Source organism: Poecilia mexicana, unplaced genomic scaffold (assembly GCF_051168715.1).
Source record: "Poecilia mexicana isolate PSO_F unplaced genomic scaffold, ASM5116871v1 scaffold_14, whole genome shotgun sequence".
NCBI lineage: Eukaryota > Metazoa > Chordata > Actinopteri > Cyprinodontiformes > Poeciliidae > Poecilia > Poecilia mexicana.
In genome coordinates, this window is record NW_028263383.1 from 9,109,874 (window position 1) to 9,218,377 (window position 108,504).

Sequence of the window (108,504 nt, forward strand, 5' to 3'; positions counted from 1 at the left end):
AAGAAAATACATTCTTAACTCCACCAGGGACTCAGGTGCAGTTTGTTTGTTCTTCTCTGTGAGATACATCCTGTCCATACGGCGCACACTGGGGCCGCTGAGACTGCGCTAAACTGTTTCCTGCTGCTACATCCCATGCAGCAGCAAGTCTGTGTGCGCATCGTCTTTTTTTTTTCCCATGTCTAGAGCAGACAGTGGCTGCGTAGCTTTTCCGGAGCCTTTTGACATTTTTATCCACTGCAGTGATTTGACAGTTGCTGACTCTTATATTTGCAGGTGCAGCTGAAGTAGCAGTTTGTATGCAGCTGCCATGTGAGCCTGTTACTGTGGTGGTTAGTTTCACTTCTCAGTCCTGTAGTCACAGAAGGCGGTTCTCTTCTACAGGTTGTGTAAATAGGCGAAGCTGTATTTAGTTGTAGCAGCTGCTGCTGCTGCAGCTACAAAACTGACTGTTAGAGAAATGGTTGTAAAAGACAGTAGATTCATTTTTTGTTGGGATGTTTATTGCGACCGGTGATGTTATATATAAATATATATATATATATATATATATATTTTTTTTTTTTTTTTTTTTTTTCGAAGAGCTTCAAGCTGTTAGAATCCTTACAATGGATTTCAGTTAAATCATTAAAGCTGCATCACTTTAGGTTTCGGTGTGTTTTTGTTTTGTTTTTTCTTCTTTGACATCTCCTATCTGCTGAAGCAATCAGAACTGTTGCCTGCGTTCTAATGAGAAGTCCAGCAGATTTACTTTCACAGGCAGATCATCATGTCTTTCATAAAAAATGTGTTTTAAAAAAGCTGTATCATATCAACAATAAAACCTGGAAGCAGCAGAGAGCTGCTTGGCTGCTCTAGGACATAATAATGGGGCCATGAATTCTGCTGTCTACCAGAACAACCTGAAGGAGAATAGCCAGCCATCAGCTAGTGACCTTGAGATCAAGCACATTTGGATTGTGCAGCAAGGCAGTTATTCAAAGCAAGTAAGTCCTCCTCGTAATGACTGACAATAAGGAAGGTTTTGGAGTTAGTGAGTCAAAGTCTGAAATAACACTCTACATGTGACAAGACATGAAATAAAGCATGCATGCCTAAAATCTCACCATTGTTGCTGAATTCAAATGTCCATCATTTTGATATTAAATATTATTGCTGGGGCTTATTTTACTTGTAGTTCACTGTATGTATTTATGAATTTTGAGATTTTAGGAGTGGATATCAGAAGGTGTTTTCATTTCTATGCTTTGTGTTTATGGTAAGTTAATCCAAAACAGAAAATTGGTGGCCAGTCTGTGCCATTATTTTACTCCTCCTCCAAACCCTCAGTCGTGTCTTTGGACTGTGGGAGGAAACCAGAGTACCTGGAGAGCGCCCTCACATCCACAGGAATTAAAACATCCAGAAAGTCCTAAGTGAAGCTCTCCGTGTGTTTTCTATTAGTTTCCTTCCCTCAGTTTCTGATTTCTAGCCTTTCTCACCATATTCAGTTTTCCTCTGAATAGAATCCCCTGATCACCATGTCATTTAATTTTTTTATTTTTACAGATTACTGGTGTTTCTTCTGATCGGATCCTGCCTACTTCTTCTTCTGTTATCCTTATTCCTTACTGAAGATTTTGTTCTGTATTAAAATTAATCACATTTCTCCCGTACTCTTTGATGCAGCTCACAAAGTCATGACACTGTTGGGAGTACTTCGCAGTACTCTGTACTCTCATTACAACATCTCTTTATGTACCTACATTTTTCTCTTAGCGGGTTTGTATCTTTCTCTGTGATGCACACAGATGCAAAGACGTCACTTACTATTCTTTCCTGCAAGTTTTCTGCTCACCAAAGACCTCAGAGAATTCCTGACTGTCCAAACAAATCTGCTCCAGCTACTTTGGATAAGAACCAACGCTGTGGAAGGCTGACTCCATACTAATGTTCAAACAATGTGAGGGAGGATTTGGTCTGCCAGGGGAGATGCTTAAGCCTACAAGTCTGTGCAAACTTAAGAAATCACGATGGGTGGTTAGAGCTACAGCTTACAGCAACTCTGGGGTGCATTACTTGTATCCTGTGACTTTGTAGAAAGTTGTTCCTTTGTAATCTTCGCATTGCTGCTGCAATAAAAAAAAAAGACATACTGGGTGTCTTGTGTGAAAGATGGCCTTACTCAAAAACTTGAGCATTTTAAAAGTTTTTGCCCTGAAAAGAAATCTGTTATTTGGTGATCAACAAACAACTAGAAACATCTGAGATGAAACATGTAATATTCTGTAACATAGTGAGGTTCAAACGTGGGGTAAATTGATTTTCTCTTTTTGTGGATGTACTGCACACAAGGTGTGGTTTGTCTTCTATTTAAAGAAAGAAGATGATTATCTTTTGATTTATCAGTCCTACTTTAATCTTCTACATCTATAAATCTGAAAAATTTTGGGTGTACACCTCCACCTCTGACCTCTGGATTTGTTTTTAATCAACAATAAATCTGTCTGTAAAGCAACAAAGCCTTGACACTAAGATCACAAGTATGACCCTCTAATCATAGGAAGTGGAAGCAGATCAGGTTATACAACTCACACACACACACACACACCTACACACACACACACCTACACACACACGTGTACACAATGGCTCTGACCTCACCTTCAACCTGTCCCATTTCCTGACGGACAAACATTCAAACACACACAATGTGTATTAAAGACCTTTTGCAAAGAGCAAAGTTTGTCGTCCAAACGGGGAGCAACTCCAGGCTATAAAAATAATCAGAATCACATTTGTTTTCAGAAGTTTACATGTGATTATCACAATGTACTTATTGTACAACGTACAGCTGCAGTGGTTATTTAAACCAAATACTGAATTCATATTTTTGAATGTGTTGCAGATTTTCTCTTATTCCACATTCAGTGCTGTTAAAGGTTTTTGCTCTGTTTTTGACTAGAAAAAAGTCTTAGCTTCTCATAAGTGATCGTATTTGATTCTACTTTTTAATTTTTCTTATGTTAGCATTTAAAAAATAGATTTGTTTGACAACATTTATCAGATTGGTACTTTCAAAATTCAGGACAGTCCAAGCCAGAAGTCAGGAAGGATTCAGGAGAGAGAACTTTAGATTTACACAAGCAGGGAAAGTCTCTTGGAGTCATTCATAAACAAATACAGATTCCAGGATCATCACTTTAAATAAATACAAGTTATTTGGATGAGTCACCACTTTGCCTCAAAGAAGTCCTGAACTGTTTCTGTTAGATGAAAGGAAGCTGGAAAGACCTGGGAACCTCTGAGCCTTTAAGAGTAACATAAACTGATAACAGCTGGAAAACCACCATCCAGGCGAGGGAAGTAAGTTTGAACTGAGAAGGTGTGAAACTCTGCTTTATAATTTACACCTTTAGATTTGGAAAGCATTTGCAGCTACCTGCACAGATAAGCCAAATCTCTTTTAAAGAAAGCTTTATCAATTAGAAAAGTTTGAGCTGCGAGTCTGAATTGTTTTTTCACAATTTGGCACTTATACTGCAGTGTTGTTTTGCTATTTGTTGCACAAATTGGGTATAATAATAGAGAAAAATTACAGCAACCTCAAAATCCTTGTGGCCTAAGTCATGCAGAATGGATTAAGCAATGTGACAACACAATTTCTGAATGACAAGCTCAACTAAGCTGAAAATTTGTGACCTATGCTCAGATTTGAGGTCTGCGCTGGGACACCATCCAAATTAAATGGGTTCTGCTGTCTCTGCTAACAACAGTATGCCAGAAACTCAATAATGGACTTGCAGAGTTCATCTGAGAGAACTTGAACTTGTTTCTGGACATTTAGCCAAACATTTGTGGGGCTGTTTGAACATATCGGAGCCTGAATAATTTTAACCCTCTGGATTATCACTTCGTCCTGATCCATCTAAATTAATCTGTTGTGTCACTAAAAAGTTTTCACCTCCAAGTGCGACAAAAAGCTTTAGCTTTTCTGTTACACTTAAATATTTCAGACCATCAAATAATATTATAATATCAGGCAAAGACAAAATATATTTTGTTGTTTTTATAAACAATGACAGAAATAGTAACTCAAAAAAACCTGGTTCTGTATTTTAACTGTAATAATTTTATCACTGATTTTATCACACATTTGCAATAACTGACAATACATTTTTGCATCACTGCAGATTAATTTCAGTTCACTATTTTTTGCTTAAGCATTTTCATTCAGCTACACTGAAGGGTTTTCTGCCATGAACAAAACATTTATCGTCATGCCACAGTTTCTAAATCCAACCTTTGACTAGGCCATTCATTTAATTATTTTTCTGTTGCATTATTAAGTTTGCTTCAATTTAAGATTCTGGCTGGAGTTTTTTCTTCAGGATTTTATGGTAGAGAGGATAATTTAAGGAACCATAATTTACCGTAATTTGTCCAGGCTCTAAAACAGCAAAGCAAACTACCACCACCATGTTTGACTGGTAAGATCTTATTTTTCTGAAATGTTGCGTTAGTTTAACCCCAAATGTAATTGGACAAATATGATATTCAGGATGAAAGCTTCCGACAAGAACTGTAGTAGAACCCTAGATAAGCAACATTTTCCAGCAATAGAAGTCTCTGATTAAAATCTAAAAATCTTCTCATGTTGTCTAAAATTTCTTTGAAAAACATTCCTGAAGTCATTTCAGTAACAAATTCATAACTGTGAGGCCCATCTAGAGATAAGAGGCACCTAGGGGAGTTTAAATATACAATTTGACACCTTATCTTAACCTGAGGGCAAGAAAAGGGTTTAAATAACTCCAGAACATTTTAAAAACTCCCTGACAAGAACATAAACAGTATAAAACAGTAAATACTCATCATGTTACTGAAACCTTCAACTGCAGGTTCAACAAAGGTTATGGAGCTATGAGAGCTTGTTCTGTCTGAACGTGTTAGGAAAGCTTTTGAAAAAAGCACCACCCTTCCTGACCTGGTACAGGGGGCTCCAGGGTGGACGAGGTCAAGGCTCGCAGAGGTCAGCTTGAGAATATTTAGCTGAAATTCTGACCTCCCCTGATCCCAAACGCAGCTCGAGATCTTCAAACAGGGCCCTCTAGTACACAGCGTTACTGCTGGTCAACCCTCGTTATAACTTTAAAACCCTGACCTTCTCTAGTCAGAGGGACGTATCGCACGAAACGTCTTTTGAAATTCTGATCATTTTAATCCTGCTTATTCATGCTGTTTCAGTTTATGCAGTTAGTTATGTATGTAATTTTTGCTTTGTATTGATTTTGTGCTCCTTTTTTTTGTTTTACTTTTCTGTGTTTGGTGTCTTCATCTTTACAGGATCAGAATGTAGTTGCTCACAGTACACTCTGTCTGTTTTGGTTAGCATTAGACGTTCATGATTTGCCCTCGATGTTGTCATCGGGGTTGTTTCCAAACAGTTTTAACCAGGAAACCTTTGAGCTCCTACTGGAAGGCGTCTGTCCAGGAACACACGCCATCCCTTAGTGACTCACGGTGGAATAAAGTGGATAAGGAAGAAATCTAGGAGCCATGAATTTCAGCTGGCAAAAGGTTTAAGAATATAATCATCATCAAACTGTAAAAAATAAATTTTGGAGGGTACTCAAAATTGGCCATTTAAATTATTAAAATTTCAATTAAGCACTTTTTCCCTCTAATATAAAGGCTAATAGTTGAATTGAATAGTTGAACAAACCTAAATGTCATGTTTTCCTAAGATGTATGAAAAACAAACAAACTAAATTCAGCAATCAATCAATTACCAGAAATAAATGCTTGAAAACATCAATCTGTATGTAATTAATCCGTATAATGTGTTTCAATTAGAGAACTAAGCCACTGAAATAAGCAAATCTATCAATGATATTTCAATTTAATAACATCTGAAGGCAGTGCGGTAAAATCTCTATAAGACTCAAAACATTAACTTTGCTGATTTCTCTTAAGCTTTGCATAAACTCTGGCAGTATGCTGAGGGTAATTATCCATTTGGATAATGATTATTTACTCCAAGGCTTTGTGTCTTTGCTACTGCCTTTCCAAAATCTGAATATAAGTTTTGGAAAGTGCAACAATCCCTCCTGCAGCAAAACAGCAAACAACTTAAACATAAGAATGAAAATGGCATCATTCACATTCTTTATAGCTGAAATGTTGCTTGCAAAAATAACAGCAAACAGACGAGCAATAACACAGCAGTGCACCTTTAACCCTGAGTCAGACCCGGAAGCAGAAGTGGAGCATCTAGCACAACCATCAAGGATGTGTCAGCGGTTTCTGAGTGGTAAGTCAACACCAAAACACAGGTTCCCATCTCCCATTGTACAACACATACAGCAGTAAAACCAGCTGACCATCTCTGGTTGGGTTGCTTGGTGAGGAGCAGTGTCCGCTGATTTGTGGCATATTCTGGACGTTTTTGAAATAACTAGTTTCCAAAGCTGTCATGATGTGTTTGTTGATGGAAACACATCATGACAGGAGCTGGGAGTGCAGATCATGTTGAATATTATTTAATAAAAAAACTGAAAACTTGCAAAAAAAATAAAAAATAAAATAAAAAATCGCAGGGAGCCAGAGCAGAACAAACACCAAACAGACTATCAATGGGGAAGTAACCAGAATATGATGGGAATGAAGTAAAGGAACCAGCAAGGAGTGTCAGCAGGAGAAGGGTTTAAATACTGAGGGTGAATGCTGCTGGAACAAAAGACCTGGGCTGATTAGCTAACAGGGTGCAGGTGTGAGACTGGAGAGGTGGACTGAGGAGGGAGAGAGAGAGGAACCGATAAGGAACCAACAAATTGACTAAAGGGAGCAAGTGAGGCAAGGTAAGTGACTAGCAGCTGGAGAAGGGGAGTAAATGGTAGACTGACACAAGGCAGCAAGGGAGGACAAACAGGAGAACCAGGAAATAATCTAACTGTAACAATCACAAAGAATAAAACTAATGCAGGCTGAGAGTAAACATGGCAGGACTGATCAGATGAAAATAACTGAACTAACAGAGGAAACAAATATGGATGAAGGGAAGCAAAAAATCAATACAGGGAAAAAAACAGAAGCAAAGAGTCCAAATAAGCCTGGATATGAGACAGACACCAGCAAACGTAATCTAATTGCCAGAAAACAGCGTCTTTTTTTAAGCACCTAGTGATTGTAGAAGCAGTTTACATCCAAATGGAAAAAACAAGCTTTATGTGTCTCATGTCAGGCCTCCTCCTTTCTCTATGGATGATGACACACTCCTAACAACATCAGCAAGCATTTTCATAAGGTATTTTGCTTTTTGATTCACATATTTCTCATAGTTGGAAAACAGAACATGTCTCCTTCCTGACCATTATGTCGACTGGACATTCCCATGCTATTTAGACTTGCATGTAATAGCTTGAGCAGATGAACCTGGTGCCCACAGACATCTGGGAATGATACCCAGGCATGTGGAGGTCCACAGTTTTCTTCCTGCTGTGATTTCTTTTTTATTTTCCCATGATGTCACACAGTGAATTTGAGGTATTATGTTAAACTACATTTAGTACACATGTAAATTAAAAGTAAAATTTGCTCTCTCAAGTTGTATGTCAATTTCTGAATTTAAAGTAACTGATACATTAGCAAAAAAAAAAAAAACCTGTCTCATTAATTTGGACTTAAACATATAATTAGACCTTGTGCCATAAAATGAAATTATGTTGAGAACCACCATATTTTTTATGTTCTGATCACAAATAAACCAGATGAGAAAAATGATCATCATAATTAGTCACAACTGAACTACTTTTCTTGTGTAAGAAAATTTTGCAATTAATTGGAATTCACCAAAATTATCTAAGTGTTTTGTAGCTGCTAACTCATTTATATTCAGAAATACTGATTAAATTTACCTGAACTAAATGCCTGCAGATTGTTTAGTCAAACTGAAAGGGCAAATTAGTTTTCTCAGTAAATTGCATGTTAACAGCTTCCTTCCTGCTTTAATTAAAAGGTTAAAAGTATTTATTTAAGTTGTACTGATTTATATTGCGATCTTGAGATGGCTACAAAAAGAATAACCATGAGTCCTTGTGTTTGGGGGCACATTGCTGTTTTGTTTACGATCGGGTGGTGGGCCTCGTTTCCTTTACTGTGTCCTTTCCAAGAGGATGTGGCTACTTTCTGCTCAGGCAAAACACCTTTTGTGTTTGTAGTATCTATTGTGTTACTCTGAACATCTTTCAGCTGTTCTAACATATCAACATTTTTCACTTTGTGCCGGAAAAATGGTTTAAGTGCGTCACAGTAGTCTTTTTCTCTTTCTTCAACCAGTTTATTTTATCTTTCTCAAACCACAGTTTTGTGTTTAAATGTAGAAACTAATTGCCTGTATTGCTTGTTTAACTTACCCCTTGTTTGGTTTGTCTGAAGCAAAACATTGCTTAATCTTTCCCAAGACATAACCAAATTGCCCCTGCAGAACATTTTGCTCTGCAAAAAGAACAAACGTCCTGAAAACAGACTGAAGTTGGACATCATCTGGGAGAAAAGACACTTATCTAAAACATATATATACAGTGATCAGACAAGCCATTGAACATTGCTCCTTATCCTGAATTTACCATAATCTTGAAACATGGTGGTAGCAGCATCATGCTTAGATGATTCTTCTATTTAGTCTGGATTGGGTTAATCTCCAAATGGGAAGATAGATGGAGCTACATATAGGGCAACTGTAGAAGAAAACCTCTTAGAGTCTGTAAAAGCCTTGAGATTGGAGCAAAAACGAATGCACACCACACTTTTTTGCCTTGTAAATTTTTTTTAAACTATTCATCCTGTGCCTTCCACCTACATACCTTGTGTTTGGTGGATATATCCACCAACGTTTGTAGTTGTAAATGTAAAACAGCGTCAATAAGTATATGTAGTATATTTAAAATCCCTATTATTGCCCAGTGTGGCTGGCAGGCAGTTCCTCTAAACTGAGTTATTTGGGTTTCTGTTTTTTAAACAGGTAGACATACTTGACAATAGGCTATTAATCATAAATGAAGTGACACTGTCTCTGTGCTACATTGTTTTTCTGACCCCAGATGGGCCTTACCTTGCATGCTTCCGTCAGGACTCATAGTTTTGACTCTGCACTTCTCTGTTTCTATCTGAGGCAAAATAGGCCACAGAGATAAGAGATGGATTCAGTCCTGCTGCAGCTGATGTTTGCAGAAAAAGCAGCTCAGATCTGACACACAACAGTGAGGGCAGAGTTCAAAACTCTGCTGCTTGATGCAGCTTCATTCTTCCAGCTTATATTGGCAGATTTGTTTTTCTTCTCCTGTGGAGGAAGAATTTATACGTTTAATTTTGTTCCACAGAAACGTAGGCAGCAGGCGTTGGGAAGTATCACCGGTTGGTTTGCCAGTGTTTGCAGGAAGTGTCCTGCACATTGTTTCTCAATTACAGGGAAGTGAGCCAGCATGGACTAGAAGTTGACTCTATAAACATTGTTTTGTTGTTAGAGGCTTTTGCATGCAAAGGAAGAACAACCGTGCTGAATGTCCATCCTATGAATTACAGAGTTTCCCAAACATAAATTGATAATTGAAAGAGCATATGAGTTTACACTTGTTTGAAAAACATTTCAACAAACTACAGTTTTAAATAAAACACAAACCACCGTCAGACCTTTTCATGGAAACAGAAAACAAGTTAAATTTACGTTTTCCTACAGGGAACATTAACTTTACTATGGAGACACTGTGGTACCTCATTGAAAGTTTTGGACTTCTGGTTTTTAGACACATACTGCCCTCTGTTGATGTTCCTATGTACTTGTAGATGGTGCCCTGTCTCCCGGTCTGATTTGTCTGAAATTTCCTGCTGTTTGTTTTATTTTATCCAATCATCTGCAACTTAATTAAAAAACCAGATTGAGATGTCTGTAAATCTGTCTTTGCAGTTTCAACTACTAATGCTAACAATCAGACCTCATCTGGTTGGTGCTGCAGAAAAAGGTAAAACAACCTGAATGTGTGTAATTTTCTTTCCAGACATGTCTTGATGTGCAGCTTTTATGTCCCATGATTAATAACACTTTGATGACTGACTCACAGGTTATGTTTCAAACTACAAACTTGATAAAGTCAAGATATATTTTATTTTTTAAGAATAAACAGCAGATGACCGATGGTCTCTTTAATTTAAGTCCATCCTTTTCATTCTAATTACAGAGATATCCTGAGCTATCGCTGTAGTTATGCTGCTATTGGCTCAGTCTACTGGAGGAAAAACTCACCACTTTTCCACACTAATTTCTTCTTTCATTACTCTCTAATTTGCATTATTTTATTTTATTTAATCTGTTAACTTTATATTTTCTCTGGGGTTTTTTTTCTGTCCTTTGCATTCTGTTTAGCTGTGATATCTTCTTGGAGATATCACAGCTAAAATGAACATATAAAGTACTCCTTCATCATTCCTACTGTTTTTTTTTTGTTTTGTTTTTTTTGTCTGTGCTCTGTTTTCTCAAACCCCCAGTCGGTCAACGCAGATGGCCGAGTTCTGCTGGATGTTTATTTCTGTTAAAGGGGAGTTTTTCCTCTCCACTGTCGCTTCATGCATCGGTATGAGGGACTGCTGTAAAGTCAGCGACATAATGGCAAACAACAAAACTTAAAATGTGTGTTTGGACTGTGTGCAGAAGTCAGAGTACCTGGAGATAATCCCACACTTGCATGGGGAGAAAATACAAACTCCATACAAAATACAACAACAAAAAAAAAAAATGCACACACAGGACCTTCTTGGTGCGAGGACAACACATATTCTGGAGGAACATGTTGGATTCAATCCAGTTTTTTCGTGGGTCTCCAAATATGTAATTTCATTCAAGAAGAGCAAAATGGTTCTTCACTGGTGCTTATTCGCTTTAAAGTCAGAATTCGGAGGGGAAAAAAGTCAGAATTTTGAGATTAAATGAGGATTTCTTTTTTTCAGAAGCCATAATCCTCTTCCATGGACATAATTATAAGATTTATACAATTTAACCCTTGTATGTGCGAGGACTGAGGCAAACGTAGAGGACTGTGGCAAACGTTACAAGTTTTACGTGTGTGGGGTCGGTTGGACCCCAGACACAAGGGTTAAAATAAAATAATCGCACAGAGTTGACTTGGTTCGCTTGGTTGCAGTGTGTTTTTTCTGACGCGGTACGGCGCTCTAGCACCGTATGGACAGAGAATCTTCGCTGACCGGGCTCTCTGACAACTCCCGAGCCTTGAAGCGAGTGACCATCCAGCACTGAGCCTGGATGCGGGAGCGCACGCTCGGCCACGCATGCGGTGGTACAGGCAAGCTGATCGGTCAGAGCGGGATGGACATCTCGGCTCAACCGAGAGCTGCTGGAGGTTGTCCTTTTTGAGAGGCGCAGGAGCTGAGGGCGTGATGAGGAGCGAACCGTCAGTTTTCATTTAATTTGCTGTCTTTACGCAGGGTGGAGAGGTGCGCTCTGCCGCCAGTAATCCGCTTGGCGGGGAGGAGCAGGGGAAAGCTCTCTCCAGGCTGAAGCAGAGTGAGAGGGGAGGGACAGCAGGTTAAGTCGGATACGGACCAACAGAGTTAAACAGCGTGTGGTCATATGGACTGACTGTAGTTGGCAGGCAGGCTGCTGGGATTCCACTTGGCACGATGAGCGGACCAACAAAAGGTGAGCGATGTGTAATATTCTCATAACAGAAATATTTTTCTCAGGCTAATGTTGAAATATGCATTTTATGCCATGTAGCGGTTAGAAACAGCTTTAACATTTGTGTGGAGTTTTGACAGATCACAAATATTGACTGAACTGTATATTAAAGATCAGAAATGATTTGGCCCAATTGACTGAGTAGAGTTTAATTTTATTAATCCTCAGTGTTGTGGTGGAAGTAGAATTAGATTCGACTGACTGCTCCTCAGATGATTGGTTGTCCTCCTCCACAAATACTGTTGAAATTGCTTAAAAAAAGAGAGAAAATCTCTTGACACAATTATTAACCTTTAGGCTCATAAGAGAAGCAACCAAGAAGCTCATTGTATTGCTGCAGAAGCTGCAGTGACTCAGACTGAACAATCTGTTGACCGAATAACTGAGTTACTCCCTCCACAAGTCTGGCTTTAATGGAAGCATCATGCTGCGGGGAGGCTTTTCAACAGAGAGAGAGAAACTGGTCAGGTTTGATGGGAAGATCGATAAAGAGCAGCAGTTATCCACATTAGAATGGTCTTAAAACTTAAGATCTGGTGAGGATTCAGTGGTTGAAATTCAAAACGACTTTGTTGATCCCAAAGGGAAATTAAATGTTTTCATAACGCATATTAATTAGGGTTCTTCAAGCAGCAACTTCGTTTGGAAAGCAGAGGAACCCAAACTGGAGGCCATCAAATCTACTGAAAACACTGGAGTTATGTCCCATCTGACTGCTCTGGCTCACATTACGATAGAGATTATTGGCTTTTATTCCAGGCTTTGCAGTCATGAGGTCAAAGGTCAGAGTCGTGCTGTCAAAAGATTCACAATTAACAGCCTTATGTGACACAGAAGCATCTGTACAGAATGCAACAGTGATTTAACTGCATTCGTACAATTCTGCCTTATTTCCAGCATCGCAACACAGTGAATCACCTCCGCTGTAGATTTATCAGTTCCAGAAACTAGAACAACATTTAAAGCTACTAATAATAAATGTATAAAAATACCACATTCCTTTTGCAGCCGATCACAGGTGGCTCAGATCTTTCTCTGTCTGTTGTTCCAACTCTCATGCTACCATCTGGCTGCACAACCAAAGCCAGCGTCTGTGATACACACCCACAGCCTCACACATTTCTGGAGGAAACATTTTTGTCCTACTTTTACCTTTTTTTCTTCCCCGTCCTGTAAACATGCACACACCCACAGCTTGTGCTCTGTGTACCCCTTTCCTGCTGTCATCAGCTTAACCTGCCTGCATGTTGTGTTTACTGCGATTGCATAATGCAGCAGCATTAAGTGTAATGGAATTGAATGGAGCTTAATTTCTGTCTTGGACTGTTGCACAGTGATTCATGCACTACTACAAGTGTGCATCTTGAACTTTCTGTGGTATTGCAGTCGTATACTTTAAGATGTTTCACTGAGATTTTCCAATAGGCCAACACAAAAGTGGAAGTTTTGAAACACTGTTAAAAATAACAATCAGCAAACTAAACTTTTTGGGCAAAGCAATATGTGGCAGCAAAAATATCACTGCACATCTTCCTAATAAACCAACATTTTGAAACATAGATATCATGCTTTGGGGATGCGTCTCTTCAGGAGGGAAATAATCTGGAATAAAACATGTTAGTCTGCAAAAGAATTGGGGCAGAGATTCACCTCCCAGAAGGACAGCAACCCCAAACCTACAACCAGGAAGTTTAAATCAAATCATAGTCAAGTGCAAGAATGACCCAGTCAAAGCCCAGACCTAAATCCAACTGACAATGTTGATTCAAAAGGACTGAAAAAAATTGCAAGTTCATTTGTTAAACATTTGGAAATCGTGTGTCTGTTTCCCTGTGCCGTACAATTCTGCCTTATTTTACACTTCATCACATAGAATCAATTTGCTGCTTCCTCTTTAATTTGCTGTTACTTAACCTGGCAGAGACAGACATAACCTCTTATGTTGGCTTTAATTCTGACATAAAGCTGTTGGCTTTAATTCTGACATAAAGAACTGACACTTTTCACCCCTTAATTTCTCTCAGTCAGGCTGCTACGTGGTGATTAAAGCTTGTAAGTCTTGCTGATCTCCCGTTTACAGTAACAGACTTTTCGGTTGATACCGTTAGTTAAGAAGCCGACTTCTAAGCTGTCTGTGCAAACCTGCAGCCAGCCATGCACTGGATTATTTCATGACTGCTCGTCATCCTGCAGATTTTGTTTTCTCCGTCATTTTGATGGCAGGTTTGTTAAGCCTGCTGAGCTCCATACAATGCTATTTAATTTTCATTTTATTCTTTGAATGACTCTGTTCCTTGCAGTTTAATCTTGGAAGATGAACCAAATGAGCAATTTCCTAATTTATTAGCTACAGGTTTTGTAATCAAACAACTACACCCTCTACATCTCTTTATTGCACTTTGAGTTGTTTGAGATCAGTTAAACAAAGACGAAAGGAGTAGCATGAAAATTACGATAATTTGTATGTTTTTACTCCTTCCCTTTTCTCCTATCTCCCTCCAGTTAAGTTCCAGTCAGGCCTCTATGGAGGAAACCACAGCAGTAGCAGCTCTACTCTCTCCAGCAGAGCAAATTCACCAATCACGTGTGAGCGTTGTCGGGAGGCTTGCTGTGGAGAAGTGGTGCGTGTGAAAAACATGCACTTCCATGTTCACTGCTTCACCTGCCAAGGTAAAAAATCCTGATCTTCTCTACATATGTTGCTTCTCTCTCACTGACTGAAAGGTTTCATACTTGCTTACTTTCTCTGTTGGACTGGTTCATGGCTTTCCATTTGTAAAATCACACCCCAACTCAGTTTGCATGATTAAATATTAAATTATTGCCAGTACTCAGACAAGAAGGAACCACCATAATTAGATCCATATTAGTGTCTGTGCTCAATAAAATACAGAGCATATCTAACTACAACTATGCCAGAGTTGAAACTTGGCATTCAAAACAGCATGAAATGTAATACATTGAAAAGAAGCATCACAAACAATAAAACATATGGGCCGAGGTTTCTGGAGGACATTCCAGTAAAGTCCAATAGGATGAAAAACATTTTATCTTTGACATTTTTATTTATATCTAGAAAAGTTTTTTTGTAGAACTGAATGCAACAATAATCTTATAAAACTAAGAATTCAAGTTATTCACAGCAGAAAAAAGGTTGCACAAATCAAACCTGTGCCCCCAGAACCTTTGGAGGCACAGTAGAGGATGATTCAGTCCAGATTTGATCAGTCGTGGTGCTGTCCCCTGAGGAAATGATGCTCTGGGTGCTGAGCCGTATCAAAGAGCCTCTGATTGCATTCCAAAGCACTTCTTCTGAGAAACCCATCACCTCAACCATTACAGGCTGTTGATGCACAGGAAGTCAATTAAATAAGAGCACAGGGACAGAAGCTGCCTCAGGAATCACCAAGCTTTTTGTTTGTGATTACAGTTGTTCTCTTTTACTGCAATATGTAGTAAAAGAAGCAAAATAAAAGGCAATCTTTGAAGATAACCTGTTAGATTCTTCAAAAGACTTCAGACTGCAGTGGAGATTCACCACTAGGCAAGGCAAGGCAATTTTATTTATATAGCACCTTTCAGTCAAAGACAATTCAAAGTGCTTTTACAGAGAAACAATACCAATCAGACAAGAAACACACAAAAAAAAAAAATAATAAAATTCAAGAATAGGCAACTTCAAATAGAAATGTTTTTAACCTTGTTTTAAATAAACTCAAAGTTGGGGCAAACTTGCAGTGAGCCGGAAGCTTATTCCAGAGGGCTGGAGCATAAAAACTAAAAGCTGCTTCCCCGTATTTTGTTCTAACTCTCGGAATGACTAATAGGTTTGACTCAGTTGATCTTAAAGGTCTGGGAGGTATGTAGGGCTGGAGAAGATCCGTAATATAATCTGGGGTTTTGTTGTGTAGAGTTTTATACACCAATAAAGAGATTTTAAATTCTATTCTTTTAGCAACTGGGAGCCAGTGCAACGATCTCAGAACTGGACTGATATGTTGATCTCTTTTTGTTTTAGTCAGGACTCTTGCAGCTGCATTCTGAAGAAGCTGCAGCTGTTTTATTGCTTTTTTTGATAATCCAGTAAAAATGGCATTACAGTAATCGAGCCTGCTAAAGACAAAGGCATGAATTAGTTTTTCAGAATCTTGTAGGGACATCAGTCGTCTAATTTTGGAAATATTTTTTAAATGATAATATGCAGTTTTTATGATAGATTTGATGTGGCTGTCAAAGTTTAAATCTGGATCCATCATCACTCCCAAATTTTTGGCTTTATCAGAACATTTTAAGCCAATCGATTGAAGGTGGGTGATCATTTGTAATCTATGCTCTTTTGGTCCAAACACTAGCACTTCAGTTTTGTTTATATTTAATTGGAGGAAATTTTGGCACATCCAGACATTAATCTGCTCGATGCATTTAATAAGTATATGTACCTGACTGTAGTCCCCTGGCGATAGACTAATATATAACTGTGTGTCATCTGCATAATTATGGTAATCTATATTATTTTGTTGTATAATTTGAAGTAGTGGAGTCATGTAAATATTAAAGAGAAGTGGCCCCAAGATGGAACCTTGGGGAACTCCACAAATAATGTCAATAAGCTTAGATTTAAAATTGCCTATGGACACATGAAAAGTTCTGTTGGACAGGTAAGATTTAAGCCAGCTGAGCGCTGTACCTGAAATGCCAACCCAGTGTTCTAATCGGGATAGTAAAATATCATGGTCAACTGTATCGAACGCAGCACTCAAGTCAAGTAAGACTAGTACTGTGATTTTATTACGGTCTGTATTTAGACGGAGGTCATTAAATATCTTCACAAGAGCAGTTTCAGTGCTGTGATGTTGACGAAAACCAGATTGGTAGACATCAAAACAGTTGTTCAGGGCAAGAAACCCATTAATCTGTTGAAATACAATTTTTTCCAATATTTTGGCTAAAAATGGTAAGTTCGATATTGGTCGATAATTGCTTAAGTCCGATGAATCCAGATTATGTTTTTTTAGAAGTGGTTTAACTACTGTAGTCTTTATAGCCTGAGGGAAGACTCCAGAAGAGAGAGACTTATTAATTATTTGTAGCAGATCCGGAGCAAGAACATCTAAGACCTTTAAGAACAAACTGGTAGGTATGATGTCAAGGGAGCAAGTAGATGGTTTCATATGAAGTAATGTATGAGTCAAATCTTTCTGGCTAACCAAATTAAAGTGACTCATCCTATGTAATTTTTGATTAGAGAAAAATATAGGTAATTGTTCATTTGCAACTGACGTAACGGAATTTACTGTCTTTCTTATTTCCATCGTTTTGTTTATGAAAAAGTTGGCAAATTTGTCACAAGCCTCAGAGGAGAAGAATTCACGGTTAACAGAAGATGGTGGATTTGTTAACCTATCCAGAATAGAAAACAAAGCACGAGAGTTATTAACAGAGGTGGAAATGATGTTTGAAAAAAAGGTCTCTCTTGCATTTTGAAGTTCAAAATTGTAAATTTTAAGTCTGTCTTTATAGAGATCCAAATTGGGTTGTATTTTGGTTTTGCGCCATCGGCGTTCTGCTTTCCGGCACTCTTTTTTCCCCTGTCTAACTGATTCAAAATTTCTCCAAGGTGATTTACGTTTCCCAGAGGTTACTTTTATAATAACAGGAGCAATTGTATCAATAACTTTCTCTACTTTAGAAATGAAATGATCGACTAGATCTGACAAAGAAGTACAAGAGTGTGTAATAGTTGACGGAAAGGCCTGAATAAATTGATCGGCAGTAGCTTCTGTAATGCATCTTTTTGAAGTGACTTGTGTGGCGTTATCTATTTTAGCAGGCAGAAAACTATCCCAAAAAATACAAAAGTGATCTGACAATGCTACATCACGCACTAGAATTGTAGATATAATCAGTCCTTTAGAAATAATAAGATCCAAAGTGTGTCCATGATTATGTGTGGGTTCCAAGACATGTTGGATCAATCCATAGTTATTCAGGATCTGACATAGCTCTTTACTGCCTCGATCCAACGGATTATCGATATGAAAATTGAAGTCACCAACAATAAGTACAGAGTCAAAATCAACCAGAATAAGAGACAGTAACTCAGCAAAATCATCAAAGAAGTTTGCACAAAATTTGGGAGGTCTATATACATTCAGCAGCAAGATACGAGAGCATGAGTTTAGCTGTAAAGAAACATACTCAAAAGATAAAAATTTTGGAAAGAATATTTGCTTACAAGTGAAGGCGGAATTGAACAAAACTGCAACTCCACCTCCTTTTTTGTCAGTTCTGGTCTGGCTTATAAAGCTAAAGTTTGAAGGACATGATTCAATAAGAGTAGATGAGCTGTTATTTTGATTCAGCCAAGTTTCGGTCAGGAACAAAAAATCCAAATGATGATCACCACTACACCAGATTCACAGGTTTTAGGCTCAGATCTTGTGGGACAATTAATTAAAACTGATGCTCACAGAGTGTTTTCCTTTAATCTACCAATTGAACTATCTTTCAAACTAGAATGTGCAAAAGTTTCAATCTATTGTTACCACAAGAGTCATAAGTATACAAAATATTAACTCAGTGAGGTAAAATACACGAGTACAATATACACTTTACAATTTTTGTTTCAAAACCCATGTATCATTTTATTTACTCTGTACAATTATGTTCTTCATTTTCTGTGTCTATTGTATGAAATCCAAGTAAAATATAATAAAGCTTGTTGTAACATGCCAAAATGTGAAAAAATTCAAGGGTTATGAAATCTTTTGATGTCATTGATTCTTTATTTTCATTGCACTTCCCTCCAATAAAATCGCTTATTGCCAGTTACTGTAAAGGTTCCCGAAAAGCTCCTGTGACATATTATGAGTATAATTTACCAATAATGTCACAATAAAAATGTAATACAGATCAATAACCTCCACAAAAAATACAATTTGTGAGCATAATTGTATTTTTTATGTTTGTTTTTCCTTGGTTAAGCTAAACAGATGGGGCCAAATACAGTAAAAGAGGCCTGGAGTCAGCAGCCAGCTTTGCAGTGCAGTCAGCAGGTTTTCACCCTGTAGTCAGACTCCAACCAGCTAACCTTCCTTCTAAAGGCTGGGACCTTCGCAGTCCCAAAGCGTGCTGCAAGACAACACAGCTTTCTCCATTTGATCTGCAGCGAACATCGCCTCACTGCTCTCGGTTACAAAGCACCAAAGAAGGGGGGAGTTTCTATTTTTACATAAAACACCAGATTTCTTCTCAAGCAGCGCTGCTCACTGGGGTTTTAAAAAATAATCAGAGCTGAATATGATTCCTTTGGTTGTTTGTTTGGAGTAGGAATGGAGTTGTCTAATTGAGTGTTTGCTCATTGGATGCCTCGTTCCTTGTGATAGGAAACAGAGCAGGTTTATTGAGCAAAGTGGCCTTCTTTTGATATCAAAGTGTTTATCTTTATGGACACTTGATCTTGTTGATGACAACAGGCTAGTGGAGTTGGCTGAGTGGGAGTCAGATGATGAAATGGACAAGAATGAAATTGTCAATAAACAGACGTCTCTGTTTTTGTTCCTTATTATATTTTCCTCTGCTTTGTCTCTCTTTTGTGTCTCACATTTTCAGCTTTTGCTTTGGATTTCAGTTACAATGCTCTTTGTTTTCTTTTTCTGTAAACAGCATGATTATATTTTACACTATTTTGCCAACAAAGAGGGAGGAAATGGTGTTAAAGTGGAATTTTAGAGGATTTATATATCTGTTAATTTTGTGACTGAACTGTTTATTGGGCAAATCCTGAAACAGGTTCAAAACGTCCTGACAGCTGCTGACACCTCACTGATTGTATTTCTTTGCTCCACAGATTTGCTCCACAGATTTAAGTGCTCTATAAATAAAGCTGATATGCTACAATATGGTAAATTAAAAACACAGCTTTAAAGGGATGGCTTAGTATTTTTAGGTGGGGTTGTGTGAAGCTGTAATTAGTAGTCAGCATCCTACCTGCAAAAAACAGCTATCTGAATACCAATGGGAAACACCAGATCAACTGCGCTTCATGGTTGGAACGGGGTTTGGATCCCAGTTTGGGATCTTTCTGCATGTAGTTTGCATGTTGCCTGCATAGCTTCTCTCTGGGGACTCGTTTCCACCCACCGTTCAAAAACATCACTTTAGGTTTATTGTTACCTCTAGTTGCAAAGGGCTGTACTGTATATTCAGTGAAATCTAAACAGCACCTCTTTTTCCACATTTGATAAACTAAAAATGTTAAATTGACTCTGAAGATTACTTCATTTGTTTAGGCGTCTTCTTTCATTCATTCATCTAGACAATGTAAATTGACTGGAGGGCATAAAAGTATTCTCCTCTGCGTTGATGTTAAAGGAAGAGAGAGTGACAGGAAGGCAGATGTGTGTTAGATGAACAGATCAATAACCTCATTGATACCTCCCTTGGGTCCTTCTGTCTGATCCCTTTACTTTGCTGTCTGCTTCTCTTTCACATCACATTTGATGCCCTTTTACCATTCTGATCACTTTAATCTCTCCCCTGACTCCCATCCTCCTTTTCTTATCTTTTATGTTCCACTTGTACCTCATCCTTATGTCTGCAATAATCCTGTCTTCTTATGTGGGAATACAGATAACTGCTCAGATTTCTACTGTGTATAGAGTTGTTTTATAGTGCAAAGTATGAGAAGCTGGAACCCCGCCCCAGTGTTTGAGCTGCAAATCCCCTGCATTATAAGGAAAAGATAAATCAAATGCTTATTTTTTTTTAAGTTTGTCCAAAATATAACCAATTTTCAGCACAAAATTACCTTTTTATATTAATGTTTTCTAACCCATACGGACAAACGAGACTCCAAGAGTAAACTGTAAAGCATCAACTGTTTGAGTCAGCCCTGTTTTGCACAGTGGTTCAGTGTTTGTGTGCAGTTTTATTTTTATCTTGATAATTAGATAAAATTAGATAGACTAAACATTTATTATCAGTAATTTAGGAATTCTTAAGTTTGCCAGACAGATTTTCTACCACATTTCGTTCATTCATGACTCAAATTATGTGGCTGAGGTCACCAAAAGCATGGAAATATTTTTTAGTTTTGATATAGGGTTTCATAAATCACATTAGCATTATCCTATGACCATTTTTGCAGCCACATTTGCAACATGTTTTGCTAGAAAATGTCCAGTCTGTTTTGTTTTGAATTTTTTAAAAATGACTCCATTGACTCTTCCTTCTGTAAGAGCTGATTTTCTTTTATAGCCTCAGCCAATTTGTTCTGGCGATAAACCAATGAAATTGATTTACTGTCTTCGAAATCAGTTTTGTATTGACCTAACTGAGGCACTTAAGTCAAATAAGCTAATCTTTACTGGTAACAAATACCAAAGTATTCAGATGTTTTGCTGTTTTTGGTAAGTGAAGTGAAAACATAAGTGAGAAAATGGATGGGAGGACGTTGTGAAAACATTTTTAATTAAAGGGAAGTCAGGAAAACATACAGAAAGATTTTTAGATTGTTGGGTCTACTGATATATAGAGTTAGTTGAATTTAGTAATCCTGAATAGTAACACTTCTGAGGCTGGTTCACAGTTCAGGTGATATTCAGTTTTGGAGGGTCAGTCAATCCGAGTTGTCAGAATTTTTCATTAACAAATGGATTTTAGTGGGTGAGGGCTGGTCTGGACAAGAAAACCAAATATACCAGAGATCCCTCCAGAGAGGCCAAGTCTGAACAGCTCTCCCTTTTCCCCCACTTTCCTGCACATTTTAATCATTTTCCGCTTAGACAATGATGTGTGAAAGCTTTGAGCTGGATGAGAAATGATGATGTGGATTTAGCCTCAATTCTCAAGTGAGCATTGACAGCAGTAGGAGGAAACAGACCTTTTAGTATACTTAGTAGACTTGTTTACATCAGGTTTAATAAAAATAAATCATCACGCATTATGTTTGAAATCCACTGAAGCTGGAGCTGTTGACTTTCTTGCATAACATGCGTGTCTTGTGGTGAGACAGCATATGAATTGTTTTGCGCACAAGAGCATGAAACATTGTTTTAGTAGCTAGTGCGTCTGCAGAGAGCTTTAGTCCCAAGCAAGCAAATAAAGGTCAGACTGGCATTTCAAAGTTGTGTGGAAGCAGTTGTTCTATGTTTGGGATGTTGTCCTAGTTTTTATTGCCTGTTAAAAACATTTGATATGAAAGTATGTAGCATATAAAGATCAATAAGTTTATTTTAGATTAAATTGCACAACTAAATATTTAGTAAACCATAAGGCTAAAATTACAAAACGTTTCATACAAGTGACTCATATTTTTAAATATAAATAAGTTCACATAGAATTATATTTTTGATAGTAATTTAAGTTAATTAATAGACTTCTAACTCTTTTTGAAGTCATCCTAATGTGACTCCGTGGTGAGTGTCCCAGAACTTCTTGGAAATAGCCACAATAGAGCTGTATTTTGACAATTAAAAAAATAAAAAATAGAAAACTAACGATAGTGAAAGACATGAATGTACAATGCATTTTTTTAATAGTTTTATAGTTTTTTTAATGTGCTTTAAAACATATATGTGCTTTAAAACATATATTTATGGTAACTAACCCATATAAAATGAGGGTGCCTCTTTAAGAAAACAGAGGTTAGGAAAGCCGGATAGTCTGCCTAACTAATCAGAGCTTTTATATTCCATTATGTTTGGCCAATCAGAATGCAGACTGTCGCTGTAAGCCCCGCCTTTCTTCTCCGTGTCTGCAGCATTGTTGTGTGTGTGTAGTTGAGAACTGACATGAGGAAGATACTGCTGATCTGTGCAGTGTGACCGTCTGTGTAGTTTCAGATGGAAAATGTACTGGATACAAACTTGTGACAAAGTTTTTCAAATAGTTTTGCCGTTTATCAGCCGACTTCTGAGATGGAAGAAGCTAAAGTGAGTAGACAGACCGGAGTTTCAGTTTTTCTGCCGATTTTAAAGAGCACTGCTAAAAGCAACATCGCTAGCCTCGTTAGCTTTTATTTATTACGGGTTCCCTGAAAGATCGTCCCGTATTCCTTTCAGCCGAAGGCGATGTCTAAAAATATAGTAAATGGTTATTTTATTCACGGTGAAATGTCATATTACTGTGGTAAAAAAAACAAACAAACAAAAAAAACATGCATTGTTATGTAATCTAGCGGTCCTCGTGTTCGGAGTCACCATGAGATCGGTGAGCGTATTCTATGTCTTTCACTTAGGTTTTTATTCTGTTAAACACATTGTTGATGAATTATAATTTGAATTATTTAGTTTTTCAAATATAAACTTTTACTGAATTTGGGTAAAATTTAATGTTTAATGTTAATGTTTATCAAAAAGTGAATTGATAACACAGTTAAATACTTGAATAATTTAACAAATCAATGTGAAATATGATGATGTTTTGGTATGCTTAATTGGTCTTGAGGTGGATTCCTTCTGTGTGTTTGATAGTGGATTGGAACTGAATTTGATACAGTTTAGATCTCAGGTTAATGGGGTGCTGAACGCTAGCACTTGGCTATACGGAAGAGGATTAGGACCACTGAAAAATAAAAGTCAGAATTCTGACTTTAATCTCAGAATTCTGAAATTAAAGTAATTAATTCTGAGACTTTTGAATGACTGACACTTAGTAAAACACAACCAGGATGATGTGGCTTTTCATTCAGGATTAGTGGAATAAGACACCTCGGCTGTACAATCTCAATGTGTAAACACAGTTAAACTTAGCATCATGTCCTACCTAGCTGTGTGAAATTGCAGTTAATGGTTTTCAGCTAGAATTCTAAGTTTTAGGAGTAATAATCCTTCAGAAAATGGGGGATGTGCCGTAACCTGGAATAAAGAGCCATTGTGTTTCTCAACTTTTATTAAGTTTAATTTTATTTAAATGTCTTCTATTGTCGCTCTTTTGTTATTTATTAGTATTTATTTTCCCATTCTGTATGCAGTCTCATTGATTTTTACGCCTTAATCATCTGAACTATAATATGATGTTAAGGCTTTGTTCTAATAAAGTTGCCTTACTGCAAAACTATACAAATTCAGATACATTGTCTACTGTTATTAAAGTCTTTTTGGATTTTCACATATATCAGCTTATGAAGCCATTAAATGGTTTTATTAGGGTTGTGAAACTGTTTCTATTTAATATATATTCCATAATAGTTTTGGCCCCAGGCCTGACTGGAGCTACATCGAACCCACTCGGCTTTACTGTGCAGAGTTTCTCCTGCAGTCTCACCCTCCGTCTCAGCCTCTTAACACTCCGGCTTGGATCGGCTCAGATCCATTCACTCCACTGGGTTTAGAGCACATTAGCTTAATTACAGAACGGACACTCCATTCACTGCCAGACATCTTGATCCGTTGGCTGCCTTTCAGATGTCTAACCTATAGTTTAATTCAGGTCGTATCATCGTCCCACTGTTTATACTGATGCATAGGCCTTAATTTCCTGTGCCTGCATGCTGCTGATTATGTTACTCTGACAGATAAATGGTGTGCTGACTTCTGCAGAGCTCAAGGGGAAAATGATGATAGAGATTTTATTCATTCACATTATGATTACTGTTGAATTATTATGCATAAAACTCATGCAGAGCGTCGGAAAATATGCATGCTCTTAAACTTTCCTCATTTTATCGTGTTCCATTCAATAATTTCAGTTTTTTATTTGGATTTTATGAAATGGCTAAATACAAAGCAGAGCATAGTTGTGAAGTGGAAGGAAATGAATGCATTTTTTTTAAAATCTGAGAACAGTGGCATACATTTCAGTAACACTTTATTTGAAGGGGGGTGAATAAGACTGTCATGACACTGTCATAAACATGACATAACACCTGTCATGAACATGAATAAGCCTTCATAAATATTTATGACTGTTGTCATAAAGCGTCATTCGGTAAATTATGACACTTTTAATACAAAGTTGACATTATTCAAAATGTCTTTGTTATGACAACTTGACATTAACCAAGAAATCATTACTGTTTAAACTTCATCTTTAATAACATAAAGTTACCTAATTTTTAAAGTGCAATCAGTAATACTTTTATAACAAATTCATGTCAGTCAATCCGAGTTGTCAGAATTGTGCTGAATTAGCACAAGTCCTATCTTGTTCCCCTGGTAAGGCCAGTTTTACAGAACCAGGGGTGGTGGACCATGGAGCCCCTCAACCTGGGATTCAGGCACCCAAAGCCCGCAGGGGTTTCTGACATTTGGTGGAACGCCTGGAGGCTTCTTTTGTCAACACCGGACTGAATTGGCACGTCCCGTTCCACATTATGACAGGATCTCTTCCTGCTTATGGCAGGCCCCACCACCGGATTGGGGCACCAGAATCCCGCATGGACCTCTGCCGGACCTCCCCCTGGAGCTCCAGGACCAACCCATGGTTCTCCAGGACTTGAGTTCAACATTGACATTTGGAAGCATCACCCAATGACTTTATGTCACAACACTTCAATCACTGCAATAATACAAGTCCAATTTCGTGCCCCTGGTAAGGCAGGTTCTCCAGAACCAGGGGGCAACCATGGACCTAAGCTACCCAGGTGTTGGTGTGCTTAATTTCCAGAAAATACAACTAATTTCAGGAGATGGGCTAAGGTCCCTCTAACTTGACCACATATTGGTCTGGATCAGTTTAAACACCTTAACCATTCAGCAGATCTGAGGCATTCACAATGTTAGCACAACTGGACCAGAAACAATCATTTGGCTGAGGGATCCTGTTTTTGCTAAATAAAAGTCATAAATCATGCTGTCACCAGACAGTAAACACACAGTGTGCACTTTCCTCTTAAACTGTCACACAACACTGCCTGCACCAATGCACATAAATGTATGTACTTTCTGTAAACACAGAAAGTGTTTATGGTGGTCACACTTTATATAAAATGCTAGAAAGTGGACATCTTCTGGAGTCTTTGTCATTTCTGCCTGTTTATTACCTAATCCTGCATATCGGGCCAGTAAGCAGGTTTTAGGACATTACACATTAAATGACAATCTCACCATCTAAGGCAGTGTTTCCCAACCCTGGTCCTCAAGGCACACTGACCTGCATGTTTTAGATGTTCCCCTGCTTCAACACACCCCATTCAGATGATTGCAATTCAGCAAAACCCTGTTAATCAGCCAACAATTGAAATCATATGTGCTGAAGCAGGGCAACATCTAAAACATGCAGGTCAGTGAGACTTGAGGACCAGGGTTGGGAAACACTGATCTAAGGTGTATAAAATATTTTAATCTGTCCATTCTCCTATGACAACCAGGGTATATTTTTTATTTTAGATCAGCTGGATGGGAAAAGAGGAAGAACAAAACGCAATCAGATCAACATTATTGCTGATTTAGTGTAAAACTGAAGCTTTTAATCAAAAAATTTACAAAAATGTTGATTTTGCGCATTTTTAAATCCCTCTGGTATCATTCATCTTTCATTTGATGCCCTGGATAATTAATTGCATTTATTTCTTCCTTTGCTTCCCATCAATGTTTCTGAAAAAAAAAAAAAAAAAAAAAAACACTGGGGTTTTGTGTTTTTGTTTGGTCAGTGTGCGGCTGTGACTTGGTGCACTCTGGTTTCTTCCATCATTCTGGTGAGTACATCTGTACTGAGGACTACCAGCGCCTGTATGGGACCCAGTGTGACAGCTGTGACCAGTACATCACCGGAGAGGTGGTCTCTGCCATGGGGAGGACGTATCACCCACACTGTTTTGTCTGCAGTGTCTGCAGGTAGGGCCAAGCTACTGTTTTACAAAGCAGACAAGCAAGAACCAATGGAAACAAGCCTTACCACCTTGAAGAAAGTATAATTTTGTCTGACAAAACCTAGTCTTATCTTGCAAATCACCACTTTAAAGAAATGCAACAGCAAAGATATGAAAAGAAATGGTGGTGTCAAGAATTTTCATTTTACTTGGTGAAGTGAAATGTTGCTTTACATACATTTCTGCATTTCCGAGAGCTGTTACCTAATCAGATATACTCCTAGTGTCATGTGCAACTTGTTAGTTTGAAAACAACAGCAACGGCTAAGCATAACAAAGAGGACCACATAGTGTGCAAAGATGCTTTTAAATCTTTCTTTATGCACCGTTTTTTGTCGTAAAAGTAAAGTAAATTAAAGCTTTCTCCTGTGAAAAAGTAACTCCTGACATTTTTATCCCTGCTTTAATTGAGTTTTTCAAAACAAATCACCTATTCATTAAAAACTGGCTTACTGTTTCTCACTGTCAGCAACAGCAAGAGACAATGACACACTATCACTGGAACAATCACAACCAGGTGTTTTAAAGCAGTTTTCAAAGTAATTGTAAAGAAAATGTGTTTTTGTTATAAAAATTAGATCAAGAAGATAAAACTACACTCAAGACATCTCTGTAATCACTTGGCTCTTACAAAGACAAAACATCAGGCTGATACTGAAATAGCTTAACTGTTTCAGTTTTTTCCAACATCTAAATTTTTCTTAGGTGTGTGTGTGTGTGCGTGTGTGTGTGTGTGTGCGTGTGCATTGTTTTTTGTCCTCTGTGTCTTTGTGTTGCCGTGTGATTGGCAAACTATCTAGGGTGAAAACTGGCTCTCCCCCAATGACCGCTGGAAATACCAGCCCCCCTGCGAACGTGCAAGGACAAGTTGATACAATTGATGGATGGATGGAACTAGCCAAACAAACCCAAAAAAACTCATATATAACTGACAGTTACATGATGGTCGGCTGCTGCTTTGTTTCTTAATGAGCTGGGTGACTTGCTACTGATGAAACTGCATAATGCTCCAGAAAATCTGAAGGAGAAACTGCACTTATGCAGCTGCAACAATCCTAAGCGCATCAGCAAGTCCACTTATGTAAGGCTCAAAAAAAGAGACGAAAACTCAAAGTGAAGGTTTTCGAGTGGCCTAGTCTAGGTTGTCTTTCTTTTTTTTTTAAACAATTGAGATGATGTGGCATCACCTTAAACGTCTAATTCAGACTCAAAAAGTCACCAGTGTTAAATCTGTTCTGCAAAGAAAGGTGACCAAAATTCTGGGACTTTTTTTTAGTCACATTGGATTCTTTTTTTTTTTTTTTGCCTTAATAGGTATTTGAAAACTGCCTTTTGTCTTTTATCAGAACATTTTTGCTTTGTCAAAATTAGTTTTGAAAATTTTAAACTTATTGTATTTCATTTTATAAATAGTGGAGTAGTTTTTAGCAGCGTTGTTGTGTCACTGCTGACGGGTTAAAATCTGAACACACTAAATGTTTTTGTGTATGATTCCATTATGTGTCTGCGTTATTGCTTAACATTTATTCAACTACTGAAGTTCTGCAGCAGATCTTAGACATTGATGTTTTTGTTGCCCATGTGTCTTAACTTCTTTAAAAAGACAGTTCATCTGTATGGATACTTCAGGAACTTTTATCCTCAAATTTTGCCACAAAAATTAAACTTGTATGCCAAAACAAGGCATTTAGCTAGAGAAATGCTTTCAGCTGTTATTCATCATAGATTTGACTGGAATTAGCACAAAACATCAGACCTTGTTTTTTTGAATGATTATTGCTAAATGGATGCAGTTTTTGTGTTCCGGTTGAAAGCTATGTAATTTTCTGTGTGTGTGTGTGTTCTCAGGCGCCCATTCCCAATTGGAGACAGAGTGACCTTCTGTGGGAAAAAGTGTGTGTGTCAGCAGTGCTCACACTCTCTGAAAAAGGACAAGCCTGTTAAGATTCTTGGACCGAGCTGTAAGAACCAAACATGCACACATAAACACTTTTCTGTTAAACTCGTGGATTTAATGTGAGAATCTGACACAGTGGAAATGAATAACGATACAAATCAGAACAATTAAAGCAAAACAAAACAATAGTCAAGCTCATATTTTAAAACAATGGATTATTTAAATGCTGTCTGACTCACATTAAATTGGCATCCTGTTCCAATCAGTAAAGTGTTTAAGGGCAATAGTTGTTTTTGTTATTCCAATAAATTGAGAAAAAGTAGCCCTAATAATTACTTGTGTTTGTGCAGTTTTTATTGTATTCTTCTTGGTTACTTGTTTCTGGCCCAAATTGATTTATTTCTACACAGACAGAAAATAATAGTTGCAGAATTTTAAAGACAATATGAAGCACACCAGTGAATTTATCTCTGAATGACTCAAAATAAACCAACATGGTTTTGGTAGTTTTGGCAGTCTTTGACATTCACGAGCTCTGATTGGTGTCCTAGTCAAAGATGTTGTGGCATGACCTTAAACAGAGGCTACAGTATGTCTGAATTCAAACACTTTTTTAAAGATTTGTGAATTTAAGTTTCTGCACAGCAATGTAAAAATGTGTTGCCAGTTAGTTACTACAAATGCTTAGTAGTTATTAAGTTTTGGTTTGTAAAACTTTTTTTACATAAGACAATGATTGAAATTGGCATTTAACTGTGAGAAAAAAGGGAAAAAAACTGAAAGAAAATATTATTTCACAGCACTATTTGACTTAGTCTTCTTACAGATACTTTAAAAGCATTTATGGCTATTTTCCCACCAGAGTCAACCCGGCTAAAAGCATAGCTACACACCTTCAAACAGGGACACACACTCAGAAGGTGGCCTGTGCTCCAGGTACTTTTACAGTCTTATTTTGGTCGCTCCATCTGTCAGAAACAGTGCGACAGTCTCAACAGGAGTGTGGGAGAACCACAGCAGAAAGACAAGTGCTTAAAGGCATTATGTCCTTCCTCAGTGCTTGACTTCTCGCCTCTCCTGTTTTGCTCTCCAGACTGTGCAGGCTGCAGCCAAGAGATCAAACAGGGCCAGTCTCTGCTGGCTTTGGAGAGGCAGTGGCACATCACTTGTTTCAAATGTAGGACGTGTGGCTGTGCTCTCACTGGAGAATACATCAGCAAGTGAGTGGCTTAATCAACCCTTTATACATTACCACTGCTAGACCACACAGAAATGCTCTGCCAATTAGAGACACGTTTGATTTTAGACGGATGAAAAGCAGCACAACAGTTGCAATGAGCATGGCGTTAAAATGAAATTCTTATGTGTTGCTGGCAGAGATGGGATTCCTTACTGTGAGGATGACTACCACACTCAGTTTGGAATCAGGTGTGAAGGCTGCAGCAGGTACATCAGCGGCAGAGTACTCGAGGTGAGCCTTTCTTCCTGTGCTTGTGTTGATCAGCTGTAACATCCAGTAGTTTTTAGCAGCTTCTCCCCTTTTAGGACCAACGCAGCCCAGATCTTTGATACTCTGACTCACTGCTGAGTTAGGCACTGAGGACTTATTTGTCCAGCAGAATAAAACTAATACATATTTTTTGTCAACTCATTTTTGATCCATATTTGTACTAGGACAGGTTTTAATATTTGTTGCCATAAGATAAAAATATTTCTTCTAAATGTGTTCTTCTTTGAGATGTAGATGCACCAGTTTCACTCATCTGGTTTTTGAGAAGCTACTATTATTTATTCTACTCTCTTACGATGTCTCTGTGATAAAGTAATTAAAACAGTTAAGATTTTTTTTTTTTGCTTTAATGTCCTGATCTGTAGTTAGTTATTTGTATTAGTCACAGTAAGCTTAGTGTTACTCTCCTTACCCATTTTGCATCTTTGCAGTTTTGATCATGTTTTAGTGAACATATCTGGATATGATGGTGTGTATCGTAGGTTCTATAGATGTGTTTTGTTTTGATCAGAAATTATAATTTGTCACATTTTATATTTTCTGACCTCGAGGCAGATAAAAACTAAAATTAATTCAAGGTTTTTAGATGATGATGTGCAATTATGTTAAAATACGTATGAGATTTGGGTATTTTACAAGTTATTGTCATAATTTATTTCAATTCAATGCAGAAATTTAATTATACTTTATTAATCATTAATATTGCAACACACAGAACTTTTGTTATGCAGCTGGTTTTGTCAAGCCAACAATGTTGTTTCTAAGTATGTGGATTATATGCACATTTAATTACATATGTAAACACGTCTTTCCAAGATCTTTATGTTTTTGTGTTTTATATTTAAAAGAAAATGTCCAGCTTTCTCTCTAAGTTTTGAAGATACATCTTTGGAAACCCAACACAACTGCACTCTCTTATCTCCTCCTTTTTTCTCTACATGTTGTCTCTATTTGCCACCTGATGTTTCCTGTTTTCTATCATGTCTCTTATAATTTTCTTAATTTGTTTCTTATCTTTTGTCTCTGTTTTCTGCTCCTTGATTATATCTGCAGGCTGGAGGGAAGCATTACCACCCGAGTTGTGCCAGGTGTGCCCGCTGCCACATGATGTTTCAGGAAGGAGAGGAAATGTACCTAACAGGTAAGGAAACTGTTTGTTACTTATTGATAATGGGAAATACTGCTCTGAATTACACTGTTGTCAAGAAAATTTAGACATGCTTCCTGATTTGTACAGTTAATAGACTTTATGATCTAATCTATTAAATTAGATGTGCTCTGCAAAGATCCAGATGCCCATGTGTGATTCTGCAACTGACTGAGTGTTTGCACCTTAGCAAACACTCATTCATGCAATATATATATATATATATAGTTGCATGAAAATGTTTGCTGACTGGAAACAGGATCCAGCTTAAACATCCACAGAACCTGTGCATATGTTTTGGATTTGTTGGGATTCATTTCTGCTTGAATTATTGTAAGATTTGAAAGGAGCATCAAAAAATATTCACTACGATTTATGTGTGAGCCTACTGTATTCGGACCCTGCTGGACCTCAGGTAACCCTGGTATAAAAAAAGTCACTCTTTTTGTCTTGTTAGAACATAAAGAAGAGACTCTGAGCGCTCGTGACACTGGTTGAATGAAAATCACCAATCTCTGCTTAGTAACTAAAAGTGACAAATAACTATCAGAATTTCTTTTTTCTAATGTCTTTCATTTTTTCTCAAATCAGTTATTTGAGAATCTCAGTCATTTAGAATGGCATCAAAAACTTAATTTATTTCAATTATCAAATTCAAGCCTGAAACACATTAATTGAACTAAAACTAAAATATTGTAAAAGACCAATAAAAACGTATTTTAATGCAGAAAAGCTATGTAATTTCCAGCATTGAACCAAATTTAATTGAAATACACCAATTAATACAAATGCATAATGAAGCATTAGTGTACCATTTGGTAGATTGATTTCACAATTACACTTTTGATTTGATATTTTGTGCAGCTCTATACATTTCAGTGCATGATTATACTTTTCAGTATGCTGACATTTTTATGTGAAAATATTTTCCTATTAGTCTATTTGCTCAGAAAGATGTGCAGAACATTAGCAAATGAGAGTAAATACAGTGACTATGTAAAAGGTAAATCGCTCCATAGATGACTATTGATCTCACATGAATGAACGACAAAGTTGCACAAAAGCACATGTACACACTCCCAACATTAGATCCTCAAGGACTGAAGTCAGTTACCTTTTATCCTTCACTTGTGCTGCTGGCCTCATTAATCTGGCTTGTCTGTTGTGCCAAGATAATTCAGCATCTGACTGGATTACAGGTCTTATTTGAATCCGCCTGGAGTTTCTGCAGAAATAGAAGAACGTTTGATTCTTTGACTAAAACAGCAGAACAGATTTTATCAGGTAGGAAACTTTAAGTCGTAAATGGACTTTATAAAATGCTTTACTGGTCAGGAAGACCAGTGAAGCACTTTTACACCACGTTCATCCAGAGCACTCAGAAGCAGCACACATTCATACAGTAATACACACCTGAACAGACACATTGAGGTTAAGTGTGCTGCCCAAGGGCGCATCAACGTGTTGGGTGAAGAATCTGGAAGTGCTTTGTAACTGACTTCATGCGGGCCGTTCCTCCCGCTCAGCGGCAGATGGACCCTGCTCTCGATCAACTTTGAGAGTTAATGTTTTTTGGACAAATATCACAAACGTTGTAGTGACAAGCAGCTATATGAAAATATCATTTTCTTGTAAGGACAAAAAATATTTATGTTGTGAATGTTTATGCTCAATGGGTCTCTTTTGTAATTTTTTGATAGGAGAAAGCAAAAAGCTAGGAGATTGAGCATTTCTGGACTGGTATTCTATTAATTAACACTGACCTTATTTTCAGTTGCAGTTTAAATGCAGTGTGTTTCCTATTTTCTTAAGCAAGAGATACATAAATAACATATTTCTCATTCCATTAGATTTAAAGAGGCATCAGTTCTTTGAAGAAACTAAGAGGCTTTAATTTAAATACGTATCATTTCAGTTTACAAATAATATGTAAACAATCCCAAAATGGGGTAGAAGATGGTATACAGTTAAGTCACATGACTTGCAATACTCTGAGCTTTTTCAGATAAACCTGTCTGAAAACTTACATTTAAACTCCAGAAAATAAACTGAACATCCAGAACAATTTGAAAATGAAAAAGGCCATTGTGCCTCCCAGATAAGCGGGATCGAAGCAGCTGGGATTAAATGTGGATGGAGTTACTGTACCGTAACATGTGGCTGACACACTCAGTCGCCACGCAGGTTGACACCTCCTGTTTCGCCTCATTGACATTCTGCTGGCCTCCCTCTGAGGCGGCAGTAAAACTAAGCATTTGCATATTGCACTTTAAGTCTGTTAGTGCGTCTAATAGTTGTACTGTGTGTGTGTGTGTGTGTGTGTGTGTGTGTGCGTGTGTGTGTGTGTGTGTGTGTGTCTGATTCAAAGCACATTGAAACATTTGTGTGTGCGAATATGTGAATATATGTGTTGAAGTGTAGCTGTGGTTATCTGTGTGTGTTTTCTGCTCAGCTGCAGTGAGCTGCCCCAAGGTTACATTTCCTCCTTTTGATTACTTCAGCCATGTCGGAGGACTGAACAATCACCCTCGTGAGACAAGTCTAATTAGGACACACACACACGGACACACACACGCCCTTGCAATCAATCTTACGATGCATCAGTCAGTGCTGTCTGTACATGAATGCATATGTTTATTTATGTGTTTGATGGAGTTTCGCAACTATTTTAAGAAATTGTTTTTTTCAAAGCTCTGAAAATATTGTTTCTAAGTTTTCTGGGTAACTTTTAAGTAGTGGTGGGATGTGCTAAACATTTTTTTTAGCTAATTTAAACTGATTAAACTGATGTTGTTAATCAAATACTTATATTTAAAACAATGGGCACTATTTTTACTGCCAATAAATTTTACTAAATGAACCAATAAATAGACCTAAACTTTGGATTATTGGTAGGTAGATCAATTTCTACCTACCAATTGTGGAAACTGGAATGTTGCTTCCATGCTGTGGTCAAATAAACAATGATTTGTCAGATAAGTGACGGTTTAGGGTGACAGGTGACTGATCTGTAATTGCAAACAAACAATGTTTGTTTTTCTCTCACTCATTTTTGCCTCTTGCAGAAATTGTCAGCATTTATTCTGCTAATTTTGACTTCCTGAAGTGCAGCTCACCTTCCTGTCCAGTCCACATAACTGACAGCATCATTCAGCAAAATAAAATTCATTTTAACCTGATTTACATATCTCCTGGTTTATAAACAGAAATGTCAATGATACTGCCTGAGTTTAACACTGGATGTTCTCATCCAATCGTGTTTGAATATCTCTGAGAGTCACACTGCTGGCTTCTCTCACTGTTTTCTCTTGTTTTGCATAAAGGTAGAAGGATCTAAATGCAGCTGAGGCCTCAATGCATGATATCTCCGAGTAGGAAAACAAGCAGGGCATATTTTGTGTTAGACATACTTAGGCAGACAGTTTCCCGGTAAATGAATGACTTTCTTTGTAAAAAAGGAGATTCTTCTCATCCAGAAGATAAAGGTTCTCAAGGCCACACATCTGCTTGGCAGCAGAGTGGAGGAGTGTGGGAGGGATGGGGGTGCACTGAATCACCACGCATGGTTTCTGTCTGCAGTATTGATTTTGTGAGCAGGTTTGTGTGTGTGTGTACTTACATATTGTGGGTGTGCAGGTTAGATTTATGGTGCTGATGGTGGCTGTATATCAGACTCAGGATCAGCTCAGAGTCCGTTCTGCCAGCCTGCGTTGCCCCCAGACCCGAGGAAATGATAAATACTGATGTGGGTGTGTTACTGCTTTCTGGGGTGTGTGCCTGCGTGTGTGTGTGTGCGTGCGTGCGCAGGGCGGATGTATTAACATCATTACCACTATCAGAGCCTCATGCATATAACATCCTGACATTAGTGGTTTATTGTTATGTATAATCTGTAATGGCCTCCATTCATTTCCTCTTTCCTCTGCTGCTCTCTCCACCAGTCTCTCCTCTGCTGCCTCTGCCTTCTTTCCCTCAGGTTCCACATTGCTGCTACTTTCAAAGCAAGAGTTTGCCAGATCCATTTTTATGTAATGCACCATGCTGAGTTGGAAGCTGCAAAAATCACTTGTGTCTATATCGATTACTTGTGTCTCAGATTTCACCGTAATGGTGAAGGCTGTGAATGTGAAGCATTTTAGCTTGAACTAAATGATGGACATGAGTTTGTGGTGCATTCATTGTGCAACAGAAGTTCAATCTCAGAAAGTCAAGTTGGCTGTGTTTCAGTTGCAAGTTGGAAAGCTAGTGGAAGTTTGGAAATGGATCAATATAATAGAATGCAAGCAATCATCGTAATGATCAGCGGGGGCTGTAACAGTTCACTTAAGTCCTGGTTTGTAATGTGCCTTGGTTTTAAAGTCACATTTGGGTACGCTTTAGTCGAGACAAACAAACAAAAGTATCTAAATATCTGTTTTACTTTATGCAACAGTGAGCAATCATTGCTCAAAGTGGCTGTGATGGAATTGACTGGAAATTTGATTTAATTTTGTCAATAATCTGTCAAAAATCTAGTGGGAAGCCCCCACGAGATGGTTGGATGGAGTCACCTCAATGTTGTGTCGTTGTGTGGTTGCCTGGTGCTTCGGCTGAGCTACTAAACTCATCGCTGTTACAAATTATCTCCATCATAACTGTAGCTCCATAAGAAACCACAATGTTTATAAGTAGCAGATCTGAGTGTTGGGTGGGGTCCTCATATTCTTAGAGTTCCACATTTTAGTTTAGCACAGAAACATCCTGGGCAGGAGAAACACTTCTTTTTTTTTACCTGTTTTTTATGGGATCAACTTTGCTAACATTTTGTACACGTGGAAAAAAGGAGCAATAAAAATACAACAGACATATCAACACATATAAACAGTTTGTGAGCAGTGTAAAAAAAAAAACTATCGCTATCAACATTGCGGCTCATTATGATTAATTCCAATACCTTTACTAGACAAGACCAGAGAAATTACTTTTCTCTCTCAGCTACAATAAAAACATAATTATTTGCTTGCAGTTCTGGTTTGGGAGTTCTTGGAACGTGTTTTTGATGCATCTTCATTGCTGAGAAATTTGAAGTGGGCTTTGTCACTTCATTGACGTATGCACCATGGGAAGGCTTCTGTGTGAGGATTTTATATTAAAGCACTAAACTTGTGAAGTAGGAAATCTTTTTGTCAGAAGTAACTTGCTGCTTCTTTTCCTCAGGTTCCACTTTGAGCTAAAGAAGAATTTCCTTTTTGGGAGAATGTGGCCTTCACTTGTACAAGACTATTTGTGAAAACTATAAAAGTGTGGTTTCAAATTTTACAAAAAGTATTGACAACATTTTGTGTATGGTTTTTCTGAGCTGGATGTTACATTTAGCCAAAATTAGCATTAGTTTCCATTCTAAATCAAAGTAGAAAATAAATCCTGACTTTGATGAAGAATCAGTGAAGAATTAAACAGATTAAAGTGGGTTAACAAGACAAAATTCTGTCCAAACCAAGTTACACTGATTTGTGCGTATGTAGCTACATATAGCTAAAGATTATTTTCCTCTTTGTCTGTGTGAACCAAAAGGGCTACAAGCTCTGTTCTTAGACCAGACCAGCTGCCTCCAAAGCCATAGAGCCTGTCGCCATCATGAGAGAGAGAGAGAGAGAGAGAGAGAGAGAGAGAGAGAGAGAGAGAGAGGCTGATCTGCTCCTTATATGATCCCATAAAGCTGCATGGCTGTTGCCAACACACAATAAATAAAGCTGAGGTAGAATTGTGTATTTCTGTGTCTGTAGGTTCGGAGGTTTGGCACCCGATGTGTAAGGAAGCAGCTCGGCTGGAGAGAAAACTTAGGGTGAGTGATGCTCTAAGTACCATTAGACTCCTGCTGTTCATCTCTCCTCATTAAACACAGAATCTGTAATTTCTCTCTCTCCAACCAGTAAATGTGTGTCAACATTGTACAAGAGGGAGCAGCAGAGGGGTCCCTCCTTACCACTAGCTTCTGATTCATGTTGATTTGTTATTTTCTAATTTCCTTCAGTTGTTAATTGGGCTGGGAGAAACCAGTAGTCTTGTTTTCAGCTTTGATTAATTAGTTTAGTTTTGAGTTTAGCGTATGGCCCAGAATTTAACTACCGTGTTATGTGGCTTGTTTAAAACCTTCATTACCTTTTCTCATTTTGGTTTATGTTTTGTACAGTATGTATATTTCTGTTGACCCTTATATATGCAACTTATATTAGTGACCTCTGTTAATTCACAGCAACGCAACTCTTTTGTCCGAGCAACACATAATTATTAGGCTCTATTTCAGGATTCAGTGTTTTTGTTATTGGTATGACGTTATTATTAGTTAGTTTGAGGAAGTGCAGGGGTCTACAGGTACATAAGAATCACCGTATTATCTACCCTGATGTTGAGGATCTGTTGGACGGAGCAGAATGCCTTACTTACTGAGGTTACAACTGCACTGTTCAAATAATATTTTAAAAATTACACCCCTGTTTAAAGGATACATTTTGAATTAAATTGAAATGGGGAAAAACTATTTTTTTCTCATCAGTACTGTACAGATAGGCATCATAAACAAAGTCTCCAGCTGTTCTCTATGAGTTTATGAGTTTGGCCTTGACTGATGGAGTATCCAGCTCAAAATCACCTGATTCTGGTTAACAGTCATCGTCTTGGTGTTTTCCTGTGTTCAGTGTCAGTTTGCGTGGCTAAATAAAACTTAAAACTGCCAATGATTTTATTTGATTTTACTTTCTTCATCTGTTCTGTGGCAGACAAACAATGTTACCAAAAAGCAGACAGTAATGATTATGGGTTGTCCACAGGCTCAGATGTTTCTGGACTCTGCATGCTGTGTTGTTTTGGGCTGACTTTATGTGCTGTATTAGTAAATTTGTAAGAGAAAACAAAAGATAAAAATGCTCAATAATCCATTTCATGACGATTTTTCATTTGTCCATTTAAATGCAGAATTTCAAAACCCATACAGAAAATTATTTTTCCAATGTCTTTACATTGGAAAACATTTGTACATTTCTGGGCCATACACTAAACTCAAACTAAACTAAATTTGTGCTAGTGTCAAATAATCAGCATTTGTACTGATATACATGGTCTTTTGGGTTTTTTAAACTTTTTTTAAAGTTTTTTTTAACACCAACCATGACAAACATCCATTTTTAGAGGACACTTTTCAAACCTAAGCTCTACTACTGCATTTTCATTAAATAGAGACAGTTTCTCTTTTTGAAGCCTTTTTTGTTTACCAGTTAAAACTTTTGTATTTGCCTGGCTAGATGTACAGGAGCTTTTGAGTTATTGTAATCCCCAGAGTATTACTAACATTGCATGATCTGACCTCAAGCTTAAATTGCTCGAATGTCCATTCTAGGAAAGATTAGAAACTCCCATGAATGTTGTCCAGTTGTCAAATAGTCTGTAAAGTGATGCAAACGAAGCTATTAACCCTTCCCAAACTGAAAGGCAGCAGTTCTCTGTTACCCCTGGTGTCTTTCTTACTTGGCATTGTGTTGGCAGACACCCGAATGCTCCAGACCAGCAGAGTGATGAAACACTGAGCTGCTCAAAAATATCATGCATTCAATTGTCCACTTTCTTTCTTGCTCACTCTTCCTCTGCCGCTCTATCCTTCTGTTTATCTTTTAAAAAAATATAGAATGTGTTTATTTGAGTGGCCCATGCGTAAATAAAATGTAGATATTGTTTAGTGGATATTTTTAATAAACAATTTCTGAAATATCCTTGGGAATGTAGTGTGTTTCATGCCCCCTTGAGGCACCAGGTCTTAAAATTTACCTATTTACTTTTTAGAAAATAATGCATTTGTTACTTTATCTTAACTTAGTAAGAACCAGGTGATTTTTAAAAAATAAAACCTTACAGATGTATTTGTCCTTGATTAGCTTAAATTCCTCATGTTCTTGCTCTTGCTCTTTTGCTTGACCCAGCAGCTGAGACGAACCTCTGAGACTGCATCCATTTCTCCTTCAGGTTCCTCTCCCCTCCTCGGCTCTCCTCACCGGCTCATCTGTGTGAGTAACTGCAATCACTGTTGCACCAAAGCTGCAGTGCTTACACCTTCTGTCTCTGTCAGTGCTGCCAGTCGAATGTCACTCACACTGACAGAATGATCTGTCCAGCTACCTGTGTCTCTGTATGCAGAGTTTATGTGAGAGCTATTTAAATAAAATCCTCAGCTCAGGTTTTCTACTCAGGACTCCATATGTTTTAGGTGTGTGTGTGTGTGTGTGTGTGTGTGTGTGTGTGTGTGTGTGTGTGTGTGTGTGTGTGTGTGTGTGTGTGTGTGTGTGTGTGTGTGTGTGTGTGTGTGTGTGTGTGTGTGTCTGCCCAGGGTTAAAACCATATATGACATCCAGCAGCCACACATCATCCCTTATCAGGCTGAACATGCACACACTCGGTTCTTAGAAGATGCTGTGCAGGGACACGGCTGTGGACGAGTTCACACATTCACACAGAATAAATAAAACTGTCAATTCTAAGTTACATTGTAGTTAACATAAAGGAAAATGACTAATTCTGATTCAGGATAACAATATTTAAACTCTCTGTCCTCCTCATGCAGTCGTTGGGCTCCTTATCGCCATACGCTCATGTGAGTACTTTAGCCATTTATCCTCCATTTCAAATGACCACATTATTTTTATTATTATTATTATTGACTGCAATAACAACCGTTTGAATCTTGTATGTCAGAAAAGCACAATTACCAAACTTCTTCAGCTATTTACCCAAAAAGTCTTTGATTTACTGTTATCAATTATTTTTTTGTATTGTGGCTATGTTTCACATAAACTATTTTTATTACACATGATGTTTTTTGTAAGTTTTTAAGTAAATTCCAAATTGCAATACATTTGCAGTTTTCATGTTCATGTTACACAAGTGTTTTCTTTTACTTGTGTAATATTTATATTATGAAGAATTTTCTGTAATTTTGTAAACCCAAATATAGGATTTATATGATTTTGATTCAGTGACAGTATGGCTAAATTAACCATATGATTAACTTATCCCACCTCGTCTGTTACAGTTTGAAGTGTTTTTAAACATTATGATTACTACTGGCACTCTGAAAGTAAATGTAACCAAGGAGGTATTTCCTCATAGAAAGTTCCTTACTTAAAAAGATATACAGTCTGCATGCGCCAGATAAAAAGTCAAAATTCAACACTTATTATGAATGGTATGTTTTATTATCTTTCCCATTGTGAAAAATGGCTCAATGCAGGTCATATTTATACCTAAAGGGAACAGGAAATCGAGGCTTTATGAATTAAGCGTTTTTTGACACACAAGTCAACTTATAAAAGTAACGTTTATATTTAATTTTTTTTAATAGCAGATATTAGTCGAGCCATTAATTATTTGATATTTCCCCCCACTAAATAAATGTGATCTTTCAAAATAATTTTATTTCATATCATATATTTAGTATTATAATATTTTGTTGAGATGAAATAAAATAATTTCGAAATGGGTTTGAAGGTATTTACGATTCTTTAGATCTACAGCTGGAGGAAGCTGTAGAAATGTTTTACATAGGAAACATTTCTCTGTTTGCGTTCAGGACCTCTTGGACAGCGTCGAGTTGAGAAAGAGACTTTCTTCCAGCTCTGCATTCTCAGAGTCTCCTGCACATGGTCACCACGGAGGATCCCCGCTGCATTATTATCTCCCCGGTAACAAGAAAAGACTCACATACAGAGAAAGTATGGTGTCCCTACCTGACAATACAAGCTATAACACAACATGCAGGTGTATTGTTATTTCAAGAGAGCAGTACATCAGGGACGGACACATATGACTTTACACACTCATCAGATTGTGAGTCCTTTTCGTCTCTCATTAGTCTCTGTCTTTCTGTTTGGCCCATTAATGTTTTGGGTTCTGTCACTGCTCGCCTGCGCCGACTGCAGGCAGTGAGAGTGGCAGGAGTTCACCATATTACACTCAACCAGAGCCCAGGTGTACCACACCCACCTCCTCCACCTTCCAAGTTCCCAAGCATTTCCATGTCCCAGGTAGGCTCTGATGCATTACCCTGACCTCTGACCCTGTTCACAGACCAGATTGGGCCCATTTGCAATTCAGACTACAGTTGAAGTATTTGTGAGAAGGAACTTTAGGTTGTGAAAATGTCACATTATTATTCTCTGACTGTTTATCAGAAGATAATGCAATGATATACAGTGATGCCACTAATTTGACCACCTTTTTTGGTAACTGATAATCTAACACGTTACTATTTCTAAACCAGTTAAAGTGACTAATTTGTCATTGTGCATTAGTATTTTTGTAATTTTTCTTTGTAAAGATCAAAATGGTCATTTTGCTGGATGGTTGTGCATAGGTGCGGTGCATTGCTCTGCTGTGCCGCCTTGCGGAGGCAGTATGAACACTCGTTAACTATAAAGGGTGTGTAATAACTGCGGCGGCGCTGAGACACAGAGTGTAAGACCAAGAACACAACTTTTCACACTCGGATCAGATTTTTACCCAAGACACAGACTTCATCACTCTACAGTCCGTCAATGCACCATTAGACAGTCAGACTTAGAGAAACTTCCACCAGGTAGTGCAGAAACTGCAGGTGGCCTACAAAAGTTTGAGTTTGGTGCAAATAAGTGATTTATTTTTTCTTTATAAAAACATGTATTTATGTTCGGTTAGCTTAAGAGAGATGGTCTTTATTTCATTTTTGTTAAAAGCTACATTTCTCCAGGAGACTGTAAGTTAAACTGACATTGAGACATTATTATGTTAAAAATGCTTCCAGTAGAGCAGGCATCAGACAGGAAGGTTTTGTTGGTTTTTGGGTGTGGCTGAGATTAAATTATATACCAGTGGACAACATTTACTAGTAAGGTCACTTCTTGTACTGGATTTTATAGGTTGTCATAATTTTGGAAGTTAAATCAATAGGCACACAACAAATTTCAGATTTTTATTCAGAAAGAGGCAGAACTTTTTTCTCTTTTTAGTAGAAAATCATTTTGGTTGAAAGCTTTTAGGCTTTCTATCTACCAACTAATGCTAGCTAATTTAATTTACACTCTCCATTAACCATTTACCTATAAATTTAATGCTGAACTTTGTCATTTTATCTTGGTTCATTTCCCTTTAAAAACCGGCATTCTTTCACTGCAGTCCTCTCATTTGATTCCTCCATGTCATTCCCACTTCAGCCCATCTCTGCATGCTACATTTTTTCTCTTTTTGTTTGGAGATGCTTGCCAGCCCTGCATTAGCAATTGTTTCTTCCTCCGCAACAAGAACAAGGAAAAAAAAATGTTTTTGGCGCATGCTTTTATCCGAAATGCTCCACAGAACAACATGCACACATTTACCAGGCATGGTCTGCTGGGGTTTGAAGCCTTTACATTGGATTGGTGGCACTCCTTGTGCAGTGAGTTGAAATGCATACACAAATATTTAGATTTTTTTTTCTTTTTGTAATGCAACAAACCTTTGGAGATGTACTTTGACATGAATGTGGGGATTTCTCTGCATCAATACAAATCAATGCAGAACAATGATCAAGTTTATCCCTCTTTTTCCTAATATTCTATCTTACATTCCTCTGGCTCTTCCTCTCTTAAACAGCTTTCTTCGCTCTTTTATTTTCCTACCTTCCTCCTTTTTTGACTGAGTGCTGTACAGCTGTTTAAGTCATCCTCTCTGCATGTCAATCAGTTTGTCTGGATGCACAGCAGCATCTTTGCTGTACCCAGAGCTCCTACACAACTCCATATGACTCGACTTTCCAGATATTTTGACCCTTTATGTTTATTTTAAAACATTTAATGCAAAAGTCGACTGTGCATTTATAGAAGATATTTCCAGGTAGGAAGGAAGAAAGCACCATGTTTGTTACATCTATGGTAAATGTGTTCTAGATCAAGAAGAGAGCTCTTCCTCCTCTCAGACTAAGTCTTGCTGTGAGTCTCTAACTGTCATTTTGTTTTCCTCAGTGTCTGAAGAAAGCAACATTTATAGAAAACCCCCCATTTACAAAAGACAAGGTTAGTGAATTTTGTGCAGTGTTCTGGATTTTATTACCAACGTTAGGTTTCATTTCTGCCGAACCAGCTGATTCATGAATATGTTGTATTGTTTTCTCAGCAAAATACTATTTTACTCACCTAATGAAATGGAAAATGCTACGTCTTTAAAGTGGAGTCATCGGGTAAATCCATTTTCTGAAAGCCTCCACAGACTCCACTTAGAAACAAATTGTTATTTTGTAAGTTTGCATATATGGAGCCCTACTAAATAATAAAACATTTTTGAATCATGTCTCTCTTCAAGCATTACAAAACCCCCCAAAATAACATGTTTATTTATATAAAATTAATTGTATGGCAGTATATTATTCAGGCATTTTTGGGAAATTGGTAAGCAAATTTATCTAAACTAGGTCCCAGGTTGTCGAAGCTTTTTTTTAATTATATCTCCTTTTTATTGAGTTAAGTTAGTAATTAGTAATGCATTAATTATGGACCATGTTGATACATAAAACATTTTGAAACTCACTGTTCCAGCAATGAAAAAAAAACCAACATGGTGGAATTTAATATTACCAGCAGCTAAAGGAAAAAATACAACTTTCAATGTCGACATAGAAACACAGAGTTAGAATTACATAACATCACAGTTACAATTTAAATTCACAGAGGAAAATGTAGTTTGATTACTGAAAATTATTATTACTACTTTTAAATCACTGTAAAGAATACAATTAATCTAACTAGTCTTTCTCTGAAGACTAATTCGACTAGGACCAATCCTCCTGCTCTGATTGGTTGTTTTTGACCGGGAGCGGTGCATTTCTGCAGATGGAAATAGGAACACAATGAGGATGTAATCAGATCTTTTTTTTTTCACAGATTATCTGTCTCATAGTTTACTGCCACAACAGGGTGACAGTTTTAACAAATATGTAAAAAAAAAATATATATATATTTATAAAAGTTACATACTGCAGCTTTAGTAAAACTGGATATTTATTTTTGTACATTTTCTTATATTTCTCAAACCAAAATTATTGTTTAATAATAATATTTATGCCATATATCAGTATGAAATTATACAAGAACTGGTTGTTGATGACTTTGCCGAAACTAAATCAAAGAAAAGCAGAGACTTGAGGATGCAGGAAACTGACAGTTGTTGTCAAATCAAAAAATAGATGACACATTCAGCAGGTGATTTAAGAGATAAAATCAGCCGAGAGAAGCGTTGCCAAACACTGAGTTTGTAGGTGATCCATCAGAGCATGCACAGAAGTGGAGCCTGCAGAGTTACAGTTCTTCTGAAAGATCTCTGCATGATTTACGCCGGGCTCCAAAGTGCTGACAAATCTTTCTCTTGAGTGAACTGGAGGTTTGTGATTTAGGTTGAGTGGATAAATTTAAATTTTGCAGCTTGAATCATTTTTGCAAAGCAATTTTTGCATTATGGCAAAATATCACAACGAGACAAGAATACGGCCTATTTGTACTGCAGCTCATGTAAGAAGGGATTTGTGTGTCTTTCGACTGCGCAAACACTATAAAGCCAAATTGATGTAACTTAAACCAACACATGGCCTTTGCTATCTGTCACAGCCACTTTCTCTAATCTTTCTTGTCATTTCACTGAGACTTGTTACTAAAAATCAAAATGCCAACGATCCCCGCACTCCTATCCTTTAGTTAGATTTTTAGGTTATTCTGATAGCAGAATTATTGAAGTTGTGGTATTTCCCCCCCCTTATCCTCCTCCAGTTTAGCAGGAATGGAAACAATAAATAATAGTTTTAAAGTATGCTTTTTTTCCTGCCTTTTTGTCAGACATTCCTGCATCTCCAACCAACAGGAGTAAGATCAATGAGAATCTCATCAATTCCAGTCGCCTTTCCACTTCCAACTGCAACAGCCTTTATCACACAGACTCCAATTATTTTCCGTATGGTGGCTCTCCGAAAGGTAAATCTCCTTCGCTTCAACTCTCCTTACACCTCTGCAAAATTCTTCAAACAAAATTAAAGTATATTAAATTAGGATTTCATATGAGAGAAATCACGAATCAATGTATGATTGTGAAGAAAAAGTAAAAATGTTACATAGATATCAACACTTTATTTCAGAGTGAAAGGGGTTAAATACAAATGTTTATATAATTTGAAGTGTTTTGTAGTAAGAATTCATTTAAAATTAATTCATGCATTCACCGCAAGTTGTAGGCATGTCACATAATATGCTCGTAAAAGATGATTGTCTGTATAACATGATGAAATGTTACTAAGTTCAGGAGTGATTTGCATAGGACCCTGTGTGAGGATACGTCACTCCACAGGGACAGCTGACGGACACGTTACAGCTAAATGCACATCGTAGCTTTAAATTAGCATTCTGCTGTCTTCTCACTCGCCATCGTTTATCCCTTCATTTCCTCATCCTCCCTCCATCTTACCTCCAGTGTCCAGGGTGAGGAGGTTTTCATCTGGAGGAGAAGAGGATGGATGGAATCATAATATAAACAAGGTGAGAAAGTAAGATTGTTTCCTCGTTTAATAATTGAAATAAGTGTTAATATTTTATGAGTGAGCTAATTAAAAGGTTCTTTCCAACCTCACCCATTGGACACTGAATTAAAGTGAATCTCTCCTCTTTCTTATTGGCTAAATATTCTACCATCTGTAACAACAAAAATCCTTTTTTTAAGTCATCATTTATCAAAATCCGTTTTACGTAAATGTGGAAGTTTTAACATTATTTATTTTTAAATATTTATCAATATTGTGATATTTTGTTTTCTTCCTACACTCAGGGAATTGGCAGGATGATCTTAAAGGAAGAGATGAAGGCACGATCAGGGGTCCAGGACAACAACCACTGGAAGAGTGCGCGCAGCTCCCAGAGTAACAGCAAGGAGACACTAAACAATCTGGAATACAGCTCCCTTAATGGCTGTAAGTCTTTGTGTTTAATAGCTTTACATTGTGAATGTGTCACTGAGGGATTTTAAATCATCTGCACAATGGTAACTTTGTTGTTGTGTTTTGTTTGGCTGGCAGCATTTCTGCTGCTTCTTTCCTAAAAATTACTCAGAAAAATCCAGATTGGGAAACTGTAGAGTAATAAAGGCAGATATGCTGGGAATGTTTTTTTTTTTTTTTTTAAGTTTACTCTTGTTTATTTGTCTATATTTTGACTCAGGTTCCCAATTATGACATTCCCCTCTCTCTCCTATAGTAATTAATTGTTTTGTTAATGTACTGAACTGAGGACTTAAGAGCTTAAACACAGTTAGAGCTAAAAATAAAAAAAACATTTTCTTAAGCAGTAACATCTGAAAATAAACATTTCTTCTTTTGTCTTTTCTGTGTAATCCAGTCAAAATGTAAACTTAATGTCATAGTTCATGACTAATTCAAATTAAGATGGTAAATATAACACAAGCCTTAAATTCAAATTAAAAGTCAAATTAAAGCTTTTTATGCTTTAGAAAGTTCTTACACAGCCTTCCTAACTGAGAGAACATGCAAGTTTATATAAATATTTCCCTTTGTACATAAAAATGGAGAAAAAAAATTATAAAAAAATATATTTATTTGTCTCACCAATACTTAATTGAATTGAAACAGCAGATTTAATGCAGTAATCTGTATACCTGAGACTGGAAGTTATTTAATGACCAAAATATCTTGCTTCCCATTTGCATTGAGATCTATTTTTTTTATATTTTAAAAACACAATGATTTTTTAAAAATAATTATAAATCGGTGTGTTGAAAAGTATGGAAGAATTTACATTATCTCTGTGAATGTAAATAGACAAAGTTTTACTCTGCTAAACCTCTCCGAAATCTAATAGAAAGATTGGTTAAATACCCTTTTAGAGGTCTGCAATGCAAACACATAAAATCAAGGTTGGCTAACTGGGCTGTTCTTTAAGTCATTTGAGGGGTGACTTATGATCTTTAGGCACCAGTAGTCAAAGTAAATACAAAGCATGAATGAACAACAAAAAACAATATTCAACTTTTGTTTTTGTAATGAAACTTCAGAAACTGAAAACAAAAAACCTAAAGCAAAAGGCCTGTTTTTGCCAAACTAGTGCGTCACTTTTTTTCTAATAATAATAGCAATACTTACTTACTTATAGATTGTGACTAGTGTTGTAGAAATTTTATGAAGGAATGAGAATCTGTTTCAATAATAAGAGAAAGATTAATCTTAGTCTTTAAGTTTCTTTATTCGAAGGCAAAAGCGTTCGAAGACCCTTCTCACTGAGCGCAGTCAGGAGAAGAGCCCTGAGCAACACACATCACATAGTTATATAGTCACAGCAAGACAAAGACCCTCCCAAAGTCTGATGTTATCTCTACTGGCAGATGGGCCACAGAGACACCCTGACCTCCTCCTCATGAACTATCTCTCACCTCTTGGAAGAGATGATTTTATGGAGATGATAAGGATTTCAGGAGGAACTTCTAACACTTCTTTGTCAGTTCATGGGGTCAGGTCAAACAGGGTGCAAACTACATTTCACACATCAGTCCTTCAAGACAATTACCAGGTCAAGCATTTTACCCAAGATGTCTTCAGGTCTCTTCTGCCATTACGGCTGCGGAAACATCTAAACATTATCTGCAAACTCATTTAATGGAAAAACATCTTACAGAATACAGCAGATATAATCCGTACATAAATGGTAAAAAAGAATCATCAGTTCCAGCAAGAATGAAATAAGACTAAATACAAAATTTTCTATCACACTAGTACAGTACAGTTTCCATGTTTAATTATAAATTGTCCAAGGTCAGTGCAAGTGGTCACCCAGGACTCTGTGACACTTCCCCCACATACCGAAGCATCAGCAGGGGGAGTTTCCCATCTCTTTATTAACTCCTCCCTCAGCCTCACTTCCCTCTCTGCCAGCAGCAGCTGAAAGAACGACGCAAAGATGGAGTGAGTCGTAAAGAAGGAGCAGGTGGGAATAAATGGAGGCCAGGTGAGGAAAACAGAAACAGCGAGAAGGGTTTTAACAGAAGAGGCAGGGGAAGCAAATACAACAGAAATTGAATTAGATGTACTAGACAGAGAGGGGGGAGAGGGTATGAGGAGCTAAAGCAATTTGGAGCTGCTCTAAGAAGATGTACGACGTTCTCCCTGGAGGTAAATCAGGGTCAGAGAGCGAATGAAAGAAATGAACTCTGCGCTCAAGAGGCGTCACAAAGAAATGTCGTACAGAATCACAGTGGGTTTTATGGCGATTGCTGGTATTATACAGATTAGATTAATCCAGACTCTTTTGCACTTGTCTGCTCTGTAGACAGGCCTAATTTATCTGTGAAGTGTAAAAAGTATTTAGAGCATTAGAGGAAATCCAGATGTGTTTGGTTATATTTAATAAGAATAAATTCCCCTAATTTTAGTCTTGACCCTGAACAAAGGGAATCACGCAGGCCAACAGCAGTTATGAGGACTTGGGGACTCTTGATGCCAACAGTCCATTAGGCAGGCCCATTTAAACATTAAAAGGCAAAAAGTCAACAAAAAATATCTACACGTGTCCAAATGGAGTTGAAAAGCTCTCAGGCGTTGAAACCAAGGCTGATTTGGTATTTTTGCTAATTTATATTTTGGATTATATTTTGCAAATTTTGAATAGGACACCAGGGTTTCACAAGCAAACAAACGAGTATTCAGCTTTTATTTCTGGGCAAAATAATGTCGATGGTCATAAATATTGGTTTCCATTTAAATCTGTGAAGTGCATGTATCCCTGCACTTGTCAACCAATCTGAATCAACTAGAAGTGGACATTTTATTTTACAGCTGAGGATAATCGTTGCAAATATTTTGAATGTGGCAACAAAGCTTTTTTAATTTTTATTCTGTGCCTGCTATATTTTAACATGAAATCTAATCTGAAAATTATTGCTTGCTGACTTGTGCTTGAAATGCAGTTGCTATAGCATGCCTGCGTGGTAAAGAATAATAATTTATGCAGACTGTAGCTGCAGTGCTGGTTCATATTTTATATGATGTGTAGATTTTGATGGTGATTCGCACGATGATGCTTAGAGGGACAAATCCTCAGACAGCTGATGTTTTATAGATGTCCCACAGCAGCTCGGTTTATTACTTTCCTCCCACTGAAAACACTGAACCACCAGCAGTTGTCCTTTTACTTCCACAAAGTAAATGGGCAAAGTCACCAATGATGCCTCAGTTACAAAGATCTGAAAAGGCAGTAAAGTGTTTAATTGATGTTCATATTTATATAGCTCTAAACTTCAAAGTCCATCAAATAAAACACATCTGAGGCAGATGTTAATATTTAAATATATAAGATAGCAGTGTTGCAAATGGAAAAAGAAAATCACCATCTTCAATAAACTTTTAATAAAAGGATCTCTGTGGTGCTACTGAAAGATTTTGATTTACTACAAAAGTATTGTTAGCTGTACAACTTTTCCCCTTTTTTAAGATGCTACAATCACAAACTTCAATAATGTTTGCTTGGATTTTATGTCTTATACCAGTACAAATGGAGAAAAAAACCCACATAATTTTTCATTTTATTGTAGCTCCGGCTGTTTTAATTAGGGTGGTTGTCCTGCTGCAAGTTCAGTTTTATCCTCAGTCTCAAGTGTTTTTCAGTCTAAGTTTTTTGTTTCCTTGTATTTATTTCCATCCATCTTCCCATAAACTTTAAATTCTCCCTGCTGGAGAAAAGCATCCTAAAAACCATCATGCTGCCACTGATGTTTTTCACAGAAACAAATTAATGTTCCACTAAATGTTGTATTTTTGGCGGTCAGAGTGGCTTGTTGCCTTCAAAGTGGTCTGCTCCTTGACTTTATGCAGCTGCTGGTTCTCTAATGTTCTCTAACAAACCATCACAGAACAACTGTGTTTATATGGAGATAATAACAGTGCATCCAAGTTGAGTATCTACTGATTAGGTGACTTCTGGGGGCATTTGGTTTCACCTGACTGTTATGGAAGGATGAATAAAAATGTATCAGTAAGAAACTCTTAAACAATTCATAATTTCCTTCCTCTTCACAGTTTGCTGCTACTTTGTGTTGTCACCAAAATTAAGAAACATCTGTGGCTGTAATGGTGAGAAAGCTCAGAGGTTATTGCATGGTACTGTATGCCTTCCCACCCACTGAGCCCTGGTAATAGATGCCACATCCCCTCCAACCCTGAAGAGGAAATGGATGGAAAATGAAGCTGTTTGGAAGATAGATGGATGGATGTCTTTTTGAAGACTTGTCCTTGATTTTTTTTTCCCCTTAAAGAGAGATGTTTTAGTTGATTGCAGTATAAATAACATTTCTCCTCCATAATGTTGGATTTTTAATATAGTATGTCAAATTAATTTTCTGCAGTGCAGGCACAGTAAAGATGTCAGGAATAAAATCCAGAATTTCTCTAATGTTGTGATATTTTTTCCATCTTTAGTTTGATTCTGCAGATATCTGGGGAGAATTGTTTCTACTAAATGATTAATGGAAGTACATTTCCTGCTCCAGTTTTCTGAAATTCTGTTCATATTTACAAGGCAATCTCATTGTTGCAAGTGATAAGCAAAAATTACAGATAGGTTTGTGTCTTAAGAGTGAGAATCTGATGAGAATAAAACATCTAACCTTTATCTTCTTTCCTTCTCAGCCCCCAGATCCACTTTAAGTGCAGACAACGGTGAGTTTATGGTTCTTCGAGGCATTTTGTTTATCCTCAGCTAGTTGTCTCCCCCATCTTCTTCATCCTCTTGTTTCTGCTGTGACAGAAGCAGCAGAGCTTTGAGTGGGAGATTGTTATCAACTCGCTGTGCCACACAAGCACAGCTCAGTCTTTAGGGTTACAGGTGGGAGGATGAATGGAGCTTCATTTCAGGTTTATTTTTATCAACTTTTTAAGGAAAGGAAACCGATTCAAAATTCACTGACTTGAAACCGTGCTGCCATCTGTTTTGTAACAGCCCAGTATGTACAACATCAGAGTGGATGTTCACCAGGAAGCGCCGTGTCACAGCTATGCGAGTTCACTAGTTCATGGGGGAATAAATGGATCACAAGGTGGAGCGGCATCTGGAGTGGCTCATAATAATCGTCTTGCAAGCGGGAGACTCCTGTCCCAGTATGAGTCCCTTAGGAAAAATAATCGCAAGAATTATGTGTACTGAATGGGATTTATATTGTGTGAATGAGGATGGAAAATATAATTAAGGATTTGTTTTCTAAGCAAATTTTAATGTCACACAGTAGATTGAGTTTGATTCTGGAGATTGTTAGGGATTTTTTTTTTTACAGAACCCCGGGATACTTCAGGTGACAAAGCATTTAATAAGTTTCTAAAATGGAATCACATTAAATGGAACCAAGCTACATAGAAGGAGTTTTTACAAAGATTGGGGAAGAAGGCCAGGACAAAAGAAGAGATTATTAGGATTTCATTTTGTCTAACTCGGGGGAAAAAATGTTTTAAACAGGACTGAGAAGAATGAGTGGGATAAAAAATGAGGGTTTTAAACAGGAAATTTAGACCCCTGATTTCCCAAACCATCTAACAGATCTAATTGAATGACCAAGGCGAATAGTTTCGATGTTTTTATTGGTGGTAGAACTCAAATTCTTTAGGTCGACTCGAAACACCTGTCAGTATTCTGCTGCATCATCCCGTTCTTGCCTTTAGCTCTCTGGCATCGCTGTGCAATCCAATTCCTCTGAACATGAAAATGAACAAGGGAGAAAAGATAGACTGAGTGAGGAATGGGTGGGTGGGGGGAGTTAATATCAGGGGAGGAGTCAATGATGAAGACTTGGAAAAAGAAAGAAATAAGGAAGGGAAGAGAGGAAAAACAGTTAATGTGAGACTCTGCTGCCCTCTGCTGGCACTGATGCAGCAGTACAGGCAGCAAATCCATCACCTACCTCAAAGATGCTGGATCTGTGAGGAACAGAGGGGCATTTAATGTTTCAATATAATAATGTAGAACAAGCAAAATAAAAAGAAATCCATGCATTTGTAGATTTTCATCATGTCCTATATGGCCCATGTTTGATCATTGTGCAACCGGAGACTCAAATGTTTCTGAGGGATTTATTATTGAATGCTTTAGGAATGAAGCTGCAGTTTACAGTGTGTGGTTTAAAAACACTCCTGCATTGAATTTTCAGTCCAAATAGTAGGAATTGTTTCACCATCAGGATACCCTCAGACTGTGGTACAAAGACGGATTAGAAGTCCTTTTCTAATCTTTCAGCAACATGTCCGCAGGCTCTGCTGAGCTGCTGAGAAGCTGCTTGGATTCCAGTGATTCTGAGCAACTACCATTCACCGTCTGCATAGAAGCTTAGTCAATGCCTCCTTGTAAATAAATGCATAGCAGTGGTAAATAATGGTGGCTTATTGTTGCATGAAACATGTATTTGTATTTGGAAGCAGGTAATATCTTCAATAAGGTTTGATTCTGTTTAAACGTTTTGTTATATGAATTAAAACGATTTAATAGTTGGCCATCTTGCTCCTCTCAAAAAGAACAAAAAGCACTGAGGTCTGGAGTGAGTTCATACTGCGTTTTTGTTGGTTTGATTGTGGTTTTCTGTTTGTTTTTTCCAGACTCGTACACTGCCAAATCTGCCTCGTTGCCAGGCTACGGCAGGAATGGACTGAACAGGGTACGGCGTCGTGGTTTCTGGAGCATGTGCTCCTCCTGCTTTCATTACAGTCTGTTTCCTCTGAGAATCTTTGAGAATTATTGAGTTTACCAAGAGTTTCCCCTGGTAAAAAAGTAATTTATGGAGCTGTAATAATGCTATAAATACCATGTATAGTTTAATTTAATTGCTTATTATTCCATTTTGTATGAAGGAACACCAAATTTGTAATGACTAATTAATAATCATAGTAGGCCCCATAGTCTAAGCAAAAACCTTTTTATTTTTGCCCTCAAGTTGTGATTTGAATATGTCCATTTTTTATTTCTTAACATTGATTCACATAGTCAACGTGTACCTAAATGTCTACTGAAGAAAATGAGTTGATAAATAAAAGGAAAGTTCAAAATGTAACATTTTGCTTCACAAAGGCATGGTTGGTTTGAAAAATCTCATGAGAAACAGAGAGGGGTACATGAGTGCAGTCCTCATGCTTTACTTTGCTGCTTAACCTATAAATGTAGCACAATATAAAGAAAAAAAACAAAAACAAGCTTTTCAACAGTATGAGAGCAAAGAAAGCGTTACAACAAAAATAATTAGCCAAGTGCAGAATTCCTTTCTTTTTGTGCTCAAGTTTGCAAGTATATGAAATGAAGAGGCAAAATGATCTGCACTGGCTGGGGCAGGTTGTAAGAAAACAAAAGAAAGACATCGATAGAAACAACTGGGCCAAGTCCTTCATTGCCTGCTGAAGCTGAAACTCATTTGTACTAGTTTACTTTCCAAGACCAAGGGAGACAAGTGGTGTTGTGTTATGATGAAATTTTGGAAGCAACAGTAAGCTGACTTCATGGGTTTCTGCTGCGTTCTGGACAGCTGAATTATTCTAGTTTTAACTCCGTCGTATGGTCCAATCTGCTTTTACTCTTCTCCCACAGCCTGGGAGTGCGGACACAGATTATTACCAGTACGACAGCAGTAATGCAGTTAACTGGCAGATAAGAGGTAAGCCCGTTAAGCTTAAAGCCTCCTGATGCATATTTTGCTCTGAGTGTTGGTATCTGAGGTTCTCATTCACCATTATCTCCTTTTCTTCTTGTTGTCTTTCAGAATACAAGGTAAAATACAGCAGCCACTGCAAGAAACCCGTTAATGAGTCTAGAGGGGAAAGTCTAGATCAGGCTGTAACGGATGAGAAAGATGTTCAGCCAGTTAATATTGACTGGTCAGAACTGGCCCCCTTTAGTGAAAGGTCTTATTCTTAGGGTCTGAATCACTCTCTAATCAAACGCAAAGAAACCTTAATAGAAGGAAATAATATGAAAATTGAAAACCTTGCTTTGGACATCACTTTTTTCATTCATCTGTCAGATTATGGGTCAGAGCCTTATTAACATGTCAGTTATTTTAAATATTCACATTTTTAATTTCTCATTTGTAAATATTAATATATTAATAGGTCAGAAACAGACAAGCATTTGTGTGTTTTTGTTATATCTGTTAGATCTACCCATACGAAGCTTTGATGGTGTCAGTAAGAGGGCAGCAACGTCTTCCCAGCGACGTGGACAGAGCCCGTCTGGAGGTAAATGGCTTCTGATTTCATTTTCTATTTAAATACTTTCTTTCTTTTGCTGACAGTATTGGGATTTTGCAGCTTAGCAGATACATGGGACTATTTAATTCATAACTGGTCACATAGCAGCTCATTTTTTCATTTTACTAAAACAAAAGCTACAATTTCCACTAAAGTAGTGCTTTTACCAGTGTGTTTATCAAAATAACAATGAACATACTAATATTAGTTAACATATGCATTGCACTGATGTATATGACAAAGGGAAACATAGTTCATGGTGCCAAGAAACAACCTGCAAGATATGGCTGCCTGTTGGTTCAAATATTGACTAAAATACAGTAAACCAATTTGAGCTTTACAAATACTTACAGGTGCAGGTAAACCTCTCATTTCAATAAAAATAATCCAGAACCAACCAGCTTTCTGGCTGATTTCCTATCCTCGTCTTTTTCTTAAAGCTTTGACCTACCAATATTAATTTTATAGTCAGTTCTGATTTGGTTTTGTAAATTATACCAGAAGACTTACATTTTTTCATAGCCTTTCCTTTTTTGGCTGCAGCATTATGATTATTTTTATTCCTCTCGTCTTTCCTTGCACAGCGTCACCTTTCACCAGAAGAGTTTTATCGAGTCTTTGGCATGTCCATGTCTGCCTTTGATCACCTGGCTCAGTGGAAAAAGAACGAACTGAAGAAACAGGTCCGACTCTTTTAGGAAAAGTCACAAAACCCAGTCGATTCTGCTGCAGTCCAGATGGAACATCAACAGTGCTCTGAATTCTGCTTCCAAAAAGATTTGACTAGGACTGTATGCTGAACAGAAAGCATCAGGTCTGACAAGTTACAACTGATATGCACTAAGGTTTATTTAGCAATAACTGTAAGGGCAACAAGGGCAAAACTGGATGATAGAAGCCTGCAAGAAATGTACTAATGGTTCAACAGAAAGCATTACTGTCTGTTGAAGCAGACAGTAATGCTGAGTGTGATGCTGCTTCCCCGCCTTGCACCAGCAGGTGGCAGTGTGTTCCAGTCTTAGTCAGAGGTACTGCCATGCAGAAAGATTCATGTTGAAATGTGATACTGGTTTTGAAAATCAGCAGATCAGAAGGATAAAGGATCCAACTTTACCCAGAAACTGCCCTCAGACATGCAAACGTCATAGCAAAATAAACTCTGTGAGAATCTGAGTGTTAAAGTTACTAAATATTATGGTTTTTATAAATTACAACTACTGGAAACCAAAACTTCTCTAATGTTTTTGTATTGTGTAATTGTGTATTTAATTTCTATTCGAGGTTATCTGAAGCCATATCAACATTAGGACTTTTGTACTATTTACTGATATGTGGTTTGAAAAAAGATAAGTAAATGTGACTGAGCTGCGATGTGGCTCTGAGTGTACAGAACTTTAAAGTAAGTTGTAGGTTTAGTGCCTAAAATGTTGATGGATTTTATTTAAAGAAAGCTTATTTAGTCTCTCTTGAGCACTTGAATCCTGATATAAATCAGGCTGACTGATAATGAGTCTGTGTGTGGGTTAACATTATATTTTAATGAAGGATATTTAGTGTAGAGAACTCTGATAAAAATGGAAATGAGAAAAAGAGATGACAAAAATCCATGAGTTGCATTAACAAACGTGTGTGTGTGTGTGTGTGTGTGTGTGTGTGTGTGTGTGTGTGTGTGTGTATTTGGGTTTACAGATTGCAACAATTTATCACTTTTACAATATTATCACACACAAACTCTTATTTTGTATTTGTTGGAGGTATTTGTTATTTATCATCTACAATTCCCTGTCTGTCAGTACAGCTTCTAAATAATTATTATGATTTATAATGATCCATCTACCCATTTGTTATCAAATACACTCGATATGCTTATCCCTTGAGGGGTTGTGAGAAGTGCTGGTGCTTGTCTCTAGTGATTTATCATGATGCATTAATTTGTTTTTCATCTATTTTAAATGCAGACATACATGCACTGCCCTAATTTGCACCGCTAATAACATATTAAGAAAAGAAACAGAGGAAATAAATATTACTTTATATTGCAGTAGCTTACAGTAAGTGATTTCTTTCATTTTTTAAAATTTAATTTGAATATATTGACTGGGAAAAAAATCCATCTTTGTTTGTTTGTCTTTTTTACAAAACTAATTGTCATAATTATCGGCATCCTCGGCAACTGTTTTACAACTTTTCATTTATCTTTGTAGAAGTTTTTTGTTTGCTTTTCATCTTGGTCAGTAAGGAGGAGACTGAGTGAAACAAAAAATAAAGCCTCCAAAGCTCCTCAGAAAAGAGCAACAGCATTTTTTTTTCATTGTGATATTATGCTGCTGTAATAAGTCATGGATTCACCTTCACAGCTTTTACACACTTTTCCAGAGGCTTTTTGCAAGCTTACACAAAGTATTCTGTGGTAATCTTATTTTTATCTTGACATTATGGAATAATTTTCTTTTCATAATTTTGTGAGAAACTTTTCTTAAGCTAAAAGCCATAATCATCACAATGAACAGAAATAAAAACATGAAACCACACTGTGTGCAATGAATTTCATTTATTTGAATTGAGTAACTTGAAAATGTTCATTTGGGGGTTATTCCAAATTATGAGACACACATGTAGAAGAAACAATAAAACATTATTTCAGTGCTTCTGCTGAAATAATGTTTTAATAGTGTAGGACAAATTTTAATTGTATATTATGCCCTAATATAGTGGCTAAATTCTCTGCTATGCAAGAAATGCATCTAAAAGTTGCAGTAACCAAGTGTTTGAGTACTTCAGTAAGGCAGCTCTGCTTTAATGGGGTCTTACAGATTAGATCATTTGTGTCTAAAGTTAATTTTTTAGGGAATTTTTTAAACCTAGAGGATAACATACACAGATATTACTAGGCCCTGATTAATAATGATTTATTTCACTTCACAAAATAGATGAGGACAGCACATTTTAAGACATCGGTCTTAAAGTCAGACCTTGGACACAAGTGGGCCCTGTTAAAAAAAAATCCTAAGTATAAAGGATAAGTGCTTTTGCAACTATTACAAAGCACTGATCTCAGTCCAATAGAAAATTCAGGGAAACATCGGAAGAAATCCCCAAGTATTTTTTTTCTCAACTTGCACAGTAAGGAAACGTATGGAAATGTCTAAATTTGCAGGAGAGTAAAAAAACCTGACATTTAGCAAAAAATGTTTTTTTCAGAATCGTAGCCGATTCAAACACAGAAAATGTTTAGTCTGACTTATTGACAGGCTGTGAGAAAATTTTGTAAAAAGATCATGTGTGTTTCTAAGTGTAAACATCTGGTTTCAACCGCATAAAATGTGTCCCAGTGCAGAGTTATACCATATCAAAGGGAATTTGTAAAATTCATATAACTGCTGACAGCTGCTGAGTACTAGAAGCTGTATTCCAACAGTTCTTGTTTTTATTTTGCACAAAAATGTTAATTATCACGCAGTATTTGAGTGAAGTAAAACCTCTGAATTAATTAAAAGGCAATGGTTTAACTGTATGTGGGTTGGGAACCCATGCTACTATATAAAGATAATTAGCTAATCATTTGGCGGGTTTCAGGGATTACATCTCCCCAAATAGGACCAGTGTGGCAGAAATGTGACTCTCTTCCCGTCTGCCTGCTCCGGCGCTAGGACCCCGCGGAGTACTGAATGATGAACAAGCATCCGCTGGAGTCGCACTGTAAACCGTAGCGGTCACTCTGACTCACAGAGAACCGCTGTTTCACTGGAGAAACACGTCTCACATGTTTGAGACAGTTTCACATAGAATGTCAGAAGGATTATAACTGGGAACAAGTTTGGACATATAAGCGTTTTTCAAGCGATATGGACTCCAAAAGGCAAAGTGGTGAGTAATAGAAACTCTTTATCCCTACATGAACGGGAGGAATCAACTTTTTTTTTTGGCCAACAACAATGAGGAGTAATTTTTAACAAATAAAGAAGAAATTTAAACACAACTTGGGAAATACTTATGAAATGTGAGGCAATAGATAGGTGAATTACATATGGTTTGTGAGTGGTAAAACAAATAATTTAAAGTGAAGCAATTCTTAACAAAAGAGTGGATTTGCACGTAGTTTTTCAAATGTAGCAAATCGTGCCCTCGTGCCCGGCTCATGATGTTGTAGTAGGCAAGAGTGACGTCATGCAGCCACGCGCCGGTTAATGAATGCGCGTGTGTGTACGGAGGAGGTATCCCCAGGTAGAGTGATGCAAGCTGATGCCAACAGAGGACTGCCCTGTTGGAAAGTGCGCCGCTGGAGGAGAAGCGGCTGCTGAATGGCTGCTCTGTCTGAGCAGGGATGTGGACAGGAAGCAGCATTATGGGACTCCAAGTAGAAGTCATCTAATGTTTAAAGATAAGGACGAGAGTGGTTATTTAAAGTGAATCAATGACAATTTTTTTATAGGAAGCAATGAAATAAAAAGCCTTCACACAGTGGTATTCTTGCTAGCCAAATATGTTAATAGGATTATGTCTTATTGAGAATTAAGATTCCAAGCATTTTGGTATTTGAAACAGAAGTTGCAAATTGAAATTTTTACTAGTGTAGCAGTTCTGTGCTGCTGTATTAAATCATATTTTGTTATTTTATAGAAGCCTAGACTAAGAAGGGTGTTGGCCCCTGGTGTAAACTTACTTTATGTCCTTTTGCTCCTAAGATTCTGTGTATGCACGGAATTTACAAGAGATTAACTTTTCAGTTTCATCGCTTATGTATAAGCGTTTGTGTGTGTGTGTGTGTGTGTGTGTGTGTGTGTGTGTGTGTGTATATATGTGTGTGTACTTTGCGAAACGTTCGGTATTAAGGAAGTTGTCTTCGTCCATACAAAAAGCCTTTAAATCTTGCAGTAACTTTGCCAGGTCTGTATTAGGCAACGTAACATTGTCAGTGAAATAAACTGGGCTGCATACAGCATTCACTGAAAGCTTGTTCTTGTTTTCAAGACATTTGTTTTCAAATAGTTGTGCATATCTACATAAAAATCAAACAGGTTAAATACAATACACAAAAGTAAACTTTATAGACAAGGCAGTGTATAAATGTGAAGTGGATCTGAAATGATTGCTTTTTGTGATAAACAATTTGAAAAAGATTAAATGCATATATAATCAGTCTCAATTGTATGGAAGGCGAAGTAGCTTAACTGTGCAACAAAAGAAGGTGCCCATAATATGATGCTGCCACCACCATGCTTCACATTGGGGCTGGTGTGTTCATGCTGATGTGCAGTGCTAGTTACGTTATAAAGTTAGATTTAGATGTGCATCTTTTCCTTTAATTTGTTATTTGCCAGTTTGTGTTGGTCTTTCACACAAAATCCTTTTAAATACCCAAAATGTAGTGGTTTTAATGTGATTATATGTGTAAAGATTTAAAGAAGATGATTATGTTTGCAAGTCAATGGACCATTAAACCGTAATATCATCTAGAGTAAAGGTTTTAAAAAAATGAGCTGTACAACAGCAGAACAAACAGCAATAATTCCTTTCAATCTAAACACACACGAATTACTTACAATACAAAATAATAATTTTAGGAATATCCTGTTATAAACATATTAGACAGTCATTGGAGTTATGTTATTTCCTAAACTGTAATTTTAAACATAAACCATTTCAATGCGGCTGTAAGATTTTAAATTATTATATTTTATAATCGGATCCAAAGCATGCATAAAGACCGAGCAATTTGAACATAATCTAAAGAGATTCACTGAATAAATGATGGAATGTAGAAAGCACAAACCTGCTACAAGAATATAAATATTGAAATACTGATTGTTTCAATGCTGGTATTTCCATTGTCCTAATCGCTTTCTATTTCCAGCGTTTTCATTTCGCTTTTGTGTCACTTTGCTTGTTGTTTGACAGGCATGACTTTATTCTGGGTCCCTTTGTTTGACAGTTGTTATTGAAGAGAAAGTACCAACTGCAGCTATTCTCAACAGAGAAAGGCTTATGAATGAAAAGTGGAATTGAATGGAAGCATGCAGAAATTGCAAGATTTTTCAAAGAAAGTTACAAGAAGTGCATAGATAAATCAAAATATTGGCTGTTTATTTGTTGAAAACACAGCTCTGTATCAGCGTGGGTTTAAAATCAAGCTTACTCGTTTGGTCTTTGTCGTACCTCTGTATTTTTCGGGACCCCTTCACCATTTACTATCTTCAGACTATGATAAGATTCTAAAAGAATGTGAAAAAGTGAATTCCTCCACTGTTTTTCCACAGCTGTTTCTCTTTACAGATCTTGCCAGCGTGATTATGGGCTTTTTAAAGTGTCTGTCTAAATGTTAAGCCCTAGGCGAACAGTCACAACATGGACTGTTGTCATGAAAATATGAAAAACGGGGCGCTAAATTATTGAAACAAACTTTTGTCTCTTGAGGGAGCTGCTGAGCCTTGAACTCTGACCTCCCTCTGAAGAGGATGGGTGTCAGGGGAAGAGACAAGAATCAGATTGGTGGATAAGAGTTAAAAGGGAAGGATTTAAGAGGGGAATCCAATGGGGGGAAAACTGGCGGTATGAAGAAAGTTTTGAATCTTGAAGAGCTTCTTGAAGCTTTTGACAATGAGGCAAGCAGGAACAGGTTGATGTTTGTTGACCAAAGCCTCGTAGGCCTTTGATATTTATCTTTACACAAAACATTTCTTTAAATCCTAATCCTCATATCTTCTACATGCAGCCAAATATTTCATTTCAAATCATTTAATGGTTGTATTTTTCTCTGAAGGAAAGTTCTAACAAGGAGGGAGTGTTTTGATATGAGAAGGAAAGTTTCAGAGCTCACCCTTGGATGTGAGTTGATTGATGAGTTGGACCTGTCATGAACGGGAGTCAAAGCCTAAGGTTAGGAGGAAAGAGTGTGTATTTTCTCTGTGGTGAGATAAACAGCAGCAGCAGTAGCTATTTTGTTCTCGGCTATAACCAAACACATTAAATCAGTTCAAATGATAGTCGCATGGCCCAGATCTCATGACCAGCCTCCGTCAGGAAGACTTTCTGGAAACACACACAGATCCGTTCTAACTAACTGCTGTGACTGTTTGATTGTCATGTAGTGTGTGCCACAAATGGATTCGTACTGCACTTTCCTTTTACTTTGTCATGTTACAACCATAAACATCATTAGATTGAGCTTCTGTCTGATTGATTGACACAAAATAGGTAAATTGTGACAATGAAAAAGAACAATGATTTTTTTCAAATGACAATTTTTTGTGTGTTTTTAAGTTTGCATCCAGTGCCAGCAAACTATATTCTCTGAAACTTCATTTTACTTCAGTTAAATTTCTGGGTCATTATTGTTATGTTTCTGCCATCATTGTACATCTCAAGATATGAATGTTTTATAAGATTTTCATAAGATGTATATAAAAAAGCTCAAACTTAGTCTAATTTCTGTGAATTTTCAGATTTCACAAAATATTGTTATTTAAGGTTGTAATGTGATAAAATGGGAAAAGGTTCAAGGGGTCTGAACTCTTTTGCACAGCACTATAAAAGATAGATTAATGGAGGGTGTGTTCTTCCTCTTAGTGAAATAATTGAGCAGCTTGTAACAAAAAAAGGATTTGAAAAGGAAATGTAAAGCATGTGTGTGTTTGTGTGGATGTGCGTGTCTGAGGAATGGGGGGTAACAAAGATCCATCTGTGGGTCAGAGCAGCCACAAGCCTGCAGAACAGCTGATTCTCAGCCTCTAAACCCTTCGTTCCCCTGAGAGAACTGGCCTTGACTGCATGGAGTCAGATTCTGGCAAACAAAACATAGACCAGAGACTCCGCCATCAGTTTACAGCTGGTTTGTTTACCCGTTGTTGACTGATAACACTGAGTCATTTTAATTTGTGCCCTACACAGCAATGAATGCAGAGCGGAAGAATAACTTAACTGACACAATAAAAGCTGCAGTATGTAACTTTTACAAAAATATGTTGTTTTTTTTCGTATTTGTTAAAACTGTCACCATGTCATGACAGTATAATATTAGACAGGTAATTTGTGAAAAGATTGATCTCCTCAACCCCTTCCTTGAACTGCTATTGCAGTTTAAAGAAATGTACGACTCCTGGACAAAACCAACCAATCAGAGCCAGCAGGAGGAACAACTTACCGTTCCAGGAAAACTGTTTATCTGTCGTCATTGGTAACCATGGTAACTAGCTTTAGCATTAGTTGGCAGGCTATGTTATGGTGAACCAGCTGTAGTACAGTAGAGAGCAAGGGGCAGGGGGTGAGCACAAGAGTGATTGACAGCGCTAAGGCCCTCCTCTTGGCTCTGATTGGTTGTTTCTGACTGTAGTTAGTATTGGGAGCACTGGGAGAAAACAGAGGAGCTTGATTTTTTTAATAGATTATCTCTTATGTCATGACATAATTATAATTATAACAAGTATGTAAAAAAATTATATTTTTTATATAGTTTAATGCTGCAGCTTTAAGGTAGAAGATACTCTTCAGAATAAGGATGAAACCAAATGTTTACATACAGAGGCATGTCACATTTTTTCTTACTGTCTGACATTAAATCAGAGTAAACTTCTTCTGTTTAACCATTCAGCATGGAAGATATCGTTACTAGCAACATAATGCAAATGCACTCAAAGACGTATCCTGTGGTCTGATTACACTCAAATTAAGACGTTTGGCCATAATAACTGTTATATTTCTGGGGAAAAGAGGAGAAGCTACCAAGTCAAGCCACACTACTTGTGAAGTATGGTGGTGGCAGCTTCATGCTGTGTGAATGTTTTGCTGGAGGAAGGCCTAATAAAGGGATAAAATATCAGACGAAAAGTGGAATCTTTGGTGAAAATCTACTTTTCAGATGGACACTGACCCTCAACTCACTGAGAAAGTGCCTTATGCACAATGAAGTCAATGTTTTGGTGTGACCATCTCAAAGCTCTCATCTCAGTGCAATAGAAAATATCTGGGTGGAGTTAGCTAGGCGGCCCACAAACCTTACTCAGTCACAGCAGTTCTGTCTGGAAGAATGAGACAAAATCCAACAAACAATTAGCAGAAGCTTGTAAATGTTTTTGGTTAAAAGTCAATTCTACCAAGTACTTGGGCAATATGCGAATGTATATTTTGTACATTAGAGTATTGCAAAATTACCTATAGCACATTATTGATGGATATAAGATGTAATGACAACATGAGTATCTTAGTCCTTTAAATTAAAACTTATCCATTCCCTTAAAAATAAAATTCTCTGTCTCTTTGGTCGGATAACTGCAGTCAGGATCCACTTAAAATAGTACAATGTTGTTGTATGCTGTCCTCCAAGCAGCAGGCATCATTATAATTTTTAAAGGATATTTTCAAGTTCATCTTTAGTTTAAATTGTCATTTGGAAAATACTACTAAATTCAGATCTGTAGGTTTTTGCTTGAAAAGTTCTCAAGTTCATAAGGAAAAAGCTGAGAGAGACCAAACACAATAGAAGATGTTGAACCAGAAACAGCAGGATGGAGCGAAATGGAAAAGAGGAAAGTGAGACGTAAAGAAAGAGGAGGTGAGGAGAGTTCATTGGAGGATCGTGGAGAGATTGGAAATCAGGAAGGAGTGGGGAGACGCTTCTGTCGACAACTAAGACAGGAAACCACAGCTGCGCGCACACACACACACACACACACACGCACACAACCAAACAGCTGCTGGAGATATATCCTTTAACCCTGAATGCCCGGGAATCGAGACGGCGCAGCTGTGTTGCACCACACCCCTGTTACACTGTGTGTGACTGTTTGTTCCTGTTATGTTTTTTGTTACAGTCTCTGACTCTGACAATGTAATTGTGCGCTCTGGTCTTGCGGAGCTCTGTGGTGATCTAATTTTGGCCCTTGCGGAGACAATAGAGTATTGTTGGAGTTGGGGGAGAGGGAGAGGGTTTGGGGAAGAGTGAGGGATTTCTTCTCACTCTCTGGGAAAATGAAACAAGAATATTTTCAACTCCGATGAGCCTCACTCTTGCAACTGCTTTCTGTCAAAGAATGGCTATATTTTCATTTATTTCATTTTTAGCTACTACATGTTATCAGACTGAAGTGGCAAACTATAGTTTTCTCACTATACATGTAACTAATTATCATTACTGTAAAATGTGTTAAAGTTCCCAAGTGTTGAAACAAACTGAGTCAAAGTTGATATTTGAGTTTCATATTTGAGTTTCACAACAAACTGAACCAAAGTTGATATTTCAGTTTCACAACGTGTCTGAGAATCTATTTTAGTAAAACAAATATTTATAATAGATTTTCCTCCATGTATTCAAAAATGTCATTGAATTTTCTGTCATAAAAATTTTAGTTTTAATGCCAAATATTAAAAAAAAATCTGATATCATAAGGTAGGCTAACAGATCTTAAAGATCTTAAGACATTAAAATACAAAGTCTTTTGCAGTCTACATGTTGGTAGTGTGGTGTTGTGTTACTATTTTGTTTTCTTGGGAACTCAAGGCCGTGCCATAATTGATGGAACTATAAATTCTGCACCAGAAACACTGACGGAGAAGCCCACTTAGTTTATATGACAGGACAGTGATTCAAAGTACACAGCAACTTCCAGATTCCCAACAGAGTGCCCTAGTCAAAGTCTGGACTTTAATTTAATTTAGATGACCTTACGTGTATGAAAACCCTCTAATGCAGATGAATTAAAACAATTCTGCAAAGAAAAGTTAAACAAACTTCCTCCACAGTGAAGCCTGATTAGAAGTAAGAAGAGTCAGGCTTCAGAGAAGAGAAGAAGCTGCTTACTTTTATAAAAATATGTCTCAAATAAATGATGTGCCACTGAAAAGGGGGGACATTTCATAACCAAAGAACATTCTAGGTTAAACTTTATGCACATTTTCTCATTGTTAAAAGTTAGTAAAAAATGCAAAGACGTTGAGCTTAGATCACAATTACTTTATTGCAATGTTTATATTTACAGACCTAAGGACCACGGTTCATACCGATGGATTTTCTCCATTTCTCTGGCTCGATTTCCTTCAGAGAAGGAAGCCCGCTGACCTCCCCACCTACCTTCTTTTCTCTCCAAAACCTCTTCCCTCCTCTCCTCTCTTTGTCGTCTCTGAACAGGCAGGATGTGTGAGTGTGTGTCAGGATATTTGGAACAATGTCAAGGTCAACAAATTGCACAAACACATTCACACACACTCGGACTCACACAGGATGTTGGAGCTGAACATAAAAACTGCTCTTTTTTTAGAGAAAACTCTAAATATTCCAAGCTGTCTGTTAGTGTCTGATATGTAAGGATGTTTCATATCTCATCCCAGTCAGCTGTTGCAGCAGCCGCTAACTCCTGAGTTCGTGCCCTTTGGTCTGTGCCAGTTTCTATGATTTGCCTTATATCCATGTGTTAAGGTGGTATTTAATGCACTTGGTGCTACATATTTCATCCATGTCAGGCGCCTGGCAAACTGGTTTGTTGTAAGCTTCGACTGATTTGAACAATAAAAAATATTTCTGCTGGTTTCCAGTGGTGATGGAGCGCCTTGTGAATGAACTCAACTCTCTGCTGAAGATGTTGGACCATGAGACCGTTAGTCCAGATACTGCCAACAAGATGGCTTCCGTACGCCACATCCTGGACTCTCTTCAGCTGTCAGGTACTCAATAAAGCCTCAGACTTTGACGTATTTCATATAATATTAACGTATGTGCATATCTTAGACTGAAAATTTTATCAGTTCCACCATTTAGTTTGCTTACATTTATTTGGTGGGGAAAACAATCCATTGTTCTTTGAGGAATTCATGTTTTTACATTAAAATATGTGCCGCACAGTTATTATGTTCTGTATAGTTTCCTTTTTGCCAATATTTTTTCCTGTTAGATTGAAACATGCAGAGAGAGATATATTCAATATTAGAGATATTAGAGAGAGAGAGAGATACTATTCCTCTTTGCACAATCTCTCTCCAGGATCCTGTCTTATATAAAAACTGATCATGTGTCTTGTGAACCAGTTTCTGGTTATTTTGACTTCAAGAGACCCAATGACGACCCTTTATTTATTTACTAGCAGAAAAAACAAGATTTTTATTTAGAATATCCTGATATCTCAAGCAATGCTTATTGTTGTGAAGTGTTGCAAAGTTTCCAGATCATCTGCATTAGAAACAAGCCCGTGGCATCATAGACTTTTTTACTTACTTAACAGCTACTGTCTGGTGCTTTTCCACATGTTTACCTTTGTTTCATTCCAGACTCCTAGGGAAAGCTTGGTGTCACAAACGGTAAATGACCTGTACTTGTAAAGCACTTTATAAAGTCAGAGGACTCCAAAGTGCTTCACAATACAGTCAAATATTCACCTATCACACACGGGTGTTGGTAAACTACATTGTGGAACCAGCCTGCAGCATACTGACAGAGGTAGGGTTACCGTTCAGTCAGTCACCAGCAGGTGAAGTGCAGATATGTAGTGGAGAGAAAATAGTGTTTTGTCCAAAACTTTTCTGATAAAAATCAAAAAAGGTCGGCAGGTTTTTTTTTTTACTCACTCATGAATAAATTATTTGTTCTTCCACATTTTGCTGCAATTACAACTGAAGAGTTATTTAAACATTTTTCCACAAATTTAGATCTGGACGTGTCTTTTGTTGTTTGTTTAAAGTTTGGGACAGTATTTAAACAAACAATGCTTTAAACTTATCTGCAGCTTTATGCCTGATCTGTGCCGTTCTGGGTCTTTATGGAAATATTTATTTACTAATATTTCCAGCTAACAAACAGCTCGATTCATTATTGAGCTTAATTCACACACATCTGAACTTTACATACGATTTAGGTGACGTTGGCATTAGATGTTATTTGGGGCACCAGATTAAAAGGGAATTCACCCCACACTTCCGATTTTATTCATAAAACCCCCCCAAAAAAACATATTTGATTTTTTCTTCTTTCTCATTACAATTAGGTTTCACTTAGTGTTGGTCTATCACATAAACTCCAATAAAATTCATTAAAGTTTGCGGATGAAATAGGAAAAACACAGGAAAAGTTTAACAGGTAGAAATACTTTTGCAAGACAATGTCAAATCTTTTAACTTATGCAGATTAGGCTTAAAGGATTTAATAGAACAGTGCAGATTGTGGATATTGACTACAAACAGTTGTTGAAAACACATTTGCAACATTGAAACTCCCTGTAGTCTGTAAAGCCAGGACTTGTTTATCTAGAAGAGTGCAGGGAATGAGGGAGGATAAAAGGATTGATGTAAGAGGATAATGAAATGCAGAGTTAAAAGAGGATAATGAGACAAGGTCAAAGGAAGGCGATGAGCAAAATATCCTGATGGCTGACAAGCACAATAATAATGGGTCTGCTGGGTCTATGTACTGTCTGGGGTTTAGTCTCCCACACATATTGTACATCTTTACTTATCTTTGTTTACTGAGCGCTCCACTGCTCTTCCTTGTAATCAGATGTTTCCACATAATTAAATTTTTCTGAAATGCAAAGAGTTTTTTCTTCAGATTCAGTTTTCTGTATCCATTAAATCTGGTGGTTATGGTCTTGGAAAAAGCTGAAATAATACTTGCTCATGTTTTGTGCTTTCCGCAGTCAATGGCTCAGACGTCTACATGAACGGCACAAGCTTTGTCGAGTCTCTGTTTGAAGATTTCGGTTCGTAACATCTTTGAAACATCTTTCAATCAGTTTAGTTAAATCTTAGAAGTTATTGTGTTATAAAAATCTTTTTAATAGCATAAAATGTGTTGCTTCAGATTGTGATTTGCACATGCTCAGTGCATCTCCAGTGGAGCAGAAAGAGCCCAAAGACAAAGAGGAGAAAACACAGCCTAGTAAATCAGTGAGTTTTTTACACCTTTCTTATAAAACCAGATATTTATGTGAGATTCCAAATATAATTCTGTTTGAATTTCCTTTATTTCACCCGCAGACACCCACAGACACACCACCGCCTTTGCCAGCAACACCACTTCCTGATGACTACTATGAAGAAGCTGTTCCTCTTGATCCTGGATCCTCTCCTCAGTATTTCACTACAAGTATGAAAACTCATACACATTTAGGCCCATCTAATATTAAATACCATTAACCAGCATATCTTTACAAGGGAGGTTAAAGGTGCAGGATTCTAATAACTCTCTCCTGTAGATTCCAGAAACTCTGTTGAAGATGCTTACTATGAGGATGCTGATAATAACTACCCCACTACCAGGATTAATGGGCCCTCTAAAACATCCAGTGAGTCTGGTCTTTCATTCTTTAATCAATATGGCAGCTATAAAAGCCAATTTCTTTCTGACTAATAATGTTGCACTAAATCTTTTAGGAATTAATCACTTTGTTTTTTTTTTTTTGTTTTTTTCTGCACAGACAATGACTCAGATGCGCTGAGTAGCTCCTATGAGTCTTATGAAGAGGAGGAGGACGAGGCCAAGGGACGGCACTCCTCTCAGAGGTGGACCGCTGAGGGAAGCCCTGATGAACCGGTCAGGGATTGCCGCATATGTGCCTTCCTGATGCGAAAAAAGCGATTTGGCCAGTGGACAAAGCAGCTAGTAGTTGTTAGAGACAATAAACTCCAGGTAAACAACAACAATGATCTACGTTATCAAAGACTGAAACAAAAGCAGATGCTTTATTATTATATTTGAATCTAAAACTTGCTTTTGTTTTGTTTTTTTAGTGCTATAAAAGTATAAAGGAGTTGTCCCCGAACACGGAGCTCCCCTTGAACCTCTGCAACGTCATCTATGTCCCAAAGGAGGGCCGGAAAAAGAGGCACGAGCTGCGCTTCTCCTTACCTGGAGGCGAAGCTCTGGTCCTGGCCGTTCAGAGTAAAGAGCAGGCCCAGCGGTGGCTCAAGGTACATTTGCTCTCTGTGTTCGACTACTTCTGCTTAGACAGATGAGAAAAAGTCAAAGCAAGTAGAAAACGATGATAACATTATGGGTCCTACACAAGTTTGTGTCCAGAAGTGAATGTTATTTTCTTTTTTAACTGGTCCAGGTGGTCCATGACGTCGGCAGCCAGTGTAATAACACAGAAGGACTGAATGGATCAACATCTCCAATAATACAGAGAAAACTGGAGCTCGACAAGGTGTGTAGTTTTTTGGTGTGATTACCTTTCACTTCAGCCTGTTTAGCTAAGAACAAATTGTCATCTTAGTGACGACTATGAGGACTTGAATGATGTCACCAATAGTAACACAGTTGTTCCTCTGGTTTTTGGTTCACCAGCATTGTTGTGGTTGCTGAGCTGAGTCATTTTCCTCAGGTTTCCTGTCCTGAGCAAGGCAGGATGACGTAACTCAGAGTTAACTATATATACTGATGTACTGGTTTTTCCTCATCATTTTTCTTATTTATTTTATTTTGCCCAGATGCTGCAGTCAGACAGACAAACATCGGACTCAGACAGCGGTCCAATAGGAGACAGCCAGTCCAGCGCTTACGGACCTGGACGAGACATCGCCGACTCACTCAGTACGTCATCACAAACACCTGAGTTAGATTTACCAATCGGTTCATAATCTCTGTGTGATTTACTTTAAATGTCTAAAAGATGTCTTCATGTTCCTTTTACATCACTAGATCAGTAACAGGAATGTAAAGTCTTCACAGCTTATTTTAAAGAAAAAGGGCAGGATGTTTTGAGTGATATTTGAGCACGGTTTTGAAAAACAAAATTAGAGGCATAACTTTTATCTTATCTCTGACACAGAGATGTTGTTAGCAATAGTAAAAAAAAAAGCTAAATAAAATTAATTAACCAAAATTTTACACTTTAACTCCAAAGCTTTGCTACTTTCTAATCTTGTTAGAATCTACTTCCTTCTGTTTCTGAAATGTGGTCAAGGAGAAAGTTCACTATCCACCAGCATAAATTAGATGTTTGATGGTTAAAGTTGTACTTTTATTGGGAGTTCCTTCACTTTGTTCCAGCAGCACAATCATTAATTAATGATTCAATAATAAACATGGACATATAAAAACAAACATCATATTCTGTTTCTGTATCATGGCCAACAAAATGAATATAATTTGTTGAGGAACAGCTTCCTTTAACCATCTGTTGGTAAATATACATATTGGATGCTGTGACTCTAGAAGCTGCTTTCTCACCATATTGTCATACATATCACATTTGTGACAGATGCTAAAAGGTTTTTCCTTTAATTTAATGTAAAACTGAGTGACTTATTTTAGTAGCAATACCAATATTTATTGAAATTCAGCAGTTTAATAGATAGATCGGCATAGTTTTTGTGCCATTCTAACCACACGCACAGGCACGCACGCACGCACGCACGCACGCACACACACACACACACACACACATCTCAGCGTAATGGTAAATAGCCTGCACTTGTATGGCACTTTAACTAATCCAGAGGAATCCAAAGCACTTTATATGCCATTCAGTCATTTACCCCTACATGCACACATTCACACACTCCAAGGCAACAGTGCTCACAAGATAATAAATTATAATAAATCTGTCAAAAGGACCCTAATTAAGTTTTCTATTGCTTTTATGCTCGAGTGGCATGATTGCAGATAATGAGAAAACAAGGTTACTTGGTTTCTTTGGTAATGTATTTTGTCCTGTACCAGAATCTCAGATGATTTGTTGGAGGGCAGCAGAGGGAGGAGCTTGCAGAGTGTCCTTCATTCAAGAACGTCCTCTGAATATCTTTAACAAAAGTGTGTCACTGAGGGTTTAATTAAACAGTTTATATCTAAAAGAAATAAAGTAGTGTCAGTCTCATAGTGGTCTATGTTGCTAATAAAAAACATTTTAATATTAAAATTTAATTAATACCTTTTAGCTTTAATATTTTCAGTTGCATGTCCAAGGCTTAACTTCTACGCTGTAGGAAGTAAAACGTCTTACTTTCCAGGAGTGGGGCAATCAAGTACCGAAAAAGTTATAAGAAAACACACATATGCTTTCAAGGGACTGATCAAAAGCAAAATAAATATTTTTGTTTTTCTGTTCTCTGAATTCGGAAGGAAACACCCAGCATATACACGATGGATAAGTCAAACAAAGTCATGTTGTTTCAGTGTTGTTTACTGATTGAGCAACGCTGAGCCTGAAGAGACATGAGAGAGAGAAAGGGAGAGACAGGAAGCGAGACACGAGCAGATATGACATCCTTCCTGTTCTTTTCCTCTAATTGTCTCTCACTGACATCATAGGAAGCTGGACGAACAGACTGCTGCTGCACCTGGTCCATTCACAATAAACGTGCAAACACACTGGAGTCGTCTCAGCTCATCAGACATGTTCCCAAAATGCTTGATTTACATCAAACTCTCCAATTAGCTTGATTATGCTTATCAACATTTTATTGTTATCTCTTTGTATTTTTGATGCAGAAAGTGTTGAGTTATATTAATATGAACTACTGACAGTTGATAATCACTGAGTGACATGTTTGGTTTCAGACAGAGGGAAGCGGGGCGCCTTCTCAGAGCTGACGGGGTCGATGAGCCGAGCAGCGGGAAAGAAAATCAATCGGATCATCACTTTCTCCAAAAAGAAGCCTCCGTTACCAGGAGACCCTCCCTCATCTTCTGGGCACCATGACAACCCCCGCTGTGGTGAGGACACAATCTCAGCATGCCAGATGATCGCCCGATTCTCATTTACTGACGATTTGACCTTACATTTACATTTGCACTTTTTTTTTTTACTAAAAGAGGATTAAGAAATCAGAAATTTGATTGACTAAACTGTACTGCAATTGAAAAAAATGCAAGAGATAAATTAACCAAAATGTGGCTCAGCACTTTCCTCAGGAATAGGTAGACATTCTTTCAAAGTGCTGAGGATGTTCAATGTGGTGCCGTAGATTAATAGGTAGATGCAGCTTATCTGACACAAAGTCTTTTCCCCTCCACAGGTTATCTCAGTGTGTGTCTCAGTGGCTGCTGGAAGGAGCGCTGGTGTGTTCTCCGAGGTGGAAACCTGTACCTGCAGAAGGATCCCGGGGACCAGCGGCCTCCAGTCATTGTGGTGCCTCTTAAAGGGGCAGAGGTGGTGCCTGGGGGCCTCGGGCCCAAACATCCCTTCTCATTTCATATCATGCAAGCGGGCAACGAGCTTGCAGCTTTAGAGGTAAAATGCTCATATTTGGGATATTGATTTGGAATAGGGCTGGATGATGTGGCTGATAAACTTATCACGATATGAGCATTTCATATCAGTCCATATTGATAATTGTCGATTTTGATAATTATTGATTCATTTTTTGTTTTAAATATCTGAAATACTGACTGGTGGCGTGACCAGTTTGTTTTGGTTTTTATTTGTGCACACATCAGCATGAGGCCACCAGAGCTGGATATTTTTACCTGTTTTATTTTATGAATCTTAAGTGAGAAATTTACCTTATAATTAGTGAATTGTGACTTAGTTTATTTTGGTAAAAAGTTCTAAGTGTGTTTTCATCAACCTTTTATACGTAGCATGTTTAATTCATACACATTTATAATGGCATCATTTGTTTTGCTATTTTAGGCGCTCTGTTTATGTTACGTTAAAATGGTTGGGCATGTTTATGCGTTAGATTCTCGTTAAATCTGGTAAAGTTAGTTATAAAAGTCTGTTTTCTCTACACTGAAGCAGCTGTAAAACATCTCGAACAGCTTCATCTGGTATAGGAATTATATGTAGGTGGACTGACAGGTTTTTCACAACTTTCCTCATATCATCATAGATCCAGATGGGAAATAAAGTTAGTGTGTGCACAGATCAGCCAAAACATTTTTTTTATTATTATTTTTTTAAATCATGTCACCTAGTTAGATATTTATATTTCTATCCATTAGGCGAGCTCCTCTGAAGATCTGGGCCGTTGGCTGGGCATTTTGTTTGCCGAGACCGGCAGCGGCACCCTCCCTGAAGAGCTGCACTACGACTACATCGACGTGGACACACTCACCGACATACGGCAGGCTGCCAGACACTCCTTCTTGTGAGTCACTTCTGTCAGTGCTCCTGCATGCGCTTACCAAGAACTTCCTTCCTGTAACTTCAGTTGTAACTGTCCCTCTGTTCTTTCCTCTGGCAGGTGGGCTACAACCACTGCTACTTCCTCCAGCAGTGCATCAATAGATTCCAGAATGTATGACGAAGTGTACGAAAGCATTGCGGTGAGACAACATGAAATTGTTTTCGTGACATAATCTGAACAGGCTTTAGGGATTTTTTTAAAAAAAACATCACCCAAACTAACCAGGCCTTTATTGAAAAAGTCCTTTGTAAGTAAACTAAATTTTTTGGAAGCTGAGTTTAATTTCACTCGCCTTACGCTGACAAAACTGCTGTCAAACTTAAACTGAACGTGTCTGACAACATGATTGGGGCTGAAAGACTTTAAAAGAAGTTTAAATACAGGTGAAAAACATTGCCACTGACATGTTTTTACTTTGTCAGCCTGAGAAAATAATTTCTCAGGCTTTGGGACTCCATCAAACCACAGTAAGAGATTTTAACCATAAGTAGAGAAAAGATGCTGAGGCAGCAAAGCCCCAGTTGTTGGAATTGATGGAGCAATAAATTTTGCTCCGTACCTTAAAACCCTGAAAGAAAATGTCTGAACATTAGTTAACATCAACACCACCTACAGTCTGGAAGCCATCAGCAAGTTTGAATGTTTGAAAGAATGAAACTTGGTTTAATGACCATTACCTCTTTTACATCTGTACTGATTTAGAATAAGTTTTAAGAGAAACTTATTTTCTCATACTAAAGATCTAAAGATCGCATTTTTAATTTTTATTAACAAAAAAAAAAAAACAAAACCAGAAGAAATCTGTAACGGGAAAATGCTGTTGGGTTTATCATAAATTTAGATTGCAACCCGTTGGGCTTTGTTTCTCTCCAGTTGGTAAAAGTCCTTTGCTTTGCGCTGTAAGCTAAAAACAATAAAATTCATAATGAAAAGTCACTAAAATTATTTTTCTTTTTTAAAAAAATGCAGGATGAAGATGCCGAGAGCAAAACAGGTCAGGTGAGACGTCATGCCTCCTTCTCCAGCAGGGACTCAGAGAAAACCGAACAACAGGCCACCATCAAGAGGCACGCCTCCAGTGAGTCACCTCTCATTTCATAATTCATTGGCCTTGCTGCATAAAATTTTGATGGGAGAAAATGTTGCCACATCTGGCTCTCTCCTCCAGATGCCACGTCTTCCCTCGGTGCATTACCAGAATTGCTCTGCCTATTCAAATGCCTGTTAATTTATTTCCCCTTAGATGTAAATCCGTACGGCCGCTATGGGAAGATGCGCGCAGAGGAAGACGCCAGACGGTACCTGAGGCAGAAAGAGGAGCTGGAGAAGCAAAAGGAGGAGCTGAGAAACACCCTGATCTCCCTCCGTAGGGAGAAGAAGGAGGTGAAGGAGCAAATGAAGAGTGACACAGGTTAGACAGACATCAGACAGCACTGCTTAGACGCCTGCTTTGGATTGACTCTAATTCTCAGCGTGTGTGTGTGTGTGTGTGTGTGTGTAGGTGATGCTATGGAAAAGCGGTTAGCTGAGATAGAGATGCTGTGCAAACAGAAGGAGGAGGAGAGAGTGGAGCTGGAGCTCCAGCTGACAGAAGTCAAGGAAAATCTGAAGAAATCACTGGCTAGAGGAGCTCAGGGTCCGGCTGTGGACACAAAGGTTAGCGTCAAGGTGGGAAACAGCACCACATCATGTGTACAACTTCAAAATTATTTTAGAAATTAAATGTTGATTTAAACTAAATAGTCTAAACTGCTTTGAAAAAAGCAGTATAATGAGGAAAGAATATCACACTTCAACATTCTTCTTTTAAAAGATGTTAGATGTAATGTAATATTGAAACAATGCTAACATTTTGAATCTTAGTGTTTCTTATATCTCTCAACATGTGAACGCAAAAAGTAATATTTAAGAAATACACCTTTGCATGTTGAAAACAGTATTTTATCAGTCATCCTTTCAGGAAAACATATTTAAGGCTGAGTATTCTAAGTCTTTGAATATTACTGCAATTCCTCTTAAACAATACACAGCTTAGCTTCGCTGTTATTCAAAATGCTTGGTGAAACCTTGTATTTGCCTCACTGGTGAAGTTTTTGCATATGTTTTATTGCAGACTCAGAGAAATAAGACTGAAAAGATTTACAACGAGAGCGTTCCCGTCAACTCAGCATCTGAGCTTCGTAAACGCCCCCCGTCTCTCTGTGCTTCCTCCAGGGGGAACGTCATGCAGAAAGCAAAGGTGAAGTACGTCCTGCTGAGGCCGTGTGTGTCGGAGGACACCCACGACTCTGATCTTAACACTGTTTAAAGTCTGAATCTGACATTTATGAATAATTCAGACACATTCATTACATACTGAACGTGATAATTGGGATGTTGCTGTCATGCCAAGCATAATATTGTGTCTGATATTTGCTTTCTCATTGTTTTCAGGAGTGGGAATCAAAGAAGGGGACCTAGACGACACAAACAGACTGACAGGGACTGTGAGGAGAAAAGAAAAAAACTTGTTTGGCAGGAGAATCTGTTCCAGATGAAAGCATGAGAAGACCACCTATTAAAAGAAGATAAAGAAAAGAAAGGAATGAAGAGGGTGATGCACAGCAAGGCTGATGCTAACCAAGCTATCGTAAATGTGACAAACTTGACCGATTAAAACCAGCGCAGTATTAATGTGATCACTCTAACCAGTGTTCATGTGTCTGCGTGTTTATTGCACATGTGCAGAAAGTGACCATGTGACCTTTGAACAGAAATGCGTAGTAAAGGGAGGGAAGGATGATTCTTACTGTAGGTTGAAGATACAGACAAGACTTCCTTCTTGTGTTCACCCAGATATTTTGGGTCTTTTACACAAAATGTATAAATGAAAAGTTAAGGAGTGAAACCAAAAATTATTAAATTATCATTGTCTTTGGAAGAAGTATCTCATATTTTAAGGATTTTTAAAAAAAAATCATAATTAGTATGACACTGTACCTGAGAGAAATAAACCAATGTTTATTGTTCTAATGTGAAGTGATTACTTTAAACATTGTATGTTTTTATTTTACATATATATAAATTTAATTGTTTTTATTTAATTGTTGCACTTTATGCTTTTGTAATTACCTAAATGTTTCCAGTTATAGCAAAACAAACATACCCTTTGTAGCCAAAGTATTTGAAGAAAATGCCATATCTGCTCTTTATCGCACAGATGTGAACAAAACACACATGTTGGAGTAAATGAGTGTTTCAAGAGACCTTCATTGCCTTTTTTATTGTTATTTCGTTTTTCTGCAAGACATATGTAGAAACGCCTGTGTAAGTCTTGTAAAGAAGAGATCCAGCCTGAGGTTTAACTGTGGACCTGCAAGCACCATCTAGTGGCAAAATCAAAATAATGCAAGGGCTGTAACCTAACTGGAAAATATTTTACAGAATGAACTTAATATAGACAATATCTGAGTGTTTTTACCTTCTTTTAAAAATAGCTCACAATTAACTATTCTCTTTAACTCTGCAGAAGAAGTAGATCTTACGTAGAACACTGGTGTTTTTAGCAAGTTCTAGTTTATTATAAGTTCTTACCTTTGTGGTTAATTTGCCTTTCCGGAACATTATAAGTTATAACCAATTTCTCTATCTGAGGGATACAGTTTGTGTCCGGAGGCTGAAACTTGGACACAGTTTGGTTTTCAGGAGAGTTACCCCCAACAAACATTAAAACAGATTTTGGAAATGCTTCCTGAATGGCTGCCAAAAGCCTTGGCCTCTACCCAGTAGAAAATTTATGGATTATGATTTAAAGTAGCAATGCCAACAGACCAACATACTTAAATTAAATGTTTTCATTTCTGATTAGAAATATCCAACCAGATTTATGAAAGGACCTCAATGATTGTTACAAAAAGTGTGGCTTTGGTAAGAGACATTTAACTAAACATTTTTGGGGATGTTTATTTAAATTAACATCTTTCAAATATGAACCTGAGAGGTTCTTATGGACCTGCTCCTCATTTTGCAAAACCCATTTTAATTGAATAGCTGTATTATTATTATTATTATTATTATTATTATTATTATTATTATTATGAGTACAGCTTGGTAAAACTTTACATAAATCATTATCTTGAATACAAATGAGGTGTATGTCCCTTTAAATATAAGTAGGAATGTATTATTATAATGACTAACAATATTTAAGTTACATAGATGTGCATGAAAAATACACAAAACCAGTCACTTTGCTTCTTTACAAAGTTTATTTAGTGCATTTCTAGTTTGTGCACAGCAGGAACCAAAATATGAAGATAATCTGTGCTCCCATTGGTTTACCAAAGTTCTGGTTCAACACCATTGGTCCACACATGTTCTGGTGCAATACTATTGGTCCAGAAGTGTTCTAACACCCTCACATTGGTTCACTAGTGTTCTGGTATCACACTATTGGCTCACTAGTGTTTTCTTGTGGTCGTTAACATGTAAGACCCAGAGGGGGAAAAAGGCCTGGGGGACCTTCAGCATGCTGCTACTGAGCAGAGGTCCACGAGCTTCCATGCAACAACAAACAAACAAACAAACAGCAAGGGACGACAGCTATCAACGGAAAGATAAACAACAGCGTCGCCCGTAAGAAGTGAGCATGGAAGCATATACAGTAAACCTTATATGTGACCTGCTGAAGCCCTCAGGAGGTTCGTCTGATACAACAGATCTTAAAAAGGTAGAAGACACATGCGTGCGCGCTCACACACACCTACTGCAAACACAGCTTTCTCTCGCGCGCGCACACACACTCATACACACACGCACGCATACACAGAGGCGCACGTGCATGCAAACAAATAAATCCTTATAATTTTACAAGGAATACGTCCATCATTTTTGAAAATATGACTTAACCCCATGAGCTGCGTGTAAACATAGCGTACAGTAGCATACAGGTGCATTTCAATAATTCATCCATTCAAGCAATTCAAGTCATAAAGTGAAACTGATATAGATTCATTGCAAATATGGTGAAATATTTCTTACAGCTTAAGAAATCCCAAAATTCAGCTGTTCCCACAACTAAGACATTGCATGAAACTGATTGGTTATCCCAATTGCACAATCAGGATTTCTCATCTACACCTTTTTTCTTCCACTCAACCTTCCAACTGCTTGGATACAGCATTTTGAACAGCAATGTTCTTCATCAATAACAATTTATAGGTTTTTGTTATAGAAGAGTTCACAGACAGACCAAAAAAAAAAATGTTTTTATGCCATGTGTGTATATATGGCTTACACAATGACTGTAGACTCCACAGTTATCCAGTAGACAGTGACTGACGCCTTCCACAAGGAAGGAAAGAAATAAAAAGTCATTGTTAAAGAAGCTGTTTGCTTTATTCAAGCATACTGGAAAACTGAGTGGAAGGAAAAGAACAAGGGATACCTGTTAAAATCCTTTCTAATTAGTTTTATGTAATATCCTAGTTTACTGAGAAATTGAATTTTCAGACTTTTATGTAAGCTGTAAGTCATAATCATCTACATTGACTAAATTAAATCCTAAAAATATATAAATTTGTGTAAAGAATCAGTTTAATATACAAGTTTCGCTTTTTGAATTGTATTACTGGGGAAAAAAAACCCTTTAAACCTGTAATTTATCAATATGCACCTGTAAATAAAGACTGCCCTCCTCACTTTTGAAACTCCATGTAACTCTCTGGCCCCTTTTTATACCAGGATAGGTAACACTTTAACTCTTTGGTTCTCTGTAACAGTCTGCTGAACGTATACTTTGTGACTGACTGTACTCGTCTGTCCCTTCCTTGTCGCTCTCCCTCCTCTGTTGTATCTTTTTAATGTTGGACAGAAGCGGTCCTCAAGTCGCGTTCCCGTCGCCGGGGGCAGCAGAGCCAAAAAGGGTTGATTGTCCTTGATTTATGTACATCACAGTCAGTCACAGTGGGCTCTGAGAAGACGAAGAACTCTCTCTTCTCTGTGTTTGACCTCATCTTCTCCTCCCTCTCAGAAGTAATGGGGATGTTGGCCTGAGATTTGTGTGTTTGTGGGTGAGTGTTTGTTCCTGTTGGGATGAGTGCTTGGGTTTGAACGCGTCAGAGAGGAAGTGGAGAGGCTAGGACAGGTCGTCGTTGCTGGGTGTCTTCCGTCCGCCGTTGAGCAGGGCTGAAGCGCTGCGGCTCTTGGTCGGCGTGCCGCTGCCGGAACGTGACAGTTCTGTCAGGTCATGGAGGGAGGGCTCCCTGTACATGGCCACTACGCAAACAGACACACATGAATTATTAATATAGTTAGAGAACCACTCAGGTTTGATATGGTAAATGCATTTACATAACCCTCTTCTGGTCTTATCGACCACTCAGAGCACTTTACACCTTGAGCCGAATACACACGTGTGCGGCCTTGTTCAGTCGGCGCATTTAGCGTGCTTCAGCTCCTCCTTAATGATCGTTTTGAGCTGTTCAATATGTGCGAGTGCAGAAACTTAGGACTTCCTGTCATTAATTGGGAATAATAAAGGAAATTAACAAAGGAACAATAATTTAATTAAAGAATCAATTAGTTAACAGTCACTCAGTAACAAACAAGCAGATTAGAAACAGCCCCAGCATTTGTTTTGAGTCAGGTTTGCGTCCATTTAATGAATGCAAATCCAATAGCCACTTCGTTCTCAGCTTTGTTTTGCTCTCTGCTGATTCCCAAGGGAAATTTACCACTCTTGCGCTAACCTGGCGCATCTGGCAAGTCAAAGAGCTTTTTAGAGGTACTTGACTTACTTTTAGAGCTTCGCCATTAGAAGCTGCTGCCTGCTGCGTACAGATGCAGGCATCCAAACAAATCAGGAGCGTTTGCGAGTCAGACAAGCAAGCAAATGCTAAACATGGAGGTCCTTAGCTCAGTGAGGGTCCATTACTGGCAGTAGTGTTAGTCATTAAATAGTTATTGGATCTGTTGATCGCACAGTGGTATTGATTAGAACCTCAGGCCAAAACTATGGACTTCCACTGTTTTATTTTGCATTACATAAATCACATATATACATTTACATACACAGTAAAAACTGCTGGGTTAAAAATAACCCAATACGTAACCCAGCGCTGGGTCAAATATGGACCGACCCAACGCTGGGTTGTTTTAACCCAACTGGGTTGGGTTGAGGGTTTGACCCAGCACATTGGGTCATGGCAACTAACCAAACGTTGGGTTAAATTGACTTGTTTAAATTGACCCAAAATTGGGTTGAAATTCATAACCCAACACAAGGGTTATTACACCACTATAGTTGGGTTAAAAAAAATGATTTTAAATTTCACTATATAAAAAAAGGATTAAAAGGCATATGAATTTAAAGCTTCTTTTATTTCCACATGATACATATATAGAGCCAGCAGATTTCATTTACAAAAGTTACAAAATGTAAGTAGTTAAATCACTTCAATTCATTTGGCTACAACTCCAGAAGTATCTGTTACTCCACATTAGAAAACATTTAATGAAAAAAAGTCTGTTTTAAAGCAAACTACAAGTAAACCTTTCAGCCATTAAACAAGGAGCATTTTTAACAACACTTTAGCATTTTGCCTGTCTCCCTGCATGAGGACATACGGGTTGTCACATTTTGTAGATGCACCACCAGGTTTGTCCCAACCTGATGGAGAGAGAAGACAGAAAAAACAGGCCATTAGTGATGAACTTATATAAACAGCAAACAATTTGAGCATGATTCAGAGATGAATGTTGACTTACAGGCTGGATATCAATGAAACCTTCTGAACTTCCAGGTTGATGGATCTGAAACTCTTCTCCCAAATGTGTAAGTAGGGAGGAGTACTGGCAGCAGCGTCAGGGCTACATCATCTTGTCTGTCTGGCAAACATAAGCTTGTGTTAAAATGTTAAATGTTAACAGTTTATAAACATCTCTTCAGCTTCAATACCTTAAGGGAGAAAATTCATGTTGTTGAGAAGACGGCCGCTCCTTTCTCTTCTTGGCCATACAAAAGATCTTCATTGAGAACAAGAGAGAGAAGACACAAAAAACAGGCCATTAGTGAATTTAAAGGTAAAGGGATATATTCTCAAAAACTAATTTCTGACTGATTCTAGTTTAACACAAAACCTCACTATTGAATGTAATGCACTTATTTAAACAATTTGAGCATGATTCAGAGATGAAGGTTGACTTACAGGCTGGATATCAATGAAAACATCTGAATTTCCAGGTTGATGGATCTGAAACTTCTCCCAAATGAGTAAGGTGGAGCAGGAAGGGGTACTGGCAGCAGCTGCAGGACTACATCATCTTCTGTATCAAACATAAGCTAGTGTTAAAATGTTGCAGTAACTAGAAAGCATGAAAACATTTTAGAGAACATTTCTTCTGAGCTTCAATACCTTGAGGGAGCAGACTCATGTTCTTGGTCATGCAGAATGTCTTCCTTGAGAACGAGGAGTTTGGGTTTCGCTTAATTCTCCTGAAGATCCTGGATGTAAAATTACAAAATCTATCAGAAAAGAAAATCACAAATCAAACTTTAAGAATGACTGAATTAAATCTTATAGCTGTCACCACTGCAAATAACTTGTAATTAGCCATCAATTTCAAATGTTCAGAGTAATTTTATGTTCCTAAAAATAAATATAGCACTTAATAAAATAAAATGACACATATAATTTAATTTAGAAGTAAAACTTAACACAAACTTAGTGCTGAATAACTTTCAGCACCAACTTTAAATAAATGTATTTGTAATTAATAGTAACAATAATAATAAAATGAGCAAACATTAACATTAGATATTGTATTAGTTTTGCTTTTAATTCGTTGCCGAAAACCAGCGGGAGTTTGAAAGCAATGTGCCGGGAGACGGTCGTTCTCTCTCGGCTTAACGAGCCGCTCCGCCCGGTCAACTGACGGAGCGGGCGAGACGAGCCGGCGGCTGGAGGGAAGCGATAAGTCCGAACACGTCCGAGCATGTTTGTAATTAAGCTATATGTTAATAAACCGAGCGCATAATTCAGGTTTACACAACTAATTTATCGCCTAATAACTTTGCAAAAGTTATTTTATTTTCAAAAAGCATAATATACCCACATTATTAAAGCTCTGCTCGCTCTCCTCCGCCATTACTGCTGGTGTTCGAACACGTAGCCTCAGCCCGCTGAGGATGCGCGCGCATATTGCAAAAATCAGGGGACAAACCGTCAACTACCTTTTCTTTTAAAACTAAATCGATTTTTAAAAATTTGACTATGTTAAGTTACGAACAAATATGATTGAGGTTATATTAAAAACTGAATTTAATTTACTTGACAAATTGTGCCCTTCCCCTTCATCCATTTTTCCCCAACATCCGTGTTGTAGCAACACCGAAGCTCTTTGTCAGAGCAACCTACCGTAATAAACATTTCAAATAACCATAAAAATAAATATCAAACATGTTTGAAATAAATTCAATTTATGTATAAAATTCTATTAACGTTGAAACTTTATCTTCTTTTTACTTACCATGTCTTATTTCAAAGTAGAGGAGAAGTCCGATATGCAACGTTCTCAGTCATGTTGAAAATGGAGGATTGTGAAGAGGGGCGTGGCTTCTTCCAAGTTTCATCTTTAACCCAACCGTTTGGGTAAATCTACCCAACTCCTGGCCCAACAGAAGTGTGCAAGATGTAGACTTCCGATAAATTTCTGACCCAACTCATGAGTTATGAATTTTGACCCAATATTTGGTCAAACTAACCCAACCTATGACCCAACAGCTTCAACCCAGAAATTGGGTTATGAAAATAACCCAGCATTTTTTACTGTGTAGTACACTTCATGAATGATTATTTTAAAGATCTTTTTTACTTTTATGAAATTTTAAAACATTTTATTAAATAGAGTATAGCCTGCGCATGATCTGGATGAACCTAAATGATATGATTGCTGAATATGCTTCTATATATGAATTGGATCTCTTCATCTCCTAAAGCGCCTTGAGATGATGTTTGTTGTGAATCGATGCTGTATGAATAGAACTGAATGGTGCTGAATGATTTCTTAGTGAAGAAAGAGCGCTCGCAGACTTTGATGAGCATTTTCAGCCAGCTGACTGACAGGAAACATGGGCCCAAACAGAGAAGCTGTCAGGCGAAGACAATGGAAAAAGGATTATAAAACTCCTTAGAGCAAATAATTCAAGTGTAGAGAAGGAGCTCCATTTTTACTGCCTCTAAAATTTGGAGCAACAAACAAAACATGTGTCTACAACATATGTGTCTATTGTGATTGTTCTTCACTGTGTCCACACAAATGACAACTGCTACTATATGAGTTTTGACCTGGTCAGAGATCTTTGTGATGAAATATTATGCAAGAATTTTCTGTTACTTTACACTGCATTAAGAAAAAAGAACAAAGAAAAGGAAAGGAATGTAAGATGACTCTCTGCTTATTCAACTGCATGAAGGATATTGAACTAAAAATGATCAAAATGCAGACTGGAGCTTTTAAAAACATTTAAATAGCAATTTAACTTAGCATGGTATTGGAAGCTACAAAACAAAATGCCTTATTTATTTAAGAAAAGCTCCTTAAAAGAAGACAGGAAGCAAACAAACAAGAACACACAACAAAAATAAAGAAAGAAAGCAACTGACATACTCAAAACACAATATCTGAACAAAATGTATCCCATTAAAAGCTAATCAGAAGAAAACAAGGATACAGGGAATCAGTATGAAAAGTGATCTGCACTGTGGAAAAAGATAAAACCCCAAGCTTTTCTTTAATGCAGATCCAATTAAATATCCAAGTGTGTTTTCCTCAACAGACTCAGAGATTTTCCACCGTCACTGATGAGGGCGTTGAATGTCAGATAAAAGAGAGCAGATCGTAAACACCTCTGCAATTAATGCAAAAATGGGACACCGTTTTTTTCAGTAATCTCCTTTTTATTGAGATTATTGAGATTTTTTTTTTTATTAATTTTTTTTTTTACAGATTATTGATAACAGATTTTCTAGTCCAACATATGAATGAATGAATGAATGAAATTTTATTCGAACATGATACAAATATAAAAATAAAATAGTGCACAGTAACAAGAAGTGCATAAGAAACAATCTTGCAATCAGAGGCAGAGCTATTCAACTGTGTATGAGAGGATAAAATGTTGATTGAAATGCAAATAAACTTTTTTTATTAAAAAAAAAGTTGTCCTTAAGAATTAAAAAACAAAATAGGATTCAATTATTTTTCATAGGATGTTTTACTTATTTTCTATTTTGAACATGTAAATAAATAAACAAATTAATAAGTAAATATGATTCACTTTTATCAATCTTTCCCAACAAACATTTAGGTGTTAATTATTTTTAGGTTCTTTTTTAAATAAAAACGTGTTCAGATTTATAGTTAATCAGCATTTTCTAAATTTACTTATATGCACTTCATATCTGTGAACATTGTAGCACATTTGTTCATGAACATTCAAAATATTAAATGCAGGCCATCTAACGGGCCATGTAAAGGTTAATTACTGTTCTTTGTGTGTCTTCTAAAATATCACGCTTTCCCATGTTACACTTGAGTAAGCTGCATATTGAATTAAAGCAGAGCAAACATCAAGTGTGTTTCCCTTAATCAGACTTTGGGCTATCTTAAAAGGAACAGCAGCAGATTAATGTGAAAAATTGCTCTATTATTTTAATTCTCTGCACAAAGCATACAGTGTGCTATACAATACAGCTGAAACATTAAAGTAAAGAAAGCTTGAAAATAATGCAGGTTCAGAGGAAATTGACTTTAAGGAGAAAAGACTTAATTAAAACTTTGTTTTCAGATGTTAGAAGCTCATTTTATAATTTATAAGTTTATAACGCACCATTTGTTTGGTGTGTTGAGTAGCTTTGGATGTTTTGTAAAAGTCCTGCAAAGTCACAAAGGCCACAGCGAAGGGAGTTATTTTTCTTCCACTCCAGATTCTGCTTCTAAGCTGTGTGAATTGTGACCTAACAGCTCACCAGATTTTTCTTCTCTCGCTTTTATGCACCAGCATGTGGCTAGCTTAGCACTTCTTAATCAAGGACTGAACAGCTGCCTCTTTTACATCATTTTGTTAACAAATAGTGTAGATTTTTAAGATTGAGGGCCTAAAAATGACCAAAAGGACAACAAAACAGAGAATTTAAAACAAATTGCAACAATAGCTGCCCCACTGTGCAGAGTATGTATAATAATATATTTTTTTTACTTGTAAATATAGTATAAAATAGTGCCAATAGTGAGAAGCTTACCAAACACTCAGTATGGAGGAACTTTTTCTCCAGTGTTAAATGATGAAATACAAACTAAATGTTTTTAAAAACAAGAACTGACCCGTATATATTTCATGGTCAGGATGGTATATGTTGCTTTTATCAAGACATCACAATCCAATGGTCTTTTTTAAAATTAATCAGAAAATGGGCCACGGCGTGAGTTTTAGTTTCAAGCATCAGGCACACCAACGTGAGTGAAAGTCCATTAGTGCAGACTGTGTGTAAAGTATTGCATATCACTCTGTAATATTACTACTGGATATTTGCAGCAATATTAATAGCAGCAGTTGTGTAGATGCTGTAGAAGTGGGAAATGTGTGATGCAGATGGTATGTGAAAGCAACAGTCTCATACTGTAAAATGTTCTAACATGGCCATGGAATCTGTTGCTCCCTGGCTTAGTTTGTAATAAACAATTTGTCTGTTTCAGTGCTACATAAGTAGGAAGACAATGATGGAGCACAATTTACCTTAAGTATCATTTTTTACTCCAGAAGTAAAACTCAATGCAGATATCAAATTGTGGAGAAACCACATTCTTTTTGTAACCATTGGGCAGAATATTTGCCCAATATTAGGAACCTAATTGGTTGAGCTCCCTATAATTGGTTGTCTTTTGCCACAGACCCAAAATGTATGAATGCCATCATATCTATAAATTTTCAACAGTGTGAAGGATGGAGCCATTCTAGAAACCAAACATTTCCGAAACCAGTTTTGATTTGTATTTGGCATCACTGCCCTGATGGAAATCTTCAGCTTCACCTGCAGTTATCGGCTCTACATTCTTTGATACATGAGCCACAATTTAGTGATTCAACAGAACAACATTTCAAAATATACTTCAAATATGGTTTTGGACCAGATGAAGCGGGACGACATTGAGCTTCTGATAGGTGGGATAAAACTTAAAAATCACAGAGGATGCTGTGTCCTCTTACCATCAGTTTATGTGAGCTCCTCACTGACAATTTTTATAGATGATTCTAAAATCAAATAATAAACCTTCAAATAAGCAGAGCATCTTTTAAAGAGTTGGTTCAGTCCTACCTTTAAGTGGTTTCGGTATGAAGTGTGCGGCAGCCTTGTTCTTCTTCACGTGGTTCCCCTTCATGATCGCTCCCTCCTTGTTGAGTCCCAGGTACCACGCCCGGCCTGACTGCTGCTGTCTGTACATCATGGACGAGTATGTGACGTAGTAGTTCTCAAACACAGACTCCTTGAACTTACACTCCGGGGTGAAATGTTCCTGAGAGCAGAACGGGAGGCGTGTTAGAAGAAATTGCCCAGAAAAGATGCAAAAATTCGGGAGCATTAGCTGCAGGAGAAGAGTGAAGATAGGGCATGTGTGTGTTTTGTAACAGCAGCTCTGTTTCAAAACTTTCTAATCAGTCCCTCCTTTCAACCATCAGGCGCTCCGCTCTTAGAATCATTATCTTGGCCGGGCCGTGGTCTCAAAGAAATGAGCTGCACCAACTTAGGACAGCTGACATTTGCATTTCCTTATTCCTGTGTCTCCATAGCAACCAGCTACTCCCTTGAATACCAACCAGCCCACTGGGAAAGATGGTGGCCAGGTTGCTGAGGGAAACAGGAAGATACAGAAAGGATGCAGTTTCTCACTGACATGTGTTAATACAGCAAGAATGTTGATTAGGCCTGAGCTGCGTGACGTCTGGCCAGACCTGGTGTGAAAAGCAGAGGGCCGTGCTGTGTTGTTTTTTTTTAATATCAAGTCAGGAGATGGAACAAGTGATATCAGTGTTATGACAGAGGTTTGAAAAACAGCAGAAAGCATCTCGTATATGATGGACCAGATATTGTGGTGGTATACGTGATTGCAAAGACGGAGGTGGGCATCGTTTTTTTTTTTTTTTTTATTTCCTCTTTGTTAGTTTTCATCACTTGGTCTTGTAGCTTTGCTTGTACAGATTGCCAGAAGTGAGTGTGTGTGTGTGAGAGAGTGTTTGTGTGTGTTATTTTTGTTGGTTCTTGTTGTTATTGCTTCCACACCACCCACCACCAGAGCTGAAGAGCTAAAACGAGGTGCTCGAAGCGCAGCCCTGCAGCCAACTCCAACCTTCTGGCCTGTCTGATTAAATAAATGCAGCAGCGCCGGGTTTTTGTGTGTGTGTGCATGTCAATTTGGAAACGACATGAGGACAAATTTCAGGAGAAATCTTTTTCATCAAGAATGACCAAAGGCAACAACAAAAACAGGAGGGCGAGCAGAAGAAATCGGAGATGGATAAGTGAGGCTCAGATGGCGTGTCGTTAAAGGTGTCGATGTGACGAGAGCGCAATAATGAGTGTTCTCTCGGTGGAAGCTTTTGCTTCATTAGTCAACATGACAGAAATCTATCATATTAGTCATAACGGCGCCGTTTTTAGTGACCTACCGATGTGTAGACGAAGCCTTCGTTGTTCATTGCCAGGTAGAGTTTGGTCTGGACGCCCTGGATAGCGACGACACGGAGCCCCACAGGGATCAGGTTGAACAGGGCTGCACACAAACAAACAACACGTTCACAGAGAGAAAACAAATGGATGTTCAGAGGGAGGAAAACAGAGAATGATCCTCATCAATATCACTGACATAATGACACTTCCATTTTGCCACAGAGAAGCAATTTTAAAAGTTCAGTCAGGCACAAACAATGGCATAAACAATTTAGCTTCCTGCACAATATACTGTCTGCAAGGAAAAAGGTAGGAAATGTCAGCAAAATTTGCAAAACATCGTTTTAAACAAGAGAGAAAAAATATTCATGTTAAGCATTGGGTACCAGGTCTTGGACCTTGAACTCTTTTAGATGGTGTCACATTACATCCACTCCAAAAGTGGAGTAGAAGTTCAGAGCTACATCAGGTTGGGAAACTGCATGTGGTACGACTGGAAAATGTGTGTTTAAAGATTCTCCTGATGCAATCTGACTGAGCCTGAGCTATTTGGTAAAGCGTGGACGAAAAAGTCTGTGAAAAAGCTGGTTGAGACACAAAGGACTTTGCAGCTGTGAAAGCAACAGATTGCTGTTTCAAAGTCTCAACTCAGGGGACGGAATATAAACATAGGCCACATTTTTCAGATTTTAATTGATAAAAAAAATAAATAAATACATATGTTATTTTTCTTCTTCATATGCACTACATTGCAATAATCAGTCAAAGGTAACACATTTGAACTCAAGAAAAGTCAGCAGTTTAAAAGCTGAGACATCACAGATATTGGTTGAAAAGTAATTTTAATAATCTAACGTTTATCCATCAGCAGCACCAAACCAAAAGTCGTTAATTTTTCTCCAGCACAATGTCATTTAAAAGCCGTTTTAGACATGATGTAAGCGACTGCAGAACAATTCAGTTGAATACTAGAAGAAGTCTCTGGCTTTATTTTAATGTGGGTGCTTATTCCCATCTGTTGAAATTTTCCCAACTATAACCCATAATTATTCTTAAAACAATTCAAGACACATTTTGGGGGCGAGAGCTTTAACTCTGAAATGGGTGCGGGGTGATTCCACGGGGAAATCATCCATGTCAATGAACACCATTCAGCCATAATGTTACAAACTCCCACCTGTTATTGAGTATGTGCCTATATATTTATGAGCATTCGAGGTGTCTCTTTTCTGCTTGGTACCAGAAATGAGGATTAGAGGTGGGGGGGCAATTATATGGGTATTTTAGAAACTTTGTGGGAACAACAAAACACCACAAGCTCTTTACGTGCTTTGAGCCACTTCTAAGGAGATTGCTGTAGCGCCACTGCTATCGTTCAGAGTAAGGGGCTGCTTCTGCAAGGGAGTGCTGCTGGTGTGTGGGAGGTGCGATAGGTCTGTAGAAATGTTTAGGTTTAGCGTCAAAGCAAAATGCAAGAGAGAGCTGGGATGCAGCCAATACTCAGCAAATGAAATCTCAGGGCACATTGGAAGATGTATAATAACAATAAAAGTGCCAAATGTCTTCAGTTTTTTTTGTTTGGGTGCAGCTCAGTCACAAATCAGAGTGTAGAAAGTCAGACTAAATTTCAAACACATGCAGTTCATTCAACTCAGGTCATTTTAAAATCAATACAGCCAATTACTATTACAGTTCAGCTGAATGCATTCAGATCCTGTAGCTTAGTAATCGAGATTAGTGAATGGTTATAGTTGAAGCATGTCAATAAAGTCATGCTAGTTGCAATTCACAGATTTGCATTGATACTGAAGGAGAACAGTAATAGTAATAGTAGTAAATAAAGCTAGTTACTGAAAAATACAAAGCCTGGCTGCATTGTTTACTCAGTTCTCCATTAGATAAGATAACTATACTTTGGGTAGCTTGTTATCTTGTTTGGGAAATCTGAAACCTTACAGCTGCAAACCATTCTGTCTTATTTGATGTTGTGATACGTTTTCAGCACAGGAGATAGCATATGACTGAAAAAAAAAAATTCAGATGGAGTGCAGTAAGATTGAAAATGTGAGCAGAAAATAACATGCCAGAAGTTTACATACAGTTTTCATACATATTTAAAATGCTCTTTCTTCAGAGAACCGATGACACTTTAAAAACAACAATCCGGTGCATAAGACTGAATGTAACACAAGTTTTCATTTCAGTGGCACCTGATCAAAGTGACACACATGGATAAAATCAAATTGATTTATACATTCCTGCTAGTATTTGGTTCAGTGTCCTTCCTCAATGTGCACCTCCAACATGTTAATCTCCATCAGGTCTTTGCTGTAAACATGGCTGAATATTTGGCTACTCTAGATAGAACTCATTTTAAACTGGTTATTTTCCCTGCATCAGCATGGCTTTAAAAATAGCCCATTCTCTTTAACATGATTTGAGGAGGCCTTTCAGGAGAAGATAGTTGATTATGTTTAAGGACAACCCAGGATCGACAGAGTCTCCAACCCATTATAAAACTGGGAGGTACTGGAACACCAGCATCCACGGTGAAGTCAGCCTTATATCAACCTGGACTGATGGGATGCTGACCAAGAAAGGAGAACTGCTCAAATAAGCACAAACTAAATTTGTAGCTGCCCACAAGAACAATCCAAAATTATTCTGGCAAAAGGGATTTATCCACAAGAACGGGAAAAACTGAGGAATCAATGCAAGGCTTTTAAGTGGGTGAAGTAACAAAGAAGGATGACCTCCAAAGTATACATTTTTACATGACATGAAAACTAAATGATTTAAACTATGAACCAAACAAACATACAGCATAAATAGTTTTGGAATGGATAAAGCAACAGGAACGACGTATCAGAAAAGTGGGGATTCTTCTGTTGAGTATGGTCTATGGCAGGAAACTAACTAAGGACAGATCATAATATTTGAGCTTGTATGAATAGTTTCGACCTTGTGTGGAATAGAAAGATCGCCTATTCCTTCCTATTCATTGACGCTCTCTGCTGTATAATCACTTCAACTTGGTCAAATGTTATATTAAAAGTCCCCAAATAATTTGATATTCATATCCCAGATGAGTCCAGCTAAACTTCTAACAGGCACTATAAATACCGCCGGCGGTCGTTGTTTTCCATTTCCATTAATATGGAAAAGTCACTACAGTAGACTGAGAAGCCATGGAAGGGATGTGGTGATTTGTCCCCGTTTTGTGTGTCGAGCCTTTATTTAATTACAGTCAATCAGCCAACCATGTTCTTTTTAATGACTGTGGCTGTTTGGAGACTTGGATTACAGGGATTATCTTTCCAAACCCCCGACATGGGTGACCAGGTTCATGTAGGCGTTTACATGATGTATGCTGCATGTAATCATTTAATTAAAGAAAACACTTTTATGTGTTTTGCTTTGTGCTCAGTAGCTGGCAGCTGGAGAAGCAGATGATTACTGCAAGATGCTGCCGAAATCAACTGTGCACAAGAAGACTGTTATCTTAAAAACACCAACAAAATTTAAATGATTTGTATAAATCTAAGTTGGGTTTTTTTGGGGGGGGGTTTAAGGATATATACAATTAAGTGAAGGGGAAAGTACAACAAAAGAGATGAAGGAGATCTTTTATCCTCATATCCGTCATTATTTCTGAAATTGGAAAACCGCACAATGTTTTCTGTTGATGTTTAATCAATTCATTTAACCAGCCGGCACGGACAGATTCCACAGACAGCGCTGTCACCTGACATTTGGAGGAAAAAACGTGCTCCATCTTACTAATTAAATGAGCACTTGACATGTTGTTGAGTGACTGCCTGAATTAAATGTTCAGGATCAAACGCCTTTGCACACTGTGACGTTTATCTTTAAATTGGATTTAACCAGAGGTAGAGGCGAACCCCAAAGTGCTTATAAAGGGGCGACATTTAATCAGTCATTGCTAGATACCAAACCTTTGCCATGATGAAATACTCTTCAATTCTGTGAAGTTAAACCCACCTTATCACTAGGGAGAGCACAAAATAGAGGATATGTGTTTGAACAATTCTTGACTCTCAAAGCGAAAGTAAATTACAGTATTTGAAAGTGTTTTATTGAAGCAAGAGTTTGAATTTGAACCTACTGTAGCTGAGTCTCAATGTTGGGAGTATCTAGCTTTTTAAGATTCAAATGTCAGAGTTTCCAGTCATATTTAGCTAAACCTTTAGGTAAATATGAGTGGATGACTGGATGGACAAACAGCAGACAGATGAATGCCAAAATAATAATAATAATTTTATTTCTACTTAAAACTGATGTTTCAGTTTCTGGTTTGGATGTTTAATGACTGGTAGGAAATTATTTTGTTTGTTGGAAATGGGTGAAATGCTTTGCTGCTTTCATTTAGCAAAAGATAACAAACGGCGTCGCTAAAGACTCCAATCTCTGGCCTCTTTTAATTAATACCTGCATGCTCTCCTCAGCATTATAGAGTATTACAAGATAACAACTTTATATTCCTGTGTCAAAAGATTACCACAGTTCCTTACAGCTACCAGGTAAGAGTATCCATGACATCAATAAGTGAAAAACCCAGAATTGTCTTCCACCTAATGCAAAAAACAGGCAATAGTTTTGTCCCAAAATGTTAAGGTTAGCAATAAAGACTAAACTAGATTCAACAAGGATAAAAAGCACAGAAACTAATTAATTCAGACAGAGGTCAGAATGTCCAACTGAGAAATGAGACAACACTTCAAGAACTATTTCTGCAATGTAAAGAAATATGACTCCCTGTGAGCGCCTGTTATGTGAACCGTTTTCAGTCATAGAGCACTCTGTGCGAGTTAAAGAAAACAAAAAGTCAAATAAAACAACCAAATGTGCCACAGTGAAAATAAATATCTACTTTTACATTTTTAAAATGTATTTAGATTGTTTTATAATGCATCAGGATGTTTGCAATATGAAATGACAGTTATCCTACATCCCGTCTCCCCCGGCAGTTAATTTAGGAAGTAGTTAAAATATTTCACTCAAAAATGCTTCAACAACCACAATCATTTCTCACTAACTTCAGTTACGTAAACATATGTATGTAATGTTATGTAAGTAGTTATCAGTCACACTGCAATTATTTGAATGCTTGAGAAGAAAATACATGCATCTTAACGCATTTATATCTAGTAGCTAATGTACTGAAATTGTATTCTACTTGGTATGTAGTTGTAACAAAATAATAAGCGTACTACTTTTCAAACACTGCTTCATTGTGTCAACTATAAATTTCTCTTCATGTCCTGTTTTTGTATCTACAAAATATGTTTTAGAGAAGTTCTACACTATTTTATTCTGCTTCTCTTGCTTGGTGAGAAGCAGCAGCACCGGTAAACCAGCCTGGGGGTGAAACGGGATCCAGCCTTACCATAGGTGCTGTCCTCATCCTTGGTTCCATCGACGGTGCCGTCCTGCTGCATCTGCAGCTGGAAGCCCTGGCGGCTGGAGAGCCTGGTCACAATGCCCTTTAGCTGGGGCTCTGAAAGAGAAAAGAGGAGAAGAAATGCATTAAAATGCACTTGCTTATGCCAAAGTCAGGACTCTCCAAGAAGCAGGAAGTGTTTGCATCTCCAGTCTTTGCTGCTTGTATTAAAACCAGATGGATATGAAGTGATGTCACATGACAGAGCAGCAGTTTTCTGCTTTGCGTGATGTTTGCAGACACCTGCTGCTACAGGACTCCACCGTGGGCCGAAATAAATGGCTAATTAAACGCAACCTGTACATTGCAACCTCAACAGCCCAACAGCGGTCTATATGATGGGGACAAATGAAGAAGAGGTGAGCCTGCCTTGGCGATGAAGAAAAATGGTGTTGGATGATGATGATGTTGATGAAGATTTTTGATGGCTGGTTCTTTCGCTCCCCTTCCCTCCCTCAAACCTGGTGGTCGCCTTCTCTTCCTCTTCTTCCTCGATCCAAACAATTTGACTCGAGAGAACACATTCAGCTTGCTCGGCTTGTCGTTGGCGCCCTTGCTGTTGCTCGGACTGCTGCTGCCGCGGCAGGCGTTCGCCTTCTCCCGCTCTCTCGCCTGCCGCTTCTGGCGGATCAGGGAGCTGGCGATCGCCGCTGCCCGGGACATGCTGCTCAACCCGGCGGCGTGAAGCGAGGCTGTGCGTCCCGGCTGGAAGAACTGTTCGCGAACAAGCCGGTAGGGGTGTGTATGTACGTGTTAAAAAGTGAGGGGTTCTACGCCACCCACGACTCAGTTCGCATCACACGCCCGGCCGATGGAGGCTCGCAGATTGCCGAGGGGCTTTTTCAGGGGAAAACATCCAGAATCCTCCATCGGAGCGTCCGGGCGCCTCATGGAAGTAGGTGCAGAAATGCTCCAGCGCCTGAACCTTAACGACGCCGCCTCCCATCCCCCTGGGGGGGGGGGGGGGGGGGTGGGGGGGGGTCTTGAGTGGCAAAAGCTGTCTCACTATCCCCTCAGGTGATTTTTTTTTTTTTTTCCAAATGTCCCAAGAGAGTGTGGAAGGAGAGCAGAGGCTGCGTAAAGATCCACTCCGCGTCCAAGTGGCGAATCAACAGCTTCTGAACTGGTGTGATCGGCGCCGGCTGTTGTTGTTGATGATCACTGCAGCTGCTGCCGTCTCTGCTCCTCTTCTTCTGCTCCTCTCCACGGAGACGCTCCACTCCTCGACGCTGTCCGTGACAGAAATGCAGCAGCCGCAATGTTTATCAATGAAACAACTCGGGGCGCGATCGGCGGAAAGGGGATCATGATGCTGCTGCCGTGCCGTTCATAAAACTGCTGCAGCCCAGCCCGCTCAGAGGATGAGGAGCGATGAGCAGAGGGGTGGAGGGGGTGTGCATGCATACAGGGAGCAGTGGGTGCAGGTGGGGAGGGGGTTCTGGAAGCTCAGTCAGATATAGGACACCTGTAGCCCTGCACCCCACGTGGCATGATATTTACATGTTGCACTGATGTGTGATAGGCAGGAATAGACAGAGGGAAGGGGAGGAGGGGGTGGGGGGCACTTGGGAAGGAGGGAGTGGGTGTAATATAGGAGGAGGAGAATATACAAGAAAAAAAGAGGAGGGAGAGGCGAGCGTGAATGAATGAGAGGAGGAATAATAGAAGAGGAGGGGTTGAGGGAGAAAATTAGATATTGAATGTGACTGAGTGAGAAAGAAGCAAAAATAAACCCTCAAAAAGGATTAAAAAGTGAAGGATGGGTGAAAGAAAAGAAAAGAGATGGACTGGATGAGAAATAATATAAATGTGAAGGCACTTTTAAAATAAAGAAAACTGAGGAATCATGGAAAACAAACACACCACTCAGCCAGAGATTGAAATCTATAAATCTATTTCCTATAATTGGCTCTGATCAGCGGCCATCTGTCCATTTTTCATCTATATGTTTGCAGGGCAGTGAGGAGGCAGGGGGCGCACTGGACAAGAGGGGAGGTGCACCCTGGACAGTGGTCAGTGACCATTAGTTCAAATAAAAAAAACATTTATCTTGTTAATAAACACGTAAAAGCTAAAAGCTTCCTGAGTCCATTTATTCTGCCCAGGAGCACTTTCTAGCTACCTTTGGGATATGTAGTTAATTTCTTTTGATGCAGAAGAGCAGCAGCTCAGATGATGGAGTCCTCCACCCCATAGCTGTGGCGGAGGCCAGCCATACTGCAGAAAGATCATTTCATTCAATTGCAGGATCTGATCATTTCAGCCAGGATCTCATGTAACGATTTGAACATTATCACAACAGTGAATCAAAAACTTTTCTTCTTGGCCGGCTTCGTCACAGACCACACAACTATCTACCATCATCTACCAACAAAGAGCACCAAAATATTTCAATAGAAGCAACAACTTAAAAGGGTGAACAGGTCTGCAGTTTCAGAGCCTAAATAAATGAATTCTGACTGTTTAACGTCATTTATTTAACATTCATTTATCTACCTGATGATGTGCTTAACTGAGACAAATGTATGTATAAATACATGTTTTCACTTGATCCTGGTCACGAAATAAACCCTGCAGGTAAAGTTTGTGAAGACGAACAGGATGGCCAGATTTCACTACTAAGGTTCTTCAGGAATAAAAACTTAACCCTCAGATAGAAAAATGGAAAAATGATCATAAGCAGATTCATGCAAACTCAAGCACTGAAAATCATCCGCAGCTCTATCCAAATAAGTTTGAACTATGAATTGGAGTTTTCTGAATTAAACACATAAAGTTGAACCTAATGCCAACTGCAATACCTCTTCTGATGTCATTGACCAAAATACACAAAAATCTGAATAGCTTTTTTTCATTCTCATTTTTTAAAATCTTATGAATTCAGTGAAATCCTGCATTGAAAATCCACACTTCATTACCCAGTCTGTTTTTGATGGCAGTGTACATTTGTTCGTTTAAAAAAAATAAGCAGACCACTGGATAATACTAAAACAAAGAGGAGGGGCCTCTGACTGCCTTGCGGTGGTTCACCATGGCTGGAAGGCAGCAGCTCGAGGAGGAGGTTAATAACAGAGTGAACAGTTCAGATTAGACGAGGTGTGTCATTTTTCTAGACATTTCCTTTGCATTAGCACTTGAGTGGAGACGAGCACAGAGCAGCAATGAGCCACTTCACGCATGCCTGCTGCCTTCAGGCGGCCCCCGCAGGAAAACAAATGCACAGCTGTTCTAACCGGATGCAGCTAGGATGGAGCAGAGCAAGAAACCCAAAAGACGAAGAGGAGGTGATCAAAAAGGGGGCGCACAGTCTGATGCCCGCTAACCCTGGTCGAGGGTTGGGTGGCAAAATAGAAAACAGTGCATGTTGTTCTTTTAAGAAACAGATGCTGGAAATTATTAAGAACAGATTGTGAGACTTGTCTTATAACAAGTCTCACAATCTGTGGGAAAGAATTTCGAGTTGAGAAAAGAGACAGGCAATAGAGTGTTAAGTTAAAGTTATAAGTCTTTTAATTGGAAAAGTGAACTGAATAAATTTTCAGTTTAGTTTCACATCCAAATTTGGAAACAACTAATGTTTCCTAACCAATTTAAACATAGGATACATCTGGTTTGGGGGGTTTTGGTCATTGTTGAAGCTAATGTAAAAGTTGGTAGACATTTGAAACAGTCTCTGAAACTAGATGTATTTTTTTATTGCCATATTCTTTATGGTGATAAGATACATGTGGTCAGTAACCAAGACCACACATCACAAATGGTTCTTAACAGCCTCTCTCCAACCACTGAGCACAGTATATTAAGAACTAAAACATCTAATGTGGTTACAGACAGGAGGAAACATGCTTGCGTCATCCTGAGCATGATGCTAATTCATTCCAGGGTTTATATTTCACTGGTCTCATTACTGTTTCTGTATCATGTCTGGCCTTACATCTACAGAAGTAAACTTTCATACTTCTTTTATTCAATTTATCACTTTGCCAAAGCCACAAACATCAATGTAATTTCTGGTGGTACACAAAACGGAGCAACAAAAAGAAGCACATCGTTAAGTGAACAAAAATGATGTCAGATCATGTTAGCATCATGAAGACAAAGTGACACATCAGACAGGTTAGGGAGAGCATTGTGAAGAAGTTTATCCAAAGCCTTGAACATTTCGTAGACCGCTTTCTATCTATCAACAAAACATGGAAAGCGTACGGGACAGCTGCAGTCCTGCCGTGAAACAGATGTTCACTTGAACTGACAGTCCTGGCAAAAAGAGCAACGAAAAGATGAGCTGCTGGGAGCTCATTGTAACTTTGAAGGATCTACAGAAATCCCCTTCCCAAGTGGGGATGATCAATGAATGGCCATGCACTCTACAAATTTGGCCTTTAAGATATGATATGGCAGTTTGTTTTAGTTAAAAGAAAGTCCGCTTTGACACAAACCATGTCGGGATCACAGCAAACAGATGGGAAAGGAGAATGAGCCAAAGCACACAACCACAGATACAATGGAAAAACAAATAAAAGATTATTTATGTATTAAATTGTGTATTTGAGAATCTGTGGCTATATTTAGCTAAAATCCAGCTAGACACTCATTATCCAATTTCAAAAGACTCGGTGTAACAGCTGTGAAAAATGTTTCTGCAATGTGTTCAAGGGGGCTGAATACAAATACCTAATAAATGTTTTGAAAAGTTGATTTGTTTGAAACTTTTAAAGCCATGAATCTTTCTCCTTGCATTGATGATTTGCCATTATTTTTCATTAATCTGGCACAGATATTTCAATAAAATACTTCTTAAGTTGTGCTTTGTGGGAAAATGTGAATGATTTTGTAAGACTCTGGAAATGTCTTAAATTTAGATTAGTGTTAGCAAATCAGCTACGAGCACTAACACCAACCAGTCAATCAGTTTTGTCTCCAGCTGACGACAATGTCAAATGTTGATGTAAAAGGAAATCAATAAGTTAATCAATAGACAAGCAGCTCAACAGAAGCAAAGAAGAACTACTGATCACCAAACGAGAAAACAAAATCAACCAATTAATTGTACCAATGTGGATTCACAGCTAGCTTCACTAGCAAGTCGCATACTTTTAGGTTTGCTTGGAGTTTCACAAAGCCTCCTGCTGATGGTTTCAATAGTTTGACCAGGAGGACGATTATGAGAAACTCACATTGCTGACTCAGCCCTTATATGGAGCTGATGGTGGAGCCCCAAGAACATTTCACACTTTGTAAGACAGATTAAAATATTAACACATAATGACAGTAATTTATCAGTCAATAAACAGCATTCTCTTAAACCATGATCAAATGATTTTGAGATTTCAGTTATTTAATGTCTCTATAAGTCTTTAAATAACCCATCAATCCATCCATCCATTTTCTAACACCCTTGTCCCTAATGGGGTCAGGAGGGTTGCTGGTGCGTCTCCAGCTAACGTTCCGGACGAGAGGTGGGGTCACACCGGACAGGTCGCCAGTCTGTTGCAGTCATTAAATAACCGATATTTAATATTTAATCTCTACAAGTCTTCTCTGCTGCCAGCTTCTCTCTGACCTTAAGGTCTGTAAATCTGTTCATGCAAAATAAAAGTGCTAGATGAGTTTTTGCTGAAGAGTTTTAAACAATTAAAACTTTAATTTAAGCAGAATGTCAAACAAATGAAGATGGTATAAAGCAGACATCAGTAGCGGTTCTTTGGTGGCTGATGGACAATGACCTCCTAATTAAACTGTGAAACGGCCCTTTTACCACCTTGGGGTGGCTCTGCTTTATTTCATGTGGTTGGAACTCCATAACTGATTGATTGATTTGTTGATTTGGGATTATAGAACCAAGGTACTTTGGGGTGATAGATGTATAGACGAAAGAAATCACCTAGCAGGTCAACTATGAAAGCAAAGAGAGAAAAGCTGAGGTTTTTGAGTGAAATTGTAGCAAAAATCAACAGATAACAATTCATTTAATCACTAATTTACTTTTTAAATTACTGAGCCTGTATTACTTTAATTCTGTAATTATTTTTGTAGCGGTGAAAGGTTTCCCCTGCGAGTCTAAAGGAAACACAGATTTATGCTTCAATTCCAAAATTTAAAAACAAACATTAAAGCAATATTGAGAAGCAACTTCAAAATGCATGTAATTCACAGTTCATGTGTTTACATGAGTGTTTCTATGCTCATGATCCGGTGCAGCAGATCCAATCAGTCTGAGGGGTGCGCCCTGCGCAATTTTCAGCACCAAGGACAGCTCTTCGATTCTTTATCTGAGCAGAAACAAGTTTTATCCCGTTTTAACCGCCGATAGATGAATGTTCAGCTAGGATAGTTAAAATTCAAGTATTTAAGGACCGTTCAACAACAATAAGTCACAAATAATAACAAAGCCTTAAACCTAATCGTATTCCCTTTATATCTTTACATATTGCACCTCATTGTCAAGACTTTTTCAGTAAAATAACTAATTCTTGAAATTCGGATTATATCCGTGCGTCTTTGTGACTACATTTCTAATTTCTCAGTAAAAGTTTTCCCTTCTGGCCCTACCTGAGGTCGATCGACGGAGAGGGAAAGCCATGCTGCGCCCGTGGAGCTCCTCCGCGGCCGTGTGCTCATGACTTTGGCACTTCCTGTTGTACGGCGCTCCACGCGCAGAGGCCGAGCTCCTGGAGTCCAAACCACAGAAGTCCCCACGGCATTGGATCCATTAAGGCCATGCACGTGGCGATGACGGGGGATCATTAGCGAACATTAGAGGCCATTAAGCTGTTGGAACCGGTCATCAATGATTCATCACCAGACCCCGCTGATCTGGCACAGTCAGAGAGGGATGGAGCCAGCAGGCCATTCCCAAATCCAAGGATCTATTGACTAGACTGACTGCTTTGTTCCTGAAGGGTTTTTGTGTTGTGTGTAGGAGAAACTATATTTGTAGGGACTTCATCGATCACTTCGCCTTTTACTTCTAAAACCATGAGAATAAAAATAACAACCCAACACAACGTATTGTTTCAACAGTTCATTTAGTTACTTGTTTGAATTTTGCATTATACAGTTTTTTTCCTTTTATATGAGAATTATTTTCTATTAGCCGTCTTAATATCACTAAGTTAGTTCTCCGCCTTTAACTGTTATTCCAGGACAAAGTGATATTAATTTACTCATATATACTAAGAGCTGAAATTGTTTTAGGAAATGAGATAAAAGCACATTACTTTGTCCTGCTGAAGACAGCGACTTTTTGTAGCCCTATAAAAGAGTCTAGATCAATACTTTTATATTTTTTTATCTGTCTTTGTGTCTGACCATAATAGAAAATCATGTAGTGTTTTGTTAAAAAAGAAGAAACTTGAGAAATGGATAAAATCTTTAATAAATAAATAAATTCTCAGCAGGGCAGCAACACCTAAAGTCATATCTTTAAGAAAATGGGGGAAATTGAGCAACGACAAGGCCTGAGCTTCCTGTGGTTGATCATACAGAACGAGCCAAATTATCAGGTGAAAGTTCTTTGAGAATCACTTTGCAGGTGCTAAACTCATCTACTCTGTCAAACTGCCAAAATAAAACAAAATGAGTGTGACACACTGCTTGAAACAAAGTCAAACAATGACTATTAGTGAAAAAGCAGCAACGGTAAAATAAACAAAAACACTTTAAAAGGCCTTCAGAGGCTTGATTTCAAAACTATAAGATAATGTGGCTGCTTGGAAGGAAAATAGAAAGAAGTAGGGGATGACTCTATATTTTTCCAGAGTACTATAGTCTTACTGTGGCTCTGATGGTTTTTCTTCTCAATGCTTACATCACATCATATTACACAACATAAAACTGAAATACACACAGCTAACACACTGCCTCCTCTGAAGTAATACAACAAAACAACTTCAAATCCTTTCAGTTTGTTAAATCTTTTTTAAAATGTTAAACCTTTAAAGGTTAAAACACAACAGTGAGGACATCTCTGTGCTGATATTCTGTACTGAAGAGTGTCTGGTGCAGCACAGTCTGCAGCACAAACATAAAAGCTGTTGAAGGCAGTGAAGCAGGATGTTGCAGGAGAATGTGGAAACTCAGCAGCTTTTACAGTAAAGCTGATAGACGAGAAAAAAAACATGTTATCTGAGACAACATCTTGGAAATAACTGTAGCTCTCTTCATAAGGAGCAGCAGCTCCAGAGCAGCAGTTGTTGCATAACTAACATTACAGCTCTAACATGTAAACACATAGCTGTGTTTTGGTTGAAGCAGATTGGTCATTTAAGTTCAGATTTCAAATTTCGTTTTCTGTTTTGTGTCTCTACCGATGCGATTTGAACTCTTCTTCAAAAACAGATCATTTCTCCAAAAATAGCTCTTTCCCTTGGCAAACAGTAGCAAACAGTAACAGTGCCAGCAAGTACATTTTGGCTATAAACAGTCCTGATCTGGGCAGATGGCCAATAAACAATCGCTGTAGCCTCTTCCAGAAAAAGGTCGCTCCAGCTGATGTTCTACATAAGATTTCTCACAATGATGCTGTCAATTGCAACGTTTATACACATGTTCAGCCGTTAGATGGCGCCATATTATTAACTACCTACAAGTGAAATATAAGGCAGTGTTGGTAAAAGTTTCTATAAAGAAACCATAAAGCTTTTACAGGAAGAATATGCCAAGCTCTTGTTCCTCCAGATGCTTAACCTCTGATCAGAGATTAACTGGTTTATTTACTACATCTCTTCCTTTCTGAAAGAAATCTTATGTGATCAAACAAATAACTCATAAATGTCTTACCCTACTTCTCCATAAGAACAATATTTACTGTGATATGAGGCAAAACAAAATAAATAGCAATTTTTTTACAGGCCCAGGAGTTATAAAGTTTCCTTTTAAAGGAATTCATATGCTTTAACATTTTTCATTTTTCATTACAGACCGACACAAAGTAATGTGTTTTGGTGAAGTAGTAAAAAAAACAACCTGTTCCACAAATAGAAATCAGAAAACTATGTCATGCTTTTGTGGTAAACAATCAGTACTTTGCAGAACCATCTTCCATTGCAAGTACAGCTGCAAGTCTTTGGGGATTTGTCTCTAGCAGCTTTGCACAACAAGTAAATTAAATTTGTCCTTAGAAAATACCTCAAGCTTAATAAGATCAGATTTGGAGCATTATTGAACATTGTTTTTTATTCTTTAGGTTTTTCCATAAACTCCTAAGTGGACTTACATTTTGTAATGTTGTAACTTTCAAAAAGCCACAGTCAAACTGGTACTGGGGATTTCCTGCTCGTCACAGTTCATCAGCCCGACAAGGTCGAGTTGGAGAATTGCTGACAGAGTTCCCACAACCTGCAACTTCACCGGACTAATATAAAAGTCAATCTCATGGCCTCAGTCCCCTCTTCAATCAGTCCCTACATACTATTGGAGCATATTGCAAATAAGAATTTGTTCTTAATAACTCAACTGGTTAAAAAAAGGTCCAGAGGAGGCTGAACATAAATACATGGCAATGTTTTTTTTATTCTTATTTGTGAAAATATTTGAAAGCAATGCGTTTCTTCCATCCCACCTCACAATTACACATCTCTTTGTGTTGGTCTATTGAAGAAAATCCATGTAAAAATATAAGGTATCATTAGAAAGTAAGAGAAAGTGAAAAAGTTCAAGAGGTATTAATAATATTCTTCCTTCCTTTTAATGTTCTTCCACTGAGTCTACTGTAATTTATATATTGATGCAAACTAGTCAGCCTTATTATGTAAGCTATTTAAAAAAAAACAAAAAATAAAATGTGAGCACAGGTGTTTTGTCCAAATCTATTCCTGATGTCCCCTAGTGACCACTAGGAGGAACTGTTAAAACTTGCTGTCAAGGAGGTTGGAAATTATTGGAAAATAATAGGGATAATTTAGCAAGTTTAGCTAAACATTTGCACCGCTACTTAGAGACAAATAGGTTGTTTTTGCATGGATGCTATAAAATAGAAAACACTGCTTAAGATAAATTAGGTCATAGTAAGCAAATTGATTAAATTAGACATTTTAATATGAAAAAATGATTTTTGTAATCAAACGATAATTTTTACATACAAACTAATTGACACCTAGAGACGCTAGCTGACATCATTAGACTTACAGCAAATCTTTGAATGACAGAATATTTTAAATGTTACTAAAATATATACTTAAGTTTAATTCTCAGATAATCATTCCTATTGTTTTATTTTTATTTATTTTTTGACAGTCGCTCTGAGTTGAGAACTGGTGGTATGAAATGAAACTAGATTAATCTGCATGAATGAAGAAGCTCGCGTTGCTGGAAACTCCCTTTTGTTTCCATGGCGATGATGGCTTCCCAGCTTCCACTGCGGGTGGACCCGCGTTGATGTTTCTGGTGAGTGACTGAAGGTGTGTTCACTATGAGATATTTTAGAGAGGCAGCATTTCATTTTACAGGAGGTAATCGATAGAGAATATTTCTTCCTCAGTGATATAGTAAGATATGAGAATGTGCGTCCCACCGTCGCATGTGTATTGTAAACTAATCCATAAGCTCACAGAATACACAGAAACAAAAAAATAAATCATGGTTCAATATCTGTATCATTAATTAATAAAACTTTCAAGAATGTTTTTTTATCAATTTAGTCTCAAATACTTGCACCACGTCGTAGATGGCAGAACAAAGAAATAAGCAATATGCTGAGCTCAGCATCGTGCAAAAGCATTATCTCATGATCCCTTCTTCTCCAATTATGCATAATAATTTACCACTCACCTTTGCTGGCATTATCCTCCTTAACTTTCAATTTTCCGCTCATGGAGCTCCACTTTTCCTGCTCGTAGAATAAAACTTCGGGGGAAAGGTGCAGCAACGCGGTTTTACTTCTTTATGTTCGCTCTGTATCCCTCGGCTGATAATACCCAACTCCTCCCGTCCTCCTCCGTCCCTGCTGTCCCCTCTCTGGTTCCGTCCCCTCACAGACTCCTCTCTGGATGTCACCATGTGGCTGCAGACACACCAACATGAGCTCTAAATCTCCACGCACACACGCAGAGAGGGACAAAGAAAGATGCACGAACGGGAAACTGCACAGGGATGCAGAGGCAATTAATGGTTTTGTTGGTGTTTCCAATATGACGGCTCATTCAGTGAGGGGAACATAGGCAGGTTATTGTGTCACAATTACTGTTATTGTCTTTTCTGTCAGTTTATTGCTTAGTGAATGTTCACACAACTTATTATTTCTCTGTATTATAATTGATATAATTGTACACCACGCTAAAACTCAACCAATCCAATTTCCATTAGCAAAAATTATCTCCCTATGTGCACTGTAAAAAATAAATAAAAAAATTGCACTGTACTGAATGTTAGCCATTGACATTATAAAAAATAATTTGTAATGTTCTAATTAAGTCAAACATTTGTTATTGGTAACTGAATCCTGCCAGATAATTTTAATTAAAACTTGACTGAATATATTGAAGCAGTTCTTAAGGTGACTGTTATGATGTAGAGCAAATCTTAGCTGTGTTAGAGAAAAGAGTTACCAAATACATATTAAAAAGTGTATTACTGTTTCAGTGATGTTTTGACTTAATTGCTGATTCTTTTTTGTTTCTTTTTAGTGTGTTGAATCATTTGTAAGTATAATTTGACTTTCTTAGATAAATATATTTTATAGATTTATTTGAATCTCACTATATCTCTGGCCTTTTAAATATTCAGAATTTAAATTAAGATAACTTTATTAAAACTATTAAAATAAAGAAAACTTGAAAATTGTTCAACAAATGTTTTACCATGTAAACTCAGACCAGTAAATGTGATATTAGTACAAAAAGTGCATCAACTGAATGCTAAAGAACCTTGTTTTTCCTCCTTCAGTCTCTTTCTTGAAGTCATTAGTGGCAGCAACATGTTTGCAAAAATTACCCATAGCTTTGGACTGAGAGAGGAAAACCCCTGTACCTATGAGGTTGTCCAATTAATGGAGATCTACTTGCAAATTCAGCAAACAGAATGCAAAGTAATTAGTTCATCAATCATTGAAATCAATTTGTGCTGGAAATTTCTCAACTCCTTCACAAGGCAAAAACCAAAAGCATACAATTATCTGTTGAACCTGGGTTTTCAGCCCTGCTTGTTAGTCCCAGTATGCACACATTAAAAACTATTAGTAGAGTAATTTTAAAAGTGTTACTGTTGAAAAATAACACTTTTCAGAACTGACTTTTTGTCAGATTAATGCAATTATATTTTAAACATGCACATAAATTATTTCAGATTTGGGACAAAATGAATAATAAATTATCAGGTGCATTTTTCAGCCTTCAGCTTAGTTAACTCAAACCAGTGAAAACATAATGGTTATTGTGTATTTATGCAAATTTGTGATCTAAACCAAAGAATTTCGCTCGGAAAAATAAAAAAAATAAATAAAAATTGACTGTTGGTCTCACTCACATCAATATTTTCTAACAGTAATCAAAATGTAAGTATAATATATAATATAACACAGATTGCAACAATTAATGGCTTAATACATATAGTTTTACTAAAATACTGTATGAAAAAAGAAAGGCAAAGAATGAAAAACCTATCATGTTTTGAAGTAGGTACTTATTAGCATTGACTTCAATTGTAGAATAAATTTTGTGGAATTGATTAAATGTGGTGCAAATATGCATTCCAATATGTAATAAGTGGAGAAAAACATTTATCAAAACTATTACTATTATTTAAAACAATGGTGGCATGACATTTAAAGAACTAGACACACATAAATATTCATCTCAGTTAAATAATTAGGCTGTTATTTTCCTTGTTTGTTGGTGAGGTCCACATGCTATTGAAATGAATCCCTGTCAGCGGTGAAAACAAGACTGATGCATCAAGTCATCTCTGAATTTGACTCATGGTAACCAACTGTGTGCCAGCAGAGCAGCTTGTCCCCTGCAAGAGTCTCCTTCTGTGGATTAAAAATCCTGGACAATCTTCATGATTACAGCAAAAAGTGTCACATCAATCAGCTCCCTATTCCATCTATCAGAAGATACTTTGGTAAAGTTCTGTTGGATTGTGTTTTGATTTATGCTGCACTACTAAGATATTTAGGACAGAATTTGGTGCAAAGAACATTTAAAAATAGATTTAGTGGTGCTATAGTGGTGCAGATGTTAGTTGTAGCGATTTGAGTAAAATTGAATGAAACCAGTGAGCAAAAAAAAAAAGTTTGATTTAGTTTTCTTGAACAAATATTTCATCTGAGTCCATTTATCTCAAGTTTTATTTTATTTTTATTGTCTTTGTTGGCTCATTTAATATAAAATGTAACTACATTATTATGGGTTTCACTGAATCCAACAAGTAAAGAGAGACAGCAGTGATGCAGTGCTCATAAAACTGTGTAGAGTGGAAGAGATTAGGATCACTGCAGTGATTTTTCAGCTTTTAACCCACTTCTCTCAGCCTCTGTTGGTGTGTTTACATCTGACATGGCGTCAGCAGTCCATTCCCCCACAGCTGAGATATTGTGGACATCATTGAGTAATCTGACCTCAGGGGGCTGTTGAATCATTAAATAATAATTTAAAGGGGTCCACTTGATCGTCCCAAAAAGTTTCCAGCTTGCAGGATTAATGAATCCATAAACTGGCATGAGTTGTAATAAACAGATAAAATCCTTCCTCATCCCACATGACGGAATAAATCACAACAAGGCTGCTGTGGCTGAGGAGCTGCCAGCTCCTGACATTCAGTGATTTGTCTTCGGCCGCACCCCGTGTAACTCAAACTGTAATCAGACGGCTGTCAGTCGCCATCTCTGCCCTTCAATCTCCCTGAGTGACCAGCAGCTGCAGCGGAGGAGTTTGAAACCAGCGCTTTCTTTCCTGCTGTATTTAAACGGCTCTAAGCTGATTTGCCTGCTCAGATTTACAGCAACATTTGGCTGCTCAGATTGTGATGCAAAGATGCATTAGTAGAGCTTATGACTGTGTATGTACTGTGAGTGCTTTGTAATTCTAGTTTTTATAGAGTTTAATTTAACAGTGGATTTAGTGAGTATTTATGGAACCAGTAAAATATTGCTTTAGCAACAATTATTTAGATTGCGTGTGTGTTAGTAGTTTGTGCACAGTATCTCTGATAGTAAGATGAGCAGAGCAAAAATAGTTTCCTTTATTTCTTTTTATACAGTTCTCTATTTATTTTACAACGTGATCTAAATCAGAAGTTGTCCAAATGTGTGTCAGTATTTTTGATTCGTAATGTTTTTACACTTTTCATTGTATATAATATAAACCTTCTTTTGCTTTTTTTGTTGGCACAGTTGTTTTCCACACAATATTTATTATTTAAACACCAAATGATACAAACATGATTGTAATTCTGCTGATTTCTACTGATTAGTTAATTACCTGGTAATCATCCTGAGTCTTCTATCTATTGGCTTAACTTGGGGGTTTTTCCAACCCTGGTCCTCACTGCCCTGCATGCTTTACATCACGTATCAAGCTCAAGTGTAAACATTATTGTGTGTAAGCATACTGGTTGAATATCCTATCCTTTCCTAAGTTGCTATTCAACATACCGTTGGACACATTTGATTTAGAAAGAGTTTTTTTGTTAGTGCTCAGTCTATTTCTGCTTACCGTAGGTCCCAGGCAACATGTCATCACTCCAAATATGAAAATATGTTTAAGTTGTCCTCCAAAGGCTCAGACGTAATATGATCAAATTTCCCTTTTAGCCTTCTTTTAAAAGTTTTTGGAGTTTGTTTTATTTTTTCTCTGTGTGACGTGTAAAAATGCTCATCACAAAACGGATTAACAACACGACTAATAGTTGAGCACAAACATGTACACAAAACATTTTCAGCTGTCATGAACTGTCAATATTAGACAATGTTTG

At 37.7% G+C, this 108,504-nt stretch overlaps 3 protein-coding genes and 1 long non-coding RNA gene across 8 annotated transcripts; 2 read left to right on the plus strand and 2 right to left on the minus strand.

Moving 5' to 3' along the window:
* Positions 1 to 875: 875 nt before the first annotated feature.
* Positions 876 to 56,912, plus strand: LOC106917161 (actin-binding LIM protein 3-like). Its single transcript, XM_088012606.1, has 23 exons — positions 876 to 986; positions 11,476 to 11,554; positions 14,231 to 14,398; positions 26,322 to 26,505; positions 28,389 to 28,501; positions 29,531 to 29,657; positions 29,815 to 29,908; positions 31,001 to 31,088; positions 36,860 to 36,918; positions 39,047 to 39,130; positions 39,685 to 39,714; positions 40,690 to 40,801; positions 41,039 to 41,143; positions 43,094 to 43,144; positions 44,954 to 45,088; positions 45,582 to 45,646; positions 45,933 to 46,074; positions 50,794 to 50,823; positions 52,744 to 52,802; positions 53,723 to 53,789; positions 53,895 to 53,902; positions 54,289 to 54,369; positions 54,966 to 56,912. The coding sequence occupies exons 1-23, from the start codon at positions 876 to 878 to the stop codon at positions 55,077 to 55,079; spliced, it is 2,106 nt and encodes a 701-aa protein (XP_087868732.1). The 3' UTR covers positions 55,080 to 56,912.
* A 1,138-nt stretch (positions 56,913 to 58,050) lies between these two features.
* On the plus strand, positions 58,051 to 76,673 carry LOC106917160 (actin filament-associated protein 1-like 1). Of its 2 annotated transcripts, none has more exons than XM_088012746.1 (19): positions 58,051 to 58,248; positions 65,905 to 66,033; positions 67,995 to 68,057; positions 68,159 to 68,244; positions 68,335 to 68,443; positions 68,553 to 68,642; positions 68,775 to 68,986; positions 69,088 to 69,267; positions 69,411 to 69,503; positions 69,787 to 69,889; positions 71,858 to 72,013; positions 72,316 to 72,530; positions 73,244 to 73,389; positions 73,486 to 73,567; positions 74,398 to 74,506; positions 74,672 to 74,839; positions 74,930 to 75,084; positions 75,542 to 75,667; positions 75,862 to 76,673. In XM_088012746.1, exons 1-19 carry the CDS (start codon positions 58,227 to 58,229, stop codon positions 75,886 to 75,888), a joined length of 2,271 nt encoding a protein of 756 aa, XP_087868872.1. In that variant the 5' UTR covers positions 58,051 to 58,226; the 3' UTR covers positions 75,889 to 76,673. The 2 variants fall into 2 exon arrangements, with proteins under 2 accessions (XP_087868872.1, XP_014841421.2); XM_014985935.2 differs by having other exon boundaries at positions 58,054 to 58,248; positions 74,930 to 75,096.
* A 993-nt stretch (positions 76,674 to 77,666) lies between these two features.
* On the minus strand, positions 77,667 to 95,051 carry fgf13b (fibroblast growth factor 13b). Its single transcript, XM_014985930.2, has 5 exons — positions 94,056 to 95,051; positions 93,541 to 93,651; positions 88,133 to 88,236; positions 86,784 to 86,982; positions 77,667 to 79,683 (listed from the first exon to the last, which is right to left on the minus strand). Exons 1-5 carry the CDS (start codon positions 94,255 to 94,257, stop codon positions 79,544 to 79,546), a joined length of 756 nt encoding a protein of 251 aa, XP_014841416.1. The 5' UTR covers positions 94,258 to 95,051; the 3' UTR covers positions 77,667 to 79,543.
* Positions 80,769 to 83,164, minus strand: LOC148155467 (uncharacterized). Of its 4 annotated transcripts, none has more exons than XR_015765332.1 (6): positions 82,936 to 83,164; positions 81,822 to 81,910; positions 81,615 to 81,732; positions 81,365 to 81,432; positions 81,175 to 81,294; positions 80,769 to 81,076 (listed from the first exon to the last, which is right to left on the minus strand). It is a non-coding gene; the product is annotated as an uncharacterized LOC148155467 (long non-coding RNA). The 4 variants fall into 4 exon arrangements; XR_015765333.1 differs by having other exon boundaries at positions 81,175 to 81,290; positions 81,822 to 81,931; XR_015765331.1 differs by having other exon boundaries at positions 81,822 to 81,931.
* Positions 95,052 to 108,504: the final 13,453 nt, after the last annotated feature.

What these genes read in the sequence shown, in the direction of transcription:
- fgf13b (XM_014985930.2), bottom strand. Translation starts at nt 94,257, where the DNA reads ATGTCCCGGGCAGCGGCGATCGCCAGCTCCCTGATCCGCCAGAAGCGG. An exon ending in GAAGAGAAGGCGACCACCAG is followed by an intron (nt 93,652 to 94,055) that starts GTTTGAGGGAGG and finishes TTTCTCTTTCAG; the next exon opens with AGCCCCAGCTAAAGGGCATT. An exon ending in AAGGCTTCGTCTACACATCG is followed by an intron (nt 86,983 to 88,132) that starts GTAGGTCACTAA and finishes TTCTGCTCTCAG; the next exon opens with GAACATTTCACCCCGGAGTG.
- LOC106917160 (XM_014985935.2), top strand. Translation starts at nt 58,227, where the DNA reads ATGGACTCCAAAAGGCAAAGTG. An exon ending in GTCTCTGTTTGAAGATTTCG is followed by an intron (nt 68,058 to 68,158) that starts GTTCGTAACATC and finishes GTGTTGCTTCAG; the next exon opens with ATTGTGATTTGCACATGCTC. An exon ending in AGACATCGCCGACTCACTCA is followed by an intron (nt 69,890 to 71,857) that starts GTACGTCATCAC and finishes GTTTGGTTTCAG; the next exon opens with ACAGAGGGAAGCGGGGCGCC.
- LOC106917161 (XM_088012606.1), top strand. Translation starts at nt 876, where the DNA reads ATGAATTCTGCTGTCTACCAGAACAACCTGAAGGAGAATAGCCAGCCA. An exon ending in CCTTATCGCCATACGCTCAT is followed by an intron (nt 39,715 to 40,689) that starts GTGAGTACTTTA and finishes GTTTGCGTTCAG; the next exon opens with GACCTCTTGGACAGCGTCGA. An exon ending in CAAGCATTTCCATGTCCCAG is followed by an intron (nt 41,144 to 43,093) that starts GTAGGCTCTGAT and finishes TGTTTTCCTCAG; the next exon opens with TGTCTGAAGAAAGCAACATT.